This window comes from Physcomitrium patens, chromosome 12 (genome assembly GCF_059467195.1).
Source record: "Physcomitrium patens ecotype Gransden chromosome 12, ASM5946719v1, whole genome shotgun sequence".
Classification (NCBI taxonomy): domain Eukaryota; kingdom Viridiplantae; phylum Streptophyta; class Bryopsida; order Funariales; family Funariaceae; genus Physcomitrium; species Physcomitrium patens.
The window spans coordinates 15,638,446-15,781,317 of record NC_143421.1 but is presented as its reverse complement, the minus strand read 5'-3'; the positions used below and the strand labels follow the sequence as shown (position 1 = coordinate 15,781,317).

General features: G+C 35.9%; 10 protein-coding genes and 1 non-coding gene across 27 annotated transcripts; 7 read left to right on the top strand and 4 right to left on the bottom strand.

The window, feature by feature from the left end:
* Positions 1 to 2,884: 2,884 nt before the first annotated feature.
* Positions 2,885 to 7,929, bottom strand: LOC112289377 (heparanase-like protein 3). Its single transcript, XM_024534540.3, has 9 exons — positions 7,309 to 7,929; positions 6,400 to 6,436; positions 5,945 to 6,131; positions 5,463 to 5,605; positions 5,034 to 5,267; positions 4,610 to 4,799; positions 4,178 to 4,303; positions 3,824 to 3,926; positions 2,885 to 3,596 (listed from the first exon to the last, which is right to left on the bottom strand). The coding sequence occupies exons 1-9, from the start codon at positions 7,591 to 7,593 to the stop codon at positions 3,213 to 3,215; spliced, it is 1,689 nt and encodes a 562-aa protein (XP_024390308.1). The 5' UTR covers positions 7,594 to 7,929; the 3' UTR covers positions 2,885 to 3,212.
* A 2,511-nt stretch (positions 7,930 to 10,440) lies between these two features.
* On the top strand, positions 10,441 to 10,512 carry TRNAH-GUG (transfer RNA histidin (anticodon GUG)). The gene has a single exon. It is a non-coding gene; the product is annotated as a tRNA-His (tRNA).
* Positions 10,513 to 18,319: 7,807 nt separating this feature from the next.
* LOC112289209 (bifunctional TH2 protein, mitochondrial) lies at positions 18,320 to 22,387 on the bottom strand. Its single transcript, XM_024534235.3, has 7 exons — positions 22,061 to 22,387; positions 21,185 to 21,415; positions 20,706 to 20,814; positions 20,105 to 20,362; positions 19,524 to 19,932; positions 19,112 to 19,381; positions 18,320 to 18,954 (listed from the first exon to the last, which is right to left on the bottom strand). The coding sequence occupies exons 1-7, from the start codon at positions 22,258 to 22,260 to the stop codon at positions 18,539 to 18,541; spliced, it is 1,893 nt and encodes a 630-aa protein (XP_024390003.1). The 5' UTR covers positions 22,261 to 22,387; the 3' UTR covers positions 18,320 to 18,538.
* A 4,252-nt stretch (positions 22,388 to 26,639) lies between these two features.
* LOC112289662 (putative potassium transporter 11) lies at positions 26,640 to 34,477 on the top strand. 2 transcript variants are annotated; one of them, XR_016505883.1, is made up of 10 exons: positions 26,640 to 27,293; positions 28,520 to 28,748; positions 28,876 to 29,112; positions 29,374 to 29,424; positions 29,623 to 29,883; positions 30,072 to 30,124; positions 30,241 to 30,355; positions 30,569 to 30,823; positions 30,937 to 32,289; positions 32,528 to 34,477. XR_016505883.1 is itself a non-coding variant. In XM_024535057.3 (9 exons), the coding sequence occupies exons 1-9, from the start codon at positions 27,138 to 27,140 to the stop codon at positions 32,055 to 32,057; spliced, it is 2,478 nt and encodes an 825-aa protein (XP_024390825.1). In that variant the 5' UTR covers positions 26,640 to 27,137; the 3' UTR covers positions 32,058 to 32,512. The 2 variants fall into 2 exon arrangements, 1 of the variants encoding a protein (XP_024390825.1); XM_024535057.3 differs by lacking the exon at positions 32,528 to 34,477 and having other exon boundaries at positions 30,937 to 32,512.
* Positions 34,478 to 62,904: 28,427 nt separating this feature from the next.
* On the bottom strand, positions 62,905 to 64,455 carry LOC112289174 (V-type proton ATPase subunit c''2). The gene is made up of 4 exons (XM_024534160.3): positions 64,136 to 64,455; positions 63,752 to 63,829; positions 63,455 to 63,619; positions 62,905 to 63,186 (listed from the first exon to the last, which is right to left on the bottom strand). The coding sequence occupies exons 1-4, from the start codon at positions 64,252 to 64,254 to the stop codon at positions 63,012 to 63,014; spliced, it is 537 nt and encodes a 178-aa protein (XP_024389928.1). The 5' UTR covers positions 64,255 to 64,455; the 3' UTR covers positions 62,905 to 63,011.
* A 2,800-nt stretch (positions 64,456 to 67,255) lies between these two features.
* LOC112289240 (LRR receptor kinase BAK1) lies at positions 67,256 to 74,114 on the top strand. Of its 9 annotated transcripts, none has more exons than XM_090255016.1 (14): positions 67,266 to 67,734; positions 68,730 to 68,862; positions 69,208 to 69,279; positions 69,478 to 69,621; positions 69,942 to 70,013; positions 70,169 to 70,240; positions 70,615 to 70,736; positions 71,110 to 71,160; positions 71,775 to 71,989; positions 72,143 to 72,269; positions 72,411 to 72,805; positions 73,017 to 73,112; positions 73,402 to 73,630; positions 73,809 to 74,114. In XM_090255016.1, the coding sequence occupies exons 1-13, from the start codon at positions 67,650 to 67,652 to the stop codon at positions 73,621 to 73,623; spliced, it is 1,806 nt and encodes a 601-aa protein (XP_090111142.1). In that variant the 5' UTR covers positions 67,266 to 67,649; the 3' UTR covers positions 73,624 to 73,630; positions 73,809 to 74,114. The 9 variants fall into 9 exon arrangements, with proteins under 9 accessions (XP_024390065.1, XP_090111142.1, XP_024390068.1 ...); XM_024534300.3 differs by having other exon boundaries at positions 71,110 to 71,247; positions 73,869 to 74,114; XM_024534298.3 differs by having other exon boundaries at positions 71,110 to 71,247.
* Positions 74,115 to 85,329: 11,215 nt separating this feature from the next.
* On the top strand, positions 85,330 to 92,394 carry LOC112289238 (protein S-acyltransferase 21). 3 transcript variants are annotated; one of them, XM_090255013.1, is made up of 11 exons: positions 85,537 to 85,676; positions 85,800 to 86,095; positions 86,887 to 87,238; positions 87,985 to 88,098; positions 88,244 to 88,615; positions 88,793 to 88,861; positions 89,014 to 89,085; positions 89,338 to 89,466; positions 89,625 to 89,705; positions 89,812 to 90,018; positions 90,394 to 92,394. In XM_090255013.1, the coding sequence occupies exons 3-11, from the start codon at positions 87,194 to 87,196 to the stop codon at positions 91,516 to 91,518; spliced, it is 2,214 nt and encodes a 737-aa protein (XP_090111139.1). In that variant the 5' UTR covers positions 85,537 to 85,676; positions 85,800 to 86,095; positions 86,887 to 87,193; the 3' UTR covers positions 91,519 to 92,394. The 3 variants fall into 3 exon arrangements, with proteins under 3 accessions (XP_024390062.1, XP_090111140.1, XP_090111139.1); XM_024534294.3 differs by lacking the exons at positions 85,537 to 85,676; positions 85,800 to 86,095 and adding an exon at positions 85,330 to 85,465; XM_090255014.1 differs by lacking the exon at positions 85,800 to 86,095 and having other exon boundaries at positions 85,536 to 85,676.
* Positions 92,395 to 93,291: 897 nt separating this feature from the next.
* LOC112289236 (uncharacterized) lies at positions 93,292 to 103,253 on the top strand. Its single transcript, XM_024534286.3, has 18 exons — positions 93,292 to 94,676; positions 95,263 to 95,532; positions 95,823 to 96,013; positions 96,403 to 96,571; positions 96,800 to 96,937; positions 97,095 to 97,278; positions 97,489 to 97,724; positions 97,969 to 98,139; positions 98,640 to 98,750; positions 99,167 to 99,286; positions 99,474 to 99,630; positions 99,987 to 100,150; positions 100,447 to 100,533; positions 100,832 to 101,160; positions 101,483 to 101,546; positions 101,768 to 101,907; positions 102,099 to 102,285; positions 102,507 to 103,253. Exons 1-18 carry the CDS (start codon positions 94,377 to 94,379, stop codon positions 102,852 to 102,854), a joined length of 3,366 nt encoding a protein of 1,121 aa, XP_024390054.1. The 5' UTR covers positions 93,292 to 94,376; the 3' UTR covers positions 102,855 to 103,253.
* A 2,476-nt stretch (positions 103,254 to 105,729) lies between these two features.
* Positions 105,730 to 113,061, top strand: LOC112289237 (vacuolar protein sorting-associated protein 51 homolog). Of its 3 annotated transcripts, none has more exons than XM_024534290.3 (21): positions 105,730 to 105,834; positions 106,246 to 106,451; positions 106,789 to 106,928; positions 107,086 to 107,140; positions 107,530 to 107,637; positions 107,895 to 107,993; positions 108,153 to 108,230; positions 108,471 to 108,548; positions 108,769 to 108,921; positions 109,079 to 109,179; positions 109,403 to 109,479; positions 109,646 to 109,719; positions 109,859 to 109,925; positions 110,288 to 110,409; positions 110,659 to 110,919; positions 111,100 to 111,216; positions 111,547 to 111,618; positions 111,767 to 111,817; positions 111,998 to 112,231; positions 112,396 to 112,572; positions 112,760 to 113,061. In XM_024534290.3, exons 2-21 carry the CDS (start codon positions 106,287 to 106,289, stop codon positions 112,892 to 112,894), a joined length of 2,364 nt encoding a protein of 787 aa, XP_024390058.1. In that variant the 5' UTR covers positions 105,730 to 105,834; positions 106,246 to 106,286; the 3' UTR covers positions 112,895 to 113,061. The 3 variants fall into 3 exon arrangements, with proteins under 3 accessions (XP_024390058.1, XP_090111137.1, XP_090111136.1); XM_090255011.1 differs by having other exon boundaries at positions 106,153 to 106,451; XM_090255010.1 differs by having other exon boundaries at positions 105,730 to 106,451.
* A 7,822-nt stretch (positions 113,062 to 120,883) lies between these two features.
* Positions 120,884 to 127,502, top strand: LOC112289239 (serine/threonine-protein kinase STY8). The gene is made up of 13 exons (XM_024534296.3): positions 120,884 to 122,503; positions 122,867 to 123,479; positions 123,798 to 123,872; positions 124,016 to 124,153; positions 124,319 to 124,509; positions 124,816 to 124,908; positions 125,182 to 125,280; positions 125,657 to 125,714; positions 125,832 to 125,960; positions 126,103 to 126,164; positions 126,278 to 126,349; positions 126,640 to 126,742; positions 127,017 to 127,502. The coding sequence occupies exons 1-13, from the start codon at positions 122,100 to 122,102 to the stop codon at positions 127,110 to 127,112; spliced, it is 2,133 nt and encodes a 710-aa protein (XP_024390064.1). The 5' UTR covers positions 120,884 to 122,099; the 3' UTR covers positions 127,113 to 127,502.
* A 9,017-nt stretch (positions 127,503 to 136,519) lies between these two features.
* On the bottom strand, positions 136,520 to 139,032 carry LOC112290054 (uncharacterized). 4 transcript variants are annotated; one of them, XM_090255012.1, is made up of 3 exons: positions 138,540 to 138,938; positions 137,168 to 138,346; positions 136,520 to 136,721 (listed from the first exon to the last, which is right to left on the bottom strand). In XM_090255012.1, exons 2-3 carry the CDS (start codon positions 138,260 to 138,262, stop codon positions 136,713 to 136,715), a joined length of 1,104 nt encoding a protein of 367 aa, XP_090111138.1. In that variant the 5' UTR covers positions 138,263 to 138,346; positions 138,540 to 138,938; the 3' UTR covers positions 136,520 to 136,712. The 4 variants fall into 4 exon arrangements, 3 of the variants coding, with proteins under 3 accessions (XP_090111138.1, XP_024391753.1, XP_024391751.1); XR_002972037.3 differs by having other exon boundaries at positions 136,966 to 138,965; XM_024535985.3 differs by having other exon boundaries at positions 137,168 to 139,032.
* Positions 139,033 to 142,872: the final 3,840 nt, after the last annotated feature.

Here is a 142,872-nt window from a genome sequence, read left to right as displayed (position 1 = left end):
TAGAAGTAGATAAAAATAGATAAAAGTAAGTTCATTCTATAATATCTTCTAAAAAAGCTTCCTAAAGGTTCATAGACGTTGCTTTGACTTTATAGGTGTCCATTGTTGACTATTAGGTTAGAAACTTGGTTAACAAGTTAATCATGTGCCATACATATTAGTAGCTTGAAGAACAAGCTAACTATGTGCCGTATACATAGAAAAACTTGCCTTGTAAATCAAGGCATGTGTCCTACAAAGTTAACACATATTGGAGGTCTTATAGAACATCATCTCATATCCCCTAGTTAGTTAGTATATATAGAGATAAGAGTGAAGTCTTCTTTACTATTGTCAACTCTTTTCTTGCTTCTAGTCTAGTTTCAAAAGTCTAAAGTTTTCTTGTTTTTTAGCAATAGGCCATTCTAGTTTTTTTTTTAATATACGTACTTTCTTATTTCTATTTTGTCACTTTTTCTTTAACACAGATTTCATCGGTTTATATATCATCTTCCAGTTCATGTCCTTGATAATATCCTTCCATCCGTTGATATGATCAAATTCCACTACACGCATTTGATAGCTTCTGTCTATGACCGCTTACCTCTTCAGATGTGGTTTGGTTGTTCATGGTTTTGATTATGTGATAGGCTTCAATGTATGGGATTTGAATGTAGATTGTGAGTATGATGTGTGTATTGTAAGGATTGTATGTTGTTGAAAGCAGATGAATACTATGGAGCCTTAAGTTGGAATTGTACTTCATTTGCATATGATGGTTTAGATTTATGTTTTTGCAGACCTTCACGATTCCATTAATCATGCTTTGTTTCTCTTTCTAATCACTTGTATTATGAGGTAGTTTATTATTAATTATTATGATATAGGAGTTAGCTGATGTTGACCTTTTTAAGGGAGTCACATCTCTTTTCATGGCTATACCTATAGTTGTAAGTTCATGGTAGAGATAACTTTTTTCATCTATTCTAAAGTTTTATAATCTTCACTCATAGCCTTTTTTGAGTTAGAATAGCATATTCTTTAAGTCTCATAGCAAACCTTATATTTTACCTATAAGTATTCTAAGATGGTAATATACCAGTTGTGGCTATTTATACCGGTGACAAATTATTATACAGGATAGCAATCGATTGTTGCATATCAAATGTGTAGCAAGAAAAAACGAGCACACAATGAGAGAAACAGGCCTTCTGCTTTGAAATGTAGCTCTAACTTTTGCCACGATGTTGGAAGTTAATCCAACACACATATTTGGAGGTAAGCCGCCGTAGGCAAAAGTCATACTTGAGGTGGTAAAACACAATTATATCCAAGAAGGTAAAATACAAGTCGAGCAAGTTTTTAAGTTTCAGTAATAGAATCAAAGTGGACACATAGAGTAGTTCATCTAGAATAGTATAAAAACTTGCTCGACTTGGTTTTCTATTAGCAAACTTGATACATCTTTTTCTCTTTCTTTCTCTCTCTATATATATATATATATTACAAACTTTAAGAACTATTTTGTGATCATTGCATAAATTTATGGAGAGTGCAATAAAGTATGTTTGATATATTTGATATATTTGAAATATAGAACTCTTGCAATTGGATCTTTTCTAAGTTTAAACGAGTAAAATTTACAAGTAAATTCCATCAATGATCTTAGATTTTTCAGCTATATCATTTGTTTTATATTAATTTATTTTAGAGTTATTGATTTTGTTTGTGCCTTCTGGTATAGGTTGTATTAGATGATGAGAAGAAGCTATTGTATATGATTAGTATAGAGTATGATTAATAGAGATCAATAACTTAATTGTTTGTAAAATTATTGCGAGAGATACAAATTTTTAGTTTTCTATTCTACTAGGATCCGATCGAAATTGATTCAAAGTCAAAAAGAGAGGGAGGATTTGCTTCTTCTTAAGCATTCCTGAAATTAACAAAGTACTTCTGAAATTTCAATCTTCAAGAAATTGTTAGGTTTCAATTACATAATTGTTCTAGATCTAATAGACATCAAAGAATTTTTCTCCAAGAGGTAATCATTTTCAAAGTAGAAGCACTACATTGATGACAAAAATGTAACTTAGACAAGTGAGATAGTGATGGCAAGTCCATTGTGACCTTGTAAGAAGCATTGGATTGCAAAACATTAGATCATTTTGTGATTGTGAACTAAACCAAGGCCTTTGAACATATCTTCTACTATGGATTCCAATGCAATACATTGGATAGGATGTCATACATAGGATAATTCTCATAAATTCAAGAGTAAGAGAAGTGGAATTTACTTAATGTTGAAAGAAATAAGAGTAGTGATACACTTAATAGCCACAATGTCAATAGTCATGTCATGTCTCTATCATTGACATTGCACATTCTAGATGAATTTTCATTTAATTGTATATACATTGATTTTAATGCTTCATTTGAGTCACACTTTCCATGACAAAAATACAAGTCCATCTTTTATATATGTATATATATATATATATATATATTCAATACTATATGAGAATATAATTTCAAAATTTTATTAATAAATAACTTTGAAACATATTGTACACATTGTGGTATCTATACTTGTAAATTTATATTTAATTCTTTTCAAGTATTTTATTATATATTTAATCTTTACTTCTCATTTAGTATTAAATAAACAAGATTCTCTAATAAATCAAGTGTACAAAATTCATGTCTTGTAATCTTTTTTGAATTGTTAGACATGGAAGTAATTATCTATTTCAAACAAGAAAAACTTGGATCTATTTTGCTTTATTAAGGGTTATAAATCATTATTAATATGTATAATTATTAAGATTTACAAATTGAAAACTGGCATTCAACTATGGGTATTTCAACATTTAGAAGGCTTCGAAAAAAGACTTGACACACAACATAGCCAACGAAGCTTTTTTCAAATGCAAATTTTCTCATGTTTCAATGTAATTGAGCACTATGCTCCACTTGTTCTGTCAAATTAATCGGCAATGATATCACTCTGCGGCTCAGGACTATCAGAACTAAGTCGTAATAATGGAATACAACCTTCAAATATTCTAAAGAATAATTCTACCATATACTGAATAGTTGCTTCATAATTGAACTCGATTAACTGGGGGGAGATAATAATAGAATATGAATAGAAGACAAAAAACACCTAGTTAGAGTGAAGGGTGAAGTGGGGACAGGGGCCAGGAGAAAATGTCGAGGATTCTGCGCCTGCGTCACCCCCTTTGTTGTGTAGAGCAAATTGAAACCTTTGCATCTGACAGAACTACGAAGACGATAGAGAGTGGCGGAATTGAAACAGGGGAGGAATTCTCCTTCACAACAGGATCCATGCTGGGAAAATCCCCAGTCGAAGTCAGCTCAAGAGGCACTCCGTTCAGCAAAGTAGTTTGACTATGAAGATCTTGCTGTGGAGCCGATAAATGATATTCGAATCTCACCAAATCAGGTCTTGAACCTTTGGATGTTTTTGGTATAAGTTGATACTTTAATTTCTTTTCACCATGTGACAATGGTTTATTCTTTGGATGTGATAGGAGGTTGGCTATCACGTTCACCGTGGAATTCGATAAATTAATCAGCATCATCGTAACACCATCCTGCGGGAAGTAACATGTGTTCATAGGTCATCTAGAATGGACAGAAAGTAAAAATTTGGCTAGGAAACTTTGACAAACCAGTAAGACTTTACGTGCGATGACGCTTAGGTCAGGGTTCTCAAATTGAATAACTCCAGCATTGTATTGTTCGCTGGCATCAGCAACGACCCAAATAGAAAGTGTGGCCCAAACATCAAGTACAAATGGAGTGATCTCTGATTCCATACCGTGGAGCCTTGCTGGCAATGTGTGTACGTTCTCAATTGAGGATATCCTTTTAAAGTCGTTCCTAAGACTTTTGTTCCCATCAAACGCTTCCATAAAAGTGCACTGCGATCATTTTTCAAAACCTGTTAGAATCTTGATGTGAATCTTTCTTCAAACTCTACGAATAAAGAGGAACTCCACAAGGTACGCTAACCCCCTGACATTCTGTATGGAATCTCCAATACAGATGGTCACCTGGTCTTCGAGATACTGCATGAAGAATCATTTGTGGATCACCAGATTATTCCCAACTTATGAAAAAGCAAGAACTCCCATCCACCATTACGAGGAAAGTTATGTTAAACGTTCCTCACCTGTACATATCTGGATTAGGTTTATAAGAAGTGGTGTTGAGCAGACCATAATTACCGCCGATCAGACTCTGACGGCAGTAAACCTTGTTATTGAAAGATGCAGCCATCCCTAATTGATCCAAGTACCTGCTCCACATATTGCATCACTATTACAATAGTAAGGGTCCTATTCGAGCATCCATAAGGATCAATTCAAGGAACATGAGAGAGTGCGCATGTAAAAAGTGCCTGTATTCCGTTAAGTGGTAGACATTTCGAACCACAAGCGTATGAAAGGACTGACATAATAGTTCTCTGAAAAAAACATAAAAAACTACAAATTAAAAACAAGGAACGAAATGGTCTCTCACAGTCACAGCAATCCAGCAGATAGAACTAAAAATCGATCCAGATAGAAGAAATGCAAATTGAGTGGTCAGATGCTGTACTAACCAGAAGCTGAAAACAAAAGCATCAGTTACAAGATGATGGCCGCTATTATATGCTCCACCTGCTTCACCCACCCAAGCTGATGCCGACGTAGCCGAGGTTTGAAGAATCTCCTGGACTGCACGAAAGTGACCTAATTCGTTGTCCAAGTAGGTAGAATTGAGTATCTTTTCGACCAGATCGTTGCTAACCCCTACATTGAGAGGGAATGGTTAGGTTCATATATACAATTCCGAAAAGGTGAGATTTGAATACCTATAGAGATTTCGAGGTAAGTTAAGAATAAGAAGTAGAATCGTAGTTTCATTACACAAGTCTAGAAAGAAAGAAAGAAAGAAAGAAAGAAAAAAGAAAAAAGAAAAAATTCAGCAGAGGAACTCAATCTCATGTAATTACATAGGTATTTGGCTCTGTCAAAAGAACAAACCTGGCCCAAGATTGTAAATGTGACGCGTGACTACGTCCACGACACCAGGACCTGACGCATTGAGGAATCTGGTGAACCACTGAGGATTGAAGAATCCATCCGGGGCAACCAGCAGAGGCCGCCGAGTAAAACCTTCATAAAGAGAGTCTATTATCAAACGAAGCTCCATCACATCTCGCGCATACTGCTCAGCAGAAATGGAAGTGCCAACACCATTTGCAGTGAGCTCATTTCCTGCGATTGCACATCAAATTAGCGAATGTTTTTCTATTAGCAGTCTTTGCATTTAATTCACACCGACAGCAGCAGCTTAATCATGCCAACGGTTGAAAGATTGATGAAAATTTTCTAACCAGTTCAATGCATATCTGCATCACACAAGAGAGTCGAAAGAGAGAGTCGAATTATTCCAATAGAGCAATTGATTACCCAATTCCCATGCGTCTACTTGAATGTCTTGGTCAATTGTAAATTTGATGAAATCTCGTGCGTTTGATGAATCCCAAGGACCCCATACACCTCCTACTTGAGGGCGATTGATCAAAGCATTAAGTCCAAAAACGGCGAGGGATCTGCAAGTGCGAGCAATTCAAATAATTAATTCCTTAGAAATAGGGAACTGGTAACCTATTTCAAAAGATTAAGACTCCTCAAACATTAACCAAGTTTACTGTTCCATCCACGGTCCAGACATAACGTTTTTTGATGACTTAACGCTGTTCCTTCCTAACAGGCACTAAATTGGACACTGATATGGACAAAGGTTGCCAGTGACCCTCAATCCATCGTCCCTTGCACATCAGAGCAGATACTTAGACAAGGAGTTGAAATCCAAGTGCAATACTATACTTGCAGTGCTAAAACAAATCACGTCGACTCATAGCCACTGAGGCAATTTAGTGTATTCATACCCGGTTTTAGAGAATAGCGTGTTGAGAGCAATCCATCGCTCCATCGACAAACAACCTTCCCGAAATCCAAACATGTCTGTTCCGTCTTTCACTATGGGCAGGCATGACTGTGAAGGACTTAATCCTATGTCGTAGACAATGTGATCTTGCAAAGTTCCTCCTAGCCGGATTCGGAAAGGTTGTAAAGCTGTGATTCCAATTAATCACATCAAGACCAGAGGAAGCAGATGAGCAAGCTTCTCGATCTGTCAAAATTTAGCAAAAGCGGTGCTAAAGGCTGTGAACAAAAATTTAAAACTCGATATAAAAAAGCTGCTTCATTGCCCAAAAATCCTTGCAGGCCACAGGTCTCTTCCTACAGAAAAAAGTTTCATGTCTAACAATGTTGCCTGCCTAAAAACACACCAAAAAACTGCAAAATGCGTGGGTGGATGAAAAGCACCGGGATGTCATACCTTTGAGAGACTTCTCTAGCAATGGATTAGCGAGATCCTGCAATGCAAGCACGGAGGTATGTCTTCGATCAAAAGCCATTTTGACGACATTGTTTCGTGCTTCATAGGCACGATGTACACAATTACATGTCTTTTCCAGATCTAGGTGGTTAGCATCTGCTAGCAATCGTCACTGCTTACAACAAGTAAAGTTGCGAATGAAATAAGGTAAGCCATCTTCCTGCTAGAAAATATACAGATCTTTGTAAACAAGCACAGATGGACTACGTAGAGGAGGATACTGCAAGCTAGTCTCAACATGTCGGGTCCTTGAGTTGATCATGTCAGTATCGGTTGCCATAAGGGCAAAGTGTTACCTCCTCTAGGAGTTAGTCCTACATCGTGAGTTCCAAAAGAAAAACAGTATCGCTTCCGATTCATTCTGTCTTGTCGTTAATTTATACTGCTTCTGCTTCAGCAATATTTCAGGTCCGTTAAGCCTCTGCATCTTTGTTGCTTACATAGGCCTAGAATACTTTGATTTGTGGCTGTCCAAATTAATTACTCAAATATGTTCTTCCATTCAGGTAGGACGCTCACATTTTTTTTACTTAAAGTTTTAAAAGACTTTCAGCGATGCACTTCTGACTCCATGGCCATTGAACAGAGCCCGGGAGTGGATTCGATGTTAGATGCACGCAACTACAGTAATACTCAACAAATAACTTTTAAACTATATTTTCGATAACCTGCAAACATGGTCGCGGACGATCTAATGACCTGTGATAAAATGAGAGTAATATGGTGGAGACAGTTGGAGCAAGTGATCATATTTCGTATACGAGGAAAAATAGTGACTCAAGGTCGAGGTCAACATACGAACAGGATTGAAAAAACATGTAAATAAAAAAGATTCTAAATTTGACTTACAAGGTTAAGGAGTGATGATTGACCCCAGGAACAAGTTCCATAGTCACATTTGTCAGGAGGCCACCAGTCCAACGTAGCACATATAAATGCCTCGTCTGTTGTAGCCAGAATAGCACTGCCTTCCACTTCAACCACAAGTATGCCATCATCGCCATCATTTTTCGCACAGCTCTTCTTGCTATTAGAACATGAATCATGCTTGGCGGAAGCGGACACAAGCACGGACACCCAAACCAACCATCGAATTAATCGTATAAATGACGGGTGCTCGTGCGTACTTTCCATCCTCACTTCAGCATAGCGGGCTCAAGGCCTAGCACGTACGGCAGTACTGGAAGTTGAGACGAAATTCGAACCTCAGAGAAACTGCATTTAGATTGGCTTCACCTCCCAGCTCCCTCCGTAAACTCGGCTGTATTTGTCCAGGTCTCACAGATTCTTATTCCCATGGACAACGTAAGTCTACAACCGCAGAGAATTCACGCACCGGCCGATTTATCATCTCGCTCGTCGACCATCTCCATTACAACATAAAAAAGATGTTTAGGAGAAGCTGGTATGCAATCAAGCTGTGCATTGCCGAGCTCCAATGTCACACTATTGACCTCTACAAGCTGCTCTCAGCCACAACAAAACTCCCCCGTCTTATTCCTCCTCAGAAGTGACAACGAATAGTCTTTCCTCCATAAGAATCCACCAGAAACGTTTCCCGAGAAATTTTCCAGGACGTCAACGCCGCAGGAATGAGAGAATCATGAGAGATTCACCTGAAGCTAAGCATGGCGCCGCTGTCTTCTACCACCACCCCCCTAGCGTTATGCGAGCCAGCCCCCTGACAAAGCTGGACCTAAGCTGCATGCTGCGATTCAGAGCTCCAAAAGCCTGACAGAATCAAGCTGGGCTCAAATTCAAATCACGTGCGCGTGGGAACTAGACAAGGGAAGAGGCGGGCGAGGGAAATTTGAAAGTGGAATCCGAGTATGTGTTCCTATGGCCGCGGAAAACGACGGAACCCACGGCAGAGGGAGCCGCTCGCGCAGCCTCGGGTTTAGGCCCGAGCTTTGGCCAGTGCCAAAGTCCATTCTAAGGTAGAGTTTTAGAAACTTCCCTGAGCAAAGTAAGAAATATAATTAGTAGGAACTAGTCAATAATATTTGCCGTAACAGTGGTAATGGAAAAGGGAGCAGTTATTGGTAGACGATGACTTTCTTCAATGCTACGTACCAGGTAGTGTTTTTATAACAGCCCCCTTGTTTTTATAAACTAATAGTCCTTAGAAATTGGGTATTGTTGTTCCCCCATGTCATGTAAGATAACTGCCTCTTCAAATGCATTCACATGGAGGTGGACCAAGTATTGCAGTAGTACAGGCAAGTTGGCACTGATGAACTGGCCGACCAAACCCTAAAACCCAATCTCTCTAACTGGAGCACTACACCCCAACTTAGAAGAGAGTCAGCCCTATTTGGGTGGAGTGCCCAGCTGGAAGTGGGTAGTGAGTGACAAGGAGAGTGAGAATCCCTGCACTCTACTTTCGGACACTCAACATATTGAATGAATGTGCATTAGTTTTTCTGCTATTTTAAGATTATACACAAAAATATGTATGTATGTATGTATGAATGAATGACTGAAACCAACCAACTCATTTAATATATAAATTGTACATAGATAATTAATGAGAGAATCAAATCACAGCAGTACATCTTTCATTGAATGTGAAATATGTATATGTATATATATATATATATAAGTGTGTGTGTGTGTATATATATATATGTAGAGATACAGGTCTAAGAACAAAAAGAAAAATTGCAAGAATGTATTGATTTTAGATAATATTGATGAGTTTTAATTTTTTATTTTATTATTTTGATTGAACTTATAATGTTATGGAATTTGATGGAGAATATATATATATATATATATATATACACATATATCAATACAAAATTTGTTGACAATGTTTCTTGACTTTTTCTAAAAACCACATCTTTGAGATGGGTCCTATAGATATTCTAAGAAACAATACTATTCATGTCATATTATAAAAAAAAAGTGCTTTCTATCTTATTTTTTCTTCTTAGGGCCTTTGAACTTATTTAAAAAAATTAAAAAAAAAAATCATTCGGAATATTCCAGCTAACACAAGCACTTTACAAATTTTTATTCTTTACAACACTAATTTTTATAATTTCTGTCACTTGAATTTTCGATTCATTCAACATACGGCTTCAAGAATTTCAGTTAAAGATGAATCACTGAATCTTAATTAAATAAATTTCACACCACTAAAAGAACCAAGTCTTGTAAGACACACAATCATCACTTCCAAATATAAAACTATTCTATCACATTCAGTACACTTATTATTAATATTAATATTGATATTATTACTATTACATATAGATAGATAGATAGATAAAATATTACCAAAAAAATTCCCTGACTGTAGAATCATACAAAAAGACTTTGCAAAAAAATGCATAATCTTTTTTGAGAAATAACTTTCAAGTGTAGAATTGTTTTGGAAAACATCATGTTTCAATAGAACGTTCTAATTTCGGAAAATAGTCCTTACAAAGTTTACGTACAATCTTTTTAAACACTGTAATTAGGATTGTAAAAGTACATTTTTTTAACATGTATTTTTATTAAAAGGTACAAATTAGATATAAATTAAGTTTCTGTACCTTTATACTTTAAAAAGGATTTGTTAAAGATGTATACTCTAATAAAAAACATGTAACAATTTTGGTTGTGAGTACTTCTACCACACTTGCAACTATAAATACTAATAGCCTATTAGCATTTCTTCTCAAGAGTAACATCATCACTTCATGAAAATCTATTAAACGCTGTTAAAGCTTATTATACACAGTCATTAAAAATGTAGCAGTATAAACTAGGTGCCTGCTGATGAAGGATTTATGAATATTGAAAAACTAGAATGTGAATGATCCCTACATTAAGCACAATGCCTTCTCTATGTCTTCACTAGTGACTTTAAAATGGTTGCATTATTTAAAAGAGCAAGTAGTTTGACTTGAGGTAAATTAATACTCATCCTATCATTATAATATGCTTTGGATAAATATATATATTTTGTTTCGCCAGCTTCCCTCAACGAACGTGGCTGTAGTTTAGTGGTGAGAATTCCACGTTGTGGCCGTGGAGACCTGGGCTCGAATCCCAGCAGCCACAATCTTTAGATTATATCTAGAAAATCGTATTTTTTGCATAATTTTATTTGTTCCAAGGCTTGGCAATTCACAGCCAAGTAGAATTGAAAGTTATTACCTGAACTGTAAGAATTTTTAAGGGATGCTGATTTTTAGGTGAATTAACGCTGCACCGATATTTTCAATGAAAACTTTGACATTTGATCCTATTCGGTATTTATTTCATTAATACACTTCGACTGGTGTTATTTGATGTCAATCATGAAAGCATTTGTAACTTGGTTTACAACCTGGTTTTTTGTTATTTTTATTTTTGGTTGTAGTAATATGTAACAAAGGTCGTCTAAGCTCAAAATCAAAGATGATTTAATGGAATAAATTACCTAGTCTATAAGTATTATTTTACTTGCCTTTCATGAAGTGCAAAAGATATTTGTGTTTTATTATTTATGATCATACTAGATTGTTATTAAAAAAAGAGAAAATAGTCACCTAAACCATACTTTTATTTTATCATAGAAATGGTAACTCATTTCTATAAAAAAAATATTGTGGTTCTAAATGTTGATTCTTAATTTGCACCAAAGTCCATATAAGATTATACATAGATAGTAAATGGAAAAATAGACTTTATATTTGAAATTTTTTAGTATTTTTTTAATGGTGATATTCAAAGAAAATATAAAAATCCATTTGTTGAATGCAAAGATAATAAAAATTATTTTTCCATTTTTATATTTAACCCTTCTTATGTAGGAAAGTTTATTTGATATATGATATTTTTTCTAAAATAATAAAAAAACATGTCTTACATTAATAAAAATATTTATTTAACATTTCAATTCTGCAAAAATTATGTTTGGTGGTTGTACAAGAATTTTTTGAATTATGTTGTGCTATTGAACAAGAAATTTCAATCAATAGATCCAAAGAGTGTCTTTTCTTATCTAAATTTGTATTAAAAGATGTTTGGTCTTTAAGCCACTTCTTAAAATGACATCACCTTCATTGTAGAACTATGTAATTGTAGAACTAGGTAAATACAAAATCAAAAGAATTGATGGAGTGGGGGTGCAAAAACAAATAAAAACAATCAATTGTTAGTACTAATCAAACTCATTTTTTCTAGTTAACATCCGCAAGTACATCATAGAGTAGTATTCTACAAAGTTCTAAGAATACTTGAATGCTTGATGACAAAAACAAAATCTTCCAATGCTTTTTTAATATTCTTCTCACAAATATAAAAAACAAAGTATTGTTAACAATAGTAAATATTACTTTGTAAAATTAATTAAATCATTAAAATAATTTTTAATGATATAATTTTTTTTTAAAAAGAAGTAATTGCTAAAAACATTGTAATGAGATTATTGATTCTTATTCACAAAGAACAAAATGATGGTATCCAAACCATCATTTTGTATAAGGTAATTCTAAGAATACAATTCAATTTGACCATATTGCTTCTTTTTTGGTATGTGGTCTATAAATTTAACAATTTTTTCATATAACTTAGAAGAATTAATATTGTACTGGCACATCTGCAAAAACATGATGTTTGTATTTGTAACAATCTCAAATATTGTATTATTTGATCAGCATCATTGCAACTCATCTTTGATATTATGAATGTATGTTGGATATCAATAATTGCTGCTAATATTTCTATCAATGATTTTAAAAACTCCTACTTGCATACTTGCATTTAGTGGTTTTAATAATCACACACACACACACACACACACATATATATATATATATATATATATAAATGATTCTCTTATAGGCAATAAATGAACTATTTATATTACGTTTTTAGAATCAACTTTAATTTCTTGTTTCTCCTTTCAATTTTTATTTTTATTATCCTTGCTATGAATTTATTAGATCAATTTTTTTTTTCAAATCTTATTACAACCTTCTTACAATTACTATTTAGATATGACTTGTATTTACAAATTTCTTAGAGTTTTTATTTTATGTTCATTTCTAAATCAAGTTCAAATAATCATTTTATGTAGAAATCTTCAAATATATTATTTATTTTTAGTTGCAAAAAATTTCCTAATCTAAGAAAGACTAATATTTCAAATAATGATGTTATTTAAACTTTAACCATCATATATCTTATCAAGATATATGATATTGTGATATTACATATAAGCTTGTTGTACTTGGACTTGAACATTTTATCAAACAAATTTATTAATAAATTATTAGCTAATATAAGAAAGTCTCTTAGTTTAAGATGTATTATTAAGATCACAACATTGTAGTTTTCTTTTCTTTGCTATTAAAGTACTTCATTGTTATATGTATTAATCTTCTTGTTTTATTCAACTTCTTAATTGATAGTAAGTTAGATTTATAACATATCAATGTTTTTTAGACCATTACATGACTTTTATTTAGAAGAAGGTATTTTTAATGCCTTAAAACATAATTACTACAACTTATAAATCAGATAAACAACCAACAAGGCTTTGTCAATGTATTTGTATCAAAGCCTCATATTATTGTGTATACAAGAATTAAATCACTTCTCAATCTAAATTATAAGGTTGCATTCATTTACTTTTTTATAATTATAGATGTAAAATTAAAAAAAATACACTTGGTTATTCTTGTTCTTTTTAATAAAACTACAATTATTTCAAACTTGACATCACTATGTATCACGGACATACTCATGTAAGCTAGTAATTACATATACAAATAGGTGGAAGTAAATAAAAATAGATAAAAGTAAGTTAATTCTATAGTATTTAATATGGAAGCTTCCTAGAAGCTTCATAGATGCTGCTTTGACTTCATAGGTGACTTTAATTGACTTTTTGGATTAGAAACATAGTCAACAAGTTGGCCATGTGCCACACATGTTGTTAGCTTAAAGATCAAGCTAACTATGTGGCCCACACATAGAAAACTTGCCTTGTATGTCAAGGCATGTGTCCTACAAAGTCAACACATATTTGAGGTCCTATAGAACGTCGCCACGTAGCCCTTAGTTAGATAGTATAAATAGAGACAAGAGTGAAGCCTTCTTCACTCTTGTCAACTCCTTTCTTGCTTCTAGTGTAGTTTCAAGGGTCTCTAATTTCTTTGTCTTTTGGCAATAGCCATTCCAATTTCTCTTTCAATATACATACTTGTTTATTTATATTTTGTTACCTTTTTTTGAGTGAAGGTACACTTGTCTGAATTGTTTTTTCATCGAGTTCTTGTCCTTGACACCATGGTATTAAAAATAACTAATTAGCCTTGAAATATCATGAAAATTTTAAATCTTCCTCCAATTTTTAATAATGCCCCCCCCCCCAAGGTGGTTAAATTATTCTAAATAAAATTTCCAAAAATTACAAATTTAATTTTTTTTTTATTTAATAGAAGTTCTAAAATTTCTTACAATTTTTTAAAGATGCTAGTATTAAATTTAAACTATATTATTATAAATTTTTGTATTATTTTTTACATAAATATTTTAATTTTAATCAACTAAAATCCTATTTTTTACATAAATCACTAAAAAATCATAATATTATTTTATAATTTTTATGAATAATTTTATATTATTTATATATTTTTAATAAATAAAAATATCAGTAAAAGTTTATTTTAGATATTGATCTTAAAAAATAATTATAATATATATATATATATATATATATATATTTCATATAATTATAAATATATAAGTATTTAAATATGTTAGAATATAATGTGCTTGATGTAAAAATTGGTATAGTCTAAAGTTTTTTTTTTTTTTTTTTTTTTTTTTTTTTTGCTTCTGTTTTGAGTTGGATTAGAATTTTGATTAATTAGTGATATAATTTAGGCATCTAAAGCATTGAATATTTTAAATGCAACAATTTTTATTTTTATTTATATTGTCTTAAGTGAGATATAAGTAGCCTTAGAGGATTTGTTTTTGTTAAAGAACATATTCTACAACTTTTTAGTGTTAAAAAATATGAAATTGGACCTTAGAATGTACTAGGCATCTAAATAAGGAAGGATTTTAACTTACCTTGAAGTTGGATTTATTATCCAAAGAACAATACATAAGATGTTTAAAAATATCTTTTTGGCAATCTCAAAAAATCTAAGAAAGTTCTAAAATATCCTAAGTACATTCTAATAATCTTATAAAAATCTTAAATACATCTTATTGAATTCTAATAAATTTAAAATAAATTCCAAATAAATAATTATTAAATCCAGAAATAAACTAATTATCCCTAACAAATTCTTTAGCAAATTCTTATTGAATCCTACTAAATTCTGATTAATCAAAATTTAGGATATTTTTAGATGGAGCTCTTCCATTAAAGCTCAACAATGTTGCTTCTTATGAACTATTTACAAAAAAGTCATGAATTATGAGCTTTGAAGGGACATTATCAATACTCTTGGATATGCACATTTGTCTTTAATATTCATGTTTGAACTACACGTAGTAGACATCCAATGCCACAAGTTCCTCATTCTTTTTTATTCATGTTTTTTTTTATATGATTAAAAATAAATAGAATAAAAATTGTACTCCAAACCAATAATTTGAAGGTGTGTCTATTGTCACAATATATAATACATTCTTCTTATTAGAGTTAAAATAGAATCAATACTGACAATTTATTTATTTATATACACGTATTTGAATATGGATTACAAATTGGGTGGATTATATTCCACGAGTTTTAGATTTTGTTTCTGAGAAATATACAAAGTTGTTATTACATAAATATAGTTTGTTTAATATTGTAGTATATATGTCAATTTTGATGATTTTTCATTGAAGTAACTAAGTAAATCATATCAATTGTTGCTATAAAAAAACATACTAGTGTACAAAACTAATACTAATACACAACTCTCAATGCTTCATCTACAATCAATTTATAACTACAAGAAATATCAAGATTATAAATATATATATATATATATATATATATACACATATATTTTTTGATTATAAGATAATTTTAAGCTGTAGAATTTATTTTCTTAGAACCAAATTTCCAACTTATAGGATTTATAACTTTATTTTTGTAAATATATATATATATATATATATATATACTTATATATATATTTTTAATGATTAATATTAATAAATATTTTTTAAAAATTATACAGTACTTTTAATAAAATGAATAAAAGATATAATAGTATTGTAATAAAGATTCATTATTACAATACTATTATATCTTTTATTCATTTTCATTTTCTAAAAAACAATTACAATTCCACCAATTCGGTATATAACTTTTGAATTCAAGTGTTTATGATATTATATCATAAACATTATATTCATTTGTTGTTGTAGTTGGTTGTGGTCTTATTTTATATCGTGTGCTTTATTGAATTGAATGGTGGAAAACCAAGTTATCAATGAGCAGCGAGCATGGCAAGCAATAGTATTGTCAACAAAGAATTTAAGACCACATGGAAAAACAAGTTTAGTGTTGCATTGAAGTATGTGCAGCACACGCTTTGGGTCCAATTCGCACTAAATTTGGATTTTGAATGAGAGGTTATGAGGATCATGGGTAGGTTAGATATTATCAAAGCTATGAGAGACAATTTTGCAATTATCAAGAATACAAGGATAATCTCGATATTTCAGCAAACTACAAGGATATTTTTGAAAATTTTCCTAAAATTTAGCATTGATTTTAATTCAAAGTTTACATACTTATTAAAATCGTGGTTGAAAACAATATTATGAAAATTAAAGAGAATCAAATATACAAATTGAAAAAAATGACCAATAATTTATTTAGGTGTAAGGTAGCATCCTTCTCTAACCTTGATATTGAACTTCCAACACCAAAATCTTCTTTTAGAATTGTTAATGTCCTTCCAAAATTTGCAGAGATAATAGAATTCAAGTTACCTACCAATTTTATAAACTTAACCTCAATCAAAATGTTAGATTGATGCAAATCTTAGAAAGCCTTAGTGATCTTCAAATTTCTAATTATTAATATTTTTAATATATTTGAACTATAATAACTTTTAATTTGATCTACCAATTGAGGTCAAGTTTATTGTATAATTCCAACAAAAAATCAGCAAAAAGAAAAAAAAAAAAAAAAAAAAAAAAAAAAGAAAGAAAGAAAAAAAAGAACATATAGATGTACTACATAATTCATAAAATCTTCTAAAATATAAACTTCATTCTATTTTTAAAATGACAAAGTCATCCAAATCAAACCTTGACTTTGAATAGCTCTCTCAAAGTCATTAAAAACTAAAATTGTTCAAAACCAATGCACATAGTATATTCTTAAATATTATTCTCTATTTTTGCTCTGTAATTGACAAAAGAACCTTATACATGCCATAAGCATGAAATTTTGTATTTTGGGGTCTAATTTAAACCTTGGTTCACAATTAGTCCTCTCCATATATCAATCTAAGATTTGAATAATTTATTGCTAAAAAATAAGCTTTACTTTTATTTGAAGGTGCCTACAGTTATGTTTTTGCTTACATACCTTATTTTTCCTTATATCTTTTTACAAAAAAAACATTATAGACACTATTTTTCTACTTCTTCTTATCTTTGAATTCTAATTTCTAAAAGATTTTTTTTTATTGAATCTTCAATTGAGCTCTTTCGTAATATAGATGTTCTTTTGTTCTTTCATCCAATAGTTGTGTTACAACAAAATAGTAGATTCACAAGCTATGAAGCACATTTGAAGCATCTTAATTTTGTCTTTGAAGTTGCGAAATAAGTACCAAGTCTAATTAAAATATTGTATTTGAATGACTTCAATAAAAGAGAAGTATTATCTTATTATTGTAGAAATAATATAGGTTTTGTTTAAAACCAAATATTTAGACAAAAGCTTGTATAAAGATCTTATCTTTAATTGGGTTGTGTTTAATGTTTTAACCATCTTTGGAACATGTCAATGCACTACTATGTTTCTTAATATGCAAGGTGCTACATTTCTATCCACTATATTTTTACTCCATAAAAGTTAAAGTTAAAATGTTAAAAAATATTTTTATACAGATAATTTAATTAAATTAAATTTCTCTATTTTTGAGTGTTTACAAAGTTTTAAAAAATAATTATATCTAATTTATTTATATCTAATTTATTTATATATAATTTATTTATATCTAATTTATTTAAAAGTTAAATTAAATAATGACATGAATTCAAAATAATACTATATTTAATGTATAACAGTTCATAGAAATTTAGATAATAAATGAGCTATTATTATTTCTTATTAAAATTTCTAACTAATACAATAAAAGTTCTAATAGTGAGATTTTAAAATAACTAAATGTTATAAATATTTTTTTAATTAATTATAATTATTTATTTATAAGCACTTGAATTTAATTAATATATCTTCAATGATAAAAAATATTATTTCTAGTTTTTTAATAAAATGATAAATTATATATAATTAGTGGTTATTAAATGAAAATTTTAATAAATAAACATAACATGTTATGTAAGATTTAAGTTTGTTGTTGACCAAAGAGATAAAATAAATGTTAAATACATGATTATATTATATTTAATTAATATTATGTATTATAAAATACACTCATGATACGAATCAATTAAAAATGTACACAAAAGATTCTTAAAACTTTACATTGACAATTACTTAAAATTTTATTTTCATCTCATGCTTGCAGAATCATCAATCAATCCATCACTAGTAATTAATATTTTAACTGGAAGAACAATAAGTATTGTGAAGGATGAAAAATTACATTGAAAATGAAGTGAACACGAACGAATAGGACTGCTAGCATGGTGCAGGAACAACACACAAAGCCTTCGAATGAAATGGAGGTAAATCGAACACTGGTTCCTTTAGGCAGCAATGAACAATGAAGGAAAACTTGATAGCAATCAATCCCTTGTAAACATTAGAATGTTGGAATGAACTTGCTTTCTAATTTGCTAAGAATGAAAATGCCATAAAAACAATCGAAACATCAACTGGCACTCAACTCAACACATTGTTTTAGCATCACAGTGATCTTCTTTGTCATAAAAAATAGAGCTAGATGTACAAAGGTCTGTTTCTAGCAGGACCCAACAGAAAGGCTTCCACCTCATACCAACTGGAGACAGTGAAGACGTAACCTGTGGGTTGCTGCCTGCCTCGCATGTTTGCCTGCTCCAAGAGTATGGCTTTCATGAAGAGGGGGGCCATTTTTGGCCCATACACCTGCTTCAGAGCGCTGCTGTCACCGAGAACTATACCCAGGTCTGCTCTGATTAGGCAGAGAAGATCAGTCAGACTATCACCAACATAAATGGACAGCACGTCTTGAGTTGGTTTTAGATTATCCAGCAACTGAACGAAGTGTCTTTGCTTGTCAAGAGCCGTTTCGACGTTTTTGATAATAGCACCGGTGGAAATGCGTCCTTCGAAAACGAGCTCGTTGGCATTGATGTTTGGAATACGAACTTCACCTGCGAAAAATAAACCCCATGAATGAGAAAATAGCAGTCATGCGTCAGAAGGAACTCATTCTCAAGCAACAATAGAAAACATTTGGGGATATGATAATAAATGTGCGTATGCGTGTGATCCAAATCTGGAGGACGAGAGTTGTATCAGAGGACTTACCCTTTTCCAAGACAGCTTCGATGAAGGTTTTGCTCCAGCACACAGACAATATACATGTGTCAACAAGAACCTCTCCTGATTCCAGACGCTTAAAAAAGTCAGAACAGCCCTCACGAAGAGGCATGGATTTTCCAGCTTCTTGAATCGAAGCCAGAGATAAGCCTTTTAGAACTGCAGCCTCTTCGACCCTCGCATTGGCCTTCTGTTCGAAGTTGGACATTTCCTTCAGAAACTCTTGGAGATTCTCTGCACTGAGCGCATTAACACTGCCTGCGACATCATAATGTAAGGATAGGAAAGAGGACAGTAAAGGAACATTTCAAGAACTTCAAAACTTCCATGCCTTGCAGGAGAGGAAATCTCCTTTACGAAAAAATGGAGTGCAAAATATCCAAGGTTACAAGTACCTCACCATTATCTTTTTTCACCAGGCTTCGCTTCAGAACGTCCTCATACTCGTCCATATACTGCATGACGAGATCATCCCATCTTTTTTTCAACAAGCTGGCCCCTGATTCACCAACTGAACGACCACCGTGAGATTTTCGCGCAGTTTGCACGGTCAGGTCTGCCAATATGGGGCATGAATCAGATATCGTGCACGTGGAATCAAAGTCAGACGCAAGTAATATATAGCTCTCTGGAGCCGGTTGGCATTTGAGGAAGGGTACGAGCACAGGCCCTAACAGCTGAGCACCGAAGAAATCCACCTCCAAGTTCATGGCTTGAAGATAGAGACTTTCTAAGAATGCTATTTCATGCTTTCCAGTCAAAGTAGCAGTTAACTTGTCTAGCAGCTGCTCAATCTTCGAAGCTGCAGCCTGCATGAATGATTAGTTTCCTTCAGAAGAGAAAACAAAGCTGAGACTTCCAGAAGTTAAATCACCCAATAGGATGTACGATGCACAGCAACATTTTGGCTTAGTGCATGATTCTAGGAAGACTACGCAGCATAATTTAAACTTGTCATTCCAACAGATACAAGATTCCCACCTCGAACTCTGCAGCAGAGTAAGTATCAATCCACTCCTGGTAAGGATGGTCAGCAACATGATCAACGTGTTTTTTGAGCTCCTGCCCCAAAAATGCATATAGCCGCATGCAAGGAGTCATAGCGGTTATGATTTGAGCACTTGTGCTTCCAAATTTTTGTGCTTCGTTACTTCCTGTAGCTGTGGCTAGCAGAAAATCACAATACGCTGTTGTTGCCATGTTTGGTTCAAAGCAATTCTGATCGGTAGCATCCAAAGACTGCAGTCAAACAATAAATTACCGCCATTACTAAGGTCCAGACATACCAACAATTACAGGACTAATAATCGTTTTATACAACGAGTTACACTAACCCAAAAACCAATTACTATTGCATTCTCTGGAGTTATAGCAACCATCCAGAATCTAAAATTCTCCCAAGGTACGTCAAAATCGACCTGACAAACTACTTAGTCATAAATAAAAATATCGAAGATACAACAATTGTAATGCATGATCAAAGGAAAGTTTATAGGATCAGAAGGGTCAATTCTCTAGAAACTGTACTGGATATATCGTTCAAGAGGGAACATTCAAGGAATTCTGTAACTTCACGAAGCACCTGCATGATCGACGAGTGCAAATTGAGCTCTTCCTGCACATCTCTCTGAAGGGACTCAATGATGGCCTTTGCCTCTTCGTCTGTAGTGGTTTCCATAGCCAGTTGATACCTGTAAAGTATGCGCCGCAATCAATGAAATTCGGAACATGAGGAAGGAGCTACACTTAAAGAAACATTGTTTGATTGTATGCTAAGTGTCTTAATATAGAATCTTACTGTTCCATGACCACCAAATTCCTGGAATGATTGCAGATTCCAAGGTCAGAAGATGGGCCACAAAATAGTGAAAACACAAAACAAAACGCTGTGCGAAGAAGAAGAAGCTTTAAGAATATGAAGACGTGTTGCAAGAACGTGTCCAGATCACTCTGTCAGGAAACCTACAAACAAGAAAGCAATTCATTATGATGCTGATTGTTAAGCTATCCTACTCTAAAAATTGCCTGCTATGCGACGGAAGCATTGGTTTGGACACTCACGCATTCTTGAACGCCTCCAAGAAATAGGCATCCTGTGCCATGTAACGTTGAAAAGTTTGTTTTGGCAAGGTGCCAGCCGCTAACGCAACCACAAACGGATGGTAGAGTGATGCATAAGCCTCTCTCTTACAACTAGCCCAGAAGCTCTTCGCCAACCCTGTGTTAGCTTGCGTGCTCAAATTCATGTCGTTGATGGTTGCGGACGTTTTTCCCAATGCAAGAGTTTCACATCTGCATCAAAGATAAAATCCATTGTAATCTGCTGCAACGAACCCATCCTTTACACAAATCGAACGACAGTACGTAGGAGTTTGAGCACTTTCAGCGGCTATCAATGTGCACACAATTCTATCCATGTAATCTAGAAACCCTGTCTATTGCCGCCAAAGAACACCCCGTGTAGCCAGCTGCCGATGCCCCAATCAGCGATCCAGTTCCAAAGAGCCGATTAAGTCCCATCGTTGAACAAAACATGATCGTTTCCAAGGTGACATTTATTGTTCATTTTGCTAAATCATAACAAAAAGCTCACAGTTTCGATTATCAAAAAGATGTAGCATGTCCAAAAGACAGTATCTACGGATATATTTCTTCATATAAAACAAAAAAAATCCAATACTCTTAGGACTGTCCAATTTAAAGTCCAAAGATTACACCAAACCTGCCTTCTAAACAGTTCACATTAATCCACAAACCCATGAGTCACAGGCCGACGTTTCAGCTGGCACAACACAACACTCCACACACGAATAAATAAACAAATAAATAAATAAACAATTGAAACATCGTCTCTCCCACAAAGAAAATTTGACATAACCCACAAAAAACTACAAGCCCAGCAAAATGCAGCGCGAGCTCATGGGAGAGCATTCGCACCTAGAGATATCCAACCGAGTGAAGGCAGCGGTGGCAATGTAGCTGCTGCAGCGTCCGATGGACGTAGCCGGAGCGAAATTCCTCGAGTAGCCAAGGAGCGAAGAATCGCGAGGCAAAACGAGTCCAGCAGCTCCAGAGAGCGCACGGCGATGGAAGTGATGCAAGAATCGGAGCTGCAGGTGGGCCACGCATCTGAGCATGCTTACGACCCAATTGTCATCAAGTGCGCCGCAGATTTACCTACTCATCAAACTGCAATTTTGAGGCATGGAAAGGGTCCGACTGTGTATAGCATCGATCAAACCCCTCCTCCCTCCCTCCCTCCCTCGCCCCCTCGCCATCGCCAAATTCCCTGGCTCTTGTCCACGCGGTTGTAGGCATGAGATTCGGTTACCGTGGGAACCCGTGGCCGTCTGCGCCCCCGCGTTACCGTGAGCTAACCGGTGTCCGCCCAAGACTTTCCATTTGGTTTACTTTCATTTTTTATTTTATTTTATCATAAATAATTTATGGAAAAATATAATTTAGAATAAAAATAAAATTTTAAAGCGTAATTTAAAATAAAATTTTGAACTAAAAAACATTTTTAAAAAAATCACAATAAAATTTCTAAAATAGGAATGCAATATTTTTTTATTAAATGAGGCAGAATTTTATGCTTTTTTCTCAAAAATTATTTTGGGAACTCTTCAATTTCTTTATAATTTATTTTTATAGAAAGAAACAAGAAAGTATCAATATTTTTAAATTAATGTATGTATGTATGTATGTATCATGTTCTACATGTTATTAAAATTTACAATTATATTTAACGTATACTTTACATATGACATGCTAGATCTGTTTGTGTACATCAGGTTTTATTTGTTTATTTATTCACTGAAAAATGTACTTGACATAAAATGAAATGTAACATAGAGAAGATGTTCCTTGATTAGATGCTCACTTTAAATAAGTAAAAATAAAAATAAACATGTTTTTCCTTATTTTAGATATTATTCAGTTTTTTAAAAAAACTACCAAATAAGGTTTAACATGATTACTAAATCATATCTTGAAATGTATTTTTTCACTTTCAAACTTAAGAAACAAGATATTAAAATCTATTTTTTGAAAATGTAATACAAAATATCTTTAAATTAGTTTTGTAGAAGTAAAAACAAAAAAATAATAATAACAACTTCTACATACTAATTTAAAAAAACATACATCAGAATTATACTAGATTCATAAAATCCTTATGTGCAAATCATGTGATTATATTATATATGTTAGATAATTCTTATAACAAGTTTCACAAGATACAAATTCTTTTCTTCTCTTCATACTTGTTTTTGCCATAAGTATCACAAATATCACAAATTACTTTCAAAATCCTTAAAAATATGGCTCTTTTATGCATAAACAATTTTTAAAAGTTAAAAAATTAGAATTTAAATACATGTTTGTAATTTTTAGTAGGAAGTTAGAAATCACTTTTTATTTTTATTTTTAGAATGAACAGAAGGTTTCTACTTGCAGTGATTAGATAGTCCACTTGTATTTTTATGTTCATTTGAACAAAATTAAGTATATTTGACTAGCAAATATGAAATCTAATTATTATCCATATATACGTAACACTTAAGAGAGTATAGAAAGCTAATTATGAACAACTTAACAATTAGCTTTGTAATTTTGAAGGAGTATAAAAATGTTCTTACAGAATCAAATAAATTATATCAAGGTAATCTTTATTATAGTTTGACTTTAATATGCCACTTAAACTCTACTTTTTTTGAAGAAAAAAAAATAGTTAATTTTTTTAATTTAATTTTAATTTTAAAATTCCTATTAACTCTTAATACTAAGAGTTATTAATTAACTATTGATCAATTAAATATAAAAAATTTACTTTGGAAACTATTTTAAAAATAAAAATAAATTTAGTTTATGTCGTTGTTAAAATAATAATAACTCTGGAGACATTCACAAAATATAGATACTTATATGCATATAAACATATGTTAATGTGTGTAAACTTAAACTTAAATAATGATTTCATCAAAATTATTGAATGAAAAATTTTCATTTCAAATTTATTTTTCTAAAGAGAATAAATAATAAATTATATATCCATATATGCACTAAGTTTCATATCTATAATCCAATTGAAAAACATCATGGCATAAGAGGTGATTATTTTATTTTCAAATAAACAAAAAAAATTATAATTTAATAATATTATTATTTATGTGTATATATATATATATATTTAATATAAGTTTTTTAGGCAATACATCATACAATTGATTTAATTACTTATAATTATTTATATCCATTAATGAATATTTCACAAAGAATAAATATTTCTTAAATTTGTAAAGAATTCAAATAGTTTTTGTATTACTTCTTTCAAAACACAACTATATTGAATGTTTTAAGTCCATTGCTTAAGTTAGAAGATTTTTAGTATTAAACTTTGATTTACATGTAAGATTCAATTCCAAAATATTTATATTTATATTTATTGGCATAAATAAATAAATAAAGTTGTTAAAGCCACATCCCTTTTTAGTCAATACTACACTTCCTTTACAACTTCATGATTAATTTAGTATATCTTCCATCTCCAATCCTCCATCTCTATTCCTTATCATTAATCCCTTCTTTCTTACCCATGACTTTAACCCTCTTCATTCTCAGCCCTCATCCTCATTCCCAACCCTCATTTCATGTCTTCATTCTCAATCCTTATCTCTTGTCTTCATTCTCAACCCTCATCCCTTATCTTTATTTCCAGCCTTTATCTCATGTCCTCAACTGTCATTATGTGTCTTCATTCCTAGCTCTTGTCATTTACTCCCGTTCTTTACTATTATGGATGGCAATAATAACCTTAATTAGAGTTTTTATTTATTTTTATTTTTTTATTCTTCTTTCTACTTCTTTTTGAAATAGTTTTATGATTAAAATATTAGTGATGTTGTATTATAATCTTTCAATTAAAATTAAAAGATAACACAGCTCATTTTAATTTAAACATTATTAAATTATTAAATTCTATTTTATGTACTTGTGAATTCTAAAATTTTCCAATTGAAATTTAAAATGTGCAAGTCTTTTAAAAGTCAGATTGTGTGTAAAATCCATGGTTGAAGGCTTCAGATTTCAAGGTTGGTTTTCCGAGTAAAAATGAGAGATGGGTGTGGGAAAATATGATGCAAAAAAATAATTATTATGATTGCAATTTATATAGGGAGTTGTTAAAGCCATACCCTCCTTGTTTTGATCTATCTCATGTCCCTGGCATTTGTCTTAAGTCCCCAATCTCTCCATTATTGTTCCCTATCCCTAGTCTCCTATTTCCAACCTTTGTTCTCTACTGGGGCATTCCCCTTACAATGATTCGCCAAAGTATACGGCGTGTACGACGCGGACACGTGGCAGTGCAGATGCGACGAGCGGGCAGATTGACTTTGGGAGCTTTCGAGGAAGCTGCTGGCACGCACTCCTGAGGAAGGAAGCAGCGAGGAAAGAGCTTTCTTGTTTAGAAATTAGGGTTCCCGCGTGGGAGTCCACTACTCACCCACCACCCACGAAAATGCGAGGATTTGATGCCAAATGAGAGGTGGCTCATCTTGCTCTCTTTCTCTCTCTCACCAACAATTGAGTGAGAATTACTGCCTACGATATCATTTTTTTCCCCTTTTTGGAACACAATCCGTCCACAGAGGGCACACCCATAGAAATAAATATGTTGTTTCATAGTACTGAAAAAGGCAATTTGAGATTTCATACTTATATATATATATATATATATATATATATAAATAGATATGTGTGTATGTGTGTTTTAAAATCAAGTCCAGGGTATATGGGTTCATACTACTTTATTTGATTTTATTTAGCTAATGAACATCATATCCAAGACATAGGTGTGCAGTGCATTTTGAACCAGTGTTTGGCTAATAAATCGGTATGTTTGTTTGTTTGTTTTTTTGTAGTTTATGTCCATACACAATATCAAAATCTTGAAATACTTGGATTTTGAGTTTACATCGATGTCTGAATTAATAAAAATATAAAAGCTCATTGTTATTTTATCATTATGCAGATTTGCATAACGCTAACTAACTTTGCGTAGCGTTCTTCGGAGGCAGAATAGGCCATCAAATGCAAAATCCTGCTTAAATTGACCATTCACGCTTTTGAATTTCAGTATTTGTATAAAGAACAAACAAACAAACAATGTCCTTTCAACACTATTAATCTCGAGGAAATTTTTAATTATTATTAAACAAGCCATATACTTTTGAAAACTAGCAAAGCAAAAGTTGTGGAGGCGGAATGGCGAATCCAATTGGATGGTTACGGATGAAGACCGAATGACTTTCATACACCCTTACGGAATCATTCGCACGGAACAATTGGATGAATACATACATTCATGGATGAATGAAGTTTGCATCCAGCGGCGGGCGGTGTGTTTTCGGAGCCCGACGGGTGAGAACGAGAGAGAGTTGCAGTGAAATTAGAACCTCGAGATCACGTGTATTCCTCTGCCGGGTCCCCACACGGGGCCTGTCTCAATTGCCGAAAGGTGGACCCCAACACATTCACTGACACTTTCAGGAACAATTCAGACATTCGAGAGGATATCGGTGATTTCGAAGCACCTTCTCTGAGAAGATGATGGAGATCAGGCTTAGTTTCTATAGGATATTCTAGTATGTCGTTCGAAAAGCAAGAAATTATCCCGCCAATAGCGTGAACCCGGGCTCAATTGGCCGAATTTTCTCCCAAGTAGAGTAATAAATGGAATATTGATCCGGTGCCCATACTGGTGGGGCTGGCTCACGAGGAGATGCTGGCAAAGTGGGGGCGAAGCCCCCACCTTGTATCTTCTATATTCTGCATCGGATGTTGCGGCGTCGCATGGGCAAGGACAAGGCTCGATTGGGAATCGTGGGACGGTTTAAAGCATCGTGGTGGTGCCTCGGAGCTCGATTGGCGATTGCCTGCTCTGAATGATCAGTGTGGTGAGTGAAGGAACTGTGGCTAGTGTGCCCGCCATTGTGCTCGCCGTCTGAGGATCATGTCGACCACTACGGTGTCGGAGGACGCCGAAGATGGGAGAGGTGGTCGCAACGGCCAGCAGGCCAACCAAGGGCGCCTGTGGGACATGGATCAGCGGATCGACCAGCCGCTGGGTGCCGAAGCCGACCATGTTAGGTCCATGTATCGCGACCAGGTGCGTCGTGCATTCGCTGAGATCTTGAGCCACTTCATCTGCATTAAGCACTCGGGGGGGGGGGTTCCATGCAATTGGTGACTAATTCGCAACGCATTCTGATGAACCTCTAGATTACTGCGACTTGTCGGTGTGAATTTCGGACAGATATTGGCCGGACGTCTGTGGTGTAGGCCATAGACGAAAGTGGTTTGTGTGGATTTTTGTATGGAAGTGTCACTCCTTCGACTAAGGCTCTTGCTACGAGAGAATTTGCTGCATCGTAGTGGCAATTCTGGGTTTTGGGGGTCGAGTGTTGTTGCCGCTATAATGTAGGGTCGGAGCTTGGAGCGTACAATTCAGTGGCGTTTGGTTTGAGCGTTGGTTTTGTTCAATGTGAATTGTAGTCCTTGTTGCGGTCGGTCGTTTCTTCCGTCACTCCTTGCAGTGGACTTAGTTTGGACAAAATCGGATAGCGACTTAGTAGGAGGCTTCAGGATATTAGGTCGTTCCTACCTCGCTGTTATTTCTTTCTTTCTCTCAACACATCCCACCTTTCCAAATTTGCTCTTAGTGATGATAAAAATGAAGTAAAATGCACAGGCTGGTCATTCTCGATGTGCTATTCAGAATTGCGACCTAGTTCCAAGGCTGTGAAGGGCTACGATTCCAGGATTCAATTAGAATTTTTTCTAAGGTAGTGCATGCCTGAAACTTGAAGGATTAATAATGCTGAGTAAAGTCTGTATGGTTTGAGAAACGTTGGTTTTCTCAGTGTATGTTGTGTACGTGAAGCTTTCGTTTCCTGCAGATGAGCTTGCGGAGAATCTCAGCTGAATGCATGGTAGTGAACTTAATCATAGAGTTTCTCTCTCTACCGTGAGGTTTTCAAATTTGATATAGAAGCAATATCTCTCCAGATCCAAGTGATGCCAGTAGGAATTAGAGAAGGTTCCGGCGCACTCCTGGTTTTCCTATAAGAAGTTACTGCACGGTTGAGGGTTTTCGACAGGGATTCTGGAGGGCATCGTGCCACGCATATTGGCTAGTTTCTGTGATAGTTTCTGTGAAGATTTACGACCATTTACTCCGTGGCGTCTCATAGGCCCGGCATTTTGAGAGCGTCATGCAAAGGAGATGTCAACAACTCCAGTAGGACATGCTTGACATTGTAGTGAGGGAAAGAGTTGACTTAGGGCTTCCGAATGACTTGGGTGACCTAACATGTGGTTTTTGGGGCCTTGTAGACTATGCCTCCGAGTGTGGTGTTGTGCCTAGCGTTTCAGAGCCTTGGGGTGGTCTACGGAGACTTGGGCACATCACCGTTGTATGTTTTCAAGAGCACGTTTGCTAATGGAGGAGTGAGGAACGAGGATGACATCATTGGAGCTCTATCCCTCATTATCTACACCCTCACCATTATCCCCTTGATTAAATACGTCTTCATCGTGCTCAGAGCAAATGACAATGGCGAAGGTAATTGCTTTAATGTATGGAATCTCGGAGGATGGTTTGATTACTTGTATTGATTGCCTAGTGGATTTGCTTGCGAAATACTGGAGGATGATTATTTAGTTCATCTAAATTGTCTCGTTTTGCGCAGGGGGTTCTTTCGCTCTCTATTCATTGCTGTGTCGTTACTGTAATATAAGCGCCCTGCCAAATCAACACCCTTCCGATGCGGAGCTTACCACGTATGTCGTAGACAACGCCCGCCGCAAAACCTGGATTCAGAGGAAGCTGGAAAGTAGTGTGCTTGCGCAGCAAGTGTTGTTGGTTATTGTGCTCTTCGGGACTTGCATGGTTATCGGCGACGGCATATTAACCCCGTCTATCTCAGGTGCACAATAAACTCTTACCGTTAACGAATGAACAAATGATCAGAATCCTTCTCGCAGTAGCTTTTTCTTGTGGCTATCTGTGAGAGTTAGGGGTTAAGGCCTTTGATGAGCGCCTATCTATATCGGCGAAATGTTTTTTCACAATATGATGACCTTCTAAAGATGTCGCAATATGGTGTTCTATCTGTTCGTGATTACTTGAAGAAGATACAGGTGGTGTCCCGGAAGACTAATGCTGCTTCATTTTTTGCGCTCTGCAGTCTTATCGGCAGTTGTTGGAATTAAAGCTGCTTCTTCCTCCTTGGATACTAGTAAGCATTTACCTTCAGTTCACAGTTTTCTGGATTCTGGGCTGTGAGCTCTCAGTCTTAAGAACCCACATTTGGCAGCGGTCTATTTATCTCAGCAACAGTTTTACAGCGAGATCAGTTATTTCTTTCTTTCAAGTTTTGCGATCCATTGTTGCGTGCATTCAACTTTACTCTAATCTCTCAGCGCCATTCTTGCAGATTTGGTGACAGGCATTTCGTGCGTCATCTTAGTCATCCTCTTTAGCGTACAGCGCTTCGGCACAGCGAAAATCTCAGTCTTGTTCGCACCGATTTTCTTGGTTTGGTTCCTATCTCTTGCCTGTATCGGCTGCTACAACATAATCAAATGGGAGAAATCAATCTTCTTAGCCTTCAATCCCCTTCAAATCGTACACTTCTTCAGACGGAATGGAAGACAGGGGTGGGAGCATCTCGGAGGCATCGTGCTGTGTATGACAGGTGTGAATGCACCCCACAACTTGGCTTTGATTCATTCTATTACAGGAAAATGCCCATAATAAACTGTTTATCGTCTCTTTCTGCAGACAAGTTGTTCAAGCTGAAGCCTGAATAGAAATTAAATTGGACAAATGACTTGAAACCTACTTAGCAGTTTTTGAATCCTACGTTTGGCCTTCAAACTGCAGGGACTGAAGCGTTGTTTGCCGACTTGGGCCATTTCAGTTGTCGGTCTATTCAGGTAAAAGAAAACATGCGAGCGGACTCGTTGCACTTGACCACAAAGCCTTTGTCCACACCAGTCGCTCTTAGGTTTGTTCACCCCACCACTGAAGCAAATTTATTGTTTCTGTGCAGATTGTCTTCACTTCTCTAGTGTACCCGTGCTTATTTCTGACTTACCTCGGGCAAGCTGCTTACCTCGTGGAACATATGGAAGACGTTAACGATCCCTTTTATTCCTCACTGCCGAGTATGTAGCGCCGTCTTCTACTCCTTATGATCATAGCTTTCTTGTCAGACTTTCATCATGCTGTACTAGATCTCTTCGTGCAAAAAGAAATGCCATCACTATCCTTTGTAGGAAATGGAGTTTGATTTATTTATTTAATTTATTTAATTTTTTTGTGACGTATTTAAAAATAGTTGTACTTGGTTCACAATTTTCTGTGCTGATTCTGTGTAGGTAGTATTTACTGGCCAATCTTCGTGCTGGCAACAATATCAGCCATGATAGCGAGCCAAGCCATGATCTCCGCCACGTTTTCTATCGTGAAGCAGGCGACAGCTCTGGGATGCTTTCCTCGAGTGAAGGTTGTGCACACATCAAATAATGTTGCAGGACAGGTGTATATCCCCGAAATCAACTGGATTCTTATGGTTCTCTGCCTCTGCGTCACAGCTGGTTTCCGAGACACGGACCAAATCGGAAATGCTTACGGTAATCTCTTTTTCCTATTGTGCGCCACTAAAACCATCAAGTTTATGACTTCCTCGCCGACAATAATAAGAACAAATCGAAGTTTTACCCACGTTCTGCCCACGTGTGTGCAGGTATCGCCGTGGTGATGGTCATGATCGTCACCACCCTCCTGATGACCCTAGTGATAATCATCATTTGGCGGAAGCACTTCCTCCTTGCCTTGCTATTCCTTGTCGTGTTCGCATCAATCGAGGGAATTTATGTCAGTGCGGTCCTATTCAAGACAACTCAAGGAGGCTGGGTGCCGCTGGTCATTTCGGTGGTCTTCGGCACAGTCATGGGCACATGGCATTACGGAACCTTGAAACGCTACCAGTATGAGATGCAGCACAAGGTTTCAGTGGGATGGTTGCTTGGGCTTGGACCTAGCCTCGGCCTCGTTCGTGTCCCCGGAATCGGTCTCATGTACACAGATCTCGCTCATGGAGTGCCGCCGCTATTCTCGCATTTCATCACCAATCTCCCCGCCATCCATTCCACCGTAGTCTTCGTCTGCGTTAAATACCTGCCAGTGAACACGGTACCACAAGATGAGAGATTTCTAATCCGTCGCATCGGTTCAAGAGCTTATTCCATGTACCGTTGTGCAGCACGTTACGGCTACATAGACCTCCACAAGAAAGATGACAACTTCGAGCAACTGCTAATTCAAAGCTTAATCAGTTTCGTCGAGATTGAGTCTATGAGAGAGAGCTCAGGCCGGGAGTCCATGGCTGCAAGCTGGACCCCAGATCAACAGCCGATGGAGGAGGCCACGGTGCCAACTACGTCGACGATCACTCCAAACCGGCTTCAGTTGCAAAGAATGCTGAGATTACACAGTCTGATGGGCGGAGGCAACAGCGTCGGCGACGGTTATTCCACTCAGTACTCCCAGACCGCCTCGAACTCGGTCGAGATGTCTGCTAACCAGGAATGCAGTATTCCAAACCTGAGCGTCAACGGCAGCAACAGCAGCAGCAGCCCGCATCCGCAAGACGAAGTTGCCTTCCTGAATGCATGCAAAGATGCTGGCGTGGTGTACATACTCGGTAACAACATCGTGAAAGCGAGAAAGGATGCAGGATTTTTCAAGAAGCTGGTGATCAACTACATGTATACCTTTCTGCGAAGGATAAGCCGAGACAGCAGCGTGGTGCTCAACATCCCGCACGAGTGCCTACTTCATGTCGGCATGGTGTACTATGTTTGATTCTTTTGGGTCTGAGTTTTGTACAGGGCGACATTACACACGTCATTCCGGCGATCCACACCGCGATAAAAAAAAAAAAAAAAAAAAAAAAAAAGGGTTCCAAGAACAGTAGCGAAGGTCTTAATTGGTGCAAATCATTGTAGATACTGCAGGTAGAGAAAGCTTGAAGAGGAGGAATGTGCTCAGTCTCAAAAAGCTTAAGAGTTGAACAACACATTTACACAGAACAACGGTATGGCTAACAAGGTGTGGTTTTAGGATCGTAGATCCCAAAAGAGTTAAAAGGTGTACCTGTTTACTTGGTGGCTTCACACTCCTCTACCCTGTTCCAGATCATGTGTTACATTTTAATGTGTTTAAAAAATTGGTGTAACATAGTGGGAAAGGTCACAACATAACTCGTACATGATAGTCAACATATTGATGAAATATCAGAAACGCTTTTATTTTTTTTCCATGATATGCAACAGAATTGGGAGAATGCAAATACAGTGGAAGAATGCAAGGATTTGTGCAAGGATGTCTTCTACCATCTCTCGTGCAAGTTGCTCCCTGGTCATTTCGCTATCTTCGGACAGAGGCGGGGGGTGGCGTTGCGGGCGGTGTTGCACTGTTGTTGGTCCTGTTGGGGAGGAGTTTGGGGCCCGTGTTGTGTTTTGATGCAGGAGGCTGGTCCCGTTGTGTCCTTCGCGATTTGGTGGTAGAGGGGTAGTGAATTGCGCGAGGATTTCCTCTGCCATGGCGTTTGCGGTTTGATCGTTGCCTTCCGTGTTGTCTGTCTCCGGATGTGTCGTGGGTCTTGGGAGTTGGCAGTGAGGAATGTAGGTGATGGGGTTGCGGAATTCCCGTATTGTGTCTGCGGCCCGGTGGAGGGGGTGGTTCCTTCGAGGTGCTCAGGTTCTGTTTCCGGTGAGGGGCTGCGCTCTCTTATCGTTTGCATGTGGCTGACAAATTCGCGCGGTAGGAAGTTGTGGTGCGGTATTGGTTTCCATTGGAGGCGAGATCGCCCTGTGCAAAATAGGTCCGCCCACGTCCATATCGAGAGGAAGGTGCTTTCCAACTCCATGTGTCGTTTGCGTGATCTTCATTGTTTGAATTTTTGGAGTTCGGCCTAGGCGCCCATTCCCACCTAACCGTAGTTTGCCATGCTCGATAGAGGGCTACCCAGAGGTGGAATTGTCCATCCCAAAGATCATGTTCATGCTCTCGGCACCATAGGTAGTTCTACCATCTAAGCTGAGACGTGCCAAAACATCTGGTCTTGAAATGGTAATTTTTTTTACAATGGGTTGATCCACAGTGGCATGCAAAGCATGCCCGTAAAATTCCTACAAATTCTAAGATCTAGGTCCGGAAAAGCTGAGCATAACTGAGTTTTGGGATTCTGTGCGTGGAAGGTTTGAGACTCGATTGTATCCGGATTTCCTAAGTGCTAGCCTAATGTATGTGTCAATGCTTGCTCGGTTTCTTTGCGTGCCGATGGAGAGCTGGGGTGCACGTGCGTCCGTAGGAACTCAGTTTGGATCCAATTACTCATTTAGTGTTGAGTGATCATCATTTGATGGCTTGATTTTGCAAATGATTTGTACAAGGATCTCTTCTACCATCGCCCATGTGAATTTCTCCCTGATGTTTATGACACTATCTTTGGACGATGTCGAGTGAGCATGAGGTTGTTATTGCGGGTGGTGTTGCACTAACGTTGGTTTTGTCTGGGAGGGACTCAAGGGTTGCGGTGATTTTTGTTGAGGGCATCTAGTTCTGCCAAGTCTTTCGTGGATCATTATTGAAGAGATGATCGATGCATGGATTGTTTGCATCCGGTTGGCAAGGTCTTTGAGGAGGAAATTGCGGTGCGTGAGAGATTTCCATTTGCGTGGAGTTTGCCTTGCGCAAAAAATTTCAGACTCCAACCATATCTCTGGGAATTTGGATTCTATTGTTTTGTGTTGCTCAAGTGATTGGTAGTGCTTGAACTTTTGGAGTTCTGCCCAAGCTCTCATTTCGACCTAGACTGTTATTTTCTAAGCTCGGTAGAGTGCTATTCCGAGATGGAATTGGCCTTCCCTTAGGTCGTCTTTGCATTTTTGGCACCAAATGTATTAGATTATGGCCCACCAAAGGATGTCCCACGGGGTGCTCTTGGTGATAAAACACCGATTGCCTACGTTTCAGAAAGTGAAGTCATCATGTGTGTTTGGGTTGTGGTTGGGCATGGGGAGTTTCCTGTGTAGCGCAGATCTCCATGTGAGGTTAGCAGTGGAGGGGTCTGTTAATCTTCAAATACTTGTAACTTGTCGCAAGTTGTTGAGACTTGCGGGCAGGTAAAGAATGTGTGTTTCGCCATTTCTAGCATCTGCCTTGTACAGAGGTTGCACCTTCTTGAGTAATGGATTTTTTGTCTCCATTTGCCATTGAAAGGCCTTTGGCAATCAATAGCCACACCATGGCTGAAATTTTTTGGCACAGCCATGGATTCTAGAGTCTAGCAAAGTAATGTTTGTGTTGGATTGGGGAGTAGCATCTAATCTGCATGCTCTTGTAGAAGGCCATCTTATTGACATTGTTGCTGTGGAATGATGCCGTACCCCCGTTTTGTGGTGTAGTTGTAGAAAAGTGCGATCGGTATAGATCTCTGTTTGCACCATAGCCATTCCTTGGAATTTATTGTTAGAGATTAAGAGGTGCCTTCCAAGTGCGTCAATATTATAGATTTGGTATTCAAGAGTTCAATTAGATTATATTTGATTATGTTTTCCAATGGACATTTGAGGATTATTCTTGCTTCTTGTATTGCTTCTGCGGGTATTATTGCTTGGAGGTTGATGCTAGTGAGGTGATTCAATTCCTTGCAATGCTGATATTGTGTGCCAACCCAAAATGATAGAATAGATTCCAAAATTGTACTTATTGTCTATATAGGTTGATACTGCCAATGGGATTGTTATTGATTTCTATGATCAGAAATTGAACTTTGGATTCAATGATATCTCCATAGTTGCAGACTCAAGGGGCTAGCTTGTGTAATATAGAAATGATTGTCCATCCTAAAAACAGGTGGAGTTGTTCCAAAAACTTTTGCCTCCTTTGAATTGCAATTGGGTAGTTTGCTACATGCAATATTCAATATGGTAGTGGTGTTCTTGCAAGAAAATAACCTCACATTGTGGATGTGCTTTTCAAGAAAGATTATGGTGTCATATGATAACATGACTATATGGTAAAAAAATAGAAGTAAAAATGGATGTTATTATAGAAGAGCTGAATAGAAAGATGTAGTAAAAAAAAAATGATAAATTATAGAAAGATAGTAAAATGTTTACTTTTAATGCTACTTTTTGTAGAAGAGACTTTTATTTACTTTATAGAAGCATAAATGAGTCAAATTAAAGTAAATGAGATAAGAAATTAATATAGACATATTTAAAAGAAAATTAACAATAGATTAAAGTAAAACTTACTTCAAATTACCAAAAATTGATATGCAAAGAAGATTGGTTGTCAACTTAGGTCAAAATCAGACCTCAAGGCACAAAACTATGCACCTACAACGACTCCACGGTTTTTTTGCAAATCAAATAGTGAGATTTGAGAGAAGACTTTATAGAATTTTTTTGAGCATTGATTTTGGGCAATTTAAATTTATTATGCTTTTATAAGAGTTTTTCCAAGTTAGGGTTATTTTTGGTGAATCTAGTTTTGTGAAATAAAAAAAAGATTTACATTTGAGAAAAATTTGTGAGTTTGGTAGTAGATCTACAAGTGAAAATTTGTGGATTTGTGTTTACAGTTGTTCTTATGACAAATTGTAAATTTGAGTATGATCAAATAGTTAGATTAAAGGATATAGAAGTTTAAATGGGTTGGGGTCTCAAAATTGGGATTTTGAGGATTAGTGAGGGTTTTTAAAACGTTTAGCAATCTGCTAGTTGGATTGAAGTAAAATTTATTTGTATGAGTAATAGACTTGATTTTCAATATATATGAAAAAAATTAAAAGATATTTAATACCAAAATTAAGAGATTTTGGATGAGGAAGATTGGTATTAAGATTAGAGAAGGAAGCCAACCAATACCTGAGTAGATTCTAGGATTTATCATCTATTTGGTATGTGCAATCTTCTTCAAAAAATTTGTGCTTGTTGTTGACTTAATTTTTATAAGGTATGTAAAGTTTGAGTCATAATTGACAATCCAATTATTTATTATTAAATTTTTAATCTGCTATAGGATTATTAAGAATTTTATTTAAGATTTAAGATTTAATTAATGATTGATTAGAATTGGTTTAGGATATAGGATTTGGTTAGGATTTAGGATTTTGTTTGGATTTGATTAGGATTTAACTAGAGTTTGTCTAAGGTTTGTCTAGGATTTCATTAAGGTTCATTAAAATTGGTCTAATGTTTAGAATTTCATTAGGATTTTATTAGGATTTGACCTAGGATTTTGTTAAGATTCATTAGGATTTAATTAGGATTTGACTTAGTCTTTAAGGATGAAGTCTTGTTGAAATGCTATTGGTTGCCATCCAAATACGATCTAATCTATTAATGCTCTGTAGTAGTAATAGTTTGTTAGATTCTTAGTTGTTTTGAACAAAATAGAAAATACCTTGCATCTTGTGATTAGTGTATTTCGATGGAAAGTGAAGGAGATGACTTAGAAAAATTCCTCAAAAAAGGATGTCATCTTGTAGTTGGATTTGTTTGGGCTTGAGTCCCGTGATGTTAATAAGATTGTGTGTTTGGATTAGAGACAACTCTTTGTTGGTCTCTTTTTCCAAAAAAATTGAAATCCATTTTCTTGTGTAACATGGTTGGTGATTTCTATATTGATATATATATATATATATATATATATATATATATGTATGTATGTATGTATGGAGGGAGAGATGTGGCTAGAACTTAATTAGATCAAGGTGGGACATCTTATCTTTGTGCTGAAAGTGGAGCATTGATGTGGTCCATTATGTATTCTTTACTTGTATTTAATGATGTAGATTCCCACTCTTGTGTCAAAGCTAGTATGTGTCTTATTTGTGTTGGTTGCATGACTCCAACGAACATCTATTACAGAAGGGGAATAATAGGTTTATTGTAGGTGGAAGAATTGTCCTCTTATGTAATGATCAACTTTAATCTAGGATGTGTTGGAGTAGACTAGTTGGATGGAGGAGCTCTCATAGATTCATTTGATACTCCCATTAGTGTACTTAATAGATCTATTGAGTTTGGTGAAAAGAGATTTTGAAAAACAATACTTCTTCTAGGCTAGAGGCTATGATCCAAAGCCACTACTTGTGACCAAGCTATTGGCTAAGAATTAAGAACTTGACTTTGACTTGGTAAGAGAGATGAATCTATGTGAGTCTTTGTTATTAGTGGAAAAAAAGGGATCTATGGGATAAAAAGTATCTCTTTACCTTTATATCTTGAAGGTATATTGGACTCTATCCCATGATGAGAAGGTGACTTTGAAGAAGCCATTGCTTATTAAGGAGCCTGTCTCCATTGTTTGATGCAAAGTGGTGGTTGTCCATTCTTTCAAGGTGGCTTTTGCTTGCAATATGACTAATAATTGTTAGCTACATTGCTTTGTTAAGGATAGTTTTGATGTTGTAGAGTTCATTGGTAGAAAAGATCACATGTTGTAGAGTTCATTGGTAGAAAAGATCACATGTAGCATATCCACAAAGCACTTTGACTATGTTGCATTGTCCCTTGTTGGGGGGCATTAGGTTTCCAAGTGCATGGGCATCAAGCATGTGGTGCCACCTTTAGTACCATAGCTATCAAAACGGGGCTCTCATCTGTTTTGAATCACTGTATGTGAAACATAGGCAGGTTGTATGGGAGCATACTATAATAGTCCTAGGAACTATGAATCTCAAATCGACTGCAAAAAATTGGTAGGAAGTTAGATATTACAAATCGCGACACATAGTGACTATATCTATTTGAGAACCTGTTGCCGCCATTGCTCAATCGCCTTGCTGCGCTCTGCTCTTGCTCTACCGCTCCACCATCTGAGCTACATCTTCGCGGTCGCGGCCCTCATCAGATGGCTTACACTCACCCGCACGCCAGGTTTGTCCCCGCTCCCACCACACCCCAAAACCCCCGCCCCCCTCTCACCTCCCTTCCATTTCCACATACTCAAAAGCGAATTAAAATGCCATCCAAGCATTGAAAATGTTTGACCACACTACATTAACTTAAATTTACAAATGAACCTAGCCAAGAAACTTCTGTGAAAACAAGTACACAGTCGTGCTCCCGCATATTCCTTAATGTAACTGTGCAAGCAACAAGGGTGTGGACACCGAATCAAGGTCTGCACTCCTTTCTTAAGATTTAGTCCTATGAGAAGAATAGATTTCTCGGGAAATGCTTTGCGGAAGTCCCTTTTAGAATCATCTCCATGCTGCATAGAAAGTTTCAACTTGAAAGCTAAAGAATACCTGTGATCATATTCTGTTTACTGTTGGACGCAGTACGTTGCACTGATTCCAGCTCAGGATACCTCGCGAAGGCCAGTATTCTCAAACAGGCCGGAAGTAGCCATGGTGTTGCTGATCATAGCCAGAAAATCTAGGCACAACTCAAATATCATGGTTGAGTGAAAACCTAGCTCTAAGCTCTTCGCTTCAGAAAGTCGACGAGTGTTGGCTTGATGTCGAAATGCATAATCAGGGGAACCAAAATCTGTGTAATAGCCATACACGACGAAGCCTGAAGAGCTAGCGGTTGATTTCGATCATTCGGCATCTTGTGTTTATCAACTAAGGCCATGAAACACTAAAGTGACCATAGTAATGCTCATGACACCCCTTGTCAAAACCTGCAACATTTGTTGCTCTGCTCGACACATGTAGAAAGAAAGTGTTGTTTAAATAAATTATCTTTCGTCTATGAATCATCTTTCTGTACAGGTCTCTCGAAAGTTATTTTTGCAACGATTATTCGCTGGATTGCTACCGCTTGCATAGAGTGATCATCTTCTCCTAAACTATTCACCAAAAAGGCTTGGGTTTCACTTTCTCGGCAGACATGAGCCGTGAAAACAAACTATTCTGTGCATTCAATATGAGGGAGAGAAAGATAAATTCCTTGGGAAAATTTTTGGTTCACTAAGCTGTAAAGCTGTGACGTCCCATATCACAGGCACAATCACTCTGCACACCATCCTGCTGCTCCCCACTGCGTGTGGTCATTCCGAAATCTCTTAAAACAGAACCCATCCAATCAGCCAAGAAGGTTGCGTTCAACCCCACTTGCCGATCCTTGAAGAACAGGAAACACTCCAACGTCTCCGTCCTGGGATATGGACACTCCGGTCCTTCGGGGTCTCTCCATCTGCCCGCATGTATGACTCTGGTCCAATCGGCATGCCACTTATAAATCTCCTGCCCCACTCCGGCAAGCTCCAGCCATCCTTTGGGAAACATCTCCATCACCCGGGAGCCCGGTTCCATGAACATCATGTTGGTCATCTGCGCTCCATGCACGGTAACCAACACGTCAGTGTTGGTCATCACTTCAACCTGCTCGCAGAATGTGAGGTTTGCGGAGTTCACGACACGCATATTACAACTAGGATATTTTGCACATTCGCTCCGGACGGTATTTGCAACCGCAGTCTCGTTTTGGAATGACCTTGGTCCCGTTCTCATGAACAGCAAAACCTCCACACTGGCAGCGCTTCGATCTGCTGACCGTTTGACGCCACAATATGCCCTCGCTTTACACCGCAGTACGTCAAATGCAGCATTGATGTGCACTTTGTCCACCTTCCCTAAGCCTCGTCGTTGGATTACAGCGCGCTCAAAACAGACGGGGGAGTTGGACCCGTGGGTAGACTCTAGGGTTTCGATGGGAATAAATTTCATGAACGCTGCTTGCATGACATGCGAGATCCACGGCCCCATGGAAGTGACGAGTTCCCCAGCATGGTAAAGCAGCAACCGATCCGGCGTCGAGCAGCTGTTCTCCAAGCGCCATGTTATGAAGTTCGCCAGAGCCGACATTGAGTGCCATGGATTGTTATAATCCCAGTAATTATCTGCGATAAAAGTCGTATGTTCCCGAAAGATTGCGCCCCTCGGCAATCTCCTCTTTTTGAACAAACCATAACCATTCTTGGTCCCATCTTGCATATCCCTTCCTCTCACGCACAAGATTCTACCCTTGGAATCATCCTTCGGGAGGTCGAAGGTCTCACCGTTGCCGAGCTTGGGCGTCCACCTTAGCCCACTCATGAACCAGTTGGTGTCCGTATCCGACAAGCCTGACTCCTTCACATCCTTCAAAGGCAGGAACGTATTCTCTGGATTGAATTTCAACAGGTTCACATTCTTTGGAGATTTAAGTGCAGGGGGGATCGTGAACACCCCTGGTTTCTCCGTCGCAATCTGAACTCGGGGTGTTGATGTCTCAACGTCTACTATCAAGGTGTTGCTTCGCTTGAGCGATGAATTTGCCTCGGAAGATAAGTGACTGGACGACGTCTCTTTGAAGATTGGTGCAGTAGTCGCCGATTGATGAAACCAGGGGTTAAGAGGGTGCTCTACAACAACTAGCTGCAAGAGGCCAATCCATGCCATCGCGGATACAATGTAAATCATCTTCCATCCTAGCTCTCGCTTCGTCCCATTTATGTTGCTTCGCAGTCTGTTGGCGATCCCACCTCCTTCCTTATGCTTCCTCATGTCAACTCCCGGACCTAAGCTCCAAAATGGCTTCTCCTTGTTGAACTTCAACAAAACTCAACAACACATCAAACCACAGTGCACCGTTGAGCTCAAAAACCACCCCATACTCGACAAAATAACTCCGGAAGTTTTTCCCGGCAACTACCAACTTCAACCTGGAGTCTTGGCATTCGAACGAAACGGAGAGTACGATGATTGGGAAGAATGTTGATGCTTACTAACATCTCTATAAAGGAGAATGACAGGCAATATGGGCGAATCCGTTAAACGTTGAAGACCAATTCAACGGCATGACTCCCAACGTCCCCCTAAAGCCAGAGCTACAGAAAGCACGTGCGATATTCCCTAAATCCAGGCCGCTTCATCCTCAACTTTGATCTTGGCAGCAACTTCGTAGCGTCAGTTTGATTGCACTTTTGCCTAACGTCGAGAGTCACATCGAGACCAATCCGTTTCAAATTCAATGTGGTTTCGGAGGTGCTGGTGATGCACCAAGAATCAGGAGCACATGAGCAGCAGTACACAATGGACACGGTTCCTAAACCCCACAGTTTCATTCCCGAATCGTGCTTCAGTGCCAATGCTGCGACAAATTCGTACAGATTAATTTAGTGCTTCACTGCTGGTGTTACTGTACGTGCTTCTGAGTGACAAAAGTTGTGCCCCAGAGATAGGTCAACTATATTAAGCGTGACAACTCGGCGCGACGCCTTGTAACCGACATTGATACCAGCAAGCTACTCTGTGATGCAGCACATTTATGACATCTACAACAGGAAAGCGCCGAAAGTTTCTCTGACAAGACGCCCCCACGATCTAAACCCTGGCGAAATGAATCCAAGAACACAGGAAGTGGGTTACAAAATGCACACTGAAGTGGGACCCAACTCACCACATGTTGCAAACCTCCACTCTTCCACTCCGACAATCCCAATTAGGACTTTTCAGGGAGCAATTTGTCGCAGCATAGGCACTGAAGCACGATTCTGGAATGAAACAAAACAATCTCGTGAGGCCGGATTCAATGTGAGATACCTCAGTTCAGATCCTCAGGGCAACATTAACGCGAATCTCAACAACTCACAACACATCGTCCCCTTCTTCGGTGACTTAAACAAACGCCGCAGCACCAACATTATCTCATCAACGCAATGATCCACACATCAAGTCCATCGAATGCATGCAATTGCATGGGGGTGAACAGGCAAAGAGCGTACAATTTGCGAACCCAAGTGTGCAAATTATTAATCAGCGCTTAAGTATCTTAAGCATATATTTAAGTCCGAATTGGTTTCATCTGTTTCTCTGAATGTCGTTCAATTTGAAGTTACAATGTCGAATCAATAGAACATGTCTTTTATTATGAACAGCAAAGGTACTTAATTATCCACTGTACAGTCCTCCATTATCTTAAACAAATCCCATTATTGTACAAATTACATATTTGATACAAATAGTGGATGTGTCACTATGTTAAGTATAAATTAATATATGCATATCAATTTTAAGTATAAAAATAGACAACAAGTAAAAATCTTATAAAAGAATAAGAAAAAGTGTGTATATATACATATATACATACAATTTCAAAGTATTTAAATTACAAATCTTTATCTAATATAGACTTTTAAGTCATTTGGAAAGTTTAGTGTCTTATAAAAAAGTTAATGTCTTTCTAAAAACATTTGAAGGTGTCTTAGAATCTTTTTATTAAACTTAAAGAGCAAACTTCTATAAGAAATATTCTTCAAGAGTTTTTTTTAATCACTTATGTAGCAAGCGTTATTAGAAAGTTTTCTTAAAAGATTATTCTAGAAACTTAGATAGTAGGTTGTATTAGGTAGCTTATTTAAAAGTTTTTCTTTAAAGATTAGATTAAAAGAATGTAATTTTATAAGTATGTGTGATGAAAAATTAAAATAATTTCTATTTTCATCAATTTCTACTTTCCATCTTATTACTTTTGTTGTTTGTAAATTTTTTATAACTTAATATAGCTATTTTATTTTTTATATTTTTCTAAAATAGTAAGTTTTTTCTACCATTTTTAAATTTTTTATATAAAATTGTTCATCAAATTTGATAAGTTAAATTATAATTTTTATAGTTTCATATGAATTAATTAAAATAATAGTATTATTTTTTTTTTTAATTATAATTGAGTAATTTTTATATATATTTTTCAAATACTAAACTATATTGAAGATTGTGGAGTATTAAAATAAACATATATATATTTACATAGATTAAAGTAATTGAATGGAAATAAATAGAAGGAAGTAAATTTGATAAAATCTTATGAAAAAGCTTCTTAGAAGTTGTATAGAATCAATGGTGACTTAATACATGTTTGTAGATAATTGGTAGATTGAAAACTTTGCCAACAAATTGGCCACGTATTATATATGTTGGTGACTTGTACTACAAGTTGGCTATATGTCGCACATATAAGATCACAATTAGATAATATATATTGTTAAACTCCCAAATTCCTATCTTTACTACAAGGATTACAATTAACTAACATATATATTGTTAAATTCCAAAACCTTGCTCACAATTTGGATTGGAATAATAAAGTCTTTACAAATAAATTTTGATGTAGATTAAAAAATAATTTCAAAGACTTATTATTGACAATATTGAAAGCAAACTTATTCAAACAATTTATAGCTTAAGTCATTGCATGTGATAATTAACTTTTTGAAAGTTTCAAAAAATAAAGTTTTGATTAGAGAAGAACAAGTCAAGTCATGATAACAACTCCTAAGTTTTTAGAAACTAATTCATTAAAGCCAAAACATATGCAAATTGATATAATATGTTTCAATCTTCTCACTAAGCAAGAAAAGACACAATGTCATCAAAAAGAATTGTGCTTGAAATACAAAGAACCTAAACATGCTACTTAACATTATCCAAAGAACCAATACAATTACGAAATGAGGAGCATGGTGCTAAAGAGGACAATAAATTAGAAAATATGTTTGTCTAGCTATAATAATGATAGTATTGCAAGAATCTTATATAATATCTTATGAAGATCTTATTTTTTTCTCAAATCCCTTACTTTAATTTACAATAGATGATTTTTTAGGACCAAAAAATTATAAAGTCTCTACCTTAGTAGATTTATGAGTATCAATTTGTTTTATAGAAAAAAAAAATATTTAAAAATTTGATATATGTTTAATAAAAAAACTAAGCATGTATATATAGAAGATATAGATGGTTGTTAATGGTATTTGAAGAGTTTTAATTTGAACAAAGTCATAAAAGCCTCATTAATAATCAAATAATAAAGTGATCTTTTTGCTATGATATAGAACACTATTGATAGTTGAGAAGACTTATCAATTTATCTTCAAAGAAAATAAAGATCAAAATATGTAATAAATATAATTTGTTGTATCTTACAATTCTTCAATATGTGAACAAAATTCTTTATAGAACTTGTCTTTAGAAGAAAGGAGGAACCAAGGAAGAGAAGAAGAAGAAGAAATATCATAGACTTGTATATTTATTTAGATTACAGCAATAAGATAGAAGTAAGTAGAAGAAAATAAATTTGATAATATTTTGTAGATAACTTCTTAGAAGCTTTATACACGCAAAAATAACTTAGTACATATTCATAGATAATTAATAAATTAAAAACTTTGCCAATACATTGGCCTTGTGTTATATATGTTGGTGACTTATAGTACAAATTGGCCATATTGCCCATATATAAAAAGCTTGTTTTGCAAATTAGACATGTATCTCATAAGTTTGATACATATTGGAGGTCTTATAAAATATCACTACATAGCTATTAGTTAGATAGTATATATGGAATTAAAAGTGAGTCTCTAATCTTTTTGTTTTCAGTGATAGCTATTTTAGTTGAAATATTATATTATTTCAAAATAAATATCTACTCTTTTTAAGTAACATAGGATTGTATTGACATTTTAATTATTTGTGGTTCATATCTTTTATAAGTTTCTACTTTTATTTTGATATTGTACTAAGATAAAAATAATGAAGATCATTTTATTACAAATATATGATCAAATAAAAAAAATCAACAAAGTTAACCTAACAACCTACACTTAAGCTTCCATCAACAACCAAGTTACTTCTTAAAAGAAATAAGAATATACTAAGAAATGTCTTAATAAATTTACAAAATATAAGTATACTTTTAAAAATATGTAAATGTAGATATTTATTTTTTATATATGAAAACTACAAGTTTATATTTTTATTAAGATTTAGCAAAAAAAAGATAAAAATTTAAAGAATTATTAGACCAAGTTCAACTAATTTTAAAATAAAAATCAAAAAGTTATTTAATATAAGAATCACAAAATAAACTTATTCGAATTTTGATTGTTAATTGTATATTATCTTGATTTCATTATATTTAGAGAAATGACATATAATTTTTAATATATATATATATATATATATATATATATATATTATGATATTACTAGTTTAATAACTAATAATATTAAAATTATTTAGAAATTACATATATATTATAGATTTAAGATTTGGATAATAATTATAGATTTCAAAGTAAAAGGATGAATTTGAAAATAACTTCAAAAAAAACTAACCATCTCTAATGATAATATAAAGTATTTATTAAACTAAAAAAATTAAAACTATACTATATTCTAATCTTCTATAAAATGAAAATATGTTTAATAAATTTATAGACCACTTCAATAAATGAGGAAAATATTCTAAAACTTGGCCTATTACAATAACTTTTGAATTGTGCGTATTGTTTATAAACCATAGTAATTAAATTATAAGCAAGTAAATCATACTAATAAACTTATTGTTGAGTGAAATATAACTTCAAATTTCACAAATTTAGAGCTATAAGACTAAAATAGAAAAATAGTAGTTTATAACTTTAATTTTATTTATTATTCATAGTGGCTCCAATACCTTTATAATATTAACTGTATTTGTTAAATATATCAATTATAGTATATGATTAAAGAATATTAATTATATTATATTTTCATTTGAATTTAAGAATTATTCTATTATAAGATTATAATATATGGATATCATTTTAAAAGTGTAGTTTTAATTTTTGTTTGTTGTAGCTTAAATTGCTTCAAAAAATTATAATAAAAAAAATTTTAATTCAAAGATTATTTTCTATGGTATGTAGTATTTACAACTTACAAGAAATCCTTGCTTTAAAATGGAATTTTTTTACTCATGCATTAATGTAAAAATAATAATTATTATTATGATAATAAATAATAAAATTAAATTCTTTAAAAATTACTTTATTATATTTTTTTAATATTTTAGATAGAATTTTTTTTTTCATCTCAAATCTAAAATTTTCCAATTTTTTGACATAAATACTTTAATGGCATTCAAAAAAGTGTCATAATATATGTATATTTATTGAATTCTTTTTATCACCATATTTTTATTTATTATTAAAAATAGATTGTAATAAAAATTTTATTATAATAGATTTATCACTTATCACCTTTATTATATTTTTAATTTAACAAATATAGTTAATTTATCAATATTAAATAATTATTTTTAGTATGCATCATTTTTTATTGAAATTCTTGATATTATAATTGTTATATATCTAACTATATCTACAATCAATTTTAACTTCTTTTGATATCTCTTATATCACATTGTAGTGATTAATAGATTATATATTTGTAGAATAGAATCATTTCATATCTCCGATTATAATTTTTTTGAATAAAAATAATATATGTATATTTTTTTATTGAAAAAATGATTTAAATAAGACAGATTTTTTAAATTGACAATTCCATTTTATAAAAAAATTTCCATCATATATTCAATTAATACTATATTTAATAATTGCAATAGTTAAGATGGTATCTTAAAGATTCTTTATTGTATCACTAACATCTTCTAATGATATTATCAAAATATTATACATCAATTATTATGAAGAAGAAGTAAGAATATATAATAAAATCTAATAGTTTGAATCTAATATTCTTTAGTTGGATAATTTTTATATTAAAATATTATAATAAATTTATTTATCTTTTTATCAATTAATCTAAATAATACATTTTTTCTTTGAATGATGTAGAATAAATTTATATAGTAGAAGTGTGTATTAATTCAAATAAATAAATTTTAAATATAATATTCAAAATTTATTTATAAAATATAATATTCATATATATAATATTGTAAATTAATATATTTTCTATAATACTTAACACAATATGTTGAATGCTATAATTTTATTAATATTATAATATATATAAAAAAGTTTTAAAATAACAACCTCATTTTATTAAATTGATTCATCTTATTGTAACTATCTATGAACTCTCAATTACACTCTTAAATTTAAATTTTTTTTATTTCTTTATTTTATGATAATTGAATATGTTAGATTAGGATTTATATTAATAGAATTTTATTTTATAGAATTTTTAAGATTGTAAACTTTGATGGTATAAATCATAGCCTAATTCCTTGAGTTAGGTTAATTAGAACCAAAGTGATAAGAATTAGAAAATTAGAATAGCAACTTAGTTAATTTTAATAATTTAGATGTTGTTAGTCACTACTATGAAGGTTGACTAAGAGCCTATGAGTTCACCTACAATCATCTCATATGATTTAGAGTGAGTTAGAATTATGATTTTCTAAAAGATCCAATGAAATTTAGCAATGACAATTTTGAGATTATCCTCCAAATTCAACAAATCCAAGCAGCATAGTTGTCCTTCTAATTAATGGAAACCTTTCAAATGTAATGGTGGCAATGGATTCACTATGTAGCATGAATAAAACAAGATCAGCACCCTCTCCTAAATACAAATGGAGCAACGAAATTCTCATTTTGAAGAATTTTACAAGAATTGCTAAAATCCTTGTAGGTAAAAACTTTCATAAAAATTGCAAATGAGCATGGATTGAGGCATGTGAGTAGTCGATTTTAGCATAAAAAGGTGTTTTGAACACAATGGTGAAGTTAGAATTACCAAAAAATTCTTTCTTTGACCACTTACATGAACCATCAGCCTTGGTAACGAAATTAGCTCTTGGATGGATGAAGGCCATAGATCTACATTAAGGATCTTAGAGATCAAGGGAGGAGATGTGGCCACCCTTCCACAAGCCACATCTCAATTGTATAGAAGTGGATTGGTTCTCCATGCCTTCTCCTTCTCTAATTTAGGTGAAGGGCAACACCATACCAAATTTTGGTCTTAAACTATGATCATAATTTTATTTTTGATTTTGAATCTCATTGTGAATTCTGTGGGTGTATGTGCATGAATCTTGAGAAGTGAATGTTGGTTATTGGATTTTAAAACATACTACATTGTGGTAGATAGCTCCCTTGGCCTTCCAAATACTCTAAGGGTTCTAAGAGCCTCAAATTTCACTCATTCAGTCATTCAATTTCTTTTATTTTTAATGTGACTTTTTTCCATAATTTTAGCTTTTGGTAAAAGCTTTCTAGTAAGGTAAGACTCGCTCGATTTGGAATAAGGAGGAATTTTGGAGAAATTTTGAATGCAAGGGGATCAACTACCTTGGCAGTTTAGATCAACCACTTTTGAAAAGATATTTCTTAGTGCCTCCCAATTGGATTATTGGGAGTAAGTGTATCTTTAAGCTAAGCTTTTAATGGCACCAAATTCACTGAATTTTTGATGAATTGAATTTTTGATGAATTTCCAAGTAGAGGGAGGTTGCCTACCATGGCAATCTCAGTCACTCAACTTTGAAGGAGTATTTCTTTCGGTTTAGGTACTAGATTGAATTAAAAATCATTGGAGCAGAAGTGCCTTTGAGTTATCTTGCAAAAAAACTAAAAAACCATTTACTTTGGAGCTAATTTCAATTTTTGGAAAACTTTGGAGTAGAAGGGGGTTTGCTGCCCTCAATTTTTAGGCTTTATCAATGTACTTTTGCTTTTATCTTTCTTTGGTTCCATTTTGATTTTTATTCTTCTAATAACTTGTAAATTTTATATTTTATTTTGGATTTTAATTTTAAATCTTTAACTTTTAATCTTTAATCTCTTTTTTTCTTTTTTTTTTAAAATTTCAACTTTAAGATTTTTACTTTTATTATAGATCAATCATAATAACTTGATCAATTATTTTTAACAACAATTATCTAAGGAGTAATAATCTATAAGTTTTAAATTATTATTTTTTTCTAATTAATTATAATTTTATAATAACATAAAATTTAATAGTTAAATAAGGACCATATAAATGATCTTAAACAAACCATTAAGATTTAAGTAAAAATCATGCAAATAGCCTTGGAAGACCATAGAAAATTTCATGAAATATTTTTATTAATTTAGGCAATCATTGCTTAAAAGACTTAAAGTTAATTAAATTACAAACACCAAGATTTAAATTAATTTAGCAATTATACAATTGGAAGTTCTTTCATTCCACCTCTTGAACTTATTGTATGGCATCAATTTCATTGAATGGTGAAATATGGGCTTACACTATTATTAAAAAACTTAATCATCTCTAGAAACTATGCATACAATCATGGCCTTTATCTTAACCTCCCACTTTTTAAGTCCTTGCTCTCTTCATTCTTAGATTTTTTATCCCAACACCTCTTGTTCTCTTCTCCATGTTCCTAGCTCTTATTTCAAATTCATCATTTTTTACAATAAGGTAGGTCAATTTAGTAAATATTTAGATTATTTTAATATTTATATATATATATATATATAGACATCGATTTTTAAATATAAATATTATTAGTATCATATTCTTTAAAATAATAATTTTCTATTTCTATCAAATTTATAGAATATATATGAAAAAAATTAAATAAGTATATTAAAATAAAAAAAAATCTATAAACTAAATAAATATATATATATATATATATATATATATATATGTATATATTTAAAACATTATTAATATAAAATTTATTAATTTGATACAGGATTTATTTATTTATTTTATATTCATTATTCTTTTAAATTTTTTACTTTCTGTTCTTTCAAATTCTTTTTGTATCTATAAAAAATTTAATCTATATAGGATGGTTTGTCTTAGTTATATATTTAATTTATATTTTAATATAATAAGACTATACTTAATTAATTAGTGAAAGATATTTTATTTGATGCATTAATAAAATAATTGTTAAAATATTTTATTTTTTATTTTTTATATACATATAAGAAATAAGAAATAATTTTATTTTAATATCTTTTTCTTGATTATGAGATTTTTATTCTTTATTCTTTATTATTTTTTATATCTCTAGTATACTATTAAAATTTTATTATTATTTATTATTTAAAAAATTAAATTGAAATGTATACTTTTCGTTGTTATATAATGTAATATTGTTTAATAATTGTAATTTATTTTGTAATTTTTTTTCATATGTTATACATCATATTGTACAAAATTTTATTATTTTATATATAAAAAAAGTTATTAATTTTTTATTATTTTTCATAATTTTTCCTCTCATATGTTACTAAAATTTATATTGAAATATTGCATCTTATTGATTCATTTACTTAAGAATTCTTTGTAAATAGATAATATTTCTTTTATAAAAGATACTATGAACATTAACAAATATTGTTATAAAAAGAAATAATATTGAAATGGATATATCCAAAAATCTTAACATTTTAAGTAATAATAATAGCTATTTAAAATAGAAAGATAAAATTTATATTAAAAATTTATTTTTTGACTTAAGTTTTTTATACCTTTTTTTTACATGCAAATTACATTATGCTTAATTTTTTAAAAAAAAAATATTTATTTAAATTTGATTTTGACTCTAACAAAAGATTCTAAGAATGTTTATAAATATCTCCAAAGTCTTTTTATAAGTTTTTGGAAAAGATAAAAACATAAACTTATATTTATAAGCCATATTAAGCAATTACCACCTAAATTTTGTTAGGATGTTGTACTTTATAAATTTGGCCAATTTTAAAACGATTCTCTATAAAACATGAATTTCTAAAAAAAATATTATATTTGAGACTATTATATTTTTATATATAAAATCATTATTTTAATTTTAACTATCAAAAAATAACAAATTATTTGATAAAGTGCCACAAAATAATATAAAATATAAAATTATATTTAATGTATAAGTGACTTTCATTAGGTTGTAGATATCATTGAAACTACTATTATTATATTAGCATATAAGTTTATTTAATATAGTAAGAATCATTATTACACAAAATAATTTTGTTTCATTTTATTATTATTGTCAAAATTATGAATCAAGATAAAATTTTAAGAAAAAACATACACTCTTATATCATTTTCATAGACATATATATTTGCCTAAATAAGAAATATTAAGGTAAAGATAGATAGATTTGATAATATTTATGGCAAAGCTTTTTAGAAGCTTTTGACTTTTGATGTATTTGTAGTTGTTTAGTAGGTTAGAAACTTGCTGAACAAGTTAGCCACGTGTCTCAAGTGTAGATAGCTTATGGTACAAGCTAACTATGTGGAACACATATAGAAAACTTGTCTTGCAAGTTAGACATGTGTCTCACAAATTAAACATGTATTGGAGGTCCTACAAAACATTGCTACATAGTTCTTACATAGATAGTATATGGAGATAAGAGTAAAGCTTTCTTCACTCTTATCAACACCTTTCTTGTTTTTAATATTGTTTCAAGAAACTCTAATTATATTATCTTTGGCAATAGCCATTCTAATTTAATATTATAGCATCTTTGAGTGATTATATAATCTATTTGAGTGATACAAGAGTATATTGATCCTTTTGGTTTTTTGAGATTTATATCCTTGATAGTCATTGAAAGAGAAAAAGTAAATAAATATGAAATAGATATAAGATAGATAGAAACAATAATGTCAATTATCAATTACAAATAACCAAGTCAATCTTAAATCAAGATTAAAATACAAAATATATTGTCATATTATAATTATTTACAATATGTAAAAATTAACTAAAATATATAATGTATTTATAAGTGTTGATGTGCATTAGAGTAGTTAGTAGATTAATTTAAAGAGAGTTGATATAAAAAAAAATATATTTTAAAATTTACCTATATTGATTATAGTGTTTAAATTATATAAGATTTAGATATTTAATATATAATTTAAGAAAAAGATTGGGACTAAAAGATAAAGATCCAAACCTCTAAAAAACTTATTTGGAGTGATGAAAAAAAGGCATGGATGGATGAAGGCAAAAGATGAAGATCTTCATCTCTATTGGTCAAAGCACATGTCTAATAGGCATTCAGTAGGTTTTTTGCAACCATAACAAAGGTTTTCGCAATTTTAGAAGGAAAATTCAAAAATCAAAAGCAAGAATTATAAGGTTTAGGATTTGAACTACAATTTGTGTACAAAGTTTAGAGGATTTGGAGTTAAGATGATGAAGTTATTTCTAGTTAAAGTTAAAGTATCTTTTTAAGTCATATTGTTGCTCTTTTGAGTATATAAAGAGTTTTATGATAGATTTTGGAGATCAAGAGGTGCATCTACAAGGATGATTTTAAGATCTATATCTTTTATGAAAGAATTTTTGCATTTAGAATTTGTATGAAGGAGTTATAGAGCATGATTTTTATATGGCTCCTATATTAATTCATTAATATTAAATTTATTCCAATAGAAAAAATATTCTAATTTAAATTGGCACATCCTAGAATCCAAGATTTTTTCCATTTTAAATTCTTAATTGTTATCTATTTCAATAAGAGGTGGTAGTAACTAATTTTTTTCTAATATATTAATATTAATATAAGACTCATTAAGAGACACATAAGATATACAAAGCATGTTCATCAACTATGGTGATTGCAATTGATATGCAATTAGATTGATTTATTTTTAGATAATAAACAAATTAAGCCTAAAATAATCTAGTTTGTCTTAAATTCAATTGGTTATATTATTTTAATGGAATAACCATATATTTTCACCAAATTATTAAGCAAATATACCTAAAATAATATAACTAACTGATTTAGAATCAAAAACTTTGTAATACAAGTTTATAAGTATCCATAGCTTATTACATTGTATTGTGTATTTAGTACAAAGTGTCAAGGACAAGAACTCGATGAAAGCTAAAGAGTAAGTGAGACTTTTCTCAAAAAGAAATAGGACAAAATAGAAATATGTATATTAAGAAAGAAACTGGAATGGCTATTGCCAAAATACAAGAAAACTAGAGACCCTTGAAACTAGACTAGAAGCAAGAAAGGAGTTGACAAGAGTGAAGAGGGCTTCACTCTTGCCTCTATATATACTATCTAACTAGAAGCCACGTGGCGATGTTCTATAAGACCTCCAATATATGTTGACTTTCTAGGCCACATGCCTTTGCTTGCAAGGCAAGTTTTCTATGGATAGACCACGTAGTTAGCTTGTTCTTTAAGCTTCCAACATGCGTGGCACATGGCTAACTTGTTGACCAAGTTTCTAACCTAAAAGTCAACTATAGACTCCTATAAAGTCAAAGCAGCGTCTATGAAGCTTCTAAGAAGCTTCTCTAGAAGATATTACACAATTAACCTACTTTTACATACTTTTATCTATTCATATAGGTAATTATATGTATGTCCGTGACATTACCCCCCCTTCTAGGGACGAGTTCCACGAGGAGCGGTGATTATATATTGAAAAAATCTAATATGCGGCGAATTGTATTTGCTACATACTCTGATCTTTGTTCTCTTCGAAGATAGTTGATGGGTCCTCTTAGCCATCGATAGTGTCCCATTCCAGGGCGAGAAGACCACCCTGTTATTTGATCACTGTTGAGGCCTTCATAACTTCCTTCAAATAATACATTTGAAACACCATCAGGAGTCGTTCCTATCTCCAATAATATCACCAAACATCAAGAATCTCTTCCAAGGTCGTGATACCAAACGCGTTGTATCTCATCATCTATTCGAGGAAGAACATGTCGTTCTTAAGGGTCTTCATTTCGGTTGCGTCGTCTTGAAGGTTGTGACAATCGCAATGTCTCATCCGGTAAGTCAGCAAACGAAGGTTCTTGAATTGAATCCGCTGGTTGTTGGCTCTCCATCTAATTAGCGTCACAAAATGCAAAGAAGTTACAAACAAGGATAGGAAATTGAATGTTATCTTGCCTCAATCTTGTCTCTTTTATAAGAGAGGTTTTCATCTTGGTTTTGATGGATGTCATTGATGAAAAACTTTGACTTTAGCTGATGCATTTGCTAGATTCCTGGATGGCTCCCATGTGCGCTCACTAATATCATATCCGCACCAATGAACAAGATATTCCAGCTTATTTCGGCGCCGCCTTGAGTCTAATATCTCTTCCACCTCAAATTCTTCATTATTATCTACTTCTATAGGAGGCGGTGGCATTTGTCTTCTTTCTTGTATATCCACTGTCTTATATGGTTCAAGAAGAGACACGTGGAATACAGGATGGATCTTCATTGACTCCGGTAGATGTAACCGATATGCAACTGGGTTGATTTGTTCAGAAACAGAAAAGGGGCCAAGCCTACGATAGTCCAATTTGTCACAAGGTCGAGTGGTCTTGATATTGCGACGAAGTAGCCATACCTTATCACCCACGTTGAGTTGTGGTTGCTCTTTACGATATACATCTACATTTATCTTTTGTCGTTCTTGAGCTTTCTTCAACTGCGCCTTCATTATTGCATGTAACTCTGACAACCGATTTGCCATATCTTCTGCTGCAGGATTATCAACTTTTGAAAAATCAAAAGTATCAAGTCGTGGATGATAGCCATAATTGGCAAAGAAAGGTGTTTGTTGCGTGGAGGAATGTACCGTATTATTATAAGCAAACTCTGCCAATGGCAGAAGGTTTGTCCAATCATCTTGTTGGTAGTTGATGGTACACCTTAAATACTGTTCCAAGACTTGGTTTACGCGCTCTGTTTGTCCATCAGTTTGAGGATGGAAAGCTGAAGATAGCTTTATGTCCACTTTTAAAATCTTAAAAAGAGTCCTCCAGAATCTCGACACAAATTGAGTTCCCCTATCCGATATGATATCTTTAGGTAATCCATGATAGCGATAGATATTATCAATGAAAAGCTTAGCTGTTTCTTCACCTGTGATAGATTTTGTACATGGCATAAAATGTGCCATCTTGGTGAAACGATCTACTATCACAAATATAGAATCATAAGATCTTGAGTTTGGAAGATCTGTGATGAAATCCATAGAAACAGAAGACCATGGTTGTTCTGGTATAGGTAATGGCTGAAGAAGTCCGTAAGGTCGATGTCGAGGAATTTTTGATCTTGAACAAATATCACATGATTGTACAAAGTCTTTGACTGACTTCCACATTTGTGGCCACCAAAAATCTCTTGATATGAGTTCCAGAGTCTTATTATATCCAAAGTGACCTGCTGCTGGAAAGTCATGACGTGCTTGAAGAACACGCAAACGTGCTTTTCCTTCTGGAACATATAGGCGTCCTTCAAAATATAATAGATTATTCTTGAACTCGAACTTAGAAGAATCATGAGACTTGAAAGAATTATTCTCGATATCATGAACAAGAGGGTCTGAGGACATACTGGACTGGATTTGCTTGAGAAAAGTTGAATCAACAGTCAATGTTGATTTCACTGCTCGGAGATGAAATTGCTCCGGTTTCAAGAGGACCGTTCTTTGTTGCTCAAAAGCTGCATCTCCTTCTTTTGGTGCAAAATAAGAACGTCTAGACAGGGCATCGGACAAACTTTGTTGTTTTCCTGGCCGATAAGTGATAATGAAGTCGAATCTTGACAAAGACATACTCTAACGAGCTTGACGACGATTCAACACGCGTGCTGACATGAAATACTCGAGGTTCTTGTGATCTGTATACACAGTGACTGGACTAGAAGCACCTTCTAGATAATGACGCCATTCTTGAAAGGAATCCACGATTGCAAGAAGTTCTTTATCGTGGATTTCATAATTGATCTCGGCTGCTGAGAATTTTCTTGAATGAAAAGCTATCGGATGAAGTTTGTCATCTATTCCCATTTGTGATAAAACTACACCCAAGGCAAAATCCGATGCGTCTGTTTCCATAAAAAATGCCTTGGAAAAGTCTACACGATATAAGACTGGTGCAGAGACAAACGATGTCTTCAAGGCTTCAAATGCTGCTTCCGCTTCTTGATTCCATTGGAATTTATCTTTACTAGTCAAGCGTGTAAGTGGAGCTGCAACTCGTGAGAAGTCTTTGATGAAGATCCGATAGTAATTGGCAAATCCCAAGAAACATTGGACATCTCTTACAGTCTTTGGAATCTTCCAATCCATGATTGTTTGGACTTTCTTAGAATCCATCATAAGACCATCATTTGAAATGATGTATCCTAAAAAGTCAACTTGAGTAGTGTGAAATACACACTTTTCCATCTTGGCGTACAATCCTGCATCTCTGAGTTTTTGTAATACTTGACGAACATGTATTTCATGTTCTTCAACATTCTTAGAATAAATCAAGATATCGTCTAGGTAGCTGACGACAAAATTGTCTAAGAATTCACGAAATACATCATTCATGAGATGTTGAAAAGCAGCTGGTGCATTCGTGAGTCCAAAAGGCATGACATTATATTCAAAATGCCCGTACCTGGTTCGAAACGCAGTCTTCCATTCATCTCCTTCTTTGATCCGTACTAGATTATATGCTCCTCTTAGATCTATTTTTGTATAGATCTTAGCTTGATTTAACTGGTCAAGGAGTCCTGATATCAAAGGTAATGGATACCTGTTCTTGATTGTGATCTTGTTGAGTCCTCGATAGTCAACACACATTCGTAAAGATCCATCTTTTTTCTTTACGAATAAAATTGGAGCTCCTGCTGGAGATTTTGAATGGCGTATGAAATTCTTCGCTAAATTCTCGTCAATATATGTCTTGAGTTCAGCCAACTCATCTTGCGATAAACTGTAAATTGGTCCAAATGGTGGCTGAGTTCCTTCCTTGAGATCGATTGAACAATCGTATGGGCGATGCTCAGGAAGAATATCTGCATTCTTTTTCTCAAAAACGTCTTGATAATCCTGATATTGACTTGGAATGCCACTTGAAGTCTTTACGCTTTCAGAAATAGGTGCAGCATAAATAGCAAAAGTTGATCCTTCTTTTGGTGCGTGTATAAATGCTTTTGCACCTATAGGTGTGAGTTTTACTATACTAGACTCATGGTTTTTTACTTGGTTAATAGAACTGTTACTAATGCTCTGAGGAAAATCAAGTTTACGAGAAATCCAATCTATTCGAGGATTATACTTTTCTAACCATGATAAGCCTAAAATTACTGGATTAGAGGGAGATCTAATTATATTAAAAATTACGCAACTACTATGACCATTTATTACTACATCTACAGGAAGTGTTTCGTGAGTTACATCTCCAGAAGACAACGGACGACCATCTATGACTTCTACGTGTACAGGTTTAGTTTTTTGTATTAATGATATTCTATGACATCTAGCAAATTCTTCATCTAAAAAACAAGATGAGGCTCCTGAATCTACCAAGGCAGAGGCTTTGTAATTATTAGGTCCTAAACGCACATCTATTATAAAACAAGGAGATGGTTTTGAGGAGAGGATAGGACCTTTATTAGAAGTTGTACAAGATTCCAGCCGCACGGTCCCTATTGTAGCTGGACGTACTCGTTTTCCGACATACTGTCTTCTTTGACAGCCGTACTCCTCATTTTGTAGTTACGTCGCTTCTTTGGACAATGTTGAGCAGTGTGCTTAGGTTCTCCACAATATAAGCACAATCCTTCTTGTCGACGACGAGACTTTTCTTGCTCAGTAAGAGGTTTGAAACGTACCGCATCAATTTGCATATCCTCTACTTCCAAAGGTATGTGTTGAGGAGACGTCGGTGTTGCCATTGAATTGTAGTAACGTTGAGGCCCACTTGTGCGACTCTGGGATCGAAATTCAAAAAGTCGATTGTCGCACTTCACAGCAAAGTCAATTGCTTGACTCAATGTTTGAGGATCAGGTAAATTAAGCATCAATTTCTTTACCTCATATTGTAATCCGTAGAGAAATTGACTCACAAATGCGGCATCATCCCACTTGATATCAGTTGCAAGTTGTCGAAATTGCGAAGCATATAATGTTACTGATCGATTGCCTTGTTGCAAAATACGGATCTTGTTGGTTGCAACACGAATTGCATCATGTTCTCCAAACATGGATCGAAACTCCGCCAAAAAAGCCTCCAGATTATCCAATATTGGATCTCGTCGTTCAAGAAAAGATGAAAACCATGACAATGCTGAACCTGAAAGAAGTGTACCAATGAATCTTACTTGTGACCCTGGAGTTGGATAGCTCTGGGGTTGAAGTTCAATCACTAGTTGGACATGATTGATGAATCCTCGAAACTTGGATCTGGTACCATGAAACTTCTCAGGCAAGGCAACTCTCGGTTCTCTAACACTCGAAGGGTGTTCCATTCTGGGAGAAGGGACATGGTTTGGTGCAGATGTTGAAGCAGCCCCAATCATCTCTATATCTTCACTTCCTACCATTCTTGTTGCTCCTTGTGGTGGTAAATTGAGTTGATGCATCGCAAGCATTAACTCCCTCAATTGTTCTTGCATCTCTGCCATTGCACTCTTCATTTCAACAAGCTCTGCCATAGTAGCACTTAGAAAAGAGAAGATGTCTAACAACGCTCAAAACAAATAGAAGAGAGGAATTGATAACAAAGAAAATACTAAGAACAATATCAGTTTAAAAGAGGGTAATCCGCAACTTCTAATGCGCTTATGTCTTATCAAGAAAAAGGGGTAATCCACTCTTAATCAAGAAAAGACAAAGCTCTGATATTGTAAGTGTACTCTTGTCAATCTGTCAAGGACAAGAACTCGATGAAAGCTAAAGAGTAAGTGAGATTTTTCTCAAAAAGAAATAGGACAAAATAGAAATATGTATATTAAGAAAGAAACTGGAATGGCTATTGCCAAAATACAAGAAAACTAGAGACCCTTGAAACTAGACTAGAAGCAAGAAAGGAGTTGACAAGAGTGAAGAGGGCTTCACTCTTGCCTCTATATATACTATCTAACTAGAAGCCACGTGGCGATGTTCTATAAGACCTCCAATATATGTTGACTTTCTAGGCCACATGCCTTTGCTTGCAAGGCAAGTTTTCTATGGATAGACCACGTAGTTAGCTTGTTCTTTAAGCTTCCAACATGCGTGGCACATGGCTAACTTGTTGACCAAGTTTCTAACCTAAAAGTCAACTATAGACTCCTATAAAGTCAAAGCAGCGTCTATGAAGCTTCTAAGAAGCTTCTCTAGAAGATATTACACAATTAACCTACTTTTACATACTTTTATCTATTCATATAGGTAATTATATGTATGTCCGTGACACAAAGTGATATTATAAATATTTTTACAAAACTCTTTTTGAATAGTGTCATGATATAACATGACTAATAAGTGGAAAAGGTGAAGAAATTATTATATTATAGAAGTTCTTACTTCAAATATTGTAACAAATTATCTTAGAAAATAGACAATAATCCAAAAGAAAGTAAAACTAAAGATGTAAATATTATCTTTTGCAAAGTAGACTTCTAATTATTTTGTAAGGCCATAAATAAGGCAAAACAAGGTAGATTAGAAAAATAAAAGATATGAGCATATATAGGAAGAAGTTAAGAGCTGATTTTAGCAAAAATTAACTCAAAATTATAAAATTTGATATCTTGTAAGGACCAGTTATCAACTCAGATCAAAATCAAACCTTGATGCACAAAACTAGGCACCTATGAAAATTTTGGAGTTCTTTTGGAGATTGAAGAATAAGATTTGAGAGAAAACTAGATAGGGTTTCTTTAAACATTGATTTTGAGTGATTTGAGTGTATAATGACTTTGTAAGAGCTTTGCAAAATCACAATTGTTTTAGGTGATTCTAGAATTTGTGAAGTAGAAAGGATATTACGTTTTGGAGAATTTAGTGAGTTTGGTAGTAGATCAATAGTTCAAATTTTGAGAACTTATGTGAATAGTTGTCCAAAGTGTATGCTATAAGTTTGAGCTTGATTGAATGGTTGAATAGAAGGTTATTGAATTTCAAATAGGTTGAGGTCTTAGAAATTGGACTTTGAAAGGCAATTAGGGTTTCTAAGATTTTCAGCAATGTACTACTTGGATTGGAGTGAAATTTGTATATAAAGGTAATAGACTTGATTTGCTATACATATAGAAAATTTGAAAATAATTTAATAATTTAAAAAAAGAAATATTGGCGTTGGAAGCTCAATATTCAGATTTGAGTAGGAGGCCGACCAATATCCAAGCAGATTTTAGGAATTTCCTTCCATTTGGTAAGTGCAATTATCTTCAAATTTTGTATGGTTGTTGCTAACTTAATTATTCAGAAGTGTATAAAATTCTAAGCAAGATCAACATTTTAATCGATAGATATTAAGGTTCTAAATTGTGTTAGGATTATGTTGAATTGGTTAGATTTTGGTTAGGGTTTGATTTAGGATTAGGATTCAATTAGGGTTTTGGGTTTGATTAGATTTTAGTTAGGATTTAGAATTGGAATTAGGATTTGCTTAGGATTTAAGGTTTAAAGTTTGCTTAAGGCTTAGGATTTAGAGTTTGCTTAGGGTTTAGGATTTGGCCTAGGATTTGATTGAAGTCCATTAGAATTTCAACTAGGATTAAATTAGGACTTGATTGAGATTTATTTAAGATATATTTGTGATTATTCTAATATTTCTTTAGAATTTCTTAGGGATTCTTTTAAGATTTAATGTGGATTTTTTTTTGAATTCCTTTAAGATTTTTTATTGTTTCTTTTATAATTTCTTTAAGATTTCTTTTGAATTTGATTAAAGCTTGCTTAGCATTATTAAGGTTTAATTAGAATTTATTTATTATTCTATTAGAGTTAGGATTTTGTTGTTGCAATTTCCATTCTACCTTCCACAACCAGGTGCCTAGTGCATTCTTGAGCAAGACTTCATGGAATTCAACAATGGTTGATTCAAAAAATAAAAATAAGATAAGAATATGGTAGCTTATAGAAATATTTCAAACAACAATATATAAAACTATATAGGAACTTATCTCCTACAATAGAATGCTTCACTTTTGACTAAAATTACAACTATTACTTGTTTTTTCTTATCTAATTTTTATTTTATAATAAATAAAAGAGCTCAAATAAAAAAAAACAAAAAAATAAAATAAAAGAATAAACAAATAACAACAACAACAACAACAACAACAACAATTTTAAGTAGAGCCTTTTTATTTATAATTCACTTTTAAGCCTTAAATAAATATTCTTTAAAAATTATAAACCATCTTTATTTTATCCCACTAACAAATTACATCCTTTAATGATTTGTGTATTGACTCTCTTCTATTAGATTTTCAATTCTCTATGAAATTTTCTCTAATGCCTCTTTTTATTCTAAAACCTCCTAATATCAAGTAGAATGATACATCACTTAAATACCATTTCTTTCATGGATAGTAATGCAAAATCAAAAAATTGATATTAAATCCATCTAAACTTCAAATTTAACAATTGACTTTGTAATGAAATGCAATAAGCATGGTATTGAGTTTTGTTCTACAAATAGTAAAATTAAACTCTAATAATTTAAGAATTCAGTATTAATCTAAACAACCTCAATTATCATTTAAAGCTTAAGATCAAAATTAATTTGATTTAAATTGATCGTACAAACAAAGAGAAACAAAAATTAAACAAATCATAAGATTAAAATTAACTTGATTTAAATTGATCATACAAACAAAGAAAACCAAAAATCAAACAAATCTTAAGATCAAAGTTAACTTGATTTAAATTGATCATACAAACAAAGAGAAACAAAAACCAAACAAATCATAAGATCAAAATTAATTTGATTTAAATTGATCATACAAACAAAGAGAAACAAAAATCAAACAAATCATAGTTGAATCAATAAAGACCAAACCACAAGACTATCGATTGTTCAAAGAAAACAATATTGTGTTTATTGCACATTTGAAAGCAACATTGAAATGCAACATAGTGAAGTTTTAAGAACATCTAATCACTGCAAGAACCATGTAATTGAGCTCAACGGTAATTTTCAACCACTTGGTTGGTGAGGTTACAACTTTGTACTGCAACGTCAATGCCTGATGAAGCAGTGATTGACATCTACATGAAATATTAATTAAAATCAGATATTCTTATGGGACTGTTTATCTTCATGATTTATTATTTTTCACGTTCTACTTTAAGTACACTCCTTTTCAGTGAGGAATTTGATTGAAATCAGGAAATCAAGCTAAGGAGCCGATCTACGGCATGCCTCGCATGTTCCTCGGACACTACTGCTTCCCATAGATTCTTGCTAAACTCTTCAAGAAAATACTTCAATCGGAAAATGGACAGAGGACCTCACATCTTCAAATTTTACCCTGCAACTTCATCAGTGGCAAACCCTGAATAAGACTTACAACGTCCGTGTTGTTGGAAGAACGCTTTCCTATTAGCTCCACACACATGGACGCAACAGTTAAGCAAATGCAGAAAATACACTCATACGTAGTTACCACAGAACACAGGTTTTCGAAGTTACCTGCACCTCGTCAAAAAATCTTCAATACTCCACGCGAAGGTATTCGCCACATCAATGAACATCCCAAAAGGAATTTACATGATCAGATTGTAGAAATGGAAACCGGATCACAATACATTTGCAACTCCTCAAATTTACATGTGAAAATGCTCAAAGACTGACACAAAAATTAATCAAGAAATTCTCTTCCATACTTCTCGGCGCCAAGATACTTCCCGTACAAGTGCAGGCACATTTGTCCCAAATATGGCAGTGCAATAATTAAGCATCTGATTAGAACATTAAATCTACTTAATTTTTCAACATCGATCTAAAACACATATGGGCAAGGAAGAAAAGAACGTAAAAATTCATGAGATGAGCAATTACTCTCACGCTATTTGGACCCTACTAAGTTGTTATCAATAAAAAGAAGCAGCACCAGAATCCAACTAATGGTCCATGGGAAGACTGTCCTCAGTGAAAAATTAATAAAAATATATACCCACTTGAAGCTTGGCGTGCCATTTCCGTTCTTTGCAGATGAGGCAACAAAATAACAATCAATTAACCGCAAAAAAGTTTCACGCTAATACAGCTGTAGGCCATGTAGCTTGAGACGACATGATGATGCCTACAATAACTCCAAATAAACCTAGAGCACTGCCAAAGATCTCGATAACCAGAATCTTGACGAACAATGTAGAGTTCTGAGCATCTGAAAGTGCACAGCTGCTGCCTATGATACCCACGCAAAGCCTGCACTCGGAAACGGGACAACCAATGAACAGCTTCAGGATCAATGACGGATTGGATTACCATGCCGCAAGATAAGACATACCATTAATTAATCTTCAAATCAAAATGAGCATTCCGAACTTGAATGCATTCTCAGACACGAGCATTACAAATATATACCAAAAACAAGCGTTTAGAAATGAATTCTATACTTTCGATACATAAAACTGGCAATTAAACGCGAAACATATAATTTACAGATTTCATACGTTTAAGGGCAATGACTAACCCGCAAAGTAGATTTGCAAATCCAACGATGATTCCTGAAGCGAACAATGAGTAGCCAGCACGCATAGAATCAGGGTGAAAGGGTTGTTTTGTGGCCTCTAACTTGGTCTGCAGTATGATGGCTACGATCACTCCATAGATAGCCACCGCCTCGCAGAAAATGACGCTGCAGACTTTCTTACAACTCCGGTCAGTGGTGGACATAACACTGTCTAATTCAGTACCCAAAACCACCAACACAATAGGACCAAACAAACAAATAAATGAATACCCTAATACTCCAAATCCCTCAATTTACCTGATCAAATTCTTTGACGTGATCCGAGGAGCCTTGATTGCTGCACCTATGAGACTGCTCCCGGTGATATAAATTCCCCTGTCCAGCATTCCCAAACACAGAAAATTCCGATTACAAGCTAAACCTCACTTACGTGCAAGATTCGAGCAACTGGTGAAAACATAGGCTAGCAATCACATAATACCACTTCAACTTGCACTCAAACCCCACCACCATCGCAATTCTGACCTCGTTCATCCACCTCAAAGGTCTCGCTCCTCAACTTCAAACATTAACCTAAAATAACCACACTACGAATCCGACATCGAGAAATTCGGACTCTGCTTGCGTTTAACACAAGCAATCAAAACCCAAATAGACAACCACAGCTGAAAGAGCAGGTACCATGAAGCTCCGAGCACGGACACTCCGATTGAGATCGCAATTCCAATGGCAGAGTATACGTATGGGGACATGTACAGCAAAGCATGGGTCCACGCATACCACCACGCCACAAACCCCATCGATGCAGAACTGAGCTACAACAATAACAAATCTCCGCGAATCCCTCGGTCCTCCCAGATGGAACAAATCAGCAGCGACCCAATTTGTGACAGGGATCCTGGAGCCTAGAGAAGCCGACGACTTCGGTGTTGAAACAGATCCAGAGCTGCAAGCGATGACAAAATTCGAGCCCTAAACCGAGCTCCGCTTCAAACTGCGGAAGCAGAGAATGGACACAGTTGTGTGGGGTCTTGGTGGCTTTCCTGGAGGTGCAGCACCATGTTGATGAATCTAACACTGGAAGAATGAACGTTCGTCGTCTGTGCCCAGAATGAGCGGCACAGCCAGCTCGACGCAAATTCTGCATCGATCACGGAAGACCAGCGTGGAACATGAAGAAGGCGACGACCGGATCCCACCGGCTACGACCGGCTAAGACGGTCACTTCACGCTCATGAAGCTTCGGGTTGACGAATGAATGTTGTGTAACGATTTTCATCCGCCAATTCGACATCGTGTTGCCTTGCGTCACTCCACAAGTTTCATCCAAACCATGGCGGCTGAATTTCTGATAGAGTTTTGATAAGGTATTTCCTCCTTTAACAAGAATATCTATATTTATATTTATAATAAATCACATAAAAATATTTAAATTAATAAATAATTTACATATTTTATAACTTTTATATTAATTTAATATATTATTTATTTAATTTTAATAATTAATAAATAAATTATATGTTAAATTTATATATAAGTATCACATATATATATATATATATATATATATATACATAAAAGTGACATGTATATGTGTGTGTATATGTTATAGTAAAAGGACTTTAAAAATATACATGGATTGGTTTGGTTAAAGCACCAAAGAATGGCAGGTTGATAACAAAAAAATGGCTGTTCAAATCTTGGTTACAAACCTATTGCTCTATGGCTTCTACTACAGAGATAAGGACTGTTAATGTTTAAAATAAATGTATATTGGTGAATTTATTGGGTAATAAATAATAAATTGTACTTGTTGCCAAATTTTGCACATATGTGAAGAACTTGCCCACCTCAATGCCTCACCTCTATCATGTTGACATCAGATGTGGATTGCATGCCTTGTGATACATGGCTACCATGTAAATTTGTTCACCAAAAAATTGAACACATGTACAATTGCCCTTTATCAACACAATTATAAAAAAGTCCATCCTCTAGCTATTGTTGTAGCCAGTCAAATTAGCAGTATTTTTGTTTTATTTATTAAATACTCACAATAAAGATATCAAATCTTGTCTATTTAGTTCTGCGGACGGTTATTTTATAAATAGAGGGATAAAATCTGTAGCACTTTAGTCATAAGAAATGGGGGTAGTCACCAAATCTGGATAGAAAGTGTTGCACAGCATTATACTTGATTATAAGCCTACACTTAAAAAGCTAAAGAAAAAAAAACAGTCACAAAATACATGCTTGAACACAGAAGTGATATGTTGTTTATTTAAATATAATTGTTTCAAATACACAAATATGGTATAGGAGTATTGTGCAGACATATTGCATTGTTACTAAAAAGAAAGTGTTAAAATAATCGAAGTTAATGTAATATTCGATATAGTATAGATTTCTTTGCATTTATTAAGGTGAAACATTAGTCACTTTTTGTATGTAATTAAAAATTTCTGAATTGGATAATGGAAATTTCATTGGAGTGAGCTTTTTGCGTGTACTATCACAAGTAAAAGAACTTCAAAGAAACCAACAATTCTAAGGATTTGTGGGATAAAACTAAAAGCTCTTAAATTTATTTATTTGTTTTAAGTACTTGGATTTACATATTTTTATGTGGAGGTCACTTTTTTAAATAACTGATATACTTTAAATGTTCAAAAAATATGACATTAAAATGGTGGTACTATTAGGCAGGTGTAGCATGTACAAACTTGGTGCAATGTAATTGCTGTGAAGGCAAGTATGTATGACCTTGTGCACACATTTAAAATAAAAAAATTATGCATTGTTTTTGAAAAATGTTGAAATAATTCTGTAATTGATTATAAGTGAATGATGCATTGATCTAAAAAATTTGTGTTTGACAACAAGATTATTAAAAAAAATAAAAAGATTGAACAGAACTTTAAAATCATCTTTACTCTATTTTGTGTTGTGTACATCTCTTAGGGAGAGACATGCAGCAACAAATTGAAATGAGTTTGATTCAAGTGCAATAAAGACTTTTTTTTAGAAATTGTCACAAGTAACTTCAAAATTCAAAATCTTGAACAAAGTAATAGTGAACTTAACTAGAATTCATGTTACACCTCAAAGTTCATAAAAACATGTTTGTGATTGATCAAAATTATTAATTTTAAAATGGAAAAAAAGAAAGTGTACATAAATGCAATCTACTTGTTAAGATTATACAGAGTCCTAGTAAATATACATTTATTAAAAATTAACGAGCAAAAATTTTCAAGCAATCTAAAATTGGACATCCTTTATTCACAAGTCATCTAGCTAAGAAAACATTTTTATTATTCTCCCATGCCACTAAATAATCGCACTTAAAAAAATAAAAAATAAAAAGTACCCAAATTTAAAAACAAGCCACCAAACCTCGTTACCAAAGTTATAGTGCAATACAATTGAGTAAAATCACAAGCAATCTTGGTGAAAATTGCACTATTATACCATTCTCCCCATAGTTCAAATAACAAAAAAAAAAAAATAATAATAATAATAATAATAATCATAAGAATGACTACAAAGTTGGCTTTGTTTTGTTTTTTGGGGTTTCACCATCCTTTCTCATGTCTACCATTGATTTAGGAATTGCAACCTTTACTAGTCTCGGCATTATTATTATTATCATTCATCCATGAAGCAAGATATCGGATGGATAAATGAAGATCCATGGCTGGAATTTCCTTGAATTCTTCATCAAAACCGGGTTCCAAGCTCATCCTCACTTGGCGGAGCACGTGGATTTCAAGGCTTGGAGGCATCTAAAGAAGACGAAGAAGGAAGAAGCTTGGATTTCATGTGCAGGACCCACACAACTTAGTTAGACACATTGTTGTTGCATTGATGTGGTCGTGGAAGAGCAGGTTGCGAAACTCGTTGCCGAAAGGAGCAGTTAGTCAGTCGGTGTCGATGTGTGTGTGCTTGTGGATGTGGGTTGCGTCGAGAGAAACATGAGTCCAGTGGGAGAACCATTAGCAGCATCAGGAGCAGCATCTCTGGGAAGTTGTGAAATGGAGGAGGTGGATTTGGAGGTTGAGCACGGCGTAAGGGATGTGTAGGTGTTTGTGTGTCTACGAGGATTTTGCCGAGGGATGGTGATGCGTAGGAGGAGCAGCAGGTATAGGAAGGAGTTGGAGAGTGGGTCTGGTTTGGAGGGTCAACGCTCTTAGCCATGCCTCACAAGGAGGATGTGGCATGGTGGCGCCCTCTCTTCCTAATCGCGCTGATGCCCATCGGAGTATTGGGCAATGTCGAGGGTCAGTTGCTGTCTAACTCTGGGCTGGGTCTTGCCCATTTGGGGTTCATGATGTCGGGTTTAGTCGGCAACCTGCGAATGCATACGAAGGGAAGTGTTGAAGAAGATTTTATGTGGTTTGAGCTGGTGTAGTTGTGGGGTCCAGAGGGGGATGTTGGCACAGAGTGACAGACCTCTTCCCTGGAATTGTTGGACCGTAATTGCTAGATTCCACGTGAATTGCTCCAGTGGGATTTGCAATTCCAGGTGTGTTGAAATAGGACTACTATCATTTTGGTGGGTCATATTGAGGTGTGAAATGCTGGCCTGTTGCTGGACCCAGCGTTGACTCAACTGGTTGTTCATGTGCAGCTGGGATGGCTCACAATTTGCCTCCGCTGTTAATCTGAGCTATGTTTAGGGTTTATTTACTCCGCATCACACAGGATAAATGTTCTCTCCGAGTCTCGCTCTCTTTTCTTTTCTCTCCCTCTCGCTCCCTCCCGTCGTGGAATACTGCAATCTATGTCCGTAGATATGAGGGTGAGAGAGAGATTAGAAGCAATTTGGATTCCATGCAAAGTCAAACATACATATTCTAACGTTTTTTTTTTTTTTTTTTTTTTTTTTTTTGTCTATGAAAGCATTTACACCTTTCTACGCATATCTTGGTTTCAGCATACTACAGTCGTTTGATGAAGCGTACACTATATAGTTTAATCTAACGCTCCCACTCGGGAATTACGCCCGGTGATACAGTCACAAACGTAGAAATGGTCTGGTGGAATTGATTCCGTACAAGTGGTGGCTCCGTATGAAATCTAGTGTAGTGCTTCCTATTGTCAACAATCGCTGTGTTTTATGCATTTCATTTTGAGGTTGTGCGAGTCAGGTGCTGTAAGCGCACCCTTCTTAGTGAAGTTTCTTTTAATTACAAATATAGAGAAGTTGTTCTGTAATTGCAGAATCTTTATATGTCAAGCCTGCTTATCACGGCGTGGGATGTTGGCTGTGCAGGAGATGCACTCAATGCTTTTCGGCAAAATTTGATTGATAATGGCAACGTGCTGCAGAGTTGGGTGCCAGATCTTGTAAACCCCTGCACTTGGTTTTATATTACCTGCAATGACGAATTGAACGTCATTCGAGTGTGAGTCTGTTTTGTACCTCGTCCTCTAATTGCATCTACGACTTGGACTTCTACACATATATTTCGTAATTTGATTTTCCTTAGTCTTTGCATATGCACACCACATTCAATTTGGAGTGGACCGACTCTTGTAGCTTCACGCAGCCATGTGAATCTGTGAATTGTTCACTGTCTTTTTTTTTCTCCTTCGTTTTGTTTCGCGTAGACTTTAGTAAGAGTGCTATTAATCATATGAAATTACTATATCACTCAGAATTGAGAGAGCTGCAAATCTCAGTAAGGCAAAGCAAGTGATTCTATCTTTTTTTTTAAAAAATTTACTTCAAATTTTAATTTTCTTTTCAGGGATTTAGGAAATGCTGGTTTATCAGGAACATTAGTGCCGCAACTTGGGGTCCTTACGAAGCTACAATACCTGTGAGTACGCTGGACAGCTATTATATTGGCATCGGAAGCCGCAAACGTTTCTATGTTTACTGCTTTGTAAGTTACACGTAATGATAGAAAAGCTTACTGAAGCAGATATCTGCTTAGAGAGGCGACCTTTCAAGAAGAGGGGCTGGTTTCTATTTTGAATCTTTATTTCTGATGCAATTTTCGCTATCATCATCGCAGGGTGTTGTATAGTAACAACATTACTGGTCAAATTCCTAAAGAGCTGGGAAACATCAGTGCTCTTGTTAGTCTGGATCTTTATCAAAACAACTTTACTGGCCCAATACCAGATAGTCTTGGACAGCTGAGCAATCTCCGATTTCTGTACGTTTTCATAACATTCAGTGTTGATGTATTTACTTAATGCGATTTTTTTTGATTTCATCCTCACTAATTGCGCTGTTGGTTAGATGCCGGAAGTTTGTTATAGCCCTTTAACCGTCTTTTGCTTGTTAAGAATAATTGGTATTGATGATCATGTGTGTTTTATCAACCAAGTTCTAGTCTATTTAAGTTTTGAGAATGGCACTTCTATAAAGATTGAATGTAATGCTATATTCTCCTTCGATATCTCCTCTATGAGCTTGGTTCTGAAGAATCTTGGCTTTTTTTGCATATGGATGTGTCTTGTGAATCGAGGACAGTCGGTTGAACAACAATAGCTTGACCGGATCCATTCCTGCTTCTCTTACCGCCATTCAAGGATTGCAAGTCTTGTAAGTTCCTTACGGTCTTCATCTTCTTAGGAGCCTGTTATGATACTCGCTGCATTTTCTCGTTGTCCCGATTCTCCTAAATTTACTCAGATTCACTACAGTCGTAGTTTTGGGTTTGTAGTCTTGTTTGTAACTCTTGCTACTACGAAGTGCAGGGATCTCTCGTACAATAAGTTATCTGGACCCGTTCCTACGTATGGCTCCTTTTCATTATTCACACCCATCAGGTACTACAATCCCTTTTACTATTTCCTCAGTAATCACCTTCAGAGTCTAACAGCTGTTTGAAGTTGCTAGCGTCAGCTTACACCAACTTCATAAGCAGGTCTCTTGACCCACATTGAACAATTATCTTAAACACCTGAGATGATCCGTGGTAATCTGACAAGATTTAAACTATATCAATTTCACATTTAATAACAATGTATGTGAAGTTGCCCATCATATGCTCATGTTTGGGCGCCTCAATGGGCACTTCTGAAAACAGGTAGAGATTCTGGAATCATTTGAGCTTTTCCCCTTGTGTCATGTGATCTATGAATTTGATAATGCTTTGACTAGTGAACACGGTCTCGAATTACATTATTTGCGTCGTATGCAGTTTTTTGGGAAATGACGGTCTGTGCGGATCAGTGGTCGGCAAACCGTGCCCTGGAGAACCCCCATTCCCACCTCCTCCTCCGTTCACGCCTCCACCTCCACAAAGTACATATTGGCAGTCGGGTATGTATTTGCGGGAAGTCCTGAGCGTTGTAGTGTCTGGATCGTACTGAAGTACACTATTCTGGGAAACGGTCCAGATCTTAATTACTTGATTGTGTACACGGGGTTGATAGAAAGGCCAGTAATATTGACGTCCGATCAGAGATTTATCTGAATAGAAAATGTAGTATTATCCTAGCACCTGGTATCTGTTAGTGTATTCCCTTTCCATTCCCTGTTTCTCATGGTTTGGTACTAGATTACCGTTTTCTGTATTGATCATCAGTATTGGTATATACGGTTGGTAACACTTAAGAAGTGAACGGCACTCTCATTTTTAGGGCTTCGTAGATTTTGACAGCATGTGTTTTACATTCTCTCATGCTTCATGCAGCGAAAGGTCAACAAACAAGTACAGGAGCTATTGCAGGTGGTGTTGCCGCAGGTGCCGCTTTGTTATTCTCGATTCCTGCCATTGCTTATGCGTGGTGGCGTCGCCGGAGGCCCCTTGATGCCTTCTTTGATGTTGCTGGTAACTGTTGAGATTGTGAAGCTAATCTCGAATAAACTATAGTTATTCTACTTTTTCTGCAGCTTTTAGGACCGTTTTCGAAAAGATTCTAGTGTTATTGTGATTATGGTTCTATTATTATTATTATTATTATTATTATTTACCATGGTATTTCTTTAAAAGGAGTGAGGGTAACTATATGATACACTTTCTTAAATTTATGTGACCAAGGCTTATTAGTAGTCCCTTTTAACTGAATTATCAGTCAGAAATAATCTTTAGCGAGGAGGCGCTATCACAAATCTTTAAATCTGGAGTTTCTATCGTTGAAGTGCCACTTCTGTTGAAGTTACTGGCCGTAGACTACGTCATTGGTTGATTAGTTGCTTGCTTTCTGCTAGTTCTGGTTTCGAAGGCGTCTGAAAGTTTAGATGATAACATTTGTTCTACATCCTTTATTCTTCAGTACGTGAACTATGCCATAAGGTGCAGCTGAACCTGCCATATTCAGTCCATGTATTCTAACAATCAATTCTTCATGATTACAGCTGAAGAAGATCCAGAGATGCAATTAGGACAGCTTAGACGTCATAGTCTGAGAGAGCTTCAGGTGGCAACAGACGACTTCAGCGACAGAAACATTTTAGGTCGTGGTGGGTTTGGAATGGTTTATAAAGGCCGATTAGCAGACGGGACGCTCGTGGCTATCAAACGCCTCAAAGAGCAACGCTCTCCTCGAGGAGAGCTGCAGTTTCAAAATGAGGTATACCCTGCAGCCAAAGCACTTAATTAGCTAAGTCGACCACAGTTTCTAGGCTCTACGTGATATCAGTCGGCACGATTTAGATGCAGATTTAAGGCCCTTACTACTTGACATTGCTTCTGATTCTAACATCAAAGATGCATGGCGAATCAGGTTGAGATGATTAGTATGGCAGTACACCGAAATTTATTACGGCTTCGTGGATACTGCACTTCCTCTACCGAACGGTTGCTTGTGTACCCGTACATGGGGAATGGGAGTGTTGCCTCTCGATTGCGAGGTCTGTTTCCATTATATCCTGAGAAATTTGCTGATTACACTTGATGATCTCTCAGGTCAAGATTTCGGTAGTTCTTACTCTTGTAAATAGGAGGTTTGTGCAACAAGTTCATTTTTCACAAGAACTTGTGGATTTGTGCAGAACGTGTGGATGGAGAGCGCCCTCTGAGTTGGCAGACTAGGAAGAAAATTGCACTAGGAGCTGCCCGAGGGCTATCGTACTTGCACGATCATTGTGACCCAAAAATTATCCATCGTGATGTTAAGGCTGCCAACATTCTCTTGGACGAAGAATTTGAAGCAGTAATGGGAGATTTTGGTCTTGCTAAACTGATGGATTATAAAGACGCACATGTCACGACTGCTGTGGTTGGGACTATCGGCCACATAGCACCAGAATATCTTTCCACTGGAAAATCGTCGGAGAAGACGGACGTTTTTGGGTATGGAATCTTTTTACTGGAGCTTGTCACTGGGCGACGTGCTTTTGACTTGTCCGGCATGGCTAATGCTGGTGGTGCGATGCTCTTGGATTGGGTAAGCTGTGCATGATTACTATCTACAATGGTCATCTTATGCTACCATGTTTTTGGGTGAGGTCACGATATATAATACTGCGAAATTGAGGTGTGCTTGAATTGTCGACGAATTTGCATGGATGGTGAGACTTGGGACTTCCGCTACACACTGGGTTCATTAGCTCTGTTCAAGGATTCGTTCTGACCAACACTCTGAACGATGTAATCAGGTGACAAATTTATTGGGGGAACATAAGATCTATATTCTGGTAGACCCTGATCTTGAGAAAAATTACGATGAGGAAGAAGTTGAAGAGCTAATTCAGGTAAAATTGTAGATGTAATTTTTCAATTCATGTTCTTAGCAGGCATCGTGCACTAGAATTTAACGGATTGATAAATGTGTAGTACGTTCTGTTTCAAAATTAGCAGGTCTTAACGAACTTTTTGTCGAGACATTATTAGTTGCCATTTATGTTTAGCCCAATTTAGCCCCAAAATCCTTTATTTTGTTTATAAGTCGCGACAGAAATTGCTATACACCTACAATGTTTATTCTGTAATAGGTGAAACCTTTCTAAAATATTGGGTGTCAATATTTACTTCCTGGCGCAGGTAGCACTACTCTGCACTCAAGGCTCTCCAGTAGATCGGCCAAAAATGGGTGATGTTGTGCACATTCTGGAAGGAGATGGTCTAGCAGAGCGCTGGGAGGAATGGCAGAAGGTGGAAGTTATTCGGAAGCAAGACTACGATATGCCAACCCGCCAAACATCACAATGGATTTTAGATTCCACAGAGAATCTTCATGCTGTTGAACTTTCTGGTCCGAGATGATATGCAGGTTTGTAATGTTACGCAAATGTTTCTCTGCGTTGTAATTTTATTGGTCCTAGTGGTTTTTTTTTTTTTATTTATTTAAAAAAAAACCAATACTATTTTAGAGCCTTTGGCATGTGCTCTTGTATGAGAGCTTCGGTGTATGATCCCGCTTCATATTCTTGGCATGCATATTTTCACAGAACGTAGATCAGTGAATTGAGGTGTCCGGCGAGATCTTGAGATTATTATTGCTGCAACAGAAGATTTTGAAGACCTATTTGTAGGCAGTGTTTGATCAACACTTAAATCAGGGTTAACCTCTGGTACAAGGACAGGGTGGGACATTCGAATTCCAGCAAGGCAAGTCCATGTAGAGTGTAGATGCGTTTGTTGGGAATTATTCTTAAATCAAAGTGCTGTGATTGTCCAGGGTTCCTTACATGTACCTTGTCTATGTTTTAAAGAAAAACGACTGCACATTTGGAGATGTGTTATTGCCTCTTAAATCGAGCTCCATCTAATTTATTTCTTCAAGCCAGACGAGGACCTCCATGTTATGGATTGTGTCGTAATTTCGATGTTTACGATTGTCTGTTCCTGAGCTTTTGGTGAGGAGATGGCCTAGGATTTTATGAAGGTCTACTTTTCCCTTTTTCCTGACCTGCTCTTGCTTTCATGCAGTGGAACAACCTGTTTTGCAATGACTCGATGCTGTGGTTGGAACAACCTGCTTTGCAATGACTCGATGCTGTGGTTGAAGCAATGCTAGCCGTTGTACTGCTAATTATCGTAACCTTAACAACCCAATGAGCTTATGAACAATAGTGCATGATCTTTTTGAGTCAACCGAGGGTGCAAAGTTGTGAATGGTTTGAGAAGGCATTTCTGGTGAGGACGTCTCCCCAGAAGCGCTCTATAAATTTAGTCACTGACCCATGGTGATTCTAATTCTGCGCACACTTAGAAAAGTGGTAATGAATCAAGCATTCAATAGATCTGCTATGATGTCACCTGCTCTTTAGACCGGTGGTACAGTGGTTGATAAACTCATACCAACCCAATTATTTCCAAGTAGATTAAAGGACGTCCCTACACTGCCGTTCTCCTTCAGTCTCTACAAAAAAAAAAAAAAAAAAAAAAAAAAAATTCAAGTGCAAGCGCGTGCAGCAGATGGTTGTTCTTATGGCGATAGACAGAGTTTGGCGCATGACCTGCTTCACACAACCGAATCGAAGATTGCTCTGCTCGGTAAAATTGAGCACGCAGTTTTCTGAAACGACCTGTACCTGCAATTTGCAGGTTTGATGCTACGGTAATTCTTCTGCGATTCGCTGGAACATGGACATTTCCTGTGAGGGGTTTCTGTACAAACCATCTGATGTCTGCCGAAGTACAAGGATTACATGCTGCTGGTCTGGTAAAAAAGCACAGTACTGAGCATGGAACCAGACAACAAGCCAGGGTTCTTTCCGTGTCTGCTATCACAGATTAGCACACTTGAGCTACTGCTCCGGAGCCTGAGTTGTCCCCAACAAGAAAGTACGTTTGTTGAATCCCCCCTCCCCCCACCCCCTTTTGCCGCTGTTTCAGAGCCATTTAATGAGCCGGTCTTCGTTTTTCTCCCGAATTATTACAAACATCATCATGCTTCAATATTGACGATCCGGGTATACCCACAACTGTGATTCTGATGAGCTGCACCCACATTCGACCCCCAAACGCCGAGATTTTATGGCTCTTTTCTGTTTTGTGGGTTGCATTGATGATGAGCGCGGTTGTTTGGAATTGGGTAGAAGAGACTTGATGGAGGCCAGAACACCTGCAAGCTCAAGGAGAAGGGGGCTGGATCATGAGGGCAAGGCCGCCAAATGAATACACTGGGTACACTGCGCCTCCCATTCAACCAGGTTGCAGACAGTCTCCACACTCATTCTGCAGTTCCTCGGCTTGCACTGACACGGCGCGGCTTCGCCGAAAACCCCCTCCCCCCAAGTCAACTACTTGCCACGTCATTTTTAGCATAATAATTCTTTTATTAACCCGTAGGGTCTGTGATTCTGTTATGATTATTAATACTATTATGATCGTTACTAGTACTACTTTAAAAAAAAGCCAAGTAGAGTAAATTATATATTTCATTAGACTGAACTAACGTTTCTTTAATTTTGTTGTAAGGATCCCACTCGAACAAATATATAGTTTTTGACTTTTTAGTTTGTTGATTGAATGATTAGTCAAATGTTTTCAAGGGCTCCTTTAGTTGTATGATGAATTTTCATTGTTGTGCCTTGCTCCTAAATATATGCATTATTTGATGCGTTCAAAGATATATAGTGCAATAGGATAAAGTTTCAGGCCCAAGTAGCACAGTTGAACACATTCAATATCCAACATATTCACCAAACTCATTTAAGAAAGAATCAATGTATGTATGTATGTGTCTGTACACATACACAAATGTGTATAAAGTTTCTTGTATTGTTTGGAATTGGAACTGCCCACCCACACGATCACACTGCATAGTATACATGAAAACTTATCAGTATAAGCTTTTTTTATCATTCTGATGAAAATATAAATAGATTCCAAATTCTACTGATATTAAATGGATAATAGAAATGAATCAAACAATCTGTATACAACCTGTTAGATATGTCAACCTGCATTAGAATGTCATTTGGAAATGAGAAAGATAAAAAGAATGATACATGTTTGTTGGAATGTTCGTGTACTTTTGAAATATAATTTATCATGCAAAATGTATCGAGGAATGTATGAAATATATATATGTCCTCAGTATAACTTTCAAAGTTAATCGGTTTTTCATAAAAGATTAAAAATTAAACATGGATGGATGAAGTTATCTTGAATGAACGTATTCTATGCCACAAAGAACGAAATCCTTACAACTAGCAAATCGATCTTTAAAGTGTTGAGAGCATTAAATGTAGCCGGCACTCTCCATAATATTTAATATAGACTATAGTAAATATTGTAGCTAAAGTATTTGGAATGTAGTGGAGAAGAATTGTTTATCTTCTTCATTTCTCCTCTTATATACAAGACACAACTAGATCAAGTAATTTTTATGTGTGAAGCTCTCTCCTTAGAAACCCTCTTGTGTGTATTACTTACTATTACTCTTGTATGTGTGAGTATGTATTACTTACTACTACTCTTGTGTCTTTATAAACATTCTCAATACATTATCAACACAACTCTCTTCTACACACTATCACAATGTTTTTTGATCTACTCTTTAAACTTATTGCTACTCTTGCTCCATGTCTAACTCATGATCTTGATGCACTTTTAGCTGGCCCCTCACACATTCGTTGCTTGCTTAGAGTACTTACTCCACCCTCTGCCTTGCTTGTTTAGAATACTTGCTCCAGCCCAACCTCCCTGCTGCGCCTCACGCATACCACCGAATTGTCACCAAACTGCCGCCAATTGCCACCGACCTTATGGCTATCACTACTGCCCACTGCCACCTTGTCGCCACCATCCTACTATTGCTCTACTGCCACAATCCACAACCTTGTTAAAAATAATAATAATAAAATATAATAATAATAATAATAATAATAACATTTTTTATTTTAAAATTTAAATTTATTATTTTATTTGACTTTATATTTTAAGGTATATTTTACTTAACTTTTTTACTTGATCTTGTATTTTCTTTACAGATTTATTTATAATGAGTGCTTCAACATCTTCAACTGCTTCTACTATGGTTTCAACTATTACTAGTACATCCCAACATTTTTTAAGTTCTTTTATTTCCACCATTGATTGTGGATGGAAATAATTATCTATTATGGATAAAAATGGTAAAAATAAATTTATCTATAGAACAACTCTCGGATGCCATTATATTTGAAGAATCTCTTACAATAAGTATTTCTATTCCTCTTGCTATTTGTTGGAAAGTACATCTTCTCCTTCATCATCATCTTGTACCTCCATTACAACATCAATATTTGGAAATGGAAGATCTTGCAGAACTTTGGAAGAATCTTAAATCCAGGTGTGATCATCAAAAGACCATTTTCCTTCTATGTGCATGTCATAATTGGACACATTCATATGTCTTGGATTTTCCAAATTTAAATACTTTCAATAGTGAAATGTATAGTATTATCTCATAATTACGATTATATTGACAAAGCATCTCTGAAGAAGAAATGATTGAAGAAACTTTATCTACATTTCCTCCTGTATTTGTTGTGCTTGCACAACAATACATGAGCATGAAATTTCAGAGTCATTCTGATCTCATGTCTTATCTACTTCTTGCGGAGAAGCTAAATGAGCTACTCTTGCGTAATGTGGAAGCTCGTCCTATTGGAACCACAGTTCTAGAATCTCATGCACTTAATATTTCAAAGTCAAAGAAAAAATTATATAAACATGGAAAACGTGCTTATAAGTATTAAGGTAGTCATAATCATGACCATTTTTATCCATATGGAAAGAATAAATGTTCTACTATTAATTATATTAAAAAATAAAAATCAGAGATGCATTATTGCCATAAGTATGGAATGATTGGACATTTAGCACATGTGTGCCGTACTTCAAAATATTTTATTAAAATGTTCCAAGAAAATAAGAAACTACGAGCTAAGGCTTATGAAGTTCATACTATGGATACATCCATGGATTCAATTGTTGCTGATGACTTAGAAGCTAATATGAATGACAAAACCTCTAATGATGAATCAAATGATGCATTCATTGATTCTGCAACAATACATACTATCCCATGGGATATATGATTTTTTATTGAAAAATCTTCAACTTGGCAAACTAAAAATATGATGACCATGACTAGAGCAAATACATTTTGTTTCTAAGACAGTTTAGTGATGGTAAAATTACTTGCGGGTTCCATCATAAAATGTAAATATATGATGTTTACACCCTTAACACCTTGGAGTTTAATTAGCTATCAAGATGTGCATAGCAATGGTTATCACCTCTTGACTACCATTTTAAATAGAAAAGAGGTTTTGATTCATGCGAAGAACCATAAAATTGTTGAAAAAGCTTTTGCTACAGAAAATGGTTTATATCAAATTGTGATTTGGCCTCCCATTATATTTAATTTTGCATCATCTATTACAGAGAGTCATGCTTTTCTCTAGCATGGATGATTGGGACATCCAAGATCTACAATATTTAGAAAGATCATTCCATGTATAACTGGGTATAATTTAAAACTTGTCGATGTAGACTCTATGAAATTATGTTGTGTATGTAATCAAGGTAAAATGATTACTCGGCCTTCAATTTGGAAACTCTCACAATAAATACCACCAATGCTTGAAAGATTGCATTGTGATATTTGTGGTCATATTAATCCAATATCGAGACTATTTTGTTATTTTTTGGTCCTTGTAGATACATCATGTAAACAATCATATATTTCATTATTATCAACTCAAAACATAGTGTTTGCCAATCTTATATCTATGCTTATTTGTTTTCAAGCATAATTTCTTGATTATACTATAAAAATATTGTATATGGATAATGCAAAAGAATTTGGATCAAAGTCTTTTGAAGACTATTATACTTCATCAAGAATTGAGTTGACATATTGTATTCCATATGAACATGCTCAAAATGGACTTGCAGAGTCATTTATAATGCATGTACAACTCATTACCTGGCCACTCTTCCTTCATGAAAATTTACTTGCATCTATGTGGGGTCATGGAGTTTTACATGCTGCAACATTTATATGCTTCTACCTTTCTTTCTTGAAATTATTTCACCACATGAGCTCATTTCAAGTCATGTTCCAAATGTATCTTACTTACAAGTATTTAGTTTCTATGTTTGGATTCTAGTACCAAAACCTCAATGGTGTACTATTAGAGTTCATCAACAAAAAGGCATATATATTGGTTTTGATTCATTAAGCATTATTCATATTATTGATCCATCAACTGGCACATTATTATGTGCATGTTTGTAAAATTGTCATTTTGAAGAGAATGTATTTCCATCTCTTCAAGAAGGAGTATCCAATCAACAAAGAAATAAAGTACTTATATTTGAAGTACTAGAAACGTTTACAATGAATCTCGATCCTAGGACATCTTTGGCTGAAACTGAAGTTGCTAAGATTTTGCAACTAAAATAGATTGCAGATGAAACACCTGATGGCTCAATGATGTATATAGAATTAGAAGAGTTCCTATTAATGATACTTAGAATGTACCTACTCAGATTGTAATACTACTAACGACAATACCTTAAGTTAAAACAACTACAACTAAAAAAACTCGTGGACCAGATAAGCAACTACATAAGAAGAAAGTTATAATATTGACCAATCTTGCTATTATTTTTTAAGAAATTGCCACTCATTCTGTAGGACAACCAATTCATGATGATATATCCATGCATATATACCTTCAATTCTTGTGAAAAACAATCTTAGAATTGGAAGAAATAAGAATAAGATGAGTAAAGAATTATCTATTTTTTATTGTACTACAGATGATATTTTGGACAGACCATCTATTACAGTAGATGAATCATTTATATGTATGATTATAGAAGCCTTTTCTTGCAAAGAATATGATTTTGAACTTGAAACCATCAAGGAAGCAATGCGTCGCTCTGACTAGTCAAAATGGAAAACTACTATTGATGAGGAATATGCCTCTTTGCGTAAGAAGAAATTCTTTGATCCAATTGTAGACACTCTTATATCTTGCCCTATGGGATATAAGATGGTATTAATATGCAAGTGAGATGCTCAAGGTCAAATAACCTACTATAAAGCTTGTCTTGTAGCTCAAGGATTTACTCAACAATTTGGCATTGATTATGAATCTACATATTCTCCAATCATGGATTTAATTACATTTCAATATATTATTGGAATGGCAATTCATACCATCCTTGAGATACATCTAATGGATGTAGTAACTGCATATCTATATGGTTTTCTTGATGCAAATATTTATATGAAAGTTTCACTTGGTTTAGAAATAGGAACTCCAAATGGATCTGTTGGAAGACAGTATCATGGTATTAAATTATATAAGGCCTTGTACGATTTAAAACAATTTAGATGCATGTGGTATCAATGTCTTTGAGATCATTTAATTACAAATAAGTTTGTAAGTGATCCACTAATCTCTTGTTTATTTATCAAATGAGATAAAAAAAAACCTACTTATATGTGAATTTGAGATGAAAATGCTAGGAAAAAAAAACTTTTTGCATTGGTCTTCAGATTATGCATCTAATAGATGGTAGCATTTTTTTCTACCAATTAAAGTATATTAGATAAATCTTACAAAGATTCAATATGATTAATGCTTATCCATTATTCACACTAATGGTTGAATGTGGTCGTAATGGTTATGATCCATACCGTCCATGCGAAGAAGAAGAAAAAATATTAAGAGATCAATATCCATATCTCGCAACGGTTGGAGCATTTTTATATTTGGTTACATCTACAAGATCAAATATTCCATTTGTAGTTAGTATTCTTGTAAGACATAGTGCACGTCCAATACTACGACATTAGAATGGTATCAAATATTTATTACATTATTTAAAAAATACTAAAGACTTAGAATTATACTATATACAATCTGCAGTTCCAAAATTGATTAGATATTGTGATGCTAGATATAAATCTGATATTGTAAGAACTAAATCTCAAACATGATATGTATTTTTAAGACATAGAGTTGCAATCTTGGAAATCAATGAAACAAACAATAACTGCAACTTCATCCAACCATGCAAAAATTATTGCCTTATATGAAGCATCTCGAGAATGTATTTCATTGCGATCAATTGATAAATTCATTCAAACAACGTGTGGATTTTTATATGATGATTCTCCAACTATCTTGCATGAAGATAATAGTGCTTGTATTGCACTGATGCAAGTTGGTTTCATTAAAGATGATAGGACAAAGCATATTGATCCAAAATATTTTAGTTATAGCCATGACTTGATTACTAATCAAGCACTTATAATTAAAAAAATTGAATCTGCAAATAACCTTGCTGATTTCTTTATCAAAGCTCTTCCATTAAGCAACCATCATCAACTTACTTATGGCATTGGTATGCAACAACTTGCTTTTCATGAATAAGAAAGTTAATGAGTTCTTTAAATAATTAAGGAAAATGATGTTGTATTCTTTTTCCTTCATCTATGGTTTTGTCCTTAAATACAATAAGGTTTTCTTAGATAAGGTTTTAATGAGGCAAGAATTGTTGAACTTGCAAGATTACAAAAAAGTATAAATCATAATTCTATACAAATTTTATATTATGTAAATATTATGATGAGCGATGAGGAGTATTGAGAGCATTAAATGTAGCTTGCGCTCTCCATAATATTTATTGTAGACTATAATAAATATTACAGCTACAGTATTTGGAATGTAGTGGAAAAGAACTGTTTATCCTCTCTCCTTCTCCTCTTGTATTCGAGACACAACTAGATCAAGTGTTTTTTATGTGTGAAGCTCTCTCTCCTTAGAAACCCTCTTGTGTGTATTACTTACTATTACTCTTGTGTGTGTGTGTATTACTTACTACTTCTCTTGTGTCTTTCTAAACATTCTCAACACAAAGCACCTCAAGAACTTCCCCATTACAAACATCCATCCATACACACTGTCTCAGTCATCCATCCACCAGTAATAATCTGTCAAACGTTCATCTCATTCAACAGAACGTCCACTCCAGCTCATCGTAATCTATAACCACGAGCATTACAAAGATGTACGCTTCCATAACATGCGACAACGCCCTAAATTTAAGTTCCACCATTTGTCTTTTACTTTTATTTTCCCTTTTTCCTGATATTTTTTTTCGAGGGGAGAGGAGTGGTACTAAAAACATGAGCTCAGCAAAGGAAGAGGCGCCACATGTGGGCAGCACAAATTTTGGATATGAAGCCTACGAAGCAACTGGCCAGTAGGCCGGTCAGTCCCACCACAACCTAAGATGGGAACAGAAACGGAATCCAGTGGGATGTGGGACCCGCCCCTCCTGGACCCTCTTGTCAGGTGTCTCCTTGGCCATTACATACCTGCCTGCTCAAATCGATGAATGTGTGGTATTATAGAATGAATGCCGTGTTATTATGGATGAATCGAAGTGTGAGTGGATGGGAACCACCCCCTCCCTGCCTAAAGCAGCCGCATGAAGGTAGCAGAACGAACAGAACGTGAAATGGATGGATGAGTTTGGGTGTCTGTCCCTTAACATGGTGGGGCTTACTAAGAGCCAAATTCTTTTGAGTGGGTTCGCTGTAACAATGGCCTTGCGATCTCCCAAATCGAAAATAGCTAAAGAGAACAATGTCGATCTTTCTTGGTCGTGGTTTTTAAATTTTTGACGTGATCCAATTTTGTGAATTCAATGCATTGTTTTATATTAAAAATGGCAATCCATGAATGATTACATGGTGTTCAACTTGAAAAAATAAAACTCAGAATCATCTTAGCAGATAAAATTGAATAATAAACTAGAACCAATTAATATTGCAGCTCATTTGGTATATTTTCCACCCGAATTTGATTTAATAAATTTACCCGCATGGTGACAGACGGTTATTGGTATGGAGGAACGTCGTTCATCCGTAGTATGTGGGGTAGTAGCAATGGCAAAGATAGTCTTCCTCGTGGCCTACGTGGCATTAGGGCACAGAAAAACAAGAAAGGCCTCGAAACTCTGGCTCTGATCCAACTTTTGTCCCCGTTTTGGCATTTATCGCCACGTCACCCAGCCAGCTATAGCTTAATATGGCAACATAGTTCCAAGCTTTCTCACTGGTGTTACTTTTTCAGAAAAAAGGAGATCATGGTTGACTGCTCCACTGAGCCCAAAACCAAAACCAAAGTTGTCCCTGACGAGACAATCAGTCTCCAAAAAGCAGCTCGCTCCGTTCAAGTACTTCAACTCTTTTCTTTTTACTGTTCCTTCCATCAACATTGTATTTTAGGTCCATAAAAGAAAGGGTTTTTGTCTCTCACATGTCTCCCACTTGACATCGAAACCCCCACTTAACCTTTTATTTACTTGCCCTTGTGTAAATTGTCATGGAAATTCCATGGACTAACGTTCAAAGTAAAAGATTCATGAGTTGGATCGACTTTGGAAAGGTTGTGGCTAAGTAGGAAGCAGTGTATTCATTCTAATCCCAGTGCCAACCTGGCCTCTTCATGAGCCCCAAGTTTTCTCAGCCCTAAAAATATGAACCCACAACCCCCTTTCCCCACGGAATCGGAGAGCGACAGCACACTGGAATCAGCTGCCGTGGTGACGATTGCTGACGTAGATGTCCACTGCCAGCTAGGATAGAATCATTGTGCCACCTGGCATAACGGGTGGGAAGAATGTGGGGACGCAAGGGGCTCATGAATTTTACTGGGAGAAACGGGGTACTTGATGCAAACTCTTCACCACATGGGTGATTATTCTTGTAAGGCAAACAATAAAACGATGGGGGGGGGGTGTAGAAGCGAAAAAGTGGAACTATAAAGATAGAAGCAAAAAAGTGAACGAGATAAAATGGATGAAGTTGATGAATGTTAAATGGGATGATGGACATCATCTAATGTTTTAAAGTCTATTGAGTCCACAGAAGCTGGCTGTGGTTTGCTGTGTGAGAGCCCAGTGTCAGTTGCTTTTGACGGTGTAAGAAAATCTGCAAAATAATTGAGTACGAGACACATGAGGCGACTCTCTGTCAGTTATCGACAGCCTATTATTCTTTCATAATATTTTTATTAATATTATATTTCTACAAATTAGGGTTTCTTTTGACAAATTGGGGCCGTATTGATGGGATGGTACGTAAGTATTAAGTACAAAAACTGATTGATACGAGGTTTAATGAAACGTAGCATTCGTAAGCGGCTTGTCTAATATTGTCAAGGTATCTTGGTTTTGGTGTTCAAATTGATAGATGAGTTTAAAAAGTATTGTGTGAGGCTTTAGTGTGTGGATGAAAGGGACATGGTGTTGTTACTGTTTCTCAAAGTCCATGGAAAGCCATTGGCTTTTAATGTGTCAACACACATGGCCCACTTTCAGAGAGACCCAATGGAATTGAAGTATCACCCACTTGACTTGTATTTTAAAAAAACGAAGAAAATAAAAATTGTGCTGGAAATGTATTATTCGGGAATACATTGGAATGCGCTGTGTTTGTAAATTAGTGACGGTCCGTGTCCATTAGCCATTGTCACATATATACACTCTTCAATATTTGAACATTGGTTTTTATACGCGTAAGTATCTTTATATTCGCATCAGGAATGGTGGAGGGTGGGGTCATGGAGTATGAAAAAAATGCTTAATCCGAGCTTGTCCATTTTCATATATATATATATATATATATATATTTCAAGCAACTGTGCATTCAGAGTTCGAACCATGACGACGACACCGAAATTTGGCGACGCATGCTTCGCCTTGGGAATGGAGCCGTGGCCCTCCAGTCGATCGGTGCACAGAAGCAAAGGAAAAAAGAGAAAAGAAAACTGAAGCATCTGAAAGAGGTAGGTGATGCGAAGCCATCGAAATTTAAGAACGTGGGGGTGGTGTCGTATGGTGTCCACCAAATGTTTTGCTTTAAATATAAAAATAAAAATCTAATTGTCGGAGAAAGTCGTCACTAAAACACCAGGCTTCGTCTTCTCGTTCAGCTGCTGCTGCAGCAGCAACAACATAAACAACATCATCATCAACAGCAACAACTTCGTGGGCAATAGAGTAAAACTTAATTTGGCGTCGAGAGATTGCAGACTGTTGAGCGGCATTGAATTCATCCTCACTAATCAGAGAGCAGAAGGTAAGGCGTAACTGTGGGTGTAAGTGAGTGTGTGTGTGTGGGGGTGGGGGAGAATGGCGATAGTGGCGGAAGGACAGGGATGGGGGGAGTGGGGTACAGGAGAAGCTCGCAATTGAACGAGAAGAGACAGGAAACAAGGCGCCATAAATGCCCAGAGGATTCAACATCTGGGTCTCGACACTGTCAACCATCACTGCTTTCAAACCTACTGGTCGTTCATCCCCCCAACCCCCGTTCCCCGCTGCATTTTTATTTTTGGGTTTGTGCAGGTTATTTTGGGGGTATTATTTTTTTTTTCGGAGCTGGATTTCGAAATAATTCTCCGCAACTTCAGACGTTGTGATGCAGCATTTTCCTCTTGGAGCGCAACAAGACAACTGCGCAGATACGTAAAAGAAAACTCTGCAGCATCCTTCAGCTTTCTCTGACTCCTTGCTCCTGCTCCTCAGCGCCCGCGCTCCAAATACCTGCTGCTTTGCCTCCTCCCCTTCGTTCCTCCCTCCCTCAATTTGTGTTCCCTTCTTCTCACGCTTCACGCGGCCCTCGCATTCAAACGTCTCGCTATTTCCACCACCGCTCCCCTCCCGAATTGGGTGTTCTAGAGTTTCTGGCGCAGGTGGCTGCCCGTAGGTGACAGTTTTAGCCTTTTTCGAATTGCTAGATCCGCTTGCATCGATTTCTGTAGGCCCTGGGTGGTTTCTTGCGCATTAGTGTGCATTGGGTAGTTCTTCTCTTTTATATAATCATTCTTGTTTCCAGATTTTTTTCAAATTTGTATGTTCGTTTGTTTTTACCTTGAGTGGTGTTGTGAGATTTAGAAGTGAGGGCCTTTTGATTCGTCCCTTGACGTGTGATGGCATGATATGTCCTGAAGGGCGTAACAATTTGTCGGTTGTAGTTTTCCTTGGAGCTCATTGTCGTTCGTGTTCTGTGATCATCGAGGTTGGTCGGGATAGTAATGCGAAAATTGTTTAGGATTTGTTTATTTTCCCTCGTTTCCTCCGATGGCTGGAAAGCTTTTAGACTTTTATTTGTGCCCTAGAGTTGGGTGCTGCAGCGTTGGTCGGAGGTGCATTGGGTTTCCATGCTAGCTGTCGCCTGTGTAGTATCCGTGTACAGGGCCTTAGGTATCTTGCCTGCACCTTGACGGAAGCATACTATCCGTTTTCAATCAGAACTCAATCAGTTCGCACCTCTAAGATCTCATTGAGAGTCCAACGAATTTGCACAACAGCTCAATTGCTCAGTATTCGTCGTGTAATGCTTGCTAGTGGAAGGAGGGATTGAGGGTCTGCTGTATACTTTGTCACCATCCCAGAGCTAGGCTATGAAAGTTCTCTCTTGGCTGGTGTATCGACATTTTGTTGCCTTGAAATTGATTCGTGGAGATTCGTGGGGATTTCCTTATTTCTTTGGAGCAGATTGAAGTGAATGGGAAGTCGGAGATATTATTTTCTCCTCTACGAATAACCTTCACACATTTGAAGGACTTAGTGGGAATCACAACGAGCGAAATAAAATAAAATAAAATCAATAATATGATGGCAATTAGGAAAAGGATGCGGAGGAGAAACGGAGCGAGAGGAGTAGGGTTTCGGTACGATGATCAACTTTAGTGTTCAAGGGTTTCGTAGTGTTGAGAGTGAGAGGAAACGAGGAGCTTCTTCCCTTGGCTAGTTATGCGGGCTTCGCTACCTTGTCGAGCCCACCGTATGCTGCCAGGAACTAATGGTGCGTCGTCATGGCTGGCAGCTTCCAGCGCACACGTTCCAGGTTTGAATATTCTATTCTCCTCTTTTTTCAAATAGAGATATGTTTGAAAATATTGTTGATTGTATCTTGTTTTCAGGTGAATTTTTTAGACCAGCAGCTCGTGTTGGTGGTAGGCACTGTTTAGCTTCAATGCGCCAGTTTCAATGACGGCAAACAAGCCAGATCCCATGACTTGATTGTTTCTTTTTCCGGACCGTCTAAAGCCAGTCCCTGTTACATCCATTTTGATTTTTTAGATCAATCATTTGCATCAATATGAAATTCGCTGAGTCGAGGGAATGGCAGTGCGCGCAGCAGTGACCGCGCAAGGGCCGTGAATCAGTATTCCAAATCTGTTCTGGGATACTTTTTTTCTTTTCTTCTGAAAGGCTAAATCTCACTCACTCAAGGCGATTAGAAAAGTACTGGGTGGAATTGTTCACCTACTGCAACTCCTGTCCTACCTGGCTACTAGTTCTCGACACATCGCTGCCTGATTTTCTGTAGACACGCCTGGACACGAAGGCGGATGTAACAGTCGTGGCCTGATTCTTCGTAGAACGCTCAGTTGTCTTTACATATGGATTTGAGCACTTTTAGTGGTGGCAGAGTACATGGTTGTTTATTATTAGCACATGAACACACCACCACATCCTGGGAGGAATTGCGATTTTGGAAAGGGAAGTATCCATTCAACAGTGCGTCATGATCCTTGTCAGAAGCTTTGATCACAGAACTTACAGCGTTCAATGTCTTATAATGTCTAGATTTTGGCGATCACAGTTTTTTTCATTCTGGCGACCGCTTTCTATGTTTTCTTTGCTCCTTTTCTATGGATCGGAGCATTGGAGACTGCAGCTTTCGCACTTTATTCCCCCTTGGTAAGCACTGACTCGTCCACACCTTTTACTTCAAATTTGGTAGTGTTGTGGGGATAGATGATGCCATCAGTACACTCTTCGGATCAGTCGGTAGTCGATCAGTTACACTAGTAGCGTGATTAACGGTTATTATCTGTACCTGCAGTTTGCTACAGTTTTAGTTCTCTACATACGCTGTTCAGGCATCGACCCCGCAGACCCGAGTGTCTTGAAGAATCGGCCCTTGTCTAAACATGATGAAAATAGCTCCTTCTCACAGATTTCTGGTGACATGTCCTCAGTCACATCCAGTCCCCTCTCTGCACTACAATCAGAGAGAGAACACAGGAGAAAAGCATCACATGCAGAGCAAGGCAGGGTCGGTTGGCATAAGGCCCCTGGTTTATGCTCCTTCGCTGGGCTTTATATGCTGTGCTGTGGTTGGGTGGTTAAAGAGGACATCTGTTTTAATGAGGAAAAATATGAACATCCCGTTCCCGAAGAAGATATTCTTTTTTGCACTCTCTGCAATGCAGAGGTAATTTGTTCTAAGGATTTTATTATTATTATTATTATTATTATTATTATTATTTTAAATTTATTTCTAGACTTCTAAAATCTTGGTTAGCATTATGATCAATTGCTCCAAGCTTTAATCCATAGCTTGTAAATTTGTCAAGCTAAAAGTGATCTGTTGTTTCGTATTGGACGACAGGTTCGCAAATACAGTAAGCATTGTAGGAGCTGCGATAAATGCGTTGATGGCTTCGACCACCATTGTCGGGTATCACATTGACCATCATTTGACTTTTTACTCTTTACATCTTTCCTTCTTTTTTAAGGCTAGTGATACTGTTACATTGCAATCAGGCTTTCTCCATGTTAGGTTTCACTTTAGGCTCATTTTCATCCATGTGTCCATTTTGGCTGTGGCAGTGGCTGAACAACTGTGTAGGGAGGAAGAATTACTCCACGTTTATTGCTCTAATGGCCACAAGCCTCCTCTTGGTGAACTGATGATTCTTTTGCTCATCATTTTATGTTTAGATGAGCTGTAGGTGTGATACATTCGTACTTGCACATTATCATCTCATGAAGCGGAACTTTGAGCCTCTGAAACTTCATATTCCTAGAAATGTTGAATATTTTAAATACTCTTGTTGTAGTCGAAGCTGCTGTTTCTTGGTTAGGTATGATTTAGGGCATTTTTGTTCTTGCGAGTGCTAGAAACCTTACTGAACTGTCACGTTGGATTCGCAGCTTGTGATTGAGTGGGGAATAGGAGCGGCTGTTTTTATACGATGCTTTGTGGACAGGAAAGGGACGTTGGATCAGATATACGACAAGCTCGGGAATGGGTTTTCCATGATTCCATTCGCAGCTGTAGTGGTAAATATCTACCTGTCCTTTTTGGAATGAAAACCACCAACCTCGGATGATGCACGGAATCCTGAGATTTTGCTACGAAACTCATGCAGTCCTTTAATTCGCTATTGCCTTTCACCTCTGGGTGGTGCTCCTAATTTAGAGTTTGACATTCTCTGCAGCTGATGTGCACACTGATCGCTTTTCTGGCCTCAATCCCGTTAGGAGAACTCTTTTTCTTTCATCTAATTCTTATGAGAAAGGTACGGTTTCCCTCATTTCGCATCTCCTTGGTGGAACCGCGATGCATTTTAATTGGTTTGTGGTAATCGTCATAATAGTATTAAGAGTGTTCTTTAATGCCTGCAGGGAATTTCTACATATGAGTATGTGGTGGCTATGCGAGCCCAGGCTGAAGCTCAGGCCGAATCCATTACTCGCGCTGAGGAGGATAGTTATCTATCCTCACCTGGTGCTTCAACAACGACTGGTATAAGTGGAGCCAGCTCAATCGGGATTCAAATCCGCGGAGGTGGTAGCTGGTGTACACCGCCTCGCATATTTGTTGAGCACCAGGTATCACACATCTACGGGGATGCAATTGTAATCTAGATTATAATAAGTCATCGACATTGGCCTATATGAACATCTAAGATGTTGGTCGCACCATGTATTATTAAAGTCCTTATATATCTTAACACAGCACATGCATGATGCGCTTTTTCACCAAGAAATGTATTCTCGAATATTTCCGAATATTGGATTTTGTTTTGCTTTGTTTTGTTTTGTGAAAGATAGCCTTCATTCTCAGGACCAATTTCAGGTCGCTAAATGTTTTCCCTAAAGTCATCATTCAAGACTTCTCTTACCTTCGTTCAACTGATACCATTTAAGATGATGTAATACTTTGTTGAGACATTTTATTTGTTGCCTTTCTTTTTGAATTGGCAGGATGAGGATCCTGATATGGTACCGAGCAGGCTGCCTTCAACTGTGGACCCAGATGCCCCTGGGCGACCCAGAAAGAAACCGTCAGGAAACGTGAGGATCAGTGCATGGCGACTGGCAAAGCTAAACGCACAAGAAGCTTCTCTTGCTGCAGCAAAAGCCCGGGACAAATCCTCTGTGCTTCAGAGGCTTGGAGACCGCAATCTGGGAAACGTACCAGAAACGGATTACAGCTCGAGCAGCATGAGCAGCCGGAGCGCGCTCAGTTTAGATTATCCCCTGAAGAAGTCCATGCAAAGGGTTCCGCAGAAGCTTGCCACTCCTCGTGGACTATCATCTTTCAATCTTGAGCTCTCTCGCAACCTCCCTCCGCGGACAACTGCACCCACCCTTCGTGCCTCACTAGAGCGTCCGAATCTTGCTTATGTCGAATCAGATGTGCGCAGCAGTATAAGTAGCCACAGCGTCACATCTACTCTCCCAGACTCCGCAGCTATGAGTCCCCTTCCTGCAGAGTCGAGATACGGTTCCTTAGAGAAGATTCAGGTGTTGCCTACTGCTTCCCCAGGTAATTCTTCTGCAGAAAACTGTCCAAGCTCAGGACCACGGTCGAGCTTGCCGACGTTTCAAGGAGGGAGGAGCCACTTATCGCCGTGGGGAGTAGGTGAAACGCGTGAGCCCTCCACCCATGGTGCTGGCCAGACTGTGGTCTCTGCGTCGAGAGAGAGAAACATTTATTTGAGGGACCAGCGGCGAAGTGCGGTGTTTTGGAGCCGGTCTGAGTTGGGACGATTTGGTGGTGACATGAGCGGTATTGGAATCCGGCCGCAGAGCAGACCGGGTATGTATGGCGGCAGTGGCATCAGCACTTCAACGTTTCCCTCACAAGTTCTCCGCACGTGGCCAATGAATCCCCTTGCTGGGTCAGACGTCTCCGTTTCTTCCGAGTCTGGCGCTGCGAGTGGAGCTAATTTTTCTGCAACTGCGAGCGCCACTCCCACAGCTCCTGCTCTGCCTCATCCATCTCCTACTCCACCGAGCCAGACTCAAAATCCTCCAGAAAGCTTTTCCATTTTCTTTGGACCCCCCATTGTGCCAGTTGGAAATGGGAAGGCACCCAAAAACTAATTCTCAGCTGATTTCAATATTTTGGTAAACAGACTAAGCATCAATCTTACCATACTCGAAGTATCATTTCGTGGCAAGATGAGTGGACTTCATCGTGGTCCTCTCCGCTAGTTAAATGAATCGCTGAGAATGGGTTATCAACCAATCAACATCAGCAGCTGCAACAATCATATCATGGGAGAAGTTTTCAAATCGGTACAGGCTGTGCTATCTGGGACCAAGAATGCTAAGGATGCTAATTTGTGTTTACAGAGAAAGTGCTTGAGACTATTTGATTGTGCATTTGTCGAAATTGTGCATTTTGGGCGACCTGTACAATTTTTACCTTGTTATAACTGGTGTATGTGTGTTTTTTTCTTTTTTCCTTTTTCTTTTCCTCCTCCTGTAAAGTCTTTTCCGTGTAGGGTAGTAGAGCGAGGCCTTCCTAACTGCGTTTCAGGGAAACATTGGGTTGTTCTACCGCTCTACCTCTCCACATGTAAACAGGCGCCTTGGTCTCTCTGTGGAGCCTGGTTGGAAGGGTGTGGTTGCTGCTTTCTGCTTGAGGGCAAGTTCTGCTGAGACTTCAGCAAAGGTTTCTCTCTTGGGTCTATTTCCCTTTCTCTTGCTTACTGTAACTACTTACCAGATGTAATAGTAGAGTAGTGCCTCGAATCTCGAGGAAGCAAGAGCTCCGTTCCTGCGGTATAATGTTTGGGAAGGAAACATTCATAGGGATTCTTTTCCAGACGCTTCGGGATTAACGATTGCAGCTTCTAAAACCGGTTACTGTATAGACAGGCAGATGCTCGTACGTTGGGAGAAACTCTTCCAATCTTCTATATGTACACCATCTACCTCGTAGATGTATTAACTGCCTGCCATTTCTGAGTTGTATGATATGTATTCAATTTTCGGTATGTGTTTTGTTCAAGCCCTGTGTAATGTTCTAGGATTTCTGCTACTGCATTGTGATTTCGAAGAGGAGGGTGGAGTCGATACTGCTGCAAGTGCATATCTACGTCCATCCACAGTGTCCCAGGGACGAGCACTTACCTTGCGCAATAAAAGAAAGATTTATTCATATCATTTGATAACATAATATACATTTTTAGAATTCGAGCAATTGCATTATTAAGCTAGAAAACCATCAATTTGTATTTGACTAAACATGTTTTGAGAAAGGTTTAGGTGGGTTGAATTATAATTTTCTATTACCAGTTAATCAATCTTTTCGAAACAAATTTTTTCTTATGTTTTCTACATAAAACTTCATTGTTATTATTACTCTTTTACGAATGTGCCAACAAATTTAGTCCCTTTCATCGAATACACCATGGTTTTAAAACTCTGTCGCCATCATTCTTATAAATATGTGAATGCTTCCGACTTTGTTTCACCAAAGTGGCCGTTTCACAACCTAGATTTCAAAATCCTAATCACCCTTAACAATTTGTTAAAGAGAATAAAAATTGTAATCCTTAAATTGATCGCTGCGGAGTGAAAAATAAGCTGGAAACACAGTGTGGTGGTGATGAAGGGAGGCTCAAGCCAGAGTTAGGCAGCGGCGCGGCACGCCGCGTGCATGCAGACGCTGCCGCGAGTTTGTTCTGGCGTCATTAGTCGCGAACGCACGCACGCAGGAAGCAAAATCCCATGCGACCTCTCGCATCGCAATGCCTCCTCGATGATGCTCCTTGACATGGACTCAGCGACCATGGCCACTCACTCAGCTTCGATGCGACCACTGACAGAAGAAGCCATGCTCAACGTGATCGCCATGGCAGCATCATCACTCATCCAAGCCCCCTCACTCACTCCAGACCATGGCCAACATCCCCCCTCCCTCCCTCCCTTCCTGGCTCATGAGCAAGGACGCTGCTCCACCACGCCATAAATTCGTCCCCAGTTGCAGATCTTCGTGAGAGCTTGATGCCCCTGGGTGAAGACGATAAAATCCCCTACTTGCAATGAGCCACTACGTCTCCATTGGAATTGCTCCGTCTGTCTGTCTCCCTGTGTGAGAGCTGGTGTTGCAGATGAGAGGGCGCTGGAAAAGCTCGAAACTCATGATCACAGTGTGCTGGTGGTGGGTTTTCTTTCCTGTGAAGGAAAATGCCAGTCGTTTTGGGTGGAGATAGAATTGGCGAAGTAGAAGCAAAGCAAAGCGAGAAAGAAAAGAAGCAGAGGTGCCCGGGCTGGGGCTTTCCTGTTCGCGGAATTCCCGTTGTTGAAGTGGAACGAAAGCTCCCTTGTGGCCTTGACGTTGATTGATGGCGGGCTGGACTGGTTATGTTCGTTTATTTCTTCGCTTCCGCCGGATGATTGACTGTTGATTGTTGCTTGTATCTCAAGACCGACGCTGTTTGCGTTTTGTATTTCTGTGGGAGATCTGAGCCTGGTGGAGCTGAAGAGTTCGACGTTGGAGGTGTTGGAGGGACAGATCTAGCACAGGATTCGTCGAAGCGTTTGGAAGGAGTTACGACAGCAAGTTGGTGAGCGGGAAGCTGGTTTGCTGGATCTGTGGGAGGATTTAATGGTCTGTTCAACCTTCAAACTTTTCTGGGTCAGGCATTGAGGAGCTGATTGTATCGTTTTGGGGAGGCACTTGCAGCTGTATCTAGCGTGGAGTTTCGTTCAAGGTCGTGGGCTGTAGTAATGTGAGAAGAGTGAAGGAAATTTCGACTGTCGCCAGAGTTGTGAAATATTTGCCGCGAGGCATTTGAAGCACTCTTTTTTCGGGGGGTAGGGGAAGTAGTGTAGGGGGTCTCAAGGATTTCCCATTCACTGGGCTTGAACAATTTGTCGAATGTGCGGATGGGAAATTGAGGTTTGAGTTTGATAAAAAAGGAGCAGAGGACAAGACTTCAGAGAGGTGGATGGGGACTTCCAAAGTGAGATGGTGCAAGTACAGGATCTTCATCGCAATCCTTATTGCAGCATCCATAACAGCAGCAGGGTTGTTAGGTTTTCACAAACCTTATGCCAAAGGATGTATCATGACTTACATGTACCCCACGTACATTCCTGTCCCGCTGCCGAATAATGCCACAGGCGGCAAATATTCTCTATATCTTTATCACGAAGGCTGGAAGAAAATTGATCATCAGCTCCACCTTGTCAAATTGTCGGGTGTTCCAGTTCTTTTCATCCCTGGCAATGGTGGTTCTTACAAGCAAGTGAGTTTTCAGATAGTCTTTGGATTAAGCTTCTGGTATTCGACGATTGTCCAGTTATCAAATCTTTAGAATGTCCGAACTCTCGATGCAACTCAAGTTGGTTCGCAAGCAGAAGTGGTTCAATCTTATGATGGTTGTAACTTTGATTCGAATCTATTGTCAAGAGCCAGCTCTAATTGGCAGAGAAATTGGTCGAGCAGTTGAGCATGGCTTATAAGATTATTATGTGTCGATGGTCATTCTTGATTGTATTAATCATTTCTTCACATTCTCACAAGCTAGAAAAGCACAGAAAATTGTTATCGTAGGTATGGAATTGCTATTTCAGATGACAGCTTCGTGTAGCTATTATTACGAGATCCTTGTACCAGTTGCAGCGGACTGGATCACTGTGTCTCCAATTTGGGAGAATTCATTGATGAAAGACGCAGATTTTACTCTTTAGTTTGTTGGGAAAACCTGAGATAAACGACGCAGTTTTTGTGCTAATGGACCGAATCACCTAGATTGTCTGACAGTGTGAATTCTAAGGCCTAATAGCGAATTCGTTGCACATAAACTACGATCCTTTTTTCATTGTGTTCAGGTGCGATCCATAGCAGCAGAATCAGATAGGGCATACAATGGGGGTCCACTGGACGCTCAGTATTATCATCAGTCGTCCTTCACGCCTCTTGAAGCTGAATCAGTGGAAGATTTTTCGAGTTTTTCAGAGCTCTTGGGTAGATCCAAACCGGATGGTCGGTATGCAAATCACCTGGATTGGTTCACCGTCGATTTGGAGGGGGAACACTCAGCTATGGACGGGTGGATCCTTGAAGAGCATTCCGAGTATGTTGTGCAAGCTGTTCACCGGGTATGAGTCTTCACTTCAACCATCGAGACACAAACATTTCTCGAATTTTTTGAAACCTGCATCTGATAGTTCAATTTTCGTACTAGACTATCTGAACTTAAATTTCAAAGTTCTAAATTCCGTCAAATTGATCAAGGAGCTGTCTCATGAGGCTTTGCGAGGGATTCGTAAGGTCCTGCTCATCAGAAGAGAGCTAGTTAAAACAAACCATCCTCTTATCACATAGACGACTCGTCGGTCGTAGTTTGTCTGCAATCTTATACGTTCTTATCTTCTTCTTTTGAAAACAGATTCTTGATAGGTATAGAGAGTCTTTGGAAATGAGGTCCAAGCATAATGATGACAAGGGGGAGATTTCGCCCACAAATGTCATCTTGGTTGGGCACTCTATGGGTGGCTTTGTAGCAAGGGCCGCAGTGGTCCATCGAGATATCCGACCTGGAAGTGTTCGAACTGTTCTCACTCTGTCGAGTCCCCACAGGTATGTTGTCATGTTTGGAAGAATCGAATGCGCATCCACAAGTTCCATTTTCATCTATCATGTGCGCTGGGGCTTTTAGTTATGTGCCGTACTCACATATAAAATTTGGAAGTAGTATATGTGCTCTGAGTTTGAGCGTCAGCATATAGATTATTGAGTATTTCACGTGGTGTTTTAAGTTTTCAGACTCTCAACGTAATGGTTGAAAATGTATACTAGGGCTGAGTTCAAGTTTATTATTTCAGCTCATACAGCGCTTAGTTTAGTGCGATATGTTTAGTTCTGCTCATGTTTTCCGACATTTTTAATGATCTCAGTTTTCCCTTTTTTGGACTGGTTTTTGGCCCTGATATTCATTTTGCTCCCATTTGGCTGTCTTATGCTCGCAGATCACCTCCCCTGGAAGTTCAGCCTTCGTTTGGACGCTTCTTTTCGAAAGTTAATGATGCTTGGATACAAGGTTTTAAGGGTAGTGTGTCAAATGGAGGTCATTGGTCGAGGCCCACTTTATCAGATGTTGTAGTCGTGTCGATAGCTGGAGGTTCGCGAGATTATCAGGTGTGTGCTGAGATCATCTGAAAAATAAATGCTTTTGGGTGGTTTTCTTTCGGTGTACTTGCTGCTGGGCCATGGTAGTAGTAGTATGCAAAACTTTATTAATGTGTGATTTTCTTTTCAGTTGTTTTCTTTCACTATCTGAATTGTCTGATCTTTGGGCTTTCGTTGTTAACCTAGTCTCACGATAGTTTTATTCGTTCTGATGGTGGACGTGTTGCTGCAAAACAGGTACGGTCAAGAATGGCTTCTTTGGATGGAATCGTACCTCCTACTAATGGTTTAACTATTGGTACAACAAGCATGGTGAACGTATTTCTCTCTACAGAACACCAAAGCATTTTATGGTGTAATCAAGTGGCTATGCAGGTGGGCAAGGGTTATAATCATTTGTAGAGCATGACTTCAATACTTTCTTACTGGGCTGTTGTAATAGACGTTTGCATATGAGAACTGCCATTTGTAGAATTTGGATGAGCATTTCAGCTGTATGGCCGCCTCTTATTCAAACTCCATTGCTCTACAGGTCTCGCACACACTGCTGCAGCTGATAGATAAGAAAACAGGGCAGCTGATGATAAACCCACATGAAAGAATGGCCGTCTTTGTGACTAACTTGCGTAGTGCATTACCTTCTTCTTTTGGTTGGTTACCCAGCATCGATTCAAGGATTCCGTTAACTTTTCTTAGAGCAACCCGTACCGGAAGAGGTGTGTTGTATTTTTCTCGTTTAGTTCCACACCCACATACTTTTTATAATCTTGCGTTTACAGCAGTCTTTATGAAGGTATAGATTCCGTATCGCAAGTCTGAAACGTTTCACCTGCAAGGTCAAAAGTTGAACAGTGACAAATGTGAATGCTATGCAACTCCATGAAGTTCTTGGTTGCAGAGATGGTGCTAATACGTTGATTTTGCAGAGGATCAAGCTTTTGGTAGAGACAAAGGGGAAATCGAAGTGGATGAGTCAATATCAAGTAACAAAAAGATGACTGCAGAGAAACATCGAGGCACGCCAATCCAGGATCTATTTGCATGCCCATCTCATGTTTTTTGGCTGAAGGAAGTGCCTCAGTCAGATCTCTATATTAAGTCGAACATCATGACTGTGCTGGCAATGGATGGTAGACGAAGAGTTATGGACATCGAAAGATTCGTAAGACCTCAAACCATGGTGTGATGCATCTTGTTTTGAACGTGTTGTAGCGATGGATGAACAGCTGCTTGCACATACTTAATTTTGAACAAATTTTGTTTATTGATGTATGGTTACTATGGCATATTTGTAGTTGGTTTCTACCAATTAGTTTTACTGTAGAACTGAAATAGAAGACAGTCTCTCTTCTTCTGTACTTGTGGAGTGTTTAACAGTTGGTTCAATGCTGATGGCTTGATGTTAGGCTAAGGATGGTGATTGGTTTATTTTAGCAACAAACTTGGCACCATGTGTGGGTGTACGTGTACATTTATGGCCTGGTAGTGCCAAACCTGGTGGTTTTCTTGATTTTGAGAAAGCAGTGGAAATGAGTACGAAGATGACTGAAATTCCAACAGGTCCCATTCAACGCCAGGTCTTCTCTCTTATCATTTTCTTTCTCACAAGATGTCTATAAGTTTCCATAAAGTAGTAGTCTACTAATATTTGAATGGACAGGTAGTGATGGTCAGTATTCTGTGTAATTACTGTGCATTAGTTAATTACATATCAGCTTGGAACTGGTGAACCAACGAAGAGATTGACGGTTTGCCGTTGTTACATTAACATCCTTGATAGTTCGGTACTCTGAGGGACATTATAATAACTGTGCCTCACAGATGATAATGTCTTTTTTACGCTGAAGAACGTATACTTTCAACTTCAATGCTTCTGTGGAGTATGACTTGGCTACCAAAATGATTGTTCTGATGCTTTTAATCACGAAGACTTTTGGATCGAACTTTAAAGCCGATTTCTACACGCTTTATAAGAAATAAATCGTAATGACGTCAATTGATATTATATCACTCATAGTTATCAACCTTCAGTTCCACTATTATTTCGTACTGCTTATCTTTTGTTGTTGCAACATAGACTGAGCCGGGAGGACAGACGGAGCAAGCTCCTCCCTCAGGAGTTTTACGCTTTAGACCCAGCGATTTACATGGCTTCCAGTTTTTGACAGTTTCTGTAGCTCCACGACCGGTAAGACCAACTATGCGTTGATCGTTCCTTCTATTTCATGGCAGTTAGATAATAGGAGGATTCTCGAGATAGATGCCATGCCCTTAGCTTATGCATCCATTAGGTCAACTCTTGTGAACTATTCCAGGTGAACTTTGAAAGTCAATCGTGGTTCTTAGTTCAAGAAACTTACAGATGCTATATGATAAGCGAAGGTTGAAATACGATCTAGGGTTGTGCTTGCACTTCTGTTTGTTAGGAAGTCAATCTGAGGGATGACAAATAACTAAATATAATACGTAATTTGTAATTTTTGTGAGCTACCTGAACCTGGTGTGCTTTGAAGTAGAGAAAGCTATATCCTACACGAAATGGGTTATCATTATTACTATTATTAGTAGTATTTGACCCATGACTTGGGCGCGTTTTATTTTCAGAGTGTTCGAGGAACACCTCCACCTACAGCAACTATGGCTGTAGGGCAGTTTTTTAACCCCAAGAAGGGAAAGATGGCTATGTCACCCTTGGATTTAATATCCACGATTTATAAAAAGCAGGTAGTCTGTGAAAGTCCTCCTCATGTTTTTGTCCTCAAGTTTCTTACTATTCTTGTGATAGTTTGGGTGCTTCTGTTCGTAGTAGATTTACTGATTGTGTGAAAGCTTCTCTAACATGCACTGTGAATCACATTTTCTAGAAACTTGGGTTTGTTATGTTGATACTACATACCAATTTTTCGTGCAGGAGGTTTTACTTGAGGAGGGTCATGCAATGTTCTGGAATTTGTCCATCGCTGTGTCGGCCGGAACTTTGCCAGTAAATTTGACTGTCAAGACTCTAAGTTGTGGCATTCAGGCAACAGTACTTGCTAAGGACAATCCAGGCCCTGAAGAACTGCTCAGTAAGCTCTTTTGCCTTATTTTCTGGTTAATACTCTCTGGATTTTTAGAACTACGAAGTTATACCCTGCTGAATTTGAATTTTTTGGGACTAAAGATTTTGATATGACCACCTTTTCTGGTAATGTCGCTGGACTAAGTTATAAATAGTCAACATGTCTTTCTTATTCCCAAGTTTTCCCACTCTGTCGTCTTTTTCCTTGTGCTAATTCTTTCCGTTATTATGATGGAGTATTAGATCTACTTCTGTATTTTGTTAAATTTCTAGTGCACCCACATCCATCTTTATTTCCACCACCATCTGATGTGATATGCGCTGGAACTTGAGTAACTAATTACCCTTCGTTTTGGAATGCAGAACTTTGCAGAGGTCGATGCTTTCCTCCAGTTGCTCTTGTTTGGGACCCTCCTTTCGGCTTGGAAGTCCTTCCAAATCTGGATTCTGAAATCGTAGTGGTAGATTCTGCGCCTGGAATTTGGGGAACAAGTTACGGCTCTGAGCACACAACAATAGTTCTCTTGGTATGTTCATTTTCAAGTATCGCTTAAAGGGCGGGACGTTTTGTACTTAGTGGTCCTTGTTTTCGAAGACAATTGGAATGGCCCTTTAAGAAGTTTGTTCAACTTTATTATCGTACGATGTCGAAGTCTTGTAGCAGACTACAGTATCTTTTGTGTAGGACTGCGTGTGCCCGTGCGTGCCTCTGTGTGCTCATTTTTTTACTGTTTCTTTAAAATCTGCGTATTGTATACATTATTGTAGAGATGTCTTGTTCACATGTTACTATGCTTATTGTGAAATATGTGCTCGCTTACAGGTTGACCCGCACTGTTCATATAGAGCAAGCGTTGAGGTGTCGTTATCAACAGCTTCTAGTCGCTTTGTTCTCGTGTATGGACTACAGGTGCTTACTCTACTTCATGCAAATGGTGCGACTTGTGATGAGCTTTTAAACTCTAAGCCCTAAACCAACTGGGTTATCTCTACACAGTTCGTTATACATTTTAGTTCACCAAGGGTTTAACGGAAATTCGATCCATTTATGACAGTTCTTTCTCTAGCTCTGTGTGATTGTTCACCACTTGAACTCTGACACCTTTTTCACAATTGATAACAGATTTGATTTGATTTTTGTAATTAAGTGCGTGTTTTGTCCGAACGTAATCGTCAGAAGAAAAAGTAATTTTCTGTAAGTTGTGCAGATCACCGGTTTGACTGTGGCAGTGATTCTATTTGCCCTCATGCGTCAAGCACGAGCTTCTGAACGGGACGTCATGGTTCCATCAGTTGTTTCATGCATTGAAGCAAACCTACGCTCTCCATTTCCACTAATTTTTTTGGCACCTGGGCTCTCGGTTATTTACCACTTACTTTCTACATTTGGAACAGAGACTCCTCCATCTTTGATTAGTTTCCTGGGTGTCTCTTTTGTGTCTTACATCTTTGCAAACGGTGTTGTTGCTGCGCTTGCAATCGTCAGCAGCATTGTATTCCAGATTGCATCTTTTATCCAAGTCTTCTTCAAGCTAAGGTGAGTTAAATAGCTCTATGTATTCTTCACCATTACTATTGTGTTTTTAATCATGCTTGTTTTTGCCACTTCTTATTCCTGAATTTGATCTAACCGCAATAGTTCCTTCAATAAAAGATTATCTTGATTTTTTTATTCTTGATTTTTATTTTATTTTATTTTATTTTTTCAATGCATCAATACAAATAACGTGGATTTCAATTAAAATACTTCTAGACTTGTAAGGAACGTCACTCACTGTATATCATTTAGAAGCAACACATAACCCTCTGTATCTTACACTTGTTAAATCTAATCAGAAAACAGCAATTTGTACTCGCAGGTTTCAGGCATATGAGGGTCGGCCTAGAGCTCGAGAGCCAGCTCAATTGCGCGGATGCTCACTGGTATCTAACTCCAAGGATAATTTTGTGCAACTCGCATCTGCTAGTGTATATGATGAATATTTGCACAAACACTTTACAGTATTTATTGGTCTCTTATGATTCTCTTATATTTGTTCTTGCAGTTATGTATATCCTTTCTTACGTTTGTGCAGGATAGAAGCTTTTAAGTTGTAGGTTGCTGTTAAGTACCAATATTTGACTGTTAGTTTTCTTGTGAGCAGGTGATTAAGAAGCTGAGAGAAAGACCATTACTAGCTCTGGTTGCCGGAATTTCTGTGCTTCTTGTTTTCGTTCATCCTAGCGTAGGTCTCATCGTGTTATTGTTGGTCCATGCTTGGAACTGCCAAACTGCTCTTTGCAGGTAACAATTCAAGTCACCTCCTTCGTAGCTTGATTTTCCTGAGTGTGTTTGTTCCTCTATCAATGTTACTGCAGCCGCAAGCATGATCACACTTGATGCACTGAGGTTCCTCGAAGTTCCTTTTCTTTCAGTTCAGAATAAATGACACACGTGTAAATTTAAAATTTTAATTTTGTCTTTAATGCATGCAGCCACCGGCTACACAAGACTCTTTTGTGGAATGCGAAAAAGGAAGACTCGGGTGATGAGTCGAGTAATCCTGCCGTCTTTATTGACGGAGATAATCATCTGGAGACTTATCGATACCGTCAAGGACTTTTACTGCTACATCTCGTAACCGCTATTATGCTTGGCCCTTCCCTGGCTGCATGGGTCCAGGTTTTCCCCATATTCTTCTACACATAACGTCTCGAATTCCATTGAAAGTATCAATATACAATTTTCATTTGATGTTTTGAATCGTATGTGTTAACATTTGCTTTAGAATAGATATGGAGTTTATCATTCCAGCTCTATACCTTTATTGGCTTGCAGGATTGATAATATTAAATTTTCTTTCACCATAATGACATTGACTTCTTTGTTTGGCATTTTTGCAGATATCTGGATTGGATCGAACTCCACCCTCACTTCTTGATTTACTTCTATGCTTTGGTATTGTGCTACACGGGCTGTATTTCAGCACTTTAGACCCCAACATTACTTTCGTCCCACTATCATCTGTGTTTGGCTCAAGTACTCCTGAAGCTGGTTTCAGTTTCATTTATGGCATCTTCGGCTTGTATTGTTACTATGCTGGATTAGCAATGGCTCCGTACAAGGCATTCTATGCACTTGCTTTAATTGGTGCAGTAACCGCAGTCCTTAGATTTAAGGATACACAAGCTGGAGGACTAAAAGCAGATGTGTTCGGAAAGAGACGGCACCCTCATACGCATAGACATTGATTTGTTATTTCTACTAACTTGATTCAACTCGGTACAATCAGTAATCGATAATTCATTGTAGAGGATTCGGCAACTTTTCAGGTTGTCTGGTGTTTCTAAATTGAACTTTCAGCGGGCCAGCAACTACTGGCTCTTAAGTAGTCAAAAGGAGCTGTTTCTTATAAGAAATCTTCAAAGCTTCTTGCTCTAGAGCAATTGACTTTTATTGCTTCAACCCATTAGTGCTTGTCAAGCAGATAGAGACAAGCATCAATCATTGAAGTGTTCAAGTTTAGGTGATAGTATTTGAGTAAATCCAAGCATCAACCCAGGGGGTTAAGAATATGAGAATTTCACAAACATATGGGGATTTTGCACATTGTGAATTTTAAATCTCAATTGATTATCTTTATTATCATACATTAAATAATGTTGTTTACAAGAAGGTTATATATGTTTTATGTTATCTGTAGTAGTTTTTTTTGTAGCATTCCAAGATACTTGATTATTTTTGTTCAGTGAGATTTTTCTAGATATGCATAGAACTTTAACTTGATGCTTCTAAAAATTTCTCTTTATACAAATGAAACAAACTATTAGGTGCATAGTCTACTAGATAAATGGTTTATACACAATCTTTTCACAAATTGGACATAAATAAGGTCCTTGGAAGATGTTAGTACATATACAAGGTTATTAAGAATTTTCTAGACTTAGACTAAGAAGCTCATTATTAGCACTCAAGCCTTTTATATTTATTACAAATCCTTGTCACTTGTGGAAGTTAAAACATTTGTGTTAATTAATTATATTTTCATTCAATCAATAAATGAGATGATTTATTTTATATTTATTTTTTAAACATTCCTCAAATCTACTCAACACTGTTTTAAGATTGCTATAGAAAAACCTAATGGTGGTTGAAATATCTTGTCCAACATGTAAGATGATCCTCTTACACATCATCCATACACCAAGCTTTGGAATCTAATTTTTATCAAAGTATGTCTAAAATTCTTTAGTGGTTTTGACAAAATGTCTTGTAAAGCAATAATAATGTTTCATCTAATTAAATAATATCCACAATATCAACATATTTAATATAAAAGATGCTTATATTTTATAATAAATTGATATAAATAAAGAAAAGAAAAAATATGTAAAAACATAATAAGTTGATAATATTTTTTTCAAAAAATATTAAGAAAGCTTACTAAACATATATTAAATGTATTATAAAAACTTTATACAAATTTGTTTAAATATGCCACATGTTTTATAAAAACTTCTCTTAAAAATTATGTCTTTAAGAAATAGCCATAGAAGCATGAAAGTATATATATATATATATATATATATATATGTTTATTTTAAAGTTTTTAGATTCACATTCTTAATAATAAAGATACTATAAAAAAATATCATGTACATAGGAATTTGATTTTATACATCAACTTATTCATAATTTTAAGATTTTTTTCTTTTCTTCTCTTATCCTCATAACTTTAACATCTACAAAATCTTTCTTTTTTCTAACCAATTTAATGTTTCAAAGACATAAAAGTTTTACTTTGGCTCAATATACTTTGGATATAGAAAAAATAGCACAAGAATATTATCTCATCTTGTTAGTTGCTAATAAAAATATGCACATCAACAATCATGATCGAATACACTTTTATCTATATTAGAAGATGCATACCTGAAGATGGTCTTGTTGTTTCTGTAGTTAAAAACTAAGACATTAGAAAATTGCATCTTCAACTTCAATCTAAAAAAATCTCAATGGTTTAAGATTGGAATGTTATAAGGATATTTATAAAGACTTCATTTTATGATTTGTAAAAAATCATTGTTATAAATAATAAGAACTAAAAATAAAAATAAAAATAATACTAGGAAAATGGTCATTAATAACATCAATATATTAAAAGAAATAATTGATAATATTATGTTTAATATAATCAATTGTGAGAATTTTTTTTTTATATATATATATATATATATATATATATTGCTAAGATAGAAGCTTACTGATGCAAATATAAAATAAATTTATTTGTAAATCAAAGAAGATTCAAGAAAACTAATCATGATTCTTATAACACAAGTTTGTAATCTAATGACAAGGACTTTTTTGGCATTACACCCTAATAACAACTTACCACTAAAGTTCATTAGATTTAGGGATAATTGGCTTATTAAGCTATATATTTCCATATGGCGGTTTTATGTTGTCAATTGGTCATAACTTGATGTCAACTATCCATATACTAGTCAAATATATAATGTCTAATAGGAGTTATATATGTATCTAAATACTCTTTTAATATGCTAATGTTGAATTTTCACATGCTTAGTGCAAGCATGAAACGTAGGATTTCTTGAAACACAAATGCATCTCTATTTATCACTAAAACTACTCATATGACCATCTTTTGAAAATCCAATGTCTTTGAATAATTTATAAAGCCGAACTACTTTCTTAGTTACATGAGTAACTGCTGTATACTCTGCTTTGGTGGTAGATAATGCAATTGTTGGTTGCTTCATACTGTTCCAATTGATAGCACCACTTATCAACAAAAATATATACACTCATAATCAACAGACTGCCCGGATTCTTAAAATAAACAAAGCATCAATAATTCCAAAATAATTTCCTGACATGCCCTCTGACCCGAAATCGGCAAAGAAACCTCGTGGAAGTTGCTTCAAATAGATGAACGCAATGTCGGATGGTGAATGTGGGCTCTGTCAACGAAGTCGCATTCGTCCACAAAGATGAAATACATCCTACAGAGGCCCCTTTATTTATCATTCATTCATGCATCGCGCTGGGGTCGTCCCTTCTTCCGAAGAGCGTGTGTGTGTTTTGTTTTCTGTAGAGCGACTTCAAGCTCGTCGCGACAATACCCTGATTGAAGGAAGCTTAGCCTTCCTAGCTCGCCTGCTCATCGCGCCATCCTCATCTGCACATATTCTATCCTCTGTCGCCTAGGTATTTGTGATTTTTTTTTCATTTTTTTCTTGCGGATTTTGCAGCATTTTTGGAGGAATTTTGAGGATTTGAGTTTCTAGCTAGGGGAAGAAGGAGGGTTCATTGCAGCTGGAGGTGGAGCCGCGAAGAAATGTGTGGCAGTCTTGGGATCGGGAAAAGCGTGCAGCATTATCGTATACCTTCTAGCGTGTCGGGATCTTAAGGATTTGGCAGTGGATGTTGGGCCCATTTAGTGGAAGATTTGTTATTGGGTTATTGGGCTTGGAGGAGCTGCGTATTTTGACTTCTTTCAGGGGATTGTTTGGTTTGTTGATTTAGAGTGGAAGCACATTGGGGACCAGTTGGTTGGTCTCCTGACGTACATTCTGAAATCGGGATCAGTAGGGATCTCATGGTTGGTTGGTGTTAAAGGCGGAGTGAAGTAGCACCGAAGACAGAGTATAGTGGTGGAGATGGCTACGAAGGAGCAGGACGAAAAATCCAAGCGATTGCGGGAGCTTCTTAGCAGCTTTTATGGCTCCGGCTCACCCGAATCCGAGTCCCGCCTGGGGCGTCGGGACACTTTGCAGGGAATCAATCTTCCCAATTTTGATTCCGATCACTACATTTCATCCCTGGTGAGTTCTGGGGTTAGCTTCACTCCATGCATTTTATTTCCATTCCTGGATAAGTGCATTTGTTTGAATACGGGAGCTGCCTGTCAAATGATGCTGATCAGCATTTCGAAGATCTTTAAGAGGGTTCCTCTAGAGTTGTAGAATTCAGTAAAGTTCTCAGCACTGGCCTCTTCTCAAAACCACTTTGGAACATCGACCAGTGAAAAGGAATGCTATTCATGGTCCTAATTGTGTCCGTCAGTGACATAATGCCATCATTTGAATCACGTCATTCTCTTCTTCCTTTCCCTTGGCTTGCATCCTAAAACCCAATCCTGCATTAAATTTGCATACACAGCTTCGCAAGTCACCTCTAGATCGCTTGCTGCAACGGCACGTGGAAATGGCTGCCGAGATAAAAAATCTGGATAGTGATATGCAAATGCTGGTGTATGAAAACTACAACAAATTTATAAGTGCAACTGATACAATTCGACGGTAGGTGTTTTTTTCATGCTTGGGATAATTTGTAGTGGTTCAAAGTACTTTTAGGAGTTAATGTTCGCCCCTCCGCAAGCATCGCCTCTTGTTCTTCTAACTTAGCCATATATTTTGCTTTCAGAGTTGTTGACGAGGTGCTTGTCTGTTGATGCAGCATGAAGGAAAATGTATCTGGCATGGAATCCAATATGGATCAACTTCTTAATACGGTAAAACATCAGCCACCTTCCGTCCATTCTTACAATTCGATTGATCGCTCTTCTGAATAGTTAGCTATCATCTAGTGGTCGAAGACAAGTTAGTTTCTGGCCAGAATTTGAACTCCTGATATCGAATCAACATACTTTATGGCTCCTCTGATATCGTGGTCTTTCACGGTGGTTAAAACAATTTAAATGATATCGGGATCAGAGAACCCTTAAATATTTTGTACGTTGTGTTTCCATTGTATGAGATCATGACGCCATGCTTGTCCTGGAACCTAAAGATTACGTGGTTTTGTACTGCATGGATGAGAATTTTCAGGTGTGATGCATTTAGTGTATTTATTCGCAGTGGTCGTTGAAGATGCCAGCTCTAACACTCTCTTAGTGGGCAGGTTACCGTCATTAGGGGGAAAAGTGATGGCGTCAATGCCTCCTTGTGTGAACGTCGTGAACGGATCGAGGAGCTCAACGGTACTCGAAGTCTCCTTCGGAAAGTCCAAGTGGGTGCATTTTCCTTCATGTGGAGTAAAGATTAGCATGTTCTAGTTTGTCGACACGGGATTTTAAACTCAATATAAGCACTTGGTTCTCTAGCTATTCCTTTGCAGATGAATTCACTTGATGAGCTGCAATTTCATTTCTGTGAAGCTTTTCTGTTTACGTTTGAAATAATTCCTTTCTTCGAAGAGAATCACATGATCGAGCAAAGTGTTGCTGCAGAACTTCTGTTGAAGCGATGTGTGTCTTGAATGTGCAGTTCATTTTTGATTTACCCCAGCGTCTTCGCAAGTGCATGAGTGCTGAAAACTATGCTGCAGCTGTGAAGTACTATCAAGGTGCTCTTCCCATCCTAAAGGTAGTTTCTCTAATACTCTAGAAGCATTAGCTTCATACTGTTGTTGCTGAAAATTAGGTTTGAGTTGAACTTTCTGTTCTATGATCTGCTTGCTTTGGTAGATCTTTCATGTTACTATATAGTTGCTTGATATAGTTTTGTAATTTGTGGCAAGTATAGGCATATGGCCAAACATCCTTTCGGACGTGCAAGGAAGAATCGGACGCAATTATTAGCAATCTTATCAAACGTCTACAAGTTCGTGCGATTTCTACCTCTCTTTTTAATTTTGAAATTGTAAAACTTTAATTTTACAACTTTTGTCAAGCTTAGTTGTAAGAAGTGAAAGTGTCTGGGATTCTTTGATCCAAGCCTTTGAGAAAGGTATTCATTTGCTTTGAATTATTATTATTATTATTATTATTATTGTCCTTCGTTCTTTATCATTGAGTGATATCCTGAGCTGTTGGTGAGAAATACTGAAACCTTTTTCCTCAGGCTCAGGTGATGGATAGTTCAGCACCGCTTTCAGCACGAGCTCAAGCAGTTTCACTTCTCCAGCAACTCAACTATCCAGTATGACCCTTGTCTTCCTCTGCATTGCATGATGTGAAACTCACTAACTTTGGTTTCGGTAGTCCACCTTTTCTCAGTTGCACTAGTTGTCATATAACTGTTCTATATTTGTTCATAGATATACGATAGAGTGGTATGCTCATTCAAGATTATAGGCTGTGTGATGTTCTCAAGGCAAGGAAAACTGCTCACATACACAGTTCGTCAATGATGGTTTTAGGTGGACACAATGATGGACACTTTTCTATCATTTCATGGGGAAGACGAGGTGACAGTGAAGTTGGACTTAAATAAACGGCTTGCTTCTCAACAAGGCCTTAAGGCACTTGACACTTTTGGTTCACGAAAGGATTTGCTCAACGAAGAAGAAAAGGTACACTACCCTTCATTTCAAATTTTCATTTCAGTTCTTAATGGTTTAAGCTTAGAACTAGCACTACAGTAAGTACTTTTTGCAAGTTCTAATTAAATAATCTTAATTAATTGCAAGTCCGTACTTCCTTGATTAACAAGTCCTTAATCTGTAACAGGATTTCATCCAAGAGTTCTTAGAGAAAGCAGTCACATTCCGGGAATTATTTCCGAAGGGTGAAAAGCGTCTTTTGCAGGCTTGCCATGAATTCTTTGATGAGTATGACCATGAAATCTTCAGTGATCTCTTCTTATATCTTTTTTATTTGTATTAACCTATCTTTCCTCAGTGTTTATATACTTTCGTCTTATTAGGAAAATCCTTGTGTTTTGTGATTACCTCATGTACTTTCAAGTTCCTTGTGTTAGGTGCTCAGTTGATCAGTTTCAGCAGCATCCACAATTTTGACTATTAATATTATCTTTCGGGTGACTTAATGTAGTTACTTCGAGACTGTTCAGCTTACACTTCAGCCTCCGAGTGGAAATATGTCGGCTGCAGAGCTGAATGCTTCATTCCGTAAGCGTCAATTTTTTGTTTAGTTTCCTTCTCTTGTCTTTAGTACGTCTGCAGAGTCTGCACATGTGTCAGTTGATTGAAAGACATTCCAAAATTCATCTTTTCACTATGCAGGGGTGCTCGATATCCTTATTTCTACCGTATTTTGCCTCTTTCGTGCATACAGGGCAACTATCAATGGACGTATCGAGGATGAATGAGTTGGTGCCAGAGGCAAATCTTCCAGCACGTGCTTCTGAGGTACTCCTAAGTCAGCTACAACGTAACTTTCATGTCTTGCAAGTTACCAGTGTACTTCTGTGTTAACAGCATTTTCTTTTTTCATCCTTCACCTCTTTTGGAATACCAGGTTACTTACCCATGCTTGTCCAACTGTTAGGCAGTGGAAAGTGCTGTGCGAAAACACGTGAAAGATCAGTTTCAGAACCTTTACAGTCGCATGAAAGGTATGGCTCCTCGATGCTTGTTAGCAGCAAGATTTTGGTGTGCCATTGTACATTGCTTTCAAAAATTTGGAGTAGGCATTTTACCATTTGAGTAGTGCTGCAGCTCTGTCGGCTCCAGATACTTAGCTTTCTGTACCTCAGACATGAGATGCATATGCCCAATTCTTGATGAGGCGTTAATGTTCATACATGCTAAATAACGGTCTTGCAACTATTATCATATGATTCTGGAATGTGGGGTATGTTAGTTGGGTCCGATTATCTACCCAAGTGGTTATTTACAGCATGATTTGGAAAGTACTATCCTGTCTTCAATCTTCACTGGGATTACCGATAATGTAGTATTCTGGTTGTGATTGTAGCTTCTCTGACCGTGGCTGATACATCAAAAACACCTGATTCCAAGGAGTCTCCGAAGACCCTCCAGTATTTCCTAGACATCGCACAGAAGACAATCTCAAACAGCAGTCTTGAAGTCTTGCAGGTTTGGGTTCTTTCTCTACTTACCATGTATTGAAATGCGTAAAGTCTATATGAAGTGCAACCTTTGGGAAACAAGCACTTCTATCTACGAATCGGTTCGACTGTAGACTGTCATACGTGCTGTGCACTTATTCTTTTCACAATCATATCTATGTGTAATAAGAAAGGTGTCTCTAAGCTTTAGTTTTCATTCTCTGAACCTCTACTTGTGTCCTATTTTTGTTAATCGTGTATCGTGCACATTTTACAGGACCTTAAGGAGCTTTTGGATGACAGAAAATTATATTTACTTCGTTGGGCAGATGAATATACGGATCTTGTTCAAGGAGGTTTTCAGGAGCTTTTCACCAATCTTGTCGATCATTTTCTTTTTCTATGTGTCCGATCTGTTGAGACTCCGTCATCATCAGACAAGTCACAATCTCTACAGACTGTGACTCCAAGCTTGATTATTTTGGCGTCCCTTCTTTCAGTATACCTCTACCAAACTGCCGTTCCACAAATTACTGAGGTTAGCATATTCACTATTTCGCGACTTCTCCTCCGTACTGCACGATGCGATTACTTCGAATCCTGTAGAAGCATGGCAAGTTTTGGCTCTGAAAATACAGAATCAGTGATGTGTCTCGTTTGAAGTACATAATGTTTGTGTTTGACTGTAACAAGTATCATGTCTGGGTACTCTTTGCAGACATTGGGGACTTGGTTTCCTGGCGGGGGTGCTATGGGATCTGATGGACGTCCAGCTTTCGTTCCTTCAGAGATTTGTCGTTTTTTTCATACTACTGGAGAGAGACTTCTTCAACAGGTTCCTTTTTTTTCTTATCCACAAAGTTTTACTAGATAAATACAGACCTTAAACCGGAAGGAACCCTCTGGGACCATGAGGCTCTTGGGTACAAGCAGTGCCCAACCCCGAACTAATGGTGATCAAGACCTATGCACCGAAGAATGTGTATGGGCTATAAGATTTTGGGCACAGTGGTACCACTATGCAAGGAAAGGGCTGCGCCCACTTTACGTAGTGATTCCCGGGCTTAATGTTATCTGATTTGTCTGTGGATACAGTTAGAGAGATTTCCCTTTTTTAATCTTTGAGAACTGGATACTTATGTAATCTGGTTCGCTTTGGTGACAGTATGTCGATATACAAGCTCGCAAGTTGTCCCTCATAGTTCGGAAGGCTGTGGATACCCCCAATTGGCTGAAGGTATGTCATCAGATTATTTGACGAATATCTTTTTGGAAGTTTCATTCTTAGCACTCCATCTGTTGGTTATTTTTTGTCAGTGTTTCTGTAGAGATCCTTCCACTTCAGAAAACTTAAGAAACTAATGTTTTGTGTGTGGGTCTTGCAGTATAAAGAGCCAAGGGATGTCCGTATGTTTGCAGACTTACTCTTGCAAGAGGTGCGACGTGTACCTCTCTTTTAATACCATCATAGTTTCTCGGAGCACTATTTGCGTGTGTTTGTAATATGTGATGAATCGATTTACTTACATTACGAGAATACTGAGGATATGTTCGGTGGGCTTTCAGTGTGTATGAATCCAATCATTTTTTTGTTTTTTTTTTCCTGTTGGTTGTAGGTAGAGCGGATTCAAATAGAGGTAAAGCAATTACTTCCTCCAGGACCTCGCCGCACGCACCGGCATTCTGATAGCTCCGGCAGCATAGGGTCAACTCGAAGTGCTTCTATAAGAGAAGATGGTCATCGTGTCGCCTCCAGTCGCTCCAATGCTCGGAGCCAGTTGTTAGAAAGGGATGTGGCGAGACTGTTTACAGAGAAAGTTGAAATTTTCACAAAACTTGAATACAATCAGGTTAGTCCTCCAAGATCCTATGCACCTGACTTTTTTTGGTCGATTCAGTGCAATTTCCATTAATAGATTTACTTAAAATGAAAACAATTGCTGATGGATTGTGTGAAATCATTATTTGAAGAGTTCAATTTAGTTAATTTTCCAAAAAAATTGGTTTTATGCAGCCGTGGGTGATATCGACGGTGGTGAAAATGACTCTTAAAACTTTCGAGGAGTGCGTGCGACTCCAGACTTTCAACCGCGGAGGTTATCAGCAGATTCAACTGGATTGTCACTATCTCAGAGAACCGCTGCAAAATTTGGTCGAGAATGGAACAGTAGTTGAAATCTTGTTGGATGAAGTAAGCGGCCTAATCAACATCTGAATTGCAAGGTGGCACTCTTAGTGCGAATGGGCTAGGTTTCTTATATTGTTCGCAGAGAAAGTTATCGTTGCGTGGACTAATGTCAAAGTAGTTCAATTCACGGAATACAATACCCAACTGAAATGTACTAACTACTTTAATATGTCTGTATTCGATGTGATAGGTTTGTTCAGCAGCATCGGAGCGATGCCAAGACCCAGTGCCCCTAGAGACAGCAATCTTGGATAGACTTGTGCAGCAGAAGAAAGCCAAGATGGAGTCTGCTAAAGAATGGCCACCCACACTACCAGGTCCTTAATGGAACTGTATCGCAACTCAATGCTCTTCATTCTCCTCCTTTCTCGCCAACCTTTGGTGCCATCTGTTGCGGACTGTAAGGTTTTGTGGCGTAGTTTCGCCAGAGTGCCAGCCATTTGTTGGCATTCTTGTACAAAAATGAAGAAATGAAAGTTTTTACTTAACCTACTCGATGCACAGTCTCCTCCTTTCATTAGGTTATTGGGTCAAATATCTGTTATAAAATTTTCATGCAGGAACCTCCACCCACTTTCCAGTTATTCTAGTTCGAGACAATAATCTGTGTTTTCGTCGTTTCTGTGAGCTGTCGAGAGGAAGCGAGGAAAAACACCCAGAGGAAGTTCTCGGATTGATCACATCCGCCAGCTGACGCTGCTTTGTAATAGATGCTGCTTGAAAAGCCCAATTCTCGCATACCCCTTTCTCTCGAATGTACTTCAGATACTGCTCCGTTGTCCACGTGTATCATACCATTGTCCGCGTGGGCCAGACCTATATCATGGGCAATTCTGAAATGAAAAAACATTGGCACTTGGGAATCCACGAGAGGTAGTCAGGCGGCCACATGGTCGGCGGAAAGCATGCGAATCCAGCGTTGAGCCGGCGATGTTGAGCCGACTCCAGTCCAGCACTGGATAGCCATTTTAACGCGAAGGTCACTCCCCATGCATTTCCTGAACGCGGACACCTAGAGATTTCTTTGGAAACTTCACCAAATCTTCACCATGTTCTTCTGCATGGTTTCCAGTGCGCTATATTCCATGCAGCAGGGAAGATGTGCACACTCTCCACCACATTACAATGCTTCATATCAACACGAGGAAGACTTGCACCTCCTAGAAAATATATGCCGTGTTGTGATGACAGCCGTCAAACCCGACCCTTTACCATGAGAGCTTCTAGCCGCCTCACAGAAGAAAACTTGAACTCCACAATCGCAGTCTCACACCAGCACTCGCATTGCATGTTCCCAGGTCCCAAAAACCTGCAACCTTGAATTGGTAGGCCACTCCCGCATTCCCAACCTACCACGCGTCACCCCGAAAGGCGGGACCCAGCAATAAAAGCACCGGATCGATTAGAACAGAGTTGCCAAAAAGCCCCCCAACGATAATAATTTCTCATTAAAGCCTACACTTCCATCCTCTATGAAAGGAGTAATGGGAGTTTAGTTGTAGAGCATGCTCAGGGTCTCATCAAACCCTAACATCCTGATGCCTCGCAGCTGAATCTGAAATGGTCAGTGTAGCTTTCTTGGTTGACTATTCTTTGAATACCCGAATTTCAGTTTCGCAGTAATCTATGTTTACATTTATGGTAGCCGATCCGTTGTCGACCACCCTCCATTTCCAACATAGTGTGTTCCATTTCCATTAGGTCTGACATCCACTAACATCTACATTGATCAGAGATAGGTTAAAATGATGTCAAGCTATGAGCAATAAATAAAATTCAGTGTACTTGAAGTGAGTATGTATGAATTATCCATAGATAGATGGCAGTTGTTGATTGGTTGGGATCAAATAATAGTATAATTAGGTGCCACACTTCTTGATTTTGAAAAAGTTGGATTCTAAGTTTTGTAACCCACCACAATTGAGAATTAGGTTGATCTTAGGTTGGCCTATATGTCGAAAATGGGTCAAAGAGAATCTTCAACTAAACATTTATATACATTTTATTTTTGAGCCAGATTGTGTGAAAACATTTGGAATCCTCCTCATTTTTATTTCTCTACATGTGGGTAAATTTATTTTATTTTTACACTTACTACTAATATGCTGAAATGGGTCGTCTACCTTCCATGATACACCTGGTGTGCATCGCCTTCGGGGCGTACAATTCAGCAGTTAGTGCATCAATAGCTACTCCTTGGTTGTCAGGCTAGTAATCTAGACTGAAGGGCGACAATGATCATCGAGAACCCAAAAAAATGTACAAAAAAAAAAAAAAAAAAAAAAAAAAACTTACACCGTCTAACGAAACCAGAGCAGCTCTGGTGATAACCGACCATGTGGTCAATGGTGTAGTGCAGTGAGCTGCACAGAAAGCATCAAAATACGATAAATCATTTTGAGAAAAGAGAAAAACGAGGGGAGGGGGTTCCGGGCAATGGTTTCGTTCCTTCTTCCGACACAAATTTTACGGAGGAGGAGGAGCGGCAGCGACCCCCACCAACAACAGAACCTGAGCGTCGGAGAAGGGAAGATGAGACCATTCTGACGCGGCCAGAGGGCAAGGAAACTGTCTGTAGTTAAGGTAACTCCCTCTGACAAAAATCCGAGGGATGTCTGGAGCCATGGTGCGACTTTGCTACAACTATAAAATCAGCATGCCTTGCTTTTGGGCTACAATTCCTGCTCCAAGGCTGCGTCTGTAGCCGTCGCTGGCGGGCGATGCGATGCACCACACGACGGGTTGAGGCGGCGCGGGTCGGTTCCCTACCCTGCCCGGCCCGGTCATGCAGCCCTTTCTTCATAAGCATCCGTGTCATGCAAGTGAAGAAAGGCACACACACGAATAGAAAAATATACATACTGCAAATATTTAGATTTGACTCTCAAATCCATTTTCTTATTAATTAGTTCTTTTTCAAAATCCGATTAACACAAATAAAAAAATAAAAAAATATTTATAAACTCTGAACGATAGTATTGGGCTACGTGCTAATATTCTAATCTTGTGGAACTTCAGAAGCGTATGCATCCAAATATGTTATTGTTGTAATTAAATTCTAACATGGGTAGATTTTTGGATCATGTATCTTCGATATTAATTTTGACCTAATGCTACAACAGTGATATACTGTAACAAAAATAACGGGCTTGAACTAGTAACAATTTGCAATGACATTGCACTGATACTGTTTCACAATCATGAATAACATTTAAAATAATAATAATGATTATAATCCCATAAATTCTTCAATTTGACATTTAGAAAATTGTACTCAAGTTATTCATGGGAAACTGTGGCAAAGTTCAAAAGAACATTCTGTTGGCTACAAGAAGATCCAATCAGCAATGTCTTATTTTACTTTATTCTGTTTTTTTCTCTTTATATTTCTTTTTGTGACACAAAAGCATGGTATATCCGACACTTCGAAAGGTACAGAAACTGCTGCTTAATCAAAGATACCCATTGGAGGGCAAAAACAAGGGCACTGGGGTGAAACTAGTTCTACTTGCTACAGCTTTACAGCTTCATGCATTACCAAGCCATTTAATCACCTTACGCAATCTGAACCCATTGGGTGTATTGTCGTCCGAGATGTGTTTCAATTACTGAGGGGACTTGACTTCTACTCGGGTTGTTTCTACAATTATTTCCCTATGTCTTCCAGCTGATTTGCTCATAATCAACTAACTCCCTCCAGATCATTCCTAAAACCAGTGTTTTTACGTATTGTCAGAAACCCCCCTTTGTTCTCACACGAGGGGAGCACAATTCTAAGTGGAATCTCTACACGGATCGCTGAAATTAAACTCTATGTGTCCCTCCATTGCAAGGCATATACCACGATTTCATAGCATCGCCGTAGCAACCGCCAAAACCTGAAACAATAGAAACTGCGCCAAATGCAGGAAAGGCGCGGATTTAGGGTCCGGTTAGGGCATTGTCCGGATACCAAGGGTATCTCTGACCCCTGACGGATAAGAAGCTACTGCCACGTCCGCTTTATGAGTCAGCTCGCTCCTCCGTACACGTGATCATCCTCCCTCCAACTCAGCATTCTCGTTTTGCTGCTGAATTCGCCGAGAGCGCCCTTTCGCGCCCCCGAAGAACGCCCTAATGCATTCAGGGCTCTCTCTCGCAAGGACTGTAATGAAGTTGCTGACGAGGCGGACGTGGCTGCCACGTCAGGCTTCGGGTATTCCAGCTCACCATATCCACCCCACCTAAATCTGACGTGGCTTGCCGGGACCGGGCGGGTTGGTGCCAACGGACCATTTTGCTAAATCGAATTGATTCCTCCGCTCCACATCTTTAAATGACTTTTCACGATTAAATGGCTTCATTGTTTTAATGGAGAGGTCAAGGAGTGCGTAACTCCTAAGCCTGACATGGAAAAAAGATCATCAAATACATTGCTGTTTTTGATCGTTCCTTTCAAATAAGTTTTATTATCTTTTCAGTTGCGTGAAACGGAATTGCAGTATCTTTCTGGGCTATGTAAAAGAAAAGATATGATAACAAACTCTTCACAAATCCTTAACAAGATTTTTTCTAGGTTTTTTTTGAAGTTGGTAACACATATAGCATCATTTATATATGTACTTCGGTAAGATACTTGTTTGTTTGTTTGTTTGTTTACTGTTTTTCAACTTATTCTATGTGGTATTGTCATTAAAACTAGTTGTATGTTTTAGGATTGTGCATTAATAGAAAAATTATGACACAAAAGTAAAAAGTTGTACCTTTTTACTTTGGGGGTTAGCTTTCAAATTTTATTGCTAAAACTGTACATTTTGTGTACCATTTAGTTAAATGTACGTTTAGGAATATCATAACATTTTATTAAGCAAAAAAATCCTTTAAAAGCCAACAATTACATATCACCAGGGTTTACAAAGCAATTGTTGACATTTAAGACAATGTTGGAAATTTTTGTATGAAGAAATTAAAACTATAACAGAGTTCGTTTAGAATGTTTAGGAAATAAATAAATAAACACATGCATCTACATTTTTTCAACATTTATTTTCTTCCAACAGATATGTATGTTACTTAATTTTATGAAAACGTGGACCTTAATAATTCAATGCAATCAATGATATTTGACAAGTACTCAAATTAATTGTTGTCTTGATGCTTTATATATATATATATATATATAGGCATGCATGGATGCAGCTGTTTGAATTTTTGGCCTTATATAGTTTATTTTTATTTTTATGTGATTCTTAATAAGGACTGTGGTTACATGGAAATGATGACAATGATGAATTGCTATTGGAAACAATATTTGATTTAAGAATAAGAAAATGCAATTTTCTATGATTAATACATAAACAAGACTATTGTATGAATAAGTGCATGTAAGAATTTCCAACGTACTGAGATAGCATTCGACAAATGTGAATTGAGAAATTGACCAAGGTTTTTACTAAATCGACTGGGTTTTGGTCACCAATCCCTAAGCAAAAATAAATTAATATTGCGTTATAAGTATTATAATTATAGCCACGACTATATACAAAACTTATTGAGACAGATTGGAATACAAGACACTATGTTGCAATCCTCTAAAATTGTGTGGTACAAAAAGAATATGGATGAAATGAAACATCTCTTTCATGGTATTCTTTTCTAAATTTGAAGAGGTTTTTCAATACATTTTCCCCTCTTTCTAAAAGGCATTCGTTATTATTCCAAAGGTTTTTAGAATGTTTCTTAGTCCACACATTATTCCTCTTTCACCAACCCATACATCACACACACACACACACACACACACATATATATATATATATATATATATATAATCAAATTGTGAGCATTTAACTGTTTTTGTAGATGAGTTATCTTTAAAAGAGCTATGCCAATCCTTTGTCATCTTTTGCTATCATCTTCTCATAACAACCACCCTATTATGCAATAAATTAATATATATTAGGCTTGTTTTTCATATGATATTCTTCCCTGTGAAGCTTACTGTGTTAATGAGTCAAAGAAAAGATGTCTATCAATATCTTGGAGTCTCATCTTTATTCCTTTTTATTATCATAACCTTCTCTGAAGGTCTATTGCATGATTTTAAAAGTGTAATATTATAATTATCTGTATAAAAACTTGATCAATGATGGTAGTTATCATTGTTGGCCGTTTATCAAATTTGCAAAAAATTGAGGTCACATAATGTTACTTGAACCTCTTTATATTACCTCACCAGAAACACTGTTAAAGTTATTAGTTGTTCTTACGTATACGGATTATTATTTTTAAATATATATTATCATACACATTTCTTAAAATCTCAAAAAAAAATCTATCTGAAAGTGAATTGCATCATTTCTAATACATAACTTTCAAACCACTATTAATTTGTAATAAATATATTTGCTTTCATTGATAGGTGGTTTAAAGTATAGTGTATTAAAAATATGTGCAACAATCAACATAGGTTTATGCATTGATCAGCAGGAAAATATCAACTTTAGTTTTTTGGGAACTGTCCAACACAGAAAACATGAGGTCACTTTATAAAATATGAGGCTGAAAAAGGTCCTTGTTCACACCTCAGCTTCATTACATGCATTAACCAAAGCTCTTCCAATTTAGAGTGGCCCACATCAATAGAATATCTTGTGGCCTGAACCTTACGTGGGCCCCTCCAATCCCGCTTTATTTTATTTTTTTTATTTTTTTTTATCATATTTAGTGTGAATCTGCTATTTGATGTGGATTGAGGAAATCCAAATACCCATAAATTTAAAGCATTGAACATGTCAATGCAGTGGATCTAATGCTTGGTCACCAGCCCTCCCCCCCATAAAATAAGGGATTTAGAGATTAAGGTAATCCACATCTCATGATGATAATGACAAAATTTGTAGCATATCAATGAAATGTGAAATGAAATTGTTAGCATCGTCAAAGAAGAAGGGAAAAATAAAATAAAATAAATAAAATACCAATTGGATCTTGAGTTTGTTTTGTAATCAAATATATATATATATATATATATATATACTGAGATATGAAGTGGATAATTGCAAATAAATCTTGATTCATTTATTTGTTCACTGTTCTTAATAATAAAATAACGTGTGTGTATTTACATATTCATCAAAGATTACAAAAAAAAAATATTAAAAAAAATCATTAAATGTTTATACCTTCATAGCCATTGATTAATGTCCTTACCAATATTTTATAGATTTAATTGTTTATTATGGGTTCAACTTGCAGTCTGTATAATACTTTGACAGTTTTTTTTTTTAATATTTTTTATAATATTCTATGCATAAATCACACAATTTTGCTTCATACACAAGTATCCACTGAGACCCCCCAAGAGCATGAGGATGCTTGGCTGCAAGGAAGTGCTAACCACTGTATACAACAAGGACAATTCTAGTGGCATCATAATTTGATTCACACTACGGCTACTATTAATATAAAATGACAAATAGGCCTCGTTAGAGACAATGGAAGTGCAGGGTATGAAACCCCTTTCCGTATTACTTGCTTTCAAGAGTCCTTATTTTCAACCAAGCTGAGAGGATGGGGTTCAAAATGGGAAATGGAACCAGATGGGTTTTTGGAAGTGGCCCATGTGGGTTGTGGAGTGGAGTAGTGGAGGAAGAGGAGGAGAATGGTTGATGGAGTAGAGGGCAAAGGGACCCTCAAACTATTTATCACCTCCATGACCATTAGTGGACAAGTTGGACTGTTCTGCTTGGAATCTGCATCGTGCCCAGGTGTCTCATTGGATGAATTCTTCCGTCACCACTATTCATCCTGGAGGATGCTTTGACTCTCATTATTCTCATCCAGCTTTTCTGTCCTCTGAATGCTGTACACACTGGATTTACTGCCGCGGTCACTGTCCAGGCTTGTTTTGGATGTTCCCAACACCACCACCCTATGCTTAGATGCCCATTGCCGCAGCAGCCGAATGACGGGATCCTTGGAATAGAAAGAAAAAGAGAGAGAGAATATTCCTCATGCATTAGAATATTCCCTGCGGAAACGTTCCCAAGTTCTCTCTGTCGACTGGGAACCAAGTGCAGGGACTGATGAATCCCGACGGAGAGGGGGGACATAAGCGGAGATTAGCTTCGTGGATGCGGAGGGGAGAGTGGGGTCAGGTCAACATGGGGACTGCTTTGTGAAGCAGCAAAGCACAGCAGATCACTGTAGTTGTCTGTTTACATTTCGTACTCAGACTGGGGATAGCAACCCGCGCAAGGGCTCCGCTGGAAACGAGGCCTTTTTCCCCTTTCGCTGTCGTCCTGCTTCTTTACCCCGAATTGTTCTTCAGTTCAGCCAAATTCACCGCCCTCTCTAACCTTCGTACTGCACCCCACTCTAGGAACTCCGCGCCTCTGCACTGGCACTGCTCGCGGGTTTTGCTCTACTCCCCCCCGTGTATCGCAAGCCGCACCACCTCATCTGCTGCTTGAGCTGCCACTCTTGACACGGCTTTCCTCGTCATTGTTCTTACCCTCTCGCCACCTCCCTTTTCAAAGTGACTCGGGGTTCCACTCCGTGTGTTGTTGCACATTCAGTCGGATATTCGATAGGCCTTCTTATTCCCTGTTGTTCTCTCACCCACTCAGTGTGTGATAATGAAAGTGTTAGTGATTGTGACATAGTATTCCTCATCTACCATCTCTTATGCTACTACTTCCGATTGGGATTGAGCACTCAAATTTGAAGTGAAAACCACGACGTTAGAGAATTTGTAGTAGTCCTCTTCATTTAGGAGGCAGTTTGCAATTTAGCTTGTTTCTCCAACTGGTGCTTCGGTTTGGTGTTTGTTTCACAACCGTGCCGTCTGATGCGATATTGCAACCGTGCCGTAGGTTAGAATACCGCGGGGCTGTGTGTAGCAGCATATTGGCTGTGTACTAGACCCTGTATTGTGGTGTGGAACTACCTTTGGAGAAGTTTCAATCGATCACGCAAATGGTTGAGTGTGACTGCAACTGTACCTCTTAACGAATAACGATGTTGATGAGGACTTAACACCACGCCATCATTGTGAATCTGGTTGTGGAATTTGGCATGCAGTAGAAGAGCGTGGGTGGTTTGTTCGTCCTCGGCGATAATATTCAGTTACTGAGAATAGTCACCGATAAACAAATTCTCACGTGTTTGATCTAGAAGTCTCTCTGCTGAGACGTAGAGTACAAGGTTGGCGGAGAAGTTCCTCTTTGTTCAGGTTGAGCTGGCTACGTGTCTCTGTTGAGCGATTGACAAGCATGCGAGTGTAATGGTGAGGAACGCCTGGGAGCTCTTCAAGTGGTCGTTGGCGCACTTGTAACGGAGAGACGTACTGCGTACCAAGTAGTTACGATAGCCGGCTGAGTACGCTCAGTCTGAGCTCAGGATTTGCACACTCATTATCATTGTGTTCATTCAGGAAAGAGCCTCGTACGGACGCTCAGTGGGCTCTGGAACGTCTGAAGTAGTGCTTACAGAAATAGTCAGAAATAGGTACCTTACTGTTGCCGCAGTTCACATTTGGAAATGTTAGTATGCTTTTCAACGAGAATGCGGTTGGATTGCTAGAATTCATCGGAAACAGGAACGGAGCATCGCTGGAGCATGCCCGGAGCAATGGTGTGGCTAAATGTGAGGAAAGTTATGCAGAGGCATTGCAAGTCGATGCTGATGAGGGAGGCGACTCGCGAGGTGCGGATTGCAATGGCGAAGACTGCAACACTACCTCCAATGATTGCTCACGAGGCTCTTCGGCACAAATGGAGGACAGCCGTGAATGCTCCAGTGACTCCGGAGGAAAGAGCCAGAGTGTGTCATCTTCGTCGATGAAGGCTGTGGAAAACGTGGTGATGCAAATATTAGAGAGCGTGCGAGCTTCTGGATACGGCGAAGAGGTTTGCTACGAGTTTCGTGACCATTTCCTCCGTCTCCCCTCCAGGTAATTAATCTTTCCTTCATTTGTATCTTTTCTTCGCAGTACCGTGCAAGCTCCGCAAACACTGACCTATGAGACTTAGGATAGAGGTACAGGTCCTCGACAAGTCCTGCGTATGCACACAAAGTGCTCCTTTATACAGTGAACTCCGTGGATAGATTTTCCGAAGTGTTTTCAGTCAGGATTTCTGCTATCATTCAATTTTCTGTCGAGCATCATGTATATTGTACAGAATTTCCAAACATGAAGTCATGGAAATGGGTCTAGTCTTAGAAGGCAACTTTATTTCAGCGAATTGGAAGACCTAATGTTTCTCAGAGAGAACCCTAGATTTTAAGTGCTGATCTTTTTGGCAAACATCTGTAGGTACACCTTGAATATTGATCCTCACAGACATGAAGACGTGCTTCTGCACATGGAGCTTCTGCAAGAGGCGCGTGAAGCAGAATATGCCTCTAGCTGTAGTAGCTATGGGGACTCTGTCGTCCCTACTCCACAGGTTCATGTACGTAAAGTTCAGCTAGCAGGGTTTGGATCGTCTCCAGGCGATGCAGCAGATAACACTGCTTTCCCTCCTTCTGCGAGGGAAGATTTACCAAGTAGAAACGAATTGCGGATCCCGAAACCTGCGTTCGGGTCTGGATCAAATCTGGTAGGGTTAGGACTTGTAGGTAGTCCTAAGCTCCATGTGTCCGAGCCTGCTATGAGTAGGTCATTTTCAATCCCACCTCAGGGAACACCTCCCCGTTTTTCTCCCTTTGGAGAAACACCTTTGAACGGCAGTGGCACATATCATCCTATTCCTCGCCCTGTATTTGGGAGTTCTGCAAATTCTTCACACGTCGATGATGCCAGCGAACACCACGATGCTTCATCACCCTTCGGGTACGAGATTACGATTGCGACTTCCGATAGACAAGGGCTTCTTAGGTACTTTACAACAGCTCTCAGCGATTCACATCTGCAATTAAACATTAAGGTACGTTCAATGTATGAGTCGGATCCAAACGTAACTTAAGATAAGTGAGGATGATGTTGCCCCAACTTCCATCTTTCCTCTTGTTGACTGATAATATTTTCCGAAGTTCGTGTTAACACAAGAAGTTGTATGTATCTTATTACCCCGAGTCTAAACCTTTGGGACTAAACCTCGAGACTGTCAAATTTGGTTTCGCTCGATTTTAATCGACCAAAACTAGTTTCCTCGCAAGATTGGAAAGGTTTCGTCTAGTATTTTTAGTCGCGGGTCGTTATGGGTATCTGATAGGTGGATTTGTTTGGATGTGGTTTGTCAAAGGAAGCTCACGTTTTCAGCACAACAGATGGAATGGCGCTGGAGGTGTTTGTAGTTGAGGGTTGGCATGGAGATGAGGTGAGTCCTTTCTTACATTATCTTGTAATTTTTGAGGATTTTGAACTATCCTCGAGTTATGGTTAGTTGGAACTGGTGCACTTTGTAGAAATGATTATGCAATTCTACATGTGCTCTGAGCTTTAGTTTATGTGATTTCACAGGCAGAAGAATTGAAGCTAGAAGTAATATCGGCCCTTGATGAAAGGTCGGGTTTAAGACGTAACTTTTCTGGGGATTCAAGGTTGCGAGCGGCTGCTGAAGCTATTCAATACGAGGATTGGGCTGTGGACTTCAATTTGGTACAATTACTTCCATCAAAATAATAAAAAATTGTATAGATTGGTGCCCAAATCATGAGAGACAGAAGTAGGCTTCCTATCGCACGAACTTAATCACAGAACCTTAGGAATATGTGTATTTTTCAAGACAATCTGTTAAGTTTCGCACGTTTTCGTACTGTGCAGCTTGAGATTGGAGAGAAACTAGGTACTGGATCGACTGGCAGATTATTTAAAGGAACTTATTTGTCTCAAGATGTAGCGATTAAGATCATGGAGATAGACGAATACAGCAGTGGTACAGACTCCGACACTCACAGGTCTACTCCCGCGTCCGAGCGACTTCAGATTTACAAGCAAGAGGTTTCCATCATGAGGTAAAAAGGGCATAGTTCGACATCTTTCGTTGACTTGACGAGCTTGATGCTTCCAGTCTATTAGTTATCAGATTAATTAGTATTCTTATCTCTTGTATGGTGTGTGCTTAGTGTTATCTTGGGTATATCTCAATCTATTCGCTATGATGTCTTTTAACATTGGTGTGTTCTTTTTCGTTTAGTAATCGAGTGATGTCGAAGTAGGATTTTTTCACGGAACTACTGTTACAGGATCAGGGGCATTTAACGGAAATGTTGCTCCTGAAAAATCGTCTTGTAACATGAAATGGAATCATCTGGACGCAGATTGGTTAGACATAAAAATGTGGTTCAGTTCATCGGCGCTTGTTCGAAATGGCCCAAGCTATGCATCGTCACTGAGCTAATGGCTGGTGGCAGGTACAACTCTTTTAAGTAACTTTCATATGTATGTGATTGCAGTGCTCTGTTTTGTTCGTCACAGTGTGTGTCAGTGTATCGAAAAGCTCCTATGATGGGTGTTAATGAGTTTATCATAAATATGGCCGTGTGATGGTACGTGGAACATATAAACTAGTCATAGGGGTTGGTGCAGCATAATATTTCAAAGGTTAGTAGATGCCTATCTACGACGTCATTCTAATGCTTTCCAGACTTCACTGAAGGCCTTTCGTGTGCTCTGTTTGGGTGCAGCGTCCGGGATCTTCTTGACAGTCGAGTAGGCGGCCTAGATCTTGCATCAGCAATCAAGTTATTGCGTGATGCTGCGAGAGGAATGGACTTTCTTCATAAGTAAGCAGCACTTTCATAAGCTTTTTTTATTTTTTATTTTTTTAATTTTAAATTTTTTATATTGTTTTGATGAGATTGTGTTAAATTGAAATTATTTTGATCCCTAGACGATAGCTAAGTGGAGACTATTTAAACGGTCTTTACTAATGCAAAGATACTTGTCGTGTAAGTCCTTAAAAGGTATGGATTAGCCGTTTAAGTTTTTAGATGTTTGATCTCGCAATCTGAAAATTCCCTTGAACAATCATTATTTGGGGCAGGAAGCCATTTTAGAATTTAGCTAATCAATATGGTCCAGTTCTTCGCAGTAGGGATAGGTAGTTGTCGTTACAAGTATTTCACGTTGCATCTACTAACATCTTATGGATTTGAACAGGAGGGGAATTGTACATAGAGATATGAAAGCTGCAAATTTGTTGATTGATGAACATGATGTAAGTTTCTATCATTCCGTTTTCTTATTCATGTATTGCCCTATTGCGCAAAACTTTAATTGGATTGTTGTAGCAATGATAGGTTTCTAATTTGAGATGCATGAACTGTTGTAACAGGTCGTCAAAGTTTGTGATTTTGGCGTAGCTCGCCTTAAGCCTACTACAATCAATGCTGCTGACAAAAGCATTTGTTATTCCGCTGAAATGACAGCGGAGACGGGAACTTACCGGTGGATGTCTCCAGAGGTAATCTTACCAATTGCCCATGTGTCAATCGGGTCCATGAAATTTTCGAACTTCTGATCGTTATGCATGTTGTGCTTAACTGAAACAATGTGTAGGGTTTTAGATAGCTTTCTGACGTTTGCTTCCTTTCTGTGGGTGAAAGGTTTTGGAGCATAAACCCTACGACCACAAAGCAGACGTTTACTCCTTCGGTATCACAATGTGGTACGCTAAATTTGACTACTCTTACTTGTGAAAACTCGAATTATGCTGCGTTTCCCATGCTCTTTTGGTGAATTCATGTTTGATTGAACGTGTGCATTTGTGGATGGGTGCAGGGAAGTTTTAACTGCAGATGTACCGTACGCCGGCCTAACCCCATTGCAAGCTGCAATTGGTGTTGTCCAACGGTGCGTCTTCACTAGCTTCTCTCGATACTCGTAAAGATGTTTTTCTTCTTTATAAAATCGTGATGACCTTCTTATGTTCTGATATAAATCGTTTAGAATTATGTCGTTTAGCCGAATCATTTGTCTTATTGATCTAAAGCTGCTCGACTACACGCTTCAACAGGGCATGTTTGTATCTGTTTGATTACTATTGCAGCTGAGTAGCGGGCAAGATTGCAACTGTGCATTACTTTGGCGTGCGTAAACGGATCGTCCGGTGCTGATTTTCATATTCTTTTGTTTGGTTTCAGGGGGCTCCGTCCGGAAATTTCGCCGTATGTGCCTGCAGTTCTAGCTAACTTAATGCAAAGATGCTGGCATAGAGATCCGAATGAAAGACCTGAATTTAGTGAGGTACAGAGAGTCGGTTCTCTGGTTTCTGTAGATATTGCGTGTCATCTGGCTAATTTCAAGCTACGTTCAATACAATCGCGCAGATATTCTTAGGTGCTCAGTCTATTTTGATAGAGTATTGTTGTTTAGCATTTTGGTTCTCATTCATACTTGTGTTTCTTACGGTGGTGCGCTGGTTTCGGTTGTGTCGTGCCTTACCAGCAATGGGGGCCTGAATTTTGTCTAACCGTCAATGTTGTAACCAACATACTAATCGTTGATTGGTGTGGAGCAGGTACTTAGCACACTTGAGCACATGGTAATTATCCCTGTGCCTTCGAGAAGAGTAGCCTCAAGGAGGAGGACGACAAACGCTTCCTTTCGATCTTGATTTCTGTTAATGTATTCTTGAAACTATTTGATATGCATCAGCATAATACCACAGGAGTCATTTAATTTCGTAAATGTATACACCCCTAGATTCTATTGCACATCCTGGAAGTGGTTCGTTATTGGCTATTTTCACTTCACAAAGTTATACTGGTCTTAGCTATGGGCCTTGCAGTGTCAATTTGCAGGCTGTCAACCTTGATGGTCCATTGCTGTAAAATAATGATTCTTTACCGAGAGGAGTGCAGTCCATCATTTGATATCTTAAGGAGCACGTCTCACGCCTGGCATTGGCATGTGAGATATTGTACCAATATGGGGCGCTCAGCGCGTTAGCTTCAGATACGAAAGATTTTGAGCTCTCAATATTAAGCTTTTTGACATTGTGGTATTGACTGTGACATTGTAGCTTACACGGTGAGCCAGCCACGTGGGAGAAGTATTGCTCTTACAACAAAATTTAAGAGTAGCTTTAGATTTGAATGGGAAATATTTTGTAGACAAAGAAAACGATTTTTCAGTTAATACTAAGTGAGGCAGATTCCATGACAGTAATGTAAATTACAAAAGAGAGGTTTGGTACAAAATTTATTTTGGGAAAGAAAAAATCAATGCTTGTCACCATTTCTCCATGTGGGTGATTAGGCCACAATCTCCAAGCTCTTACCTTAAGATGGATTGTGTACAGGAAAGTAAGAATTGCCTATGGTTGTTCAAATTTGACTTGCTTTTGAGGTAGTAAAATCAAATTGAATTAACCTGGATTAGTATATAGAATGACACAGTTTAACTTGCATTGTTTTTGAAATATTAGTTTTAAATTTCTGCAGATTTCTTCATCTTTCAATGATTTTTTTTTTTTTTTTTTTTTTTTTTCATTTTTCAATATTAATTTTATACCACTTTTATATAATGGTGGCTTTGATTCATCATTGTTATGTTCTTTGAAAGAATGTTACAAAAGTTGGATGCATTTGATGATGTCCATTTATTTAGATCTTGAGCAATTTATTCTTGTGTGAGATTTATGATGAAATATGTATACATGTTATTTTAAAATTTTACTATATATGTTATATTTATAGTAGGGATGTAGGGGCTATTATCCAAAGTTAGAGTTAAGATTTAAGGGGGTTAGAATTTGGGATTAGAAATTAAGCTTAAAAGATTAGAATTCAATAGAAGCACATAATTGCTTGAATCTTTGGTAAAATTTTTGCATATCTTTTGTCTTGGAATGAATCAATGTCAATGTAGAACTCAACTTGACACAGTGGAAGAGTTGGATGTTAATTGACAGAACATGTATTGTTAGGATTTTGAAGTATTGTAATGTTTGAGAATGGTTGTGAGCATTGTTTGGGCAACATTATTCAATTGTAAAATTGGGCTTTAGTCTTGCTTAAGAGCAAGTAAACATGACTTAATTAGATTAGCAAGATCAAAGTTATTTTTTTATTTTTATTTATTTTTAAAGGTTTCAAAGCAAAGATAGATGCAATGGCAACATATGCAAAGCAAGGAAGGGAGGAGTGTTGGCAACATGAAGATTGTGCTTACATATGAGAGAGTTGTCATTTGAACCTCTTGTCATAACTTGCCCATGGATCTCACAAAGGAATGTAAGATGATTTCATCTTATGACTTGCATACATAACAAAGCTATCTACATTTAATCAAACCCTTATAAGGTATGTCTCTTTCTTTGGGGTTTTCTAGAAGCCATGCAAAGTTATTTGCACTAAACAATACAAAGTTGTGAATGAAGAGCTAGTAAGAAAATAAGTGGCCAAATTGTGTTGAAATACTATTATTTCTTTTTTAAGGACAAAAAATTGGATGCTTTTGGTATCAAGGTTTTAAAGAAATGTTTCAAATACATTATAGAAGGTGCTATTTTATTAAAAAAAAATCTTAGTCCTCATTATTTATATTTAAAAATCTTTTCTAATTTAATCCTTGTATTGATCTAACTTTTTAAATTCTAATTTAATCCTTGTATTGATCCAACTTGATCTTTGAACATTTTAATAATTGGATTGAAATGTGCATTTTTTTTTTTTTTTTTTTTTTTTTTTTTTTTTTCTAGATTTGACCTTTGTTTGGTAAGCAATTTGGAATCTAGAAGTAATTACTATTGGAGTTTATTTAATATTCCACCTTTGATTGTACTAAAAATATTATCAAAAAAATTCTTTTCTATAACTCTACAAATTATAACTTAGTTAAAAAAATATTCTATGTTATGGTCTAGATAATGAAATATTAATATGGTAGGTTTATTTATTTATTTAATTTTATTTTTTACATAGCATTGGATTTAGGAGTTGGATACAAGCTTAAAATTAAGGTAAATGACTTGATGACCAACATCAAAGAATCTATATTTATTGATTATTTGAACCTATTTATACATTATCAGTTTTGTTTAGAAACTAATTATAAAACTAATGGCTCCTTAGCATTATGAAAGACAAAGAGTTGGCATAAATTGAATCAAAGTAGAAGAGTTCCAAAACTAGTGCAAAAGAGTAATAAATCCAAGGCTTCAATAGATAAGATAAATGAATCATCAAGTATGATAGCTAATTCATTGTAAAACATGCATGGTATTAAAGTAGTTAGCATAGAGGGTTTCATATCTATTTGAATCAAGAAAAATATGTTCAACAAGGTGGTGCTACATTCATCTATAAAAACAAAAAAAAATCCAACTTATAAGCCAATTTTAATCTTTTTCTAACTTAGAACATAATAAATGAGTCAAAGGTGACTTTTTTTTTTCCTATTTTTAAATTGCATTTAGAACACAATATCAAAATCATTTTCAAAGTCATTTGAAATTGTGATGAAAGTCCTAGTTACTTTAATTATTAGTAATTTGGCCTAGCAGTCTAAATTAAATGTCATGCATAATGTTAATAGTAGTAATGGAAAGAAACTTGTCCATCAATTTGTGTTTAAATTATTATATAAAATAGGTAGTAGTAAAAAGATGGAAGGAAGCAAAACAAAGTTAGTACAAAATTTTGACTTATCTTGGAGGGAAGTTTTTATTCTTATGATTATTTTTGTAGGTCAAATATAACTTTCAAGCTAAAAAAATGACTTCTAATATTAAAAAAAAAAAAAAAAAAATGATAAATTTTAAATCATTCATCACAAAGGTAGAAGAGGAGGTAAAAAAATCATAATAAGTAATACATTGAATGTTGTAGATTTTGTGTACAATCACTAGTTATAAAAGAAATTGTGATATTATTTTATTGAACATGACCTTAGTAAAAGAAATATCCAAATTGGATATAGTTGCTGAAATAAATTAGACTAAGATGATGGAAATAAACTTACAATATTCCAAAGATAATAACTTAGATATTTAAGCTCCTTGATCAATTGAGTCTACTATAGAGAGAGCATGGAAGAACATAACATGGAGTCATAAGGTTTTTATATAGCCAGACTTTAATTAAGTCTCTATTAACCTATTTTGGCAAATTGTAGGATCTTGCATAACAACATAGTCTCAAGAATAAGACAATGTCTACTTAAAATTAATAGTCTCATTAATTTTAAGTCTATTTTTATTTTTTATTTTATTTTATTTATTTTTTCTATAACATCTCATATTCGATAATTTCCTAAAGCCTATATTACAATCTCCAAGCTTTACAATTTAAATTTTAGAAATACTATGCCAAGTAAGTTGTATAATAATTCTTGTATATTGTAAATAAAAGAAATCCAACTAACCACTATCCGTAATATACCTTACATAGTAAAGAATATTATTACAAACGGCCCATAGGATCTTTGGTCAAATACAAATCTTAATTTTGTAAAATTAGAATAGCTAAATCTAATTGGCTTACAACATAATCCATCCATAGGCTCTTCCAATCATAAATAATAATTGAATTGCTCCAATTCAATGCTAGCATGGCTTCATTGTTAAAAAAGTCAACTTGGTATTATAATATCAATCTTTTCTTCACTTAATTCAAAGATGCTAAATCCTCAAAATTTTAGATTTTACACATCTTAGTATTTTTACACCATTGTTTATTTTGTTGTTGTATTATAATACAACTATTGGATAAAAAAGAGATGAAAGTATTATATTATAGAAGATCTCATTTCAAAATATAATACAAAACTATTGTAAAAATATAGATAATAGTTAAGGAGGTAGTAAAACTAATAAATGCTAATGATGATTTTTTTAAAGAAAGCTTCTATTTAGTTTATAGGGCCTATATTAAGACAAGATAGATTTAAAAAATTATCATCATTGGCATCTTTAGGTAGAAGGAAACAATTGCTTAAAGCAAAAATTTCTTAGAAATCATAGATGTTGATATTAAAAAACAACCAATTGTGAATCTAGGTTGAAATCAGATTCTAAGGCACATCCATGGCTATTTTGAGGTTCTTTTGTTGATCAAAGAGTAGCAATTTCAAGAAGACTAAAGTGGGCTTCTTTAAGCATTGGTTTTTGGTGATTTAACTTCATTATGACTTTGTCAGAGCTTTGCAAAATTAAGGTTGTTTTGGGGTGATTTTTGTTTCTATGAAATAAAAAAAGATTATATTTTGGAGAATATTGTAAGATTTGTAGCAAATATATGAATGAATTTTCTATAAAATTTAATTAGAATTTAGTCAAGGTTGCTTAGAATTTGATTAAAATTTGATTAAGATTTTGTTACAAATTTATTAGAATTAACTATTATTTGAATAATCTTAATTATGAATTTTATTAAAATTTGATTAAGATTTGGTTAGGATTGGTTTGAATTCAATTAAGGTTCTTTTAGCATATGATTAAAATTTAATTAGGATTTGATTAAAGTTTGTTGAAGATTGTTCAAGATTTATTTGAAATTATTTAGAGTGTAATAAGATATATTTAGGATTTTTTTATGGTTGATAAGATATAATTAGTATAATTAAGAATTTACTTAGGTTATTTAAGATTGCTAAAGGTATTCTAGACATTTTATGCAATGTTTAGATTGAAAATGAAACTTCAATGTAATATCAAACCCTTCTATAGCTGAAAGCCTAGTACATTGTTAGTTTGATTTTCACACAATACAATATTATTATGCAAGATGATATAATATTTAGTTTTTAGTTTTTAGTTTTTTATATTTTATATTTTATATTTATTTTTTTGATTTATTATCACAAAAGAATATTACAAAGAATTAAATTTAAGAATTTATCTCTTTAAGCAATATAAGTAATACTTCTTCTTTTCTTACAAAAAACTTGGTCAATCAAGAATATTTTTTTATAGATATACCAAATATATATATACTTATAAAAAAATAAACATAATTCTACAAATTCAATAGAAGCTTCCAACTCTCTTTTAAGTAGCATTCTACTCAAAGCTAGTATTAGAATAAATGTAAAATTTTCATGTTATTTTAATTTTAATTATTTTTTTAAAAAATTAGTAAAATTGTAAAATGACAAGGAATAGGGGTGAGATAACACTGCAATAGAATTTTTTAAATACTTTGGCATATCTTTAGAAAATATTGTATAGCTATGATGAATTAAAATTTGGCTAAAAGACATTTTCTTCAAAGTATTTTCAAAGGACATATTACTTTACTTTATAAAAGTAATGATAAATTTATATTAAATAATTAAAGTCTTATTATCCTACTCAATATTATCTATAAAATATTTATTGAAGTAATCCGAATGAAACTCTAATCCATATTTATGGAAGTGACTCATCTAAATAAAATAATTTTTTTTTCCTATAATAAATTCTATATAATATATTATTTACTCAACAGATTATTAATTAGACAAAATCCTCAAACCAATCTTTCTTCTTCAAAATTTATTTCTCTTAAGTACGTGATGAAATCTTTTAGGATTTATTTTTCCAAATCATAATTTTTTTTAGTTTTAATATTCTATATTATTATAGAATTAAAATAAATTTTCAAAGTATAAGTATTATTTTTGATATAAATATATTTCTTCTTAATTATTTTTTTCTAAAAAAAAGGTGAGACAAAAATATTTCTTAATTATATGTCTTTTGAATTTGGTAGGAGAAATTTTTAACTTAGTTTTTGAAGATGCAGTCAAAAATCATAAGCTTTACAACTTTAGCATACTTTGAAGTATTCACAAGCAAGTTGTAAGTCAACATGATTATATTGTTACTATTAAAGAAAAAGAAGATAATTTACAAACTTTTGTAAAAACCATCAAATAGTTTAACTTGGCTTTAGATCTAGAAATCAATTGGTCTAAATTAGGAGACTATTAAGAATAAAAAATTCCTTTGATGTACCTAGAGTAATAATATTGGATGAGATTGGACTTCTCTCAACAATTCCTATCAAGCTATTAGGTACCTTATTTGAATTCTTTCTTCATATGCATAATGTTGATCAATTTTTCATTCATAGAATGAGTTAAAAAATTTAAATACTAATGTTCTATTGAAATCATTGTGGCTAATTAGATTATTATAGTAATTATTATTTTATTATTTATTATTATTTCAATTTTATCTATTTAAATTGAATATTTAAATAAAATTTGAAAGAAAAGAAATTCTTAAATATTTTTTAAGAAGATTATTTCTTTCTTAATTTAATTCAAAGTAGCATGATTAACTTTTGAAGTACAAGCTAACTAAGGTTTAAGTATAATTAACATAGAAGAGACCACCAAAGGTTTTCTAACCAAATGAATTATAAGAGCCTTATAATCAATATACATAAGAATCCAATAATCTTAAGACTTTTTTATACTAATTATTTTTTGAACTTAAAATATTTCACTTCAACAAGATAAGATACATTCTAAATTTTAAAATTGGATTGAATTGAATATCTTTAGAAAAAACGAATTACAATCAATAGTCTTTTAATTACCCACACAACTCATAGAAACTAACAAAGACAAATGGTTTTCTATTACTCAATTTATTAGAATATATTTTTTGAATTTTTATTTAATTTAAAATTCTTCTATCTAATTTAAAAATCTAATTTATTTAAAAAATAAAAATTTCAAGATGATATAGAAAATCAAGAGGCACACTTTTTAGAAATAATTAGAATGGTCTAAAAAACAAGACTAACAAGAAATAGGAATGTGACATTAATTATTTTTATTAACCAATAAGTAAACTCAATTTTCATTCAAATTTGTACTTTTGAGTAGTACATGAAGAATTAATAACTTATTCAATTAAAGTTCATCAAAAGCTTTTATAAAATAATAAATCTTAATTTTACAAATAAATAAAATATCTTAATAATTTACAATATCTTTTTAAAATGAAACAATATTTGGTCCCAATTCCATGATTGCAAAGAAGCCATATTTATCTAGTTTATTTGACACTAAAGAGTAGCAATTAATATACAACAAGGGCATGTCAATCTAAATATTCACATCTATTATGCACTGTGCCTTCTTTAAAATCTACAAACTATCTTATATAGATGTTGGGATTTTCACCAAGCTTATAAAAGAAGAGATTGGTCCACTTTTCATTTATATAGACTTACATCTAATTCCTAGAAATAGAGACTTTAAAAAGCTTTAACATAGAAGTAAGCCATCTTTGCAAATACTAATTTTCCTTGATTTAAATAATTTTACAAGCTTTAATCATTGTTTAAATGACTCTTCCTAAAAACAATTTATAAATTTAAAGAAACAAGTTTGGTTTAAAAAAAGAATATATAGTGACTTCCATACTGAAATTCTAATTTGACAAAGTCTAGTTGGATATGAGCAAATTAGTTGGAAAGTCTTAAAGAAGAAATTAAAAAAACATCTCAAACATGAAAATACCTTCATCAAGAGATGAAACAAATCTTGGATTGCAAAACAATTGATAGATTTTAAAACTCACAAGATAATTGAATTCTATAGTATCATAAAGAGATTTGATAATATACAAAAGTGTATCAGATTAAGTAGTATTAGTAAATAATTTACATGGTACTCTTAACACTATCTTCTTAAGTATTAATGGTTAAATTGTTTGTTGTGATTTTATTTATTTATTTATTTACTTTATCAATGTATAAGTTAAATATTTTTTTAGTATTTAAAATAAAATAAAATAAATGTATGTCAATATCTACTTAGAAATCACATCTCTTGTTAAAGACTTGAAAGCAATGTCCTTAACTCTCTTTGTTTATCTTTAGTTTATTGAATGTAAGGAAAAAATAACACATTATAAAATTATAATTATTTACTGACTTATTAATTTACTAAATAAATAAATCTATGTATATGCATATATTGAAACCTAAATGAGTTTGATTATACTTCTCTAGAAAACATTTAATTCAAAATAAATAAAATACTTCGTTTAAAATTATTTATTTATAATAAATATAAAATATTAATAATATTTAAAATTAATTTTTAATAAAAATAAAATAAAATATTTTTTAAGAAAAATAAAAGAGAATAAAAAATCTGATTAATAGAATTAAGATCTTATAAGTCTAAGTAGATCTAAAGCTACAGTCATGTTAAACATTATTATTTGTCAAAGCAATAAAATTAATCTAAATGCAACTTTTTTTTTTCTAAAATTTTATATGTTCTTAGTTAAATTTTATCCAAGAATTTTATTTATAGTTGTATATTAATCAATCTAAAAACACTTATAAGATCAGTTTTATATGAATTTATATTTTAATTGATATTTTAAAGCTTGCCCTAAATTCTAAGAGCATAGTTTGGAATATACATGTATGTGTATATATATAAAGAAAAATATTCCTAATTTATATAATATAAATTTATTGTTATTATATAATTGAATATTATTAAAAAAACATATTGAAATTTCTACTACTTAATATTAAACATAAATATTTTGATATATTAAGACCTAAGAAATATCTTATTCTAAATATATTTCGTATTTATAAAACATACAAATTTAGTCTAAAACAATTTCCTAAAAATAGTTGTAAATGATATGTCAAAATATATATTATAGATAATTATATATTTTTTTTTCTTGACGTTCATCATTGATATTAAGGTTATTATTATAAATATCTTGCTTAAAGTAAAACAATGATATTATGAATGTTTCAAAATCTAAATATTACAAAAGCTAAAGGTCCAACTGAAATTTTATCTTTTGTATGTCACAATAGATGTAGTTGTTAAATGAGGATGAAACTTTTGAGCTACAATTTTACACAATAGCCATAAATGTTTTTGTGAAAATTATTGCTTTAATATTACATTCAGTCGTTTGGAGGAAAATTTTAATACAAATAAATAAATAAACAAACAAACAAACAAACAAATTCAAAGAACAAATGTGAAGATCATTGAGTAACCTGTAATCACTATTAAGAATGAAACGAATTTGAATCACTCTTCAAAAAATGGAAATATTTCAATGAATTAAGTTGATAGATTTACAATTCGGTGATTGTTTAGAAACCTGTTTAAGTCCTACGTCCATTGTATCGCTGAAAGCTTGTGACTTTGGCAACTCACTTGGTGTAATTCTTACCATTTTTGCACAGCCACCGAAGAATGAGCAACGACCATCATGTGTCGGTGACCATCACAATACCTAGACACGCACCATTCAGCGAAATCAAACGACAAACAAGCATATAAAACCTGCAGCTTGAGAAGCAGGCGGAATCGGAGAATGCTCGGAATGCCTCGCAACTCACCATTCGGCGAGGAAGACCAGAACTATCAGATAAAGCTTGCAGCATGATAAGCAGAGGGGGAGTCGGTGAGTGCTCAGAATGCCTTAATACGGCAATATTCAGCAAAGGAAAAAACGAGAACAAGTGGATAATGCTTACAACTTGATAAGCCGGGGCGTGACCATCAATTTGAAGATGATCAATGCCGACAGAAACATCGCGATTGCTAGAAATAGTGAAGGATAGGGTGCAATTCGCCCCCTCATCCACGACCTATTTGGAATCGATTTAATGGGGGTGCAGACTAATATACAAGTGAATGCGGAGGATCTGCTCAGCGAGCTGCAAAGGGCGACCTCACCTCTTGCAGATCGTCAGGACTCGCAAGATGCTCCACGTCGTAACGGAAGCCCCTGCTCTCCATCTCCGACGACTTGCACACGTAATACAGGACGCTGATCATGATGGCGTCGAAGAGATGCACGAACGAGTGCATGTACACCAGCAGCGGGGCTTCCCAGTACTTGTCATGCGCGATAGACGAGTCCGCGTTCCGGATAATGTGAAACTCAAAGAGAACGTCCAGCATGGTGGCGTTCACGTTGGTGACGAGAAACAGCAGCAGCGCCACCTCGAACCTCCCCTTGAGAAGCCGGACACTTTGCATCAGAGCTTGTCTTGCTTGAGTCCCTTCTAGAATCGTGACCACGTATGCCAGGTTGCACATGACATTCGAGATCGCTAGCCCCGCGGCAAGAGCCAACCCCACGAGAGCTGCAGCCAGGAGACTGAAGTTGTTGCACATCGTGGAGGCTTCACCGATCCTGGAAGCAAGCCACAGCAGAGTGACGAATGCAGAGGCGAAGGTTATGTACACCGAGCATGTCCACAAGAACGTCTGCACCAGAAGAAGCCAAACCTTTTGCAGGGTCTCGAGAATCTCCGCCAATTTGACTCTCTTGCGAGTGTAGGTGGAGGCCACGACGTAGGCCACGCCTGCCTTGAGAAGCGGGGAGAACAGCGCCGAGAAAGGGATGTCCACCAAGTTCGACATCATACTTTCCGCCAGCCTCCTGTACCCAGAGTGATGTGACTGCTGCTTGAACCTTTGCTCTGCAGCGAGTTGCACCATCCTGACGAAATCGTCTATGACCGGGAGATGAAGTAGCACACCGGAGAGAAGAAGTGTAGATAGTGGGACTGCCAGGATGAGTCCTAGAGCAAGGAGAATGCCGTTGTGCTTTCTTAAAATCGTCGTGGATTCGCGCATTATGTCTAAAATCTGCGTTGCTGGGTGGCTCTCACAGTATCCAGACCACCGAACACTCTCCAACTTGGCTTCTTTTTCGCGCACAGAGATGTACTCAAGGAGAGCTTCCTTGTCGTCGACTTCTCGAGGTTCCACAAATTCAACCACCCTAAAGTCTGAAGCCCTCTGCTCATGTTTCCGATCCATCGTTGTAACTCTTTGAACTCTTCAATTCAATTCTAAATTTGACGGATTATGATTATTGCCAGAGCTCAGAGCGGAATCACCAACCTGTTCCTACTCGAAAATTACAATTCTCATCAGAAGAATTGCTAGACAGACTTTAATTGAGGAGCTAACTCTAGGGTATAGTGCAACCTGTGTGTCTAAGTGAGAATCTCCCACTCGCCGCGACCAAGTCAGAACCGCCTAAAATACCAGCCAAATCCTAAAGCAGCAATAATGAAAGACTCCAACACACCACCTGATTTTTGGAACTCTCTTTTTCTTTCTCAATGGGCTTCGCACTCTTCCCAGGCTGCAAGCGGTGCTCCTGCTCCAAAAAACTCCACGACACTAATGCGGCAAAAGCCACATCTAAGCAGTCCACGTAGTTGCAATTGTTCCCAGAGCATCACGCAGACCTTCGCATCGAAATCAAACCCAATTCCCCTCGTCGACTGCCAGTCGAACCTGGCGACAAGCACTGCAACCTGTTCCACCCCCTACCAATCCCTCACCTAGACACGCAAACCCTATCTCATTAAGCATCCAACCTCGGCCCGATCAGGCCCATTCTCATCCCTCATCATCTCGCAGCTACGCTCAGGTCAACTAATCTTGTCGCGCACCCCATCCTCCCCACCAGTCCAACAGAGCGAGAGAGAGAAGTAGCAATTGGGGGTAGGGGAAGTCGTAGGAAGATTTGATGGATTGGGAGCCTTCGAGTCGTGGAAGAGGTGAAGAATTGAAGTGGCGAGAACAGGATACTAGGGTGCATGATTAGCATCATCGCTGTGTGCGATGAGCGCGGATCGAAAGCTCGGAACCTTTTGACTTGGGCAGCGAGATTATGGGGTCTGGACATGATTGCTTGCTTGCTAGTTTGCTTAGTTTCGCTGGCCCACGGTGCCGCATTCCGAGGGGATGAGGAAGTCGTGGTCTTGTCAGGGTGGTCCTCACGAGACTGAGTGTATTATTGACAATCGCGGCATACCTACTACATCTGCATCCGCATCAAACTACTGCTGATCCTACTACTTCCCACCCTTTCCTCCTTTACTCCCATGATTGGATCGTATCGCATCTCGCGGCGTTCCTTCCTTCCTTCATTGCCTGTCTGTGTGTGCGTGCGACTACGCCCCGCTCGTGCCTGAATGGATGAATGAATACATTGAATAGAGATGAATGCGCATCGATATGGATGAATAAATTCAGATGAATGGTTCTGTCGTTTTGGATGAATTAGTGAGTGAATGGATGAGGATACGCGTTCGTTTCCTGGATGAACGTAGTTCACAATGTTTCAACGATGAATACAGAACTGGTTTTGTTGCTTAAATGGAAGTCGAATTGCAAGGAATGTGAGTTTTTAGTAATGGCGTTATTTTATTCCTATGATCGAATTAGTGTTGGATTGATTTTTTCATATAACACTTGACACCTACACTAAGACTGACTTTTTTTTTTTTTTAATTTTTTAGTTTTTTTTGTGATTATGTTAAGTTCTAGAACCAAGTAGTTAAATGTATATTATACCTAGTTGCAGACTTAATACAAATTTTCAGTACAAAGAGGGCTTGGTGCCACCCAAAATTTGATAGTGTTGTTTCAGATTGAGTTTGCCTAGCATTGAAACACAAAATTTTATCTTATTGTTGTCTTTCATACTTTGTAGATGGAAATTAATAGATATTTTTTAGTTTTTTTACCTGAGTTCTTTCTTCCATAATATTTCTTTGTACTAATTTGTATTAAAATGTTGATTTATTTTGGTCCAATCAAGCCTAATGTAAATTTTGCAATTAAAAAATTAGTGGTAATAATACGGATTTTGATATTTAAATCATTCCTTGTACCCTTGCCAAAGACTAATGCATTACTTTTATAAAGCCTAAAATATTATAAAAGACATTAGTAGTCTTCTTCTGAAACAATATCTTTGACCAAGTCTTCTATATACATAAATATATACAAAATTATCTTTAATTTACCATGTCTTAATTGAAGTCATTATGGTGGTGTCAAACAAAAATTAAGTAATAGTAAACACATAAAACAATGTCCAACTTGATGCTTCTTAATTATAGAATTACAGAGGAAAAACATATATTTTAAGATAATTGAGAAAAATCATGAAAAATAATCATATATATATATATATATATATATGTGTGTGTGTGTTTCACAAGTATTTAATCAACAATAAAAGAATTTAAGACTAGTTTATTAGATAAGTTTGACTAGGCATATACATATTTTTGAGATTTTTTTAATAAATAAAATAACTTCATTTTTTTTATTATAGAAGTTATTCAACTATGAACCTATATTAGTAGTATATTGGCTTATCTTGTATTTTTATTAGAGAAGATATTTAAAATTATTTTTTATTTAAAAAAATTATGATAAAATATGATGATGTTAAATTGTAAAATCAGAGAAAAAAACTAAATTAAAAAATAAAAAAATATACAAAATTAATTGGGTCTTAAAATTATTATAAAAGTAATAAATTAAACTAAAAAATAAAGAGATATATCTTTTAAAGATGCTATCGTTGAGGAAGATTTATAGATAAATAATTTTTTTTTTAAAACTGAAATTTTCATAGAAATATTTTTGTTAAAAAATCTAATTTATAAGTTAGAAAACTTATTTTATCGAATAAACAAGATTTATCATCATGAATTTATATTAACCATTGAGCACTAAGTTAGAAAGTTATGCAATTTTTATTATCCATTATCCTTGATTTAAAAATTATTGGATTAAATTGTGGAAAAAACTTTCTTGCAAAGATAATTAAAAACTACAAAGAACCTTATTAAAATCGTAACAACTGAACATGTAAAGATACGATTTTTCACAAGATATAAAAAATTTAAATACATTTTTATGTCTTTCAGACGTATAGATATAATTAATCATAAGCTTTACTGTATATTAGAGAATAATATCTTGAAAAAATTAAATTATTTTTCGGTCAATATTAATTATGATCGAATTTTTTTTAAGCAGTATATATGTTTAATTTAGGAAAACCATAATATAAAAAAATATACCAAATTCAAAAAGCATATACTCTTTTACATTAATATTTAAATTAATTCTCAGATAATTTTATATTTAACAAAGAAGTGTGTATAAATATGAAGAAAATTCAAAATTTTCTAGTTTAAAGATGTGTTTCTTAAAAAATCATGTAAAATGGTTTTGATATTTGTAAAAGCCTTCAAGATTTTTTTTGAGGACCAATTTGTTTGTTTGTATGTTTGTTTTTTTGTTTTTTATTTTGTTTTGTTTTGTTTTTTTGTTTTTTGTTTTTTTGTTTTCTTTTTTTTCTATTAACAAGGTTTGAGAAAAAGATTACGTATGATAATAAGGTCAAAAAATCTATTAAGATATTAAGAGCTTTTTTTTTATGCGGCCATTAATATTTATTCATGCAAATTAACACAAAATTAAAAAAAAAGAATTTGAAGTTAATTTTTCTTTAATTATTTTATAAAATGGAATAAATATTAAACTATATTTTACTGAATAACAATAATTAAATAGATATAATAACAACAGGTCTTTCTACTACAATAATCGATTATTTTATAAAATATTTTCATGATTCTGAAGTAATAGATTGTACAATCGAAAAATATATAAATCTCAAATTATCTAATCTATCTATCTAATCTATCTATTTGTATTTGAAGACTTAGAAAATTTAAGAAAAACAGAGAATGTAAGGACTACAATGACAAGCTTGCTATAAGTAATGATCCTATTGTGTTTGAAAGATAAATAAGTCAAATGTTTTAGTATTTATTGTTGAAATAATCAACCAAATCTAGTCCGTACATCCAAAGGATTAAGTACACAAACTGTTGTTAAGAATACAAGTTTTTAGGAAAATAAAAGATCTCAATGTGAAAATGGTAAAAAAAACATTATTGATATAAATTATAAACTATTTTACTTTATATTAAAATTGCAAGATGTATTATTTTATTACTTCTATTTTTTAATCTTCTTATTTTGCTATTATATAGGTAAATCAGAGACCATATTTTGCTTTATGTAACATTATTTAAAAAAATTGTTCAATGTTGATAATATATATAACATATATTATTCTCTTTCCTTTTCATCCTAATTTGGATTATACTCCTTGTAATTTGAAAAGTAAAACTCATATACATATATATATATATATATATATGTATACATTATTTATTTTAAATACATTAAATTTATCGTTAAATAGATAAATAATTATATTATTTATTACTTACTATTTTTAGTTTTCTTATAATATACTTTATCATAATTTAAAGAACTTTAGGAGGATTTGTAAGTCATAATAAATTAATTTAATTTTTGAAATATCTAACCCTTGTATAAAATAATGTACTCTATTTTATTCCTCTATAAATCTTATTAAGACTGTAAATTTTCTTTTTGGTCAATCTTTACAAAAACCTTTGTTTGTCTAAGTTATATAATACTGAAATTAGAAATAATTAATTAAAAACTGTAATTATTTTACGAAGCCTTTAATAATCAACAAACACTAAGAAAAAAAAATCTATAAAAATATTGAT

Excerpts from the sequence above, each read along its gene's own strand:
- LOC112289239 (XM_024534296.3), top strand. The coding sequence starts at position 122,100 with ATGCTTTTCAACGAGAATGCGGTTGGATTGCTAGAATTCATCGGAAAC. Across the intron at positions 124,909-125,181 it reads GAGCTAATGGCTGGTGGCAG|CGTCCGGGATCTTCTTGACA; the intron begins GTACAACTCTTT and ends GTTTGGGTGCAG. Across the intron at positions 125,281-125,656 it reads GGAATGGACTTTCTTCATAA|GAGGGGAATTGTACATAGAG; the intron begins GTAAGCAGCACT and ends GGATTTGAACAG.
- LOC112289240 (XM_024534297.3), top strand. The coding sequence starts at position 67,650 with ATGCCTCACAAGGAGGATGTGGCATGGTGGCGCCCTCTCTTCCTAATC. Across the intron at positions 70,014-70,168 it reads ATTCAAGGATTGCAAGTCTT|GGATCTCTCGTACAATAAGT; the intron begins GTAAGTTCCTTA and ends TACGAAGTGCAG. Across the intron at positions 70,737-71,109 it reads AAGTACATATTGGCAGTCGG|CGAAAGGTCAACAAACAAGT; the intron begins GTATGTATTTGC and ends TGCTTCATGCAG.
- LOC112289209 (XM_024534235.3), bottom strand. The coding sequence starts at position 22,260 with ATGCTCAGATGCGTGGCCCACCTGCAGCTCCGATTCTTGCATCACTTC. Across the intron at positions 20,363-20,705 it reads TGCACTCGTCGATCATGCAG|TCTTTGGATGCTACCGATCA; the intron begins GTGCTTCGTGAA and ends GTTTGACTGCAG. Across the intron at positions 19,933-20,104 it reads ACTCTGCTGCAGAGTTCGAG|GCTGCAGCTTCGAAGATTGA; the intron begins GTGGGAATCTTG and ends TCATTCATGCAG.
- LOC112289237 (XM_024534290.3), top strand. The coding sequence starts at position 106,287 with ATGGCTACGAAGGAGCAGGACGAAAAATCCAAGCGATTGCGGGAGCTT. Across the intron at positions 110,920-111,099 it reads CCGTTCCACAAATTACTGAG|ACATTGGGGACTTGGTTTCC; the intron begins GTTAGCATATTC and ends TACTCTTTGCAG. Across the intron at positions 111,217-111,546 it reads GAGAGAGACTTCTTCAACAG|TATGTCGATATACAAGCTCG; the intron begins GTTCCTTTTTTT and ends CTTTGGTGACAG.
- LOC112289238 (XM_024534294.3), top strand. The coding sequence starts at position 87,194 with ATGGTGCGTCGTCATGGCTGGCAGCTTCCAGCGCACACGTTCCAG. Across the intron at positions 88,099-88,243 it reads TCGCACTTTATTCCCCCTTG|TTTGCTACAGTTTTAGTTCT; the intron begins GTAAGCACTGAC and ends CTGTACCTGCAG. Across the intron at positions 88,862-89,013 it reads GCTTCGACCACCATTGTCGG|TGGCTGAACAACTGTGTAGG; the intron begins GTATCACATTGA and ends TGGCTGTGGCAG.
- LOC112289377 (XM_024534540.3), bottom strand. The coding sequence starts at position 7,593 with ATGGAAAGTACGCACGAGCACCCGTCATTTATACGATTAATTCGATGG. Across the intron at positions 6,132-6,399 it reads GCTAGAGAAGTCTCTCAAAG|CTTTACAACCTTTCCGAATC; the intron begins GTATGACATCCC and ends TTGGAATCACAG. Across the intron at positions 5,268-5,462 it reads AGTAGACGCATGGGAATTGG|GAAATGAGCTCACTGCAAAT; the intron begins GTAATCAATTGC and ends GTGCAATCGCAG.
- LOC112289662 (XM_024535057.3), top strand. The coding sequence starts at position 27,138 with ATGTCGACCACTACGGTGTCGGAGGACGCCGAAGATGGGAGAGGTGGT. Across the intron at positions 29,425-29,622 it reads TTCTTCCTCCTTGGATACTA|ATTTGGTGACAGGCATTTCG; the intron begins GTAAGCATTTAC and ends CCATTCTTGCAG. Across the intron at positions 30,824-30,936 it reads CCAAATCGGAAATGCTTACG|GTATCGCCGTGGTGATGGTC; the intron begins GTAATCTCTTTT and ends ACGTGTGTGCAG.
- LOC112289174 (XM_024534160.3), bottom strand. The coding sequence starts at position 64,254 with ATGGGGTTTGTGGCGTGGTGGTATGCGTGGACCCATGCTTTGCTGTAC. Across the intron at positions 63,620-63,751 it reads ACGTCAAAGAATTTGATCAG|CGTCATTTTCTGCGAGGCGG; the intron begins GTAAATTGAGGG and ends GAAAGTCTGCAG. Across the intron at positions 63,187-63,454 it reads TTTGCAAATCTACTTTGCGG|GCTTTGCGTGGGTATCATAG; the intron begins GTTAGTCATTGC and ends TTCCGAGTGCAG.
- LOC112290054 (XM_024535983.3), bottom strand. The coding sequence starts at position 138,262 with ATGGATCGGAAACATGAGCAGAGGGCTTCAGACTTTAGGGTGGTTGAA.
- LOC112289236 (XM_024534286.3), top strand. The coding sequence starts at position 94,377 with ATGGGGACTTCCAAAGTGAGATGGTGCAAGTACAGGATCTTCATCGCA. Across the intron at positions 94,677-95,262 it reads ATGGTGGTTCTTACAAGCAA|GTGCGATCCATAGCAGCAGA; the intron begins GTGAGTTTTCAG and ends CATTGTGTTCAG. Across the intron at positions 98,751-99,166 it reads TTTCTGTAGCTCCACGACCG|AGTGTTCGAGGAACACCTCC; the intron begins GTAAGACCAACT and ends TTTTATTTTCAG.